We start from the raw sequence: 144179 nt of genomic DNA, 5'->3' as shown, positions 1-144179 counted from the left end.
GAGAACAAGGAGTTCTTCCAGACGTACATGAAGGGGCAAGAGGAGAAGGCATTGGACATGGCTACCGAGGAGAGGGTGCAGAAGATGCTGGCTGAGGAGGCTGCCAAAGATCTGGACAAGGATAGATAGTGAATAATTATCAGTTGATCGATCGGCAAGTTAGTTTGAGTTCCTAGCTCGGATGGGAGGTCAAGCATTCTCCTTAGCACATGTACACCAATCGGAAAGGGGTCTTGAATCCTTCCTTATAACAGCATGGGTGTATCAGTTATCATATTAATAGAGTCAGTTAGTGAAAATTTTATTTTATCTAGTTTTCCGCACAGTACGGCACAGTAGTTTCAGTAGTTAATGTAGCGATCCGGCTCACAGCCTAGTACCCAGGAGTTGGGTCGTTACAGAGTGGTATCAGAGCAGTGTTCCATACTTCCTACACACACATCAGCATTGTACCTGCAGCTTCCAAGTAAGAACATCTCTCACTCAGTTTTGTTTTCAGCTTTCATATCAGTTATATGTGCTTTCATGTTTGCTCGCATGTTGGTAGTTAATTAATTCATGTTTACAGTGATAGTATTTAACATGTTACCAGAAGTTAACTATAACATGATAGCCTAGTTATATATATATATGTTCTCTGCTATTTAGAAAATGGTACGAGGACATCCAGCTAAGAAAGCAGCAGCGGCTGAGCAGGCAGTTCAGTGCCTCCCCGGACCTTACGAATTAGTGGCTCGGCTACAGCAGCTTGCAGCGAGATAGCCTCCTTAAAGGCTAACCAGCAGACTACTCCCCGTCACTCCAGACTGAACCTCACGACTCCAGAATCACAGAGGTAGTACCACCTCAGCCTGCAGTCAGTAGCCCCAGTGGCAGGGGCTAAGAGAGAAGCTTACCTTATCCAGTGGCAGAGAATTAAGCCCGAGAACTTCTCGGCACCAATGAACCATGGGATGCTCGGGCATGGTTTAAAACACTTTGGAAAGCACGATGGAGCTTCTAGATTGGCGAGCACGAAAGGTGAAGTGTGCCTCCTACATTTAAGGAGACGCATGTGGTGGGGCGGATTAAACCGAAGTGGCCATAAACCCGGATGACATGGGCCAACTTCGAGAAAGAATTCTTGAGGAATTCTTTCACATGCAAGTCACGAACCGACACTATGACGAGTTTACGAGTTTCGTCGGGCAACCTATCGCTTCGGGAGGCCGTGAAGAAATTCAGTTGGCCGTCGTGTCCGTAACTAGTCACCGGAGAAGGAACAGTACGCTTGATCTCGAAGATGCTCGCACGAGATCGCAATGAATGTGGTGGTGGTGTTCATAGGCCACAAACCACGGAGGAGCTGGTGAGTAGTGCACGATCAGCACAACATCACCCAGCAGAAGCGGTTTCCACAGAACCCAAGGGACAAGTGGCTCGTGCACTTAGCGAAAACAACAAGGCATAGCTCCAACTGGAAGGAAGCATAAGGCAAGCGGTGACCCAAAGGAGGACCAGTGGAAAACATTCCGGACATCCCAAGTGTGCTACTTGTGGGAAACATCATCCGGGTGCTGCAAGGGTACGCGAGGTTGTTTTGAATGTGGATGGGAAGGGCACATGGCTAGCGATTGCCGAACAAAACGATCTTCCTCACCTCACCGGTACGATGGAGCTCAACCAGGCCCACTACACGGATGTATCTTTGTCTTAGATGGTCCAGGATCGATCAGGCATTAGAAGCCCCACGGCTACCACGAATGCCAGGATTTTCTCGCTGACCAGAGAGGACGTAGCAAATGCCTCGACAGTTGTCACAGGTCAGATCAGTATTTTTCAGCATAATGCAACTGTCTTATTCGATACTGGGGCAACCCACTCTTATGTATCCAGGGCATTTGCCGAGAAACTAGCAACACCTCCAGAAGTACTCAATAGTCAGTTTCTGACAACGCTACCCTCAGGAGACATTATGACGTCTACGCACTGGCTCAGAGTAGTACCAGTCATTATAGCAGACAGGGAGCTTTTTGGTGATCTGATAGTGCTAGAAATGACTGACTACGATGTCATCTTTGGAATGGATTTTCTGATCAGATACGGCGCTTCTATAGAGTGCCGTAAACAGAAAGTCATATTCCAACCTGAAGCGGGAGTACAGTTTGAGTACACGGGGAAGCCAAAGAGGAAAGCCAGGAAGTTTCTCTTAGCATTGAAAGCACAACAGCTATTGGATTCAGGATGCATGGGATTTTTAGCAAATGTAGTCAACACCAGCTAGGACAAGAACCAACAGCTATCAGAGGTTCGAGTCGTTTGCGACTACCCAGCAGTCTTCCTTGAAGAGCTACCAGACTTAGCACCAGACAGGGAGATTGAATTTGAGATAGAGCTCATTCCCGGCACAAATCCAATTTCCAAGGCACCGTACCGCATGGCTCCAGCAGAACTGAAGGAACAATTACAGGAGCTTCTTGACAAGGGTTTCATACGCCCTAGTCACTCACCATGGGGAGCACATGTGTTGTTCGTGAAGAAGAAGGATGGAAGCATGCGCTTATGCATAGACTACCGTGCTTTGAACCAAGTCACAATTAAAAACAGGTACCCTCTTCCCAGGATAGATGACCTGTTTGACCAGCTAAAGGGAGCCACAGTGTTCTCTAAAATCGACCTCAGATCAGGATATCACCAGGTTAAAGTCAAGGAAGGTGATATACCTAAAACAGCCTTCAGGACTAGGTACGGACATTATGAGTTCGTAGTCATGCCTTTCGGCGTGACAAATGCCCCAGCTACATTCATGGACCTCATGAACAGAGTATTCAGAGAATACTTAGACAAGTTTGTCATCGTGTTCATCGATGACATTCTTATCTATTCGTGCACTCGGGAGGACCATGCAGAGCATCTGAAGACAGTTTTGCATCCTTCAAGAACCAGCTGACGCCAAATTCACGAAATGTGAATTTTGGCTAGACAGGTAGCCTTTCTAGGTCACATCATCTCCAAGGATGGTGTTATGGTAGATCCCAAAGATAGAAGCGGTAAATAGCTGGAAGAGACCCAGAACGCCTGAAATCGAAGCTTTACGGGATTAGCAGAGCTACTATAGGAAATTGTAGAGGACTTCTCCAGGATAGCCTCCCCAGTGACTCTCACCAGGAAGAACAAGAAATTTCGGTGGACAGAGGACTTCAGCGAACTAAAGCGGAGATTGACCGGTGCTCTATTTTAGCTATACCGAGAAAACACGGCGGCTTGACATCTCTGACACCTCTAAATTGGGATTAGGAGCGATACTGATGCAAAAGGCAAGGTGATCGCCTATGCCTCCGGACAACTCAAGGATTATGAGAGGAACTATCCTACTCACGACCTTGAGCTTGCAGCAGTGGTGTTCGCTCTCAAGATTTGGAGACATTATCTGTACGGAGCTCAGTGCAGAGTGTATACAGATCATCAAAGTCTGAAGTATTTCTTTACTCAGAAGGATCTGAATATGCGACAGCGCAGATGGTTAGAACTGGTCAAGGATTATGACATAGATATCCTCTACCATCCAGGGAAAGCTAATAAGGTAGCAGACGCACTCAGCAGGAAGTCTAGTGCTACCTTATTATCTTTAGCAGCTATGTCACCACCCCTAAGGAAGGAGATTACAACTTTTAGTCTCGAAATTATAGTCGGGCAGCTTTCCACAATGTCCTTAGCATCTACCTTGCTTGATGATATCCAGACAGCTCAGGAGCAGGATCCTGAAATCCGAAAATCAAGCAAGGGTTAGCGAATCGAGAAAGTGGAGAGTTGAGTGTCCGGTGGGGTAGTGTCTTGTGGTGATGACTTTGTGTTCGGATCGGGAGGAACTACGGCGATTCTAGACGAGGCTCACAGGACTCCTATGCGATGCATCTGGTTCCACCAAAATGTATCGGGATCTAAAGAAACGATTTTGGTGGCACAGGATGAGCGAGATGTCGCCAGATCGTCGGCCTAACTCACAAAGGGTTAAGGCGAACATCGTGACAGGAGGAGTTCGGATCCAGTTCCAGAATGGAAGTGGGAGGATATCTCTATGGACTTCATAGTGGGGTTACCGAACCACGAATGGTTTTGATGCCATTTGGGTAATAGTCGACAGTTGACTAAATCAGCCCACTTCTTAGCTATCGAATATCCTATTCCATGGAGCAACTAGCTCGGTTGTATCTCAAGGAGATAGTCAGGGTGCATGGAGTCCCACGAACCATTATATCGAACAGAGACAGCAGATTTACATCACACTTCGGAAGTGTGTGCAGTCAGCTATGGGCACCCAGTTAAATTCAGAGAGCCTTCCATCCTCAGACGGATGGTCAGACGGAAGCCTAAGGAAGCCTGGGTCGTGTACTCCACACGGCCATATCATTTTTCCAGAGACAGGTGAAGCCTCGGCCATGTGCACTACACGGCCGTGTGAGGTTTCTAGACACCATGAGACTTTTGGCCATGTGCACCACACGGCCGTGTCAGGTTTCCAGAGGTGAAGGCAGTGCAGGCTGTGTGGATCTACACGGCCATGCAAAGAGGGTGTTGATAGAGGCAAGACAGAGCCGTGTACCTCACACAGCCGTGTGAGGTCGCTAGAGAAGAAAGTGGAGCAGGCTTTGTGAAGCTCCCATGAAGGAGTCATGCGTTTTGGGAAGAAGGGCAAGCTAGCTCCCGATATGTGGGACCCTACCTTATCACGAAGAGAGTGGGAAAGGTAGCATATGAGCTAGAGCTACCCCATGAGATGTCAGCCGTCCACAACGTATTTCATGTCTCCATGCTGAAGAAGCATATTCCAGACGCCACCCAAGTGATTGAGCCCCAGTTGGTACAGGTCCGTGATGATCTCAGCTATGACAGTCGGCCTATTCAGATAATAGACCGAGCAGTAAAGAAATTACGGAACAAGGAAGTGCCATTAGTCAAGGTCAGTTGGCAAAATCACACAGCAGCAGAGGCGACTCGGGAGACAGAGGCCAGCATGAGACAGAAGTACCCGGCGAACTTTTTATAAGGTATGGGGGATTGTAAAGCCCGAAAATTTCAAATTTGTTTTAGAAATATAGTATGATTTTTCTGGAATTTTTAGATATTTTTCCGGAATTTTCCGAGTAGCGGAAGCAGCAAAAATAATTGGAACCGTAAAATAGCTTAGGCGGGAATCGAACCCGAGACCTATGGTTTACGGATAAGTTTAGTAACCGGTGAACCCAGCAGGGCCGTGCTGAAAGGAAGGAGAACCAAATATATTTATATTAGAGTTGGGTTCATTAAACCACTTAATATAAATATAAACTTAAGTTGGGATTTGGGTTATTTTATATTGGTTTTACCGTGACCTATTCCTCACCCTAGCCCTCACGCCGACTCCTCCTTCTCCTCTCCCTCACGCACGGTACACCAAGCCCCAAGGGCCAAGGGAACATCTCCCGGCGACGACTCCAACACAAAAGGGTCCTTCTCCGCGAGAGGAACGCGAGGACGCAAGCGGTTCGTCAAGACATCGTTTTTGGAAATTCTAGCGAATAGAATCGTAAGAAAACATTACGAGGTAAGAAACCCCTCACCTGCAGTATAATTGCTCTCGCTTGTTAGTTTTGGCGTTAGTTCAGTAATTTTACAGTTCTCAGCTTTAGGGTGTGTTTTAATGCACACCAAGCATTCGGTAGAATGCCCAGTTCGAAGGATGCACCAATAGGCGTCCTAACAGATGTAAAATATATTAGAAACATTTTTATTCAGTTGGTTATCAGTTATCACAGCTATATGGATCAGATATCCATTGGGTAGGCTCCCACAGTAGCCTCTAGGTTCCGATAACCTAGCTCTAGGTTCGAGATAACCTAGAACAATAAAGTAAAATAAAACGATTATTGATTTTACTTTTATTCAGATTGGCACCGTACTTGGATCAGATATCCATGGCTGGACTCCCACAGTCCCTAGGTTCAGATAACCTAGTAACCCTACTGGATTGAACTTGCAATCCCGGGTCTCGTAGGGATGCGCCACAGTAAGTGCTGGGCCCAACAAGATGTTTAGTATTTTCATCTATTATATGTATAGTTTTCAAATTTGAAACCAGTGATGAGAACACAAATTTAGCGTTCAGTTCAGTTCAGGTTCAGTTTACATGATTTGAGTTCGTGTACAGATTTAGATATATGCATGACTAGTTCAGTTTCATGCTCAGTTTATAAGTATGCCATGTTCAGTTTATATGTTATGCCATACTTTGTGTGATACCATGCCATGCCATGCTTGCATGTTCAGTTTAGTTTCAAACTGCATGTTTTAAAAACATAATCGCATCGTTGCATGTTTTTGTGAGGTAGATGGTTTCTTACTAAGCTTATTGGCTTACAGATACTACTTTTCTTATACTGCAGATACCGGTAAAAGAAAAGTGGATTAGCGGAGGCTGGAGGGCGATGCTACGATGATGTGTGTGTGCAAGGGGTCTGGAATAAAGATCCTTGGGATCTATACGTTTTTATTTCAGTTTAGCACTTATCATGTCTAGTTTGATACCTAGTCTTGTTACTAATTGTTCTAGCTTAGTAACTATGTTTTGTTAGCTTATCATGTTTAGAACATTAGTACTTATATGCTAGAATGTATCTTCATTGTTTTAGAACTATTGTGTGATGTTTTGGCACGCCAAAGTGCTGAAATCAGAACTCTCGAGTGAAATCAGACACTGATCGGTGCCCAGACCGATCAGGGTCTGAGCTGTTCCACTGGATCGGTCAGCCGACCGATCCAGCGAGATACAGTATGCTACTGTATCCTCCTGGATCGGTCAGCCGACCGATCCAGCATCGAACAGTAGGCATCTCAGCGCCTCCAGGTGCCTGGATCGGTCTGCAGACCGATCCAGACACACCTGGATCGGTCTGCCGACTGATCCAGCCTCTGCTGGATCGTTCCGTAGACCGATCCAGCATGGCATAGAATCGCAGTAAGATTGATCGATCCGTGGATCGATCAGCAGCTAGCTGGGAAGTTAGTTTGAGTTCCTAGCTCAGATGGGAGGTCAAGCATTCTCCTTAGCACATGTACACCAATCGGAAAGGGGTCTTGAATCCTTCCTTATAACAGCATGGGTGTATCAGTTATCAGATTAATAGAGTCAGTTAGTGAAAATTTTATTTTACCTAGTTTTCCGCACAGTACGGCACAGTAGTTTCAGTAGTTAATGTAGCGATCCGGCTCACAGCCTAGTACCCAAGAGTTGGGTCGTTACAATTGCTGCTCATATGGATTATGAGATTTGGCAAATGGATGTCAAGACAGCTTTCCTTAATGGAAGTCTTGAAGAGAACATCCATATGAAGTAACCAGAAGGGTTCATTGAAGAAGGGTATACAAATTATATTGGTCATAGAGTCTTATACTTTGACATCTTAAGCAAACACCTCATTGAGACGTGGACCTGAGATGATTGGGTATAAGTCAAAATGTCTGAAGATGTTTGGATAGCCCACATGGGATTCACTTGTAACAACCCAAATTTCCTCATTACGAGTCCTAATAGTACTTAAAAATATTTATAAATGCTTTAGAAATATTCTAGAGATTTTTAGAAATTTTTAGAGTATTTTTATTCAATTTTCGGAGTTTGTTTGGTATTTTTACCAAAATAAACGAATTTGAGGCAAAAAGAGGTCGGGCCGAGAATCGAACCGGAGACCTCTAGTTAAGCAAAGTCTTAAGTTGTTTCGGATGACCAGGAACCCAGCAGGATCGTGCTGATAAAATAGATAGCGAAATTAATTTAAGGGATAACAGAGAACAAAATACCCAAAATATAAAAAGGGATAAGTTAAGAGAGGAATTAGGTTTTCTCTTCTGTTGTCCGATATTTTTTCCTCCTCCCGACTGCGCGCGGCGCCTTTGCTTGGGCGAAAACGAAAAGAGGAAGCTAGAGCTTCGACTCTGGCGGCCGACCAAGGATCAATTTCGAGAGCTTTCCACACCATCGCGATCACCTCGTCGAGGAGAACGCGTAGACGTGAGGAAGTTGCCGAAATTTCAATCTTCTCCGAAGCCCTAGAAGTCGATTTCGACTGTGAGTCAAGGGAATTCGGTAAGTGCTTCTCACCTGCAGTAGGAGTAGTTTCGGATTCTTGTTCCTCCTTGATTTTTCGAAGCACGGTGTAAGGAGCATGGTTTTCGAAGTATGCTGCCATGAGTCTTATAAAAAACAAAAGGGATTGTGTGGATTAGGCATGTAGTTAGATTTTCCAGCCCTTATGACTAGCGTCTCATATTTAGATTCTTATTGGTTGTTACATTAATGGGCACAGTCGGCACATATTGAGCCTTGTAGGTTTCGGTTTTGTTGCCAAGCAGCGAACTTGAGATGAGTTAGATTTTGAGCATGTGGTGTTAGTTTCGTGGTTACTGCTATGAACAGAAATGACTTTTATGTTTGTAATATCTCAGTATTTGATTTTCCTTGCTGCCATGTGTAGGAAAAGCCCTCTAAATGAGGATGCAGTAGAATGGTTTTGTGCCTAGTAGACCTTTAGAGACTTATGGGTTGTTGTAAGTAAAGCAAGGTTAGTTTTTATAGAATTCCGAATTTCAAAATTTGGATCCGCAGCACGCCAAGTGCTTGAAGAGATGCTGAGGCATTTTATATTAAAAGTATTAACAAGTAACGAGTATTTTACTTGAAGAGGCTAGTACTTGACTTCCGAGGTTGTCGTTAAACAAATCCATGTGACCGGTTCCGAGGTCTCGACCCTGGTAAGACCAAGGTCTTCACCCTCGTAGGACTGGCGGTTCGCCACCCCAGTCTCTATTAGGGAACGTGCTTTGGTACTACGCCTGGGCCCAAAGAGGAAAATTTATTATTATTTTGAATTATAAGGTTTGAACAAATGAAATAAGCTTTATATGGGTTTTTAATTCCAGCAGGATTTAGTGTTGTTTGTGCTATGTATCGGACATGAGTAGCCTTTGTTTTGGGAGTATTCAGCTAGGTCTTTTAGCAGTTCATCTAAACATGCTGTTTGGTTCCCTTCGGAACTCTTTAGTAGGAACAACTTGTGCTAACTATGCTGTTAGATCTTTTGTTATTGTTTTGTTATACATGCAGTTTTAGATTCATTGGTTGTGTAATATAGCATTCCAGTTACAGAATTTTCCTTGTAAATTCTGAGCATGAATAACTCTAATCCAAGTGTGTGCAGTCCAGATTTCCTGGTTTTGTATTTTTTTCCATGAGCAAGAATAGCCACCAATTGCATGTCAACTTTAGATCCTTTGTTGGGTTATAAACGGGGGGGGAGACAGTTCCTCTTTTGTAGCAATGTTGTTTTGGTTCGGTTGTTGGCTTGAATGAGGGGAACGACTTTATATAAGTAGATTTCGCAGATTCGGTTTTTCCCTTGAAACTTACTGGACCGAGCAGTGCTTACTAAAGCATTTCAGATATTACTCACTTGTTAAACATTTCTTTAAGCATTTCAGTTTGTTTTAGTTTTTGTTATAGATATATCCATATATGCACATTGAGTTTTGTGAGTAGACAGCGCTTACTAAGCATCCGCTTATAGTTGCATTTCCTCTTACTGCAGATAAAGGAAAAGGAAAGCTATAGTGAAGGAAGACGACAAGGAGGTGTGGGATGAATGTGTGATGTCTGGACTATTGAAGCCTTGGGACCTTGCTAAAGAATTTATTAAGATTTTGTATTTAGACTGGTTGTGAAATTTAGGTGGATTAAGTCCTTCTTGCATTGTTAGAATTATTCTTTCATGTTGATGGTTTATTCATAGAATGCTTTTATGTTTTAGAATTCTTCCATTTAAATTGCTATGCACATTAGTCTCATTATTTGAGTTGTATCACGGTCGCATGCATGTGCAGATCGATATATTTTAGTTGAGAACAAATGCTTGAGTAGAATGTATAGATGAGTTATTTATGTTTCCAGCTGCTACTAAGTTGCATGTTTTCGAGTTTCTTGAGAGTTTTAAGTATTACTATCAACATGTGAGCAACACTAATAAAGTAAAGTTTATAGTTAAGTAACGTCCCACTCCCCTTTACAGACTAGTTAAGAGGAGGGTGGGGTCGTTACATCACCACTACTTGCGAGGAGACGTATACCCTATGGCCACTTGTTAGGATTATTACTCAAAGTCTTTGGCCAAAGCATCACATGTTAAGAGTACGAGACTCTTGTACACATGTACGAATAATTTGAATCCGTAGAATGAGGAAGTATTACTTGAGTTAGGTGTGACATAGTCAGTCTAGTGGGGACAGACACATGGACCATGTCCTGAACCAAGTGGGTATAAGATGAGTGAAAGGAATAAGATACGACTCACTGTAGCTGTTGAAGGGTTTAAAATTAGTTTTAAAATCAACTATATTTTTTCAGCGAATTAGGGATCATGATGTACTAATAGGTGTCACTCATAATCGTTCTATAATTAAGTAGTTAATTATAGACAGCCAAGATAAACTGAGAATCTATTGGGTCACACACACAAACGAGTCTTTAAAAGACGTAAAACAAGTTAAAGAATAGGATTCTTAGATCAAGAGATAAATGTTTAGTTGGACCATACATACGATAAATATAGAAATATTTGTCATAATGGAGGCGTGGATGAGCTACATCTCTTATGGTAGAGTTGAACCATATTTGGTTTAATCATGAATTAGTCATGAACCAACTTGGTTTAGTTGTGAACCAAACCAAGGGGTTAATGGGCAAATTTTTGGTTAAGGGATAATGGGTTGAATTTGAGCTTTCTAATCCAACTCATTAAAGAAGATTATATATAGATGTAATTGGGAGAGAATTAGATACAAGTTTCATTATTTGGTTGATTAACTTTTGAAAACTCAATCATCCTCTCCCTCTCCTCTCTCTTGTTGCTAACAAGAAGGTGCTCCCTCTTGTTGCTGTGACCACCACAAGGGAGAAAAACTCTCCCTTGTGTGCTTCTCTTCTTCTTCCTCTTGATCCCTCTTCTTCGCTTGTGGCTAGTAACTTTCGAATGAGAGGTTTGTACTCAAGGAGTTGTCTTAAGGAGCTCAGCGTGGATACAAATAGAGGCGAGGTTTGACAACGTTGCTATGGTTGATGTCCTTCTCGTTACAGGTCATCCGTAAGGTATACCTAGCATAAATTTACTTCTCGTAAAATTTTAATTATGCGATGATGTTTAGCATGTTGTATCCTTATATACGTGTGGTGTATGATATAATAATTAGGAATTATTATTATTTTATTTTCCGCTGCGCATGCTTACGATACGTGTCCTAGAACGCACCCGCATTAGGCATATCCCAACAACAGTCAAATCATTCCACTGCCAAAGCGTCTCTTTGTGCATCCTCAGTCTTCTCTTTTGAATAACCATCCTCTGACAGATAGTTTTTGAAAAATGTTGCCAAGTGGATAAGCCATAAAAGAGAACACGAATTTTTGAACGACCCTAGTAAAATAGGGTGAGCGGATGAAATATCGAACTTGGGTTCAGTAAATCGGCTACACCTCCTTCGACTAGACTTGAAGGGGAGGCTAGTAATACGAGTCATAACGAGCGGGCCCAAGAGATGATGTGGCGGTCGAGGTCAAGGTGACATGGTAATCAAAGTTAAGGGAAGAGAACATCTCTCACTTGGCCTCATCGCTCAACCAGCACTGAGGCTTCCAAGTTCAGCCCGGCCAGGTTACAGGCTCGACGAGAGGGGGCCAACCGACCAGTTTTGAAAGTGGCCAGCCTTATAGGCCGACTGGAAGGTTTGACCTACATCATAGCAATCTGCTATATAAGCTGGCAGAATAAGGGCTAGCCCACAGATGTTTATAAATCCCTCTATACCTACCGGCCAAGCTTAAGGCGCTTAACCTCACACATCTCTCTAATACCTGCTCGTCCAGATAAAGAGGTTGGCCGGGCTTAAGACACTTGGTTTCATATTGCTTTCCGAACATATTTCCCCAATACGCCTAAGGCAACATATTATTCTCCGTACGAACTTTATTCAACATATATCAGGACAGCTTAATGCAAGAATAGGCATAAAGATGGTCGGCCTTATTGGCCAGCCAGGATACACTCATATTCTTTGAACAAGAGTTCTAGCATACAATGCATAACTAAGTAGCTTGACACGAGAATATGCATAAAAATGATCGGCCTTATAGGCCGACCGGGATATACTTAACCGACATCACGAGCAGAGAATCCTAACAACTTATCAAAATAACAACTATGTGTCAGAGAATATTATTCTAGAACATTCTTCAGGGACCATCATGTCTCCCATTGGCAGACCACTTATAACAGCATATTCCTTCAACAACCCCAGTCATGACAGAAGCCATAAAGATAAAAGAGGTATAAATGTGGGTAAATAGTAGATTTCTCAGACAATTATTGCATATTGTCTAGGTTGTACTCTTTCTATTACTTAACAAACCTCTGGCACACTTTATTACATCATGATTACAGAGGTTATGTGAGATAATATATATAGAGGAAGTCCTCTTCGTTGGAAAGGTACGTTCTCTGAATAACGACAACTTACTCTCACGTGCACATCCTCACTATTCTTCATTCACCCGTTCGGACTTGTACTGAATTGAGCATTAGAGGGTCGTTGTCAGGGACTCCCCTACTGGTTTCAAGGCACTGACATTTTGTTGGCTTGTCTCTGTGTACACAAGATCAAAAGGAAGCTCTTCCGCAAGTAAAAAAAGTCTTCTCTCATTCAGCAGCCAATCCACTGTGCCCAATGCTCTATCTTTGTAGTTTTCAGACAGGATCAGTGATGCAGGACACATGCTAGGGGACTTTCAACGAGCAACTTTGGGGAAGTAGGGAGGAATACCACATGGCGGTTCAATGGTGCAGGATGTCAGTAGGAGGTCGGTATACAACAACTAGGAGTGCGCTTACCTACTGATGATCCAAGTGACAGCCGACAAAAAGATGGTCTACATGCTCCGGGAAGGAGTGAATTGTGAGGCGTTTACTTTGGGTGACGATGCCAATGAGGCCTTGCGACCGACGTTAGGTGTGTGGCCTTTGCAATGCTGGCTTTAGGCATATGCTATTAAGGCCTATATATATATATATAGAGAGAGAGAGAGAGAGAGAATAGAAAAATATTTTAAAAGATTTACAACATGATCTTAAAGGATTTCCCATATATTTTATTATGTTCCAATGGATTTATTAAAATCTTACCTTTCTTTTTATCCCTCTTATCTATAAAAACTCTACCTTTCCATTGAATTTCTCTTGTTACTTTCCTTTCTTCCCTTTTAGCAATTTTCCAACTTGAATCCAATTTGAAGAAGTGACAAGGGGGTAAAATTGTGATGCACAGTAACTTTTTTTTAGTAAAAAATATCTTCTTTTGAATTTTTTTAGAGAAAAGTTGTTGTTTTGTTTCGTTACCTTAAAGCTTAAGCATAACAACTCGTTATTTTTAGTGTATGATTAAATTTGATATTCTGTAATGAGAAATTTTTTTTTATCAAATTGATGACTCAATCAACACATTGTACTCTTTTTGCGAGAAAGAAGTCATTTATTAATTATTGTTAGATAAAGAAATCAAAGAATGTAAAGATTTAGTGGTAGGATTTCCTTTTACAGAGAATACAAGATTACTCAAAAAAAAAATAAACAAGATAGTGATTTAGGAAAGGGAAGGATAAAAGGAATAATTATTATTATTTTTTAAAAATAGATTTAACTTTGAAATGTGTTGAGAAGTTCTTTATTATAGAATGATTGCATATTGATTAAATTATTGTTATATTTTTCCTCTTATTTATAAAAATACGTCTAAAAAAATGTTTATTATATTGTACCTGTAAGAGTCAAATTTTGAAATATTATTATATTGAAATTGCAATTTATAAATTAAAGTTTTATTCCTTTAATTTTAAATATTTTTATTTTGATAAATTAGTAGGGACTTATATTTTATTATTGTTATTATTTGAATATAAATATGTTTATTGTCTATCTCAAGTGTGAATGAAAAAAAGGTGAGAATTTTTTTTTAAAAACAATATCAAAGCTCTAATGTTTTGCTGCTTAGGGCCTCAATTAGACTTGAGCCGGTAGTCTGACCTTTGAGTTTCCTCAATATCTTGAGTGTCTCCGTGTCTCCCAGTTGTAACCATGGATCAAGTTAAGGAATTTGCTAAGGCACTGAACAAAGATTAGGATGAAATTTCTTGACATAAAATTGAGCATAAAAATTTAAGATAAGTTAAACAAACTCAGAAGAAGTAGTGTTTCTTCATCCCTCAATTCCAAATAAAACCTAGTTTATAATATATGAATTAATTCTTATGAACTCTTTGCCTAAGGATAAGGAAATTCAGTAAACAATGGTGGCTTATTTATAATTATGTTGTGTTAAAAATTTCGGTTAACATTTTGTAAAAGGATTGCTTACATGTTCTTCTTAGTGGGAATAAATCATTTCTCGATTTCTGTGAGTGAAATCAAATTGAATGTTGTGTAATAGAAAAGTAAATAAGGAGAATGCAAAAGAAAACTAACTTTTATTATGTTGTCCAAGAAAAATAAAATCAAATATTTAATGCTAAATGATTAGAATCAGATAAAATGAAATATTTTATATTATTTTTTAGCTAGCATGTATTAATTAAGATGGCGTATATTAAATGGAATATTTTATATTCATTTCTAGCTAATCATATTCTGGCATTTATCAATTTACCACAACACAACCAAAAAAAAAAGGGCAAGACTGCCCACGTATTAAGTTTAGTGTTTGTCTTCCAAATTCCAAGATAATCGGGTTCCACACCTGAAGAATGTGGTAAAAGACGAAATCACTCGTCCTTTGCGCTCCCGCCGCACCCGACCCAGGTCATCACGAGGGAGGTAAATCACGGTAGCCGAGAAGGCAAGTGGTGGTGGGGTGAGTTATGCGGGGTCCAAGGATTTATTCCCTGACAGTCCTGCAGTTCGACTCCCCGACCTCTTGTGACAAACATGTCACCACTAACCATCTCAGATGACCCGTGGAGTTCCACACATGAAGACTGCTGGATGTAAACAAGGAGAATGCTGGCCTAATCATTTATTATTAACCTATCACGCCATCTTAATTCTGTTAATGATAAATTTACATAAAATTAAACCACTTAATAAGAAATTTCTAAATTATTAATTGAAGTCAAATCATGATAACTTGAGCCAGAGATAATATTTAAAAAAAGCATAGATTAGATTTCATTCAACTATTAAGATCACAATGAACAACAACAACAACAACAACAACAACAAATAGATTGATTCTCTGTTGAAACCCTTAAACAACCGGGAGATGCAGCCCTTGAAAAAAACTCTTGATCATCTCGAGAGCTCGAGCTGGTTGATAACTTGGAACTTCATGCCCGGCTCCTCGAACAGTGGCAAATGTCAAATTATGATCATACACTACAGTGTATCCCCCGACCTACATATTCATAAAAACCATCAAAATTAATGTCGGTCTAGAAGTCGTTGTCATCGTTTGAGCAATGAAGAGAGTTTTGGCACACACAAGTATCAGAGGAGAATAACTTCATCATCAATGTAAACAGTTTCAATTCTTTATCTATCAGTGGTGGATTCGAGGATAATTAAATACAAAATATATGTATGTATTATTATGCAAGGATTTAAAACAAGATAGTTGTCTACCTCACTGTTAAGCATCCAAGCTCTCCATGAAGCTTTCACTTTAAGCTTTAGCTTATTGAGGGAGTATCTTGTGGAAGTAACAGGAACTCTTCCATCAAAGTCACCACTGCACAATTGCAAGCATGGATATATATATGACGATGAACCAAGCCAAAGCTTACTTAGGGAAAAAATTTGATCGAAAACCCCTTCACTCGTGATCTAATAAACACTATCTTTATTGTATGACATAAGTTAAGCAGAGATCTTAAAGTTATTATACTTGCACACCTACAACTACTAAATCAATGGGGCTCGAAATGAAAAATTGATATATCAATATCTATTATTGTACTTACACAATGTATATAAGGACTACAAAATTTACGCACCTACCTATACGAATAGTATTAAAACGTAAAGTTGATACTCCATATAATATGATGAAAATCTCTGTTTGCTTTAACTGCAAAAAAATGTTTTCATATGATATGGCAAAAGGCGATTCACTCGCCCCCAACGCCCCCGCCAACTCAACTTTAAGCTAACACGGAGGAGGTAGATTATAGATGACTACTAGCCATTAGTATAGTAGTCAAGGCATGCTCAGACGCGCTGAGTTTTGACCCCATGACATAATGCAGCAACACCACATGTCTCAACCACTGCATCGCCCCGAGGGAAAAAAAAAAGCGTTCATATGATCAAGACATAGGTGGCGGTGAAGAGGATTTTCACTTAAATTTTATCTCTTTAATTCATCTCCTAGATTAGTTATATAATGTAACGATGAGGCAATAATTTGTTTTACCTGTACTTCAAAACCCTAATCCCATTGGATAACAATTCGTGAATAATTGGCAACATTGTGGAAGGTTGATCCGACCAACTTGGTATCACTTGGCTGCATCGAGACAAAAATATAAATAAATGAGCTGAATTTTCATTATTTTGTTTAAAAGAAAAAAAAATTATCAAATGGCAGCTTATATGAGATATGTATATACCTACAACCAGACCAGGTGTAGTTGAGCTTTGTCACATTGGCATGTAGAGCTTTCTGTACCGCAGGATTATTAAGGTATGCCTCCACGTAATTAGAAGTACAAGGATCAAAATTCTCAATCTGTATCATAATTTGAAAAAAAAAAAATCATTTCAGGATATAGACATAACAATTGGTAGGCAAGAAGGGATCTCCATATTTTGAAAAATAGAACAAGATCGAATCTGTTAGTTCTATGATTTTTTACAATTAACTTGGCTACAGACCATATCCCTATTATTCATTCACAATTGATATGATTGGGAAAAAATTTTGAATGAGTTTGGTGACAAGAAGAAGCCTCCTAAGGTGAACAAAAATAATATCCAAGTTCCAGCTCTCGCAAGTGGAGGAGGAGCTTTTGAAACGCATGATCAAGGGGAATTAATCATCTCGCTCACTCGAATGTTGAGTGGCGGTGATCAAATCCTGCTCAACTAATCATGTAAAGCATAAGTCTCCCTTCTCCATTTGTGCAATTTAATTACTTTCAGTAACTGAGAAATCATAAAATGATTTGAATAAAAATAATTCTGTAAAAAAAGGGAGCCTCTGAAGGAAAGCAAAGCTAGTGTGCAAGCCTTGGCTCTTGCAGGTCGTTTTTGCATGAAAGGGGAGCCTCTGCACCACATGATCTAGGGGGACTTATAATTTCGCTCGCTCACGTCTAGAATGGCTGAGATGAAGTCCTGTTCGATCGATCATGCAGCATATAGGTCTCCCTTAGTGCAATTTAACCTTATCCAGTGACTGAGAACCATAAAATGATTTGAATGAAAACTATGTAATGTTAGTGATTAACATTCAAATGAATTTGGTGGAGGGGGCTTGAAAGGGAACAAGTTTCCAGTGCAAATCTCTTTTTAATCTCGATCATGCTCGATCCAGAGTCTGCCCTTCATGCAATTTTTTTCATATGAGGGGTTGCATCAAGTTAGTTGTTATTCCATTTCTAAATGGGATCAAGAAGGGATACAAGTCTACATGGTAGAAGACTAGAAGTTAACAGTTTGAGTCAGATTACCCTCTAAATCCAATATAATTTTTCCTAATTTAACTTACTCCTTGTAGTGATCAAACAAGAATGCAATGAACTCCGATTCTTGAGTTAACAGGTTGAATCGATCCATCTTAATTGACTCTGAAAATACCATGAAAATGAGGATAAATATAAATATGCTTGCAAGAGACAAACCGAAGGCAACTTTGGAGTCGGCGTCACTCCCGCCGAGAAGCACAGCGGCGCGTATATGTTGTAGATGTTCACTTCGTCGAAGACACGGCTCGCCTCGTCGACCGCTCGGTCGCACTCCGGAGGCTGCTGTTGTGTATCCAGCGAGAAATTGCAGAACTTGTGAATCGAGACGATGGTCTCGTCGGCAATCAACGCGTGCGTCCAGAAGTAGTCGAACAGCCCCTTCCTATCCGTCTCCTCGTTGATCACTGCGTTCCCGATCTAGGGCATTCGAAAGCAAAATGAGATCTTTCGGTCGAGAGCTAGAGGAGATCGATCTTTCCCAAATTAATTTGCAATCGAAATGGGAACTTTCGATGAAGCATCGGAGGGGATCGCTCCTTCCCGATTTAATAAACAATCAAAATGAGTGGGGATCGATCGGACTGTTTGATTTCGGGATCCATGTCTTACCGCGATGCCTTTGAGGTTGATGAGGCGATCTTTATGATGGAGTATGGCATGGGCGAGCTGGGGGACGTAGTGCCCGGCGTAGCTCTCGCCGGTGATGAAGAAGTCCCTCCCCTTATACTCCGGGAACCGCTCGAACCAGTTGACGAGGAAAATCAGCGCATCGATCGCCGTCCTACGGTCGCCGCTCTTGGCGTAGTCCGACGTGGTGTTGGAGTAGGAGAAGCCGACGCCGGCGGGGCTCTCGAGGAACAAGACGTTCGCCACTGTATTGGACGATGCACGTCAGTCGTTCGGGGTAATGAGTAATGACAAAGCAGAAAGCTTTTTTTACTCTACTACCTAAACTTTAGGAAATAACATTTATATATGTATAAATATACGATGATGATGACAGACGATCCTAACCTTCGTTCCAAGCGTAGGGATTCCTGTACAGAGTCTTGCCATCGCTCATCACTCGAAACGGCCCGAGCTCCTCCATGGCGCCGTACCCCAGCGACGAACAACCCGGCCCTGCACCCACTCATGCCACTGCAATCACCACTCTATCGAAAAGCAACTCAGATCGATCGATTCATTTTCTACTAATTTCATACCTCCATTGAGCCAGAGCACAAGAGGCTTCGACCCGCTGTTCTCGGCAGCCTCGGCGAAGTAGTAAAACAGAGCCCGACCGTTGGGTTTGTCGACGGTGACATACCCCGCGTACTGATCGAAATGCACGTCGGCCGGTTGCCCAGGCAGCCGAACGACCTTGTCGCCCTCCTTCAGCCTGCCATTGTCGTAGACCTTCGACTCTAGGTTGGATACCAAAAGGAGACTGCTAGGCCATGAAGAAGAAGACCTCCCTGCTCTGTTGTTAAAGTAGAACTTGTTCAAAGCATCTCCCTGCTGCCTTGTACCAGAAGCTCCGCATTGTAATAAACAGAGGAGGAAGAAGAAGCAGAGACAGCTGAAACTTGGCTTCATTGTTTGATTGGGAATGAGGAATGGAATTGAATGGCATCTTATTTATAGGATGAACAATCGGATAATTATGGAGTAACTGATTAATTGTTGTTGGAGCCGGCGGAGAATGATCTGTTTGCTTCGTCTGGGAATGATATGTTTGACCCTTGTCGTTGTATTATGGAACGAGGCAAGCCAACTGTTTTTGGATTTTATTTGTTTTTTTAAGTTGGCAGCGGGTGTTCAACCTACATACGAACAATTAATTCTCTATGAAAATTTTCTACAGGATATAAACGAATTATCCATTGATCAAAAATTTATCTGTTGTAAGACTCGAGTCTAGCAAATTAAGATAGATGTATTACTGTACCATTGCCGAGGGCCAATCAGAAATTTCAAGATGGATCATGTCATTGTTCGTTCCACTATTTAAATTCAAAACGGCTTTGGACTGTATTTCCATAATGAAAGAGAGATTATTATTGACAATGATAAAAAAAAATTAAAAGGCTTCAACGAGATAGATAGTTTATAAGGTAAACTTTATCTTCACTTATCGAACTAAAAAAAAATCTAAAAATGCAAAGATATGACAAAAGCTTAGACATCATATTCAAAATTCTCCATCGATCAAGTTATATATACCACAGCTCCTAATCAAGGCAAATAGAGCCTTGAAAGGGACATGGAATCAGTGACCAACCACATGTAATGTTGGTCCATAAACAATGGTTTGAAGTTAGAACAAATTAGAAGAAGATTAATTAGTAAATGCGTATGTGTGAATATGAACTATAAAGCATAGCTTTTGGTCAAGTATATGACAAGTAATGTGTGGTTTCCATTTTCCAACCGAAGGAAGGTAGGGAATAGTGTAGCAAGCATACGACCACATTATTAGGTCATGATTGTCTCACACTATATTCTTCTATATGGCCCGGAATGACTTGTGTAGGTTTGGGTTTGGTTTGATCGTGTAATTGTTCGAGATTGATCGTATCATTGTTCGCTCCGCTATTAAAATGACTAGGTAGGTAGCTAACTTGAAGGTCCGAGATTGACTGTGTCTCCGCCATTAAAATGGCTAGGTAGGTAGCTAACTTGAAGGTTCGAGATTGACTGTGTCTCCGCTATTAAAATGCAAAGTGGATTTGGATTATCCATCGTGAAAGAGGCATTAATATAAAGTTAATTTAGACTTCTCGGACTAAAGGAATATAAGCATACGACAAAAGCTAGACATCCTATTTTAAATCCTGGATCGATCAATAATACGGGATGTTACGAATGGATTCAGATATAACGTGATAGTTAATGTCAAGATGAGATATCAGTCCAAATTAATAGAAGGTGACAATCAAAGTCAAGAAGAGGTAACGGTCAAATGGTCACCCTTAGTAGGGCTTAGCTCCTTGCCTAGCACTAGGTCTCCCAATCTAAGGATGACTGGCCCTAGAGTTAGTCGGGCCCAGGAGACCCAACATTTTACTCCTCTATTGTATATTCGACCGTCCATCATCCGCTCGGGCTCAATCTGCTTGGGATGAAGAAAGGACCAGCCTTCCATGAGACTAGTCGAGAATATATTTGGCCAGGCCCCAGGTGCACAGTCTTCCATTTTCAAAGTATAACTCCATATCCGGCCAGTCTACCAAATGGGCCCTCATTGTTCATTCATTCCCCTGTCCTCTTACATACAGTTGATTGGGTAAACAGTTGACTAGGGTTATAGGGCTCAGCCTCCTTATGTAGGATCGAAAAGAATTTTAGATATCTCTACAATGTTATGATATTGTCCACTTTGAGCCTGTTTTCAATATGAAAATATGTTTGCAAGCTTGCAAAGGTCAATATTGTACCCACATGGCTCAATCAGATCATAGCTCTTGTGCACAGTCGGCGGTTAAACCTTCTGGCAGTCCGGGCTCTGATACCAATTGTAGGATCGGAAAGAATTTAGATATCTCCACAATGGTATGATATTGTCCACTTTGGGCCTAAGCCCTCATGATTTTGCTCTTGAGCTCTACCCAAAAGGCCTCATGCCAATAGAGATATCTTTCTCTTATAAACCCATGATCTTTACCATGTATTTTCAATGTGGGATTATGTTTGAAACTTTGCAACCCCAACACCTTATCTCTGTAAGGTAAATATACAAGGCAATTCTCAGAAAAGGCCCAACCGAATTCCTAGACCTTAAGATATCATTTCAGGGGCAAACCTCTGAATACCAAGACTACCAGTTGAAAACATCGGTCGACCTCTCGGGACTCAATTCCCCATTCTCCAGAAGCGAGCATCCCCTCTTAAGGTTAGTATATCATAGAACCTCCCGGGCCTATGGGGCTCGGTTCCCTATTTATATAGTCAGATCTACATCATTCAACATATACCTGAGCGGCCTTAAGGGCCCAACGCCCTACCATATTCAATATTCTGCTTATGCAAGATGCGGTCGGCTAGCTAAGTGCCCGGTTAGGATGTATTCAAGAGACAACACTATTAGAAAATTACAACAACTTGTCAGGGAATATTAATCGTTTGTCAGGGAATATTCTTATGCTCTTATGAAAGCATTCAATGGGCCCTCATTGTTCATTCATTCCCCTGTCCTCTTACATACAGTCGATTGGGTAAACAGTTGACTAGGGTTATAGGGCTCAGCCTCCTTATGTAGGATCGAAAAGAATTTTAGATATCTCTACAATGTTATGATATTGTCCACTTTGAGCCTGTTTTCAATATGAAAATATGTTTACAACCTTGCAAAGGTCAATATTGTACCCACATGGCTCAATCAGATCATAGCTCTTGTGCACAATCGGTGGTTAAACCTTCTGGCAGTCCGGGCTCTGATACCAATTGTAGGATCGGAAAGAATTTAGATATCTCCACAATGGTATGATATTGTCCACTTTGGGCCTAAGCCCTCATGATTTTGCTCTTGAGCTCTACTCAAAAGACCTCATGCCAATAGAGATATCTTTCTCTTATAAACCCATGATCTTTACCATGTATTTTCAATGTGGGATTATGTTTGAAACTTTGCAACCCCAACACCTTATCTCTGTAAGGTAAATATACAAGGCAATTCTCAGAAAAAGCCCAACCGAATTCCTAGAGCTTAAGATATCACTTCAGGGGCAAACCTCTGAATACCAAGACTACCAGTTGAAAACATCGGTCGACCTCTCGGGACTCAATTCCCCATTCTCCAGAAGCGAGCATCCCCTCTTAAGGTTAGTCTATCATAGAACCTCCTGGGCCTATGGGGCTCGGTTCCCTATTTATATAGTCAGATCTACATCATTCAACATATACCTGAGCGGCCTTAAGGGCCCAACGCCCTACCATATTCAATATTCTGCTTATGCAAGATGCGGTCGGCTAGCTAAGTGCCCGGTTAGGATGTATTCAAGAGACAACACTATTAGAAAATTACAACAACTTGTCAGGGAATATTAATCGTTTGTCAGGGAATATTCTTATGCTCTTATGAAAGCATTCAATGGAACCTTCCTCAAAGGTGACTCTCCACTTTTCCTTAGCTGACACATTATGACAGTATGTTCATTTAACCACCTCATTAATGGTGTTAGCTACCAAAAAGTAGGGTTGTAAATGAGCTAGCTGAGCCGAACAGTAAGAGGCACGAGCTCGGGCTCGGTTCGTTATCCCTATACTTGAGCTCGGCTTGAGTTTGATTCAAACTTTTGTTCTTAAGCTCGAGCTCGGCTCGTAATAAAATTAAATAGCTCGAGTTCAGCTCGAGCTCGAATCGAAAAAAACTCGTTTAAAAATTTAACAAGCTTTGTTCGAGCTTATTTAAGATAATTAGCTATAATAATTAATAATATATTATTATATTTATTATTTATGTGTTATTTTGATTATATATATATTTATAATAAGATAAACGAGCCTCCTAATGAACATGTTCGCGAGCCTCTTAACGAGCATATTCGTGAGCCTCTAAATGAACATGTTCACGAGCTCACAAACCAAATAATGTTAAGCTCGAGCTAGGCTCGATAATGTTTTCAATCTTAAAATTAGGCTCGAGCTCGACTCGTTAACTTAATTGAACGAACTCAAATGAACTTTTTTTCGAGCTGAGGCCCGAATAGCTTGCAAGCGGCTTGGCTCGTTTACACCCGAATAGCTCACGAGTGGCTTGACCCGAATAACTTTGGTTTTACTTGGTATGGAGCTTATGATGATTCCTACTCCAAGACTCGCACTCATTAAGTGTTTATTTTGAACAATTCACTATCATTCTGTATAATTACAAAGACACGTACAATTACAATGAGATTAAAGATTAAGTGTTATAAATGAAAGTTACACTGACGACTTAGAGAGTTGGAGTTTCAAGCTTTTGGTCATCGGAGCAACGTTACGGCTTCGTTGACTTGACTTTTGAGCCACACGTAATAGAGAGATCGTGAGAATTCGTTGTTCTAGAGTGCTGGTCCAGGCCTCCTTTTATAGTTAAGTTGAACATGATCTGATCCACTGATCTTGGGATGACTGTTCGCGACTTGACTCTTATCGGTCGACTAATCCAACCTAATCGGTCGATTGATCCTTCTGTATCGGCCTAACTTTTCATCCAGATATTGTCGCTTCAGATGAGATCTTCATTGTGTCGACCGATCCCTCCATTCGGTCGATTGATCACGCTATGCTCGCTGGCTTATTTGGTCTGATCAACTCGCTGTTTATGCATCGTTCTGTCGACTGAACTTTCCTATTCGATCGACTGATCCCTCAGCCAAAACCTCATCACTAGCTTAAATCTGATCTCTCTGCTTGTGGATTTGATCGACTGATCTGGACGTTCGGTCGACTGATCCGGATTTTCGGTCAATTGATCCAAGCAAAATCTCTGGCTTTGGTCGGCTGATCCCGATATTCGGTCGACTAAATAAAGAAAAATCCTAACCTACAAAATGTTAGTCTTTCTATAAAATAGAGTTAGAATAATAGGCAAACGGTATATAAAAAGTAACTTTGACAGCCTTCGGACTGTCTGGTCCTAACTTTGAGTTTCACTGAAACTGTAGGTCGGGCTGACACCTGTTGTTCCATCTTCGAGCAATGTATCCTCACCTACTCCTTTAAGGACTGTTTATCTTTTGCTAAACTGGTCTTCCAAATCATCTGAACTTTTACATAGCATTCGAGACATAGGACTTTGTTGGTGCAACATCCCTCAGGTCAAGGTTGACCTGGTTGACCAAGCTTGAGTCTTGGTTTGGGTTTCGATGTTTGACAATGCAAGGTTGATTGAAGAAGAGTCAAGTAAGTCAAGGATGACCGGATACTTGACTGGGAGGTCCTAACTGGGATGTTAGGCAGAAGGAAAGACCTAGTGAGTGAAGCTAGGCAGGAGGAAAATCCTGGTGAGTGAAGCCAGGTGAAAGACCTAGTGAGTGAAGCTAGGCAATTGGGAAGTCCTAGTGAGTGAAGCCAGGTGAAAGACCTAGTGAGTGAAGCTAGGCAATTGGAAAGTCCTAGTGAGTGAAACTAGGCAGGAGGAAAATCCTGGTGAGTGAAGCCAGGTGAAAGACCTAGTGAGTGAAGCTAGGCAATTGGGAAAGTCCTGGTGAGTGAAGTCAGGCAGGAGAAATCCAGAGGGGTCAAGGTTGACCAGACATCTGGTGAGAGTCCAAGTAGGTCAAAGGGATTGACCGGATACTTGGCACGAGGAAGAAAAGTCCAAGTAGGTCAGAGGGATTGACCGGATACTTGGCAAGAAGAGAAAAATCCAAGTGGGTCAAAGGGATTGACCAGACACTTGGTGAGAGAGTCCTAGCTGGTCAAGGGTGACCGGATGCTAGGTCTTATGTACCAACAAGTTATGGTTGACTAGATGTTGGTTTAGGGGGCTTTGGACTTGGTTTTGGGCAAAAACCAAGATCTGGATTGATCAGCCGATTGATCCAGCAGATCTGAATTGATCAGCCGATTGATCCAGCAGATTTGGATTGATCAGTGGATTGATCCAGCAGATCTGGATCGATCAGTGGATCGATCTAGCAGATCTGGATCGATCAGCCGATCGATCCGGTGAGTCCCCGCGAACAGAACCCCTCTGGATCGATCCGTGGATCGATCCAGAGGTCCCAATCGATCAGTGGATCGATTGGGAGCTGCTGTTTATGCGCGATAAGCCCTGGATCGATCCACCGATCGATCCAGGCTATTCCAGAAAGCACAGAGGCGCTCTGGATCGATCCGTGGATCGATCCAAAGCCTCCCCAATCGATTGGGAACAATCCAATCGATTGGGATTCGACCGTTGGCGTCGTTTATAGCTGTTGGCGTGCGATTCCTTCAACACAACTTCACCGATTCATTCCAGATTCATTACAGCTCCTCCCCAGCACTCTCTAAGCTCCTCACCGCCAGTTCTTGAAGGTTCTTGGAGGTTCATCCAAGTCAAGAGGCGAGTTGCAACGAGAAGAAGAAGAAGCTAGGGTTTTTACTGCATCTCTTGTAAGCTTTTGCTTATTCTTTACTACCCTTTCTTCTACTTGTATTGAGAGTCTTGTAGGGCTTCTCCGCCTTCGGTAGTTACCGAAAAGGAGTGTTTATTAGTGGAGGTGTGTGTGTGTGCGTGGATCCTTGGACTAGTCACCTCTTGTGAGGTGGATACCAAGTAAAATCCTATTGTTAGCATTGTTGTAGTTTGTTTCTTTGTATTCCGCTGCGCATCACTTTGAAAAAACAAGCAACGAAGCACGACGAGCACACGCAAAGCTATTCACCCCCCCCCCCCTCTAGCTACTTTTCGGTCCTAACAAGTGGTATCAGAGCCCGGACTGCCAGAAGGTTTAACCGCCGACTGTGCACAAGAGCTATGGTCTGATTGAACCATGTGAGTACAATATTGACCTCGAACAAAGAAAGTGGGGGCTCCTATGTTCAGATCAAGAGGACCAGACACCAGGCATGAAGTCCTAGTTGCGGCTAGGCAAGGAAGTCCTAGTAGGTCGGGTAGACCGAGGGGCAGGAAGACCTGGTGGGTCGAGGATCGGACGCGGAAAGCCCATGGTCCTTTGTTTGAGGGGGGATTGTTGGGGTTGCAAGGTTGCAAACATAGTCCCATATTGAAAACACATGGAAAAGATCATGGGTTTATAAGAAAAATATATCTCCATTGGCATGAGGCCTTTTGGGGAGAGCCCAAGAGCAAAGTCATGAGGGTCTAGGCCCAAAGTAGACAATATCATGCTATTGTGGAGATATCTAAATTCTTTTCGATCCTACAATTGGTATCAGAGCGAGGTCGCTCTTCGCCAGAATCATCGCCGGAAGGGGCAAACAAAACAAGCAAAGCTAGAGGGTGAAGAAGTTGAAGCAAATTCATCAAAAGTCAAAGGTTTCAAGAAGCTCAACTTCAAGATGCAATTCCAAGATGGACTTGGATTTGACACAAGGGTGGCTCCACCGTACACATCCACAAGCTTCGATTCTTGGAAATCAAGAATTGAAAATTTTCTTATGATGGAGATAGAGCAATGGTTTGCTCTAATGGAAGGCTTCAAAGCTCCAACAAACTCCAAGGGCAAGCTTCTCAAGAAAAGCAAATGGAGCTTGGAGCAAATTCAAAGGAGTAAGGCAAATGATAAAGTGACCAAGCTTTTGGTCAACTTATTGCCTAGCCACATTTTGGCTCAAATCGGAGAATTCAACGATGCCAAGGAGCTTTGGAGCAAATTGGCAACAATCCATGAAGAACCCTCCACTGTACCGAATCAAGAGGAATCCAAAGAGGGCGACTCATTGGAGCAAGATCAAGAGGAGGACTCCGAAGTTGAGAGATGCTCAACTTCCGAAGAAGAGGAAGTCCAAGAAGCTTCATCCTCAAAGGAGTGCAATCAAAAGAGCAAGGAAGGAGCATATTCCTTGTTTCATGTACAAGAGGATGAAGAAGAAGGTGAAGCCTCCACCTCTAGGATTGAGGGGAAGCAATCTTCATTGACACCGGAGCAAGAGCAAGAAGAATCCTCCACATCCGGGTCAAGAGAAGATGAGGATGAAGAAGCTTCCACCTCCGCAAGTCAAGCAAAATCGAATGGAGGAATATCTTCGGATCAAGAGGAAGCTTCTACCTTCGGATCAAAAGGAGAAGATGCCACCCCTACAAGCAAAGGTATAAACATTTCAATTAATAATAAAAATCATATCATATGCTTTGAATGTAGGGAACATGGGCATTACAAAAGTAAATGCCCTAAATTGGCTAAGAAGAAGGGCCAAGTGGCACAAAAGGGCAAGGTGAAGCCCAAGGAGACCATCCCCAATACAAAGAAGAGCAAGGAGCATATTATATGCTTCTCTTGCAATCAAAAGGGGCATTACCGAAGTCAATGCCCCAAGGGGAAGAAGATGGTCAAGGCTCAAGGAGGAAGCTCAATTCAAGGGGGAGCCTCCAAGGTAAAAAGAAAGGTAACTTTCATTGAGCCTATTCGCTTGCATAATGGTAAAAAACATGCTAATTCAAGTTTATATCATTTTAATGCTATTTACCATGAAAATAGGAGGCATGATAAAATTAAAGAAAATCATGTAGCTTATCATGCTAAGACTACCACACCTAGGATTAGGAAGATAGATAAAAATCTAGGCAATCACACTAAGGACCATAGTTATAAGCCTAGAAACAAAAATGCTCATGGGTGTAATGAAAAATCAAAATCTAAGGATTTAATGATAGAAAATCAAGTCTTGAGGTCAAGACTTGACAAACTAGAAAAGACCCTAAAAAGGATGGAGAATATCCTTAAAGGGAAAAATGAGCAAAATCTAGGTTTAGGACAACAAGGGTCATCCAAGGGCCATAGAGGTTTGGGATACAAACCTAAAATCAACAAGGATGTACCTACTTACCATAGGGTTCCATATAGCTATGGAACCAACCCTAAGTCTAGAAGTCAAGTCAAGGATACAAGGGAAGTCATCCCTAGAAGTATCTTTGCAACAACAAATGTGACTAAGACTTCTAAGAAGTCTAAGAAAGTCACTAACAAGGTCACAAGGGAGGCTATCCCTAGAGTTGACCTAGAAAAAGTGACCAAGGCTTCTAAGAAGCCAAACAAGGTCACTAGGAAGGTATCTAGGGAAGTTATCCCTAGTGAATACCTAGAGCATCCAAGGAGCACCAATAGGTTTTGGGTTCCTAGGAGCATCTTCTCTACCCCATAGATGGGTTAGAGAGTGTCAACTCTAAGAAGAAGGGTAGTTAACCCAACTTTGAAGAAATTGACACTCAAGGAGCATTTTCAAGGTTATTATTAACCTTTGAAAATGAAGTGGATTTATGTTTACTCTTGGGAAGAGTAAAATGTGTCACAATTTGATAAATTGGATGATATTTTAAGTGACACAAATTGGAAAAATCATAAGAACTACCAAGTTGGGATTTTGGTATGTTCTTAGGAAATTTAAGGTCAATCTAAGCCTTAATTTAAAATGCTACTCTTGTGGAAGAACGAAATATGCTAACATTTGAGAAATAAGCTTAATTTCAATTGGCATAAGTTAATCAAGAGAACTAGAAATGCAAATTTAGGCTTTGGCATTTTCTTGGAGCATTTAGAGGACAATCTAGGGTTAAGTTTTAACTTAGCTAAGGTTTAAGGACACTTAGATAGGTAATCTAGGTATTTTATTTATGCTAAACCTTGCCATGATTGTTTGCTCACTATATGCCATGACATCATATTTAGTTTTGTATTTTGCACTCATGCCTTATTATGAAAACACAAAAATATCATGTCATGATATACATACATCATGTAGTTATAGGAATCTTTCTTTTGAAAACTATTTCATTTTGATGTATGCCATAACATTATCATGCATTATTTTTAATTCCTTAAAATTAAGGACAAATGGCATTTACGAAGTGAATCAACAAGTGACATCCTAGGTGGATGTCCAATATCTACAAAATGCCTAGATAAATATGCATGATCCCTAGATTAGGGCAAAACCAAACTTTACATCTCACAAAGACCTATAAGATGACTTGTATGTTTTTTGTACACAATAGATACAAGTGAGATGTTAGGATGATGAACAAAACTCAACATGTTGATTTAGTGCATTTCTTTGAGTTTTAAGTTCATCAAAACACATAGTTATGTGTTTTCCCATCATTGGGAAAGCTAATGTATAAGTCATGTGCATTAAGCCCAAGGAACATGATGGGATATTGGTTTTGAAAAGGTTTTAAAATGATTTTGGAAAACCTTGGTGAAGGCTATCTTTTGATAGTAATCACCATTGAATAGTTATACACAAACTTGAAGAAAACACTAAAGTTTATGCAAGTTTTCAAGTTTGTGTAAATATTTGAAAATATGATGTATTTTCATAGAAAATTATTTTTCCATGATAATATACGCCCTAAATAATGTCTACACAAATTTTCACAATTTTTGGAATTTTGTAGAATTTTCTAGGGGTGTCTGAAATTGGCTGAAATTGAATTTCAGCAATTTCAGGTCTTCAATCGATCAGTGGATCGATTGGAGTGCCTCAATCGATTAGCTGATTGATTGAGAAGGCATTTCTCGCGAGCAGAAGCTCACTGGATCGATCAATGGATCGATCCAAGAAGACTGAATCGATCAATGGATCGATTCAGCAGGGTTAAATCGATTGGAACTCAACTCCAATCGATCGAAGATGCTGATTTTGGCTGGGAAAGCTTATTTTCATCATTTTGAACCTATTTTAGTCTAGGTAACCATTCCTAACCCCTCAAAATACATTTGTATACATAAAAAGGGTATTTTTCATGTTGAAAACAAGGATGGATTAGTTAAGGAAAGCTAAGTTGAAGTTTAGGTTGAGGTTTGGTTCAAATTTTGAATATTTAAACCTCAAAACTTCTAAAATTTGGGTTTCCTAAAGTTTTAGGGATTCCAAGTCATTGTTGGTGCAATGACAGAAGTTACCACCATGTCTTTAGGGGGAGGGACTCTTTAAAGACATGAAAATTATTTTTCATGAACCTTGGAAGGTGGTTAACCTTCTGTTAAGAACATGCTCAAGGTTGAGCGTTTGAACTTTAATGGGGAGCGGATATCCTCATTGTTCAAGTGGTTTCAAGTGGATAATGCTCAAGGATGGGCATTTGCCTACATTGGGGGAGAATGTAGGGTTAAGGATAATGAAGGGTATGGGACCTTCATTATCGTGTTGATCACAACGAGTGAAGTTGTGGACACAAATGAGCAACTCTTCAGGGGGAGAGTTTTCAACAAGTGAATTTGTTGATGTGTGCCCAAAAATGGGGCATGGTTTGATGTGTGCCAATAGGGGGAGAATGAAAGGGAGTAAGTTAGGTTTTTATTACCTAGAGGGAGTTTGCCCTATTAGGGGGAGAATGAAGGGCTTAACTTATGTATTCATTACCTAGTGGCATGAAGAAAGTTTAGGCTATGGGATTAGCCTAACTTACATGTGGTATTGTAAGTGATAGTGTTGGTATTGTCAAACATCAAAAAGGGGGAGATTGTTGGTGCAACATCCCTCAGGTCAAGGTTGACCTGGTTGACCAAGCTTGAGTCTTGGTTTGGGTTTCGATGTTTGACAATGCAAGGTTGATTGAAGAAGAGTCAAGTAGGTCAAGGATGACCGGATACTTGACTGGGAAGTCCTAACTGGGATGTTAGGCAGAAGGAAAGACCTAGTGAGTGAAGCTAGGCAGGAGGAAAATCCTGGTGAGTGAAGCCAGGTGAAAGACCTAGTGAGTGAAGCTAGGCAATTGGAAAGTCCTAGTGAGTGAAACTAGGCAGGAGGAAAATCCTGGTGAGTGAAGCCAGGTGAAAGACCTAGTGAGTGAAGCTAGGCAATTGGGAAAGTCCTGGTGAGTGAAGTCAGGCAGGAGAAATCCAGAGGGGTCAAGGTTGACCAGACATCTGGTGAGAGTCCAAGTAGGTCAAAGGAATTGACCGGATACTTGACACGAGGAAGAAAAGTCCAAGTAGGTCAGAGGGATTGACCGGATACTTGGCAAGAAGAGAAAAATCTAAGTGGGTCAAAGGGATTGACCAGACACTTGGTGAGAGAGTCCTAGCTGGTCAAGGGTGACCGGATGCTAGGTCTTATGTACCAACAAGTTATGGTTGACTAGATGTTGGTTTAGGGGGTTTTGGACTTGGTTTTGGGCAAAAACCAAGATCTGGATTGATCAGCCGATTGATCCAGCAGATCTGAATTGATCAGCCGATTGATCCAGCAGATTTGGATTGATCAGTGGATTGATCCAGCAGATCTGGATCGATCAGTGGATCGATTCAGCAGATCTGGATCGATCAGCCGATCGATCCGGTGAGTCCCCGCGAACAGAACCCCTCTGGATCGATCCGTGGATCGATCCAGAGGTCCCAATCGATCAGTGGATCGATTGGGAGCTGCTGTTTATGCGCGATAAGCCCTGGATCGATCCACCGATCGATCCAGGCTATTCCAAAAAGCATAGAGGCGCTCTGGATCGATCCGTGGATCGATCCAAAGCCTCCCCAATCGATTGGGAATAATCCAATCGATTGGGATTCGACCGTTGGCGTCGTTTATAGCTGTTGGCGTGCGATTCCTTCAACACAACTTCACCGATTCATTCCAGATTCATTACAGCTCCTCCCAAGCACTCTCTAAGCTCCTCACCGCCAGTTCTTGAAGGTTCTTGGAGGTTCATCCAAGTCAAGAGGCGAGTTGCAACGAGAAGAAGAAGAAGCTAGGGTTTTTACTGCATCTCTTGTAAGCTTTTGCTTATTCTTTACTACCCTTTCTTCTACTTGTATTGAGAGTCTTGTAGGGCTTCTCCGCCTTCGGTAGTTACCGAAAAGGAGTGTTTATTAGTGGAGGTGTGTGTGTGTGCGTGGATCCTTGGACTAGTCACCTCTTGTGAGGTGGATACCAAGTAAAATCCTATTGTTAGCATTGTTGTAGTTTGTTTCTTTGTATTCCGCTGCGCATCACTTTGAAGAAACAAGCAACGAAGCACGACGAGCACACGCGAAGCTATTCACCCCCCCTCTAGCTACTTTTCGGTCCTAACAGACTTCATGTTGGACGTCCAATCCCCGACCCGTCCAGTATTCCACCTGGTGCCTGCGACCTCCAAGATTTTCACCTAGCGTCCTCGACTTTAGGATTTCTCCTAATGTCCTAAACTCGCTAAGACTTTGCCCAGCCCCCCGAACTAGGATTTCGTTGCCTAACCGCATCTAGGACTTTTCACTTGCCTAGTCTCAACTAGGATTTTTTCCTTTGCCTAGCCTCAACTAAGACTTTCATTTTGCCTAAGATCATGTAGGACATTCCGGCAAACTCAGTCACACTAGTTAGATCACAAGATCGCTTAACTTTAAACTCCTTTTTCATTATCAAAACATAAGTTCGATCATTTGGTGCTTCCTTCCCAACAATCTCCCCCTTTTTTATTATGGTAATCTGGTTCAAAAGTTAAGTAAAATCATATTGCAGTTAAAGAAAAGAACATATAGTAATTTAATGCTAAAGCAATTTAAACATAAAGAACTTTCATAGTGATTTAATGTTAAACACAAAAAAAACTTTTTAAGAGTAAGTTCGAGTGTTAAAGTAACTTTTAAAGGAAAATTAAGAAAATAATCTTTTTAATTTTGCTCTCTCTTAATTTATCACTCTCCTTTAACTTTCTCTCCCCCTTAATTTTTTAACTATTCTCTCCCCTTTTGTCATCCATAAAAAATAATTTAGAGAGAAAAGAAAAGAAAAACATAATTTCAAAATGAAATATTTTAGTTTTTTCAAATACTTTATTTATTTTTTTTGACAAAGTTTAAACTTGGAAAGAAGACTTATACTTTGAAAAATACTTTGAGACAAACTCTGTGCTTTTGATATAATAGAATTTTACTTTGAAAAACTTTAAAAAGGAGAGTAAAAAAATTTTCAAGTTGAAAGTTTAACTAGAGTAATTGGGTTTCAAACAAACTATCTTTTGAAAATACTTAGCATTTTTGTAAAAGTCTTGAAAAAAAAACTTGACTTTTCAAAATATTTCAGTTTTGAAAGATATCTTCTTAAAGTAGATTTTATCTTTTGAGAAGACTTAGTATCTTTGAAAAGATACTTAAAGGCTTTGAAAAAGAACTTTGCTTTTTAAAAACTTTATTTTCTACTTAATAAAAAAAAACTTAGTTCCAAAAAAAACTTGACATTGAAAAACCTCTTTCTTTTTTCTAGTTAAAAAAACTCAAAATTTTTTAAAAAATCGGCAAGACTAACAACATAAGTATAACCCTAGGGGTCCAATAATGAGTAACAAAAGTAATTAAAGTTAAAAAAAATTATCTATATTCTTGATTTTTCATCTCACCCTTTCTAAGTTATGAAAAATATTAAGCTTATGAGTTTGTGTGAGATGGAGTTAAGTTAATATTAATTTTGAAGTTTGAAAAAATTATCTCTGATTTTGAAAAAATATTTAATTTTAAGAAAAAAGTATTTAAGTTTGAATTTCAAAAGATATTTAAGCTTGAATGTTGAAAAAATATTAATATTCGTATGTTGAAAAATATTGGCGCAGGATGTAAGAAACCCCTCACCTGCAGAATAAGTAGCTATTCGTATGTTTTATGCATTAAGTAACGCTGCTCCAATGACCGAGAGCTCAAAACTCCAACTCTCTAAGTCGTCGGTATAACTTTCATTTATAGTACTTAATCTTTAATCTCATTATAATTATTCCTGTCTTTGTAATTATACGGATTGATAGTGAATTTCTTATAGTAACACTCAACGAGTGTGGGCCTTGGAGTAGGAGTCATCACAGACTCCGAATCATGTAAAATCAAAAGTGTTAGCTTGGTTTTCGATTGCTTGCTTTTCTTTCTTTAATTTTCGCTGTGTTTTACTCTATACGATTGTTTTACACAAAAAATGTGAAATCCACGAGTGTTATTCACCCCCCTCTAGCGCAACGATCCTATAATAACCTTTGGCGGTGAGGTCGGACGAGCATATAGAGGTTCCGGTATTATCTCGATCGGCTCAGAAGCCTACACAGCTTCAGAAGGTGCAAGTGTAGTACTAACCAACCTCATACCAAATTTGGATCGACGATGCTTGGGCGGCATAGGTTCGTTTCCCCAAGTAGAAAAAACCTCGGTTACATCGAGTGAGGTTTGTTCAGCCACAAGTTGTGCAGGTAAAGCTAAAGTCTCTGATTGAGGCCTTTAATGCTTGAACGTGAGGGGAGCCTTTGAGTCAGAAGAATGAGAAGAGGAGGTCTCTGTAGGGGGGAAGGTAGTCGATGGAGGAAGAAGCTTGCCTGGCCTCTCAATCCTTTAGCAGGGCCTCCCGCCATTGGTTTAAAACATCCTTCTTTAGCTGAGTATTCTTGGAAAGAAAGGCCGGGGTAATAGCCTCCACTGTAAAGATAAGTGAATATTAAAAGAAAAGCCTTTACAAATAATCAAGGAAGAGATAAAGATTTCTTACCAAAGGTAGCGATTAGCCCAAGGTCAACCGGGGTAAGCCCAAAAAAGTATGACAAGTCTTTTATGGTCTGCTCGGGTAAGTTGAACTTCATACCTCTCAGCCTCTCCAAAGCTTTGTGAAGGATCGGATCCGTATGGATATTGCCCAAATCAGGGATAAGGGAAGATGTTGTCAGGTTGTGGGACAAGGCAGAGAGGTCAGAAGTCGAATGAAGAAGTATTTATCTCTCCATTCGCCTTGAGCTGGAATCCTGTCAAACAAAGTCATCTTAGAAAGAGCGAGAAAATGAAATAGGTCATTCGTCACTTGTTGAGGGTAAAAATAATGATGGAACAAGCGAGGAGATAGAGGAGTACTGAATGGACAGAAAACAATAGTAGCACCACTCAGGATGCGAATGGAGTTGGGGAGGAGTTGATGAAGTGGAATATGAAAATAGTGACTGATGGAGATAATGAAAGGGTGAATGGAAAAATGAAGCCCTACTACGGTCTGCTCCTTAAAGACAGCTACACTTTTTATTGGGGGAAGATGGGGACGAACTTCGTTGGTCGGTATAACTATGTAGGTAGGCATCCCGTAGTTGAAATTGTGGTCATGGGCATCCATGATGATGAAATTTGAGGGACAAAGAGTATACCACTCACTGTTATCAGCCATTTCAAGAAAGCAAAGAGAATGAAGAACAAGGAGAGGAAGAGAAAGAAAACAATGAAAATGGAGAGTAGGGGAATAGCGAAGAAGAAGCAACGAAGAAGAATAAGTGGTGAGTGCACTAGGGTTCTTGAGAATTTCTTATGAAAACCCTTAAGGGTTATTATTTAAGCCTTCTTTTAAGCAGAGTCGTTGGATCATAACAATAAATAGACGGGCTAAACTTGGATCGACAGATGGTAAGACGAAACGACAGGTATAGGAAAATGTGTATAATAACATACACACATGTGCCACTAATAAAAAGTCTGCATCAATAACTGATTCGACATGTACTCATCTTAAAGCGTTAGCGCCTGTATCGAGGTGAGCCTTGTTTTTTGTGCCACTCTTTTAAAAGTCCGGCTAGTCCTAAGCTCGAATGAGTTTTTAGGGCTTGCCCGAGAGGATAATAAGTAAAACAATAAGTGGGAGGTCCAGCCGGATGCGCGTTGCACTGGTTTTTAACGCCGACCGGAGGTAATATCGAACGAGTATACTGCCGACCGATCCCAAATACTCTTACCTGGATAAGTATTATTTGTCGCAGCCCGGCTAGCCTTCAAGTTCGAACAAATGGTTTCTGAAACTACAACCGGCCGGACTTTGGTCCAGACGGATTTACTTTTTCCTTAGAATATCACACTCGCTCAAGAAATACAAGAAACACGAGTTATTAGACAATCAACCATTAGAGCGAAGACACGTGACAAATTTAACAGAAACATAATTATATATGTTGCAAATACAAACATGGAGTTTTGATTCATTGACTAGAAGAAACGATGAACACAAAGTAAATCATAGTATGTCGGGAACATCTCGAGCCACCAACTCAAAGACTTTGGTGACAAGCTCTGTGTCATGCGTGACTTTTTGCTCCTTTTGTTGAGTGGCGAGGTGATCGACTTCTGTGGTCTTCTCATCCACCTCTACCTTCATGTTTGCCCAGAGGGTTGCCTCCGATTGGAGTTTAGCTTCAGAGATATCTAGGGTAGTTTGTAAGCTAGCTGCTTTCTCAAGCTCAGCTTTCGCCAATCATCGAGCCTCCTGGAGTTGAGTTTCCAACCTGCTCAGCCACTGAGAGGAGGATGCAAAAGCAGCTTCAGAAAATTGTTACTTTAGTGATTCATTTTCCCTCACTAGGGAGTACAATTGTTGAGCAATGCTCATCTCGATCGCCCAGCGCTAAAAGAAAAGACAAACAACATTGGAAAACATCAAATGTGGGAGACAGTATATTAAAATACATTACATTAGTCTGTTCGTAGGAGTATTCGTATGCTAACTCCATAGGAGTTAGCTCGCTAAGTTGGTTTTTGCCGTCCTCCCAGACCTTTGCTAAACAACCGCTTAGAAGTATTTGGCCGACAAGGATGATCAGAGGGGGAGTCATGGCCAGGGAGGATGGCACATCAAAGGTGGTCGAAAATTGATGTGGTCGTCTTGGTGCGATAGAAGTTGATGGGGTCTTTACACGAGGAGATACAAAGAAAGTCGGGCCTATCAATTCGTCTGGTAAGGAAATGACCTCCTATGTCTGAACAGGCTTCGACGATGGGCTGGTAGAAGGAATGGTGGACATGGTCCGCTCAAAAGATTGTTATTGTGCTTCCTCCCGGATAGGCTCTTCCTGAGTAGGAGATAGGAGAGTGGAAGGCACCCCACAGGAGGGTACTTCAATGGAGGGTGCTTGTCTTTTAGGGATTTGGGCATGGACAAGCTTGCACATTTTGCGTCTCTTTTGAGGAACGACCTCCCCCTCCGAAGGAGAACCCTCAAACACTGGGAGTGGATCGAAAGGCAATTCCCCAGATACAGCAGCTGTGCTGGACTCAATTGCAGGATTGTCGGTCGTCCTACTAAAAGAGGCGGTCGATTGCAAACCCAGCTCTGCCAATAGTTCTCGCCCCTTAGCTTAGATTTCCTCCTCTTACAAGTCAATCTCCTCATCTACCAGAGATGTGAAAATAGTGTTCACTGTATAAAATAAAAAATGTCTTAGTGATAACGCAGTAACCCAGTTATCAAAATTTACCAAAAGAGTCGGGGAGTTTCTTTCAAATAGGGCTCAAGCTAAACAAATGCAGGAGGCCTTCGTGTAACCACTTGTGAAATTTAAAACATCGGCTGCTCAACTTGGCGAAGTGTAAGAGAAAAGAAGGGTCACACATATAATTCCCTAGAATAGGAAGGGGAGGAAGGAAAGATTGTCATTTAGTCGGCCAAGTGGCGGGCTCAGGCATTTCTAGGAAAAAGAAACGAGACTTCCAACCCTTGTTTGAAGAGGGCATGCCTTCAAAGAAAACCGACTAGGGATAGGATTGAAAAAGGAAGACTCTCGGTTCTGACTTTTTAGGATAAGAAAATAGAAAGAAATTTTGAGGGGTCGGGAAAATGTTGTATAGGCGAAATAACATGAACGTGCCACATAAGGCGCGGATTGCATTTGAGGCGAACTATTGCAAAGGGATGTTAAAGTATTGGCTCACCTCCATCAAGAATGGAGGAATAGGAAAATGAAGATTGACTGCTAACTGATCCGTAAAGAAGGTGATGTGGTTGGTAGGTGGGTGATGAGGATGGGTGTCAGCAGAAGGGATATCAATATGATACTTATTAGGGATTTCATATCGAGAGAGGATGTAAGTTTTATCAGCAGCGTCAAAATCCTAATGGGTTAAGAGTGTACCAGGGGTTGAAAGATTCTTAAACCATGAGAGAATGCAAAAAGAGTGAATAATGAATGACTTACTGGTCGCTTAAGGCTGGGGGGGGGGAAGAAGGTTATAGATGAGAGGTTGCCAGAAAGAAGATCGAAAAAGCTGAAAGGCAAAGTGCTGAGAGTATGGGCTATTTAAGGTTTTATAAAGTGTAACTTAATGACAGTCGTTGGATCAAAATGGCACGCTACTAGGTGTTGGTTGCTACTCGAAAAACCTAATGGTTCCACTGTACAAAAATTTTGTACAAAGGTCTGAACCTTTTCCTAGCTACCATGTGTTCTTTTAAATTAAATTTTGGATCGCCTGCGGAACTTAACACGTTTGATCCAAAACTTAATCTATTTGTTCTTTTAGGTTTTGACTTGGATCTCCTGCGGAACTTAACACGTTCGACCCAAGTCTCCTTAAGTTATTAATTCCATTAAATATTAATTTCCATAATTGGTTCCCTGTACTGACGTGACGAGGCACATGGCCTTCTTGGATATGGGAGCAACCACCACCGACTAGACAAAACCTTTTATAGAAAGCTAATATTTAATTTCCTAAAATAACTTTAGGTTAACCAAAGAGAACAATCAAATCACAAGGAAAAGAAAAAACAAAAGAACACAACATCGATAACATATTCGAAATTCTAGAACGTAAGCCTCTTGTATTTGGTATTATTTCCATAAATAACTAGTATGATGCGGAAAGAAAAATTACTAGTTATACCTTGTAGAAAAACCTCTTGATCTTCTACCGTATTCCTCTTCTAACCTCGAACGTTGTGTGGGCAACGATCTTCTGAGATGAGAAACCACCAACCACCTTCTCCTCCTTGCTAGGTTCGGCCACAAAGGAAAAGCTTCACAAGGAAGAAGAAAAAAAAACACCAACCAAGCTCTAAGAGATGCAAGCTTCCTCTCCTTCTTCTTCTTCTTCTCCAAGTAGTATCCGGCCTCCACAAGAGCTCCAAGCAATAGAAAGTTTCGGCCACCACAAAGAGGAAGAAGAGAAGAGATGAAGGCCGGCCACAACACCAAGGAAAAGAGGGAGAGAAAATAATAGAGGTTGTGTCTCATGAAGGCACCCTCACCCTTTCTTTTATATTCCTTGGCCTAGGCAAATTAGGAAATTTAATTACAATAAAATTTCCTCAATTTCCTTGACATGATTTAATTGATAAAAATAAAATAAAATTTCCCAAATAAACCTACATTGGCCGGCCACATCATTGGAGAACAAATTGGACAAGTTTCAATCAACAATTAAAACTTCCTAATTTGTTTTCGGAAATTTTAAAAAATAAAATTTCTCTTTAAAAATCTCTTCATGGTTGATAAAAGGAAATTTCTATAATTTTAATTTTATCAACATGTGAATAATTTTAAAGAGAAAATAAAATATCTCACCAATCTACAAATAAGGAAAGAGATCTAATCTCTTTCTTTAATCTTTTGTAGATCTTTTATAAGAGAGATATTTTAATTTAAATTCTCTTTAATAAATTATTTATTCCACATAATAAAAATTAAAATTAAAATTCCTTTTTAATTTAATTTGGCCGACCCCCACTAGCTTGGGTTCAAGCTAGGGCCGGCCACCTAAATTCATACCTAGGCCGGCCCTAGCTTGTTCCCAAGCTAGCTTGGCCGGCCCCTATTGGGTGGGTATAGAAGGTGGGTATAAGTGGGTATAGAACTCTACAAATAAGAGGCTACGATAGGGACCGAGAGGAGGAATTGGTTTTGGTCTCCCGATAAAATTAAGCATCCCGTGTTCGCCCCGAATACACAACTTTATTTTATCAATGATAATTCATTCCACTAGAGAACTATCATTGAACTACCGCACCAATTCCAAATTACATTTTTGGGCTCCTTCTTATTATGAGTGTGTTAGTCTCCCTGTGTTTAATATATCGAATGTCCACTAATTAAGTGAGTTACTGACAACTCATTTAATTAATATCTAAGTCCAAGAGTAGTACCACTCAACCTTATTATCATGTCGGACTAAGTTCACCTGCAGGGTTTAACATGACAATCTTTATGAGCTCCTCTTGAGGACATTATCAACCTAGTATCTCTAGGACACAGTTTCCTTCTATAATCAACAACACACACTATAAGTGATACCATTTCCCAACTTATCGGGTTTATTGATTCATCGAACTAAATCTCACCCATTGATAAATTAAAGAAATAAATATCAAACATATGTGCTTGTTATTATATTAGGATTAAGAGCACACACTTCCATAATAACTGAGGTCTTTGTTCCTTTATAAAGTCAGTATAAAAGAAACGACCTCTAATGGTCCTACTCAATACACTCTGAGTGTACTAGTGTAATTATATAGTCAAGATAAACTAATACCTAATTACACTACGACCTTCTAATGGTTTGTTCCTTTCCATTTTAGTCGTGAGCTACTGTTTATAATTTATAAGGTACTGATAACATCATCTTCTACATGTGACACCACATACTATGTTATTTACAATATAAATTATATGAACAACTACAAACAAATGTAGACAATTTGACCAAATGTGATTCTTTATTCATAATGAATGTTTACAAAGCTTAGGCTTTCAGTATACACTCCAACAGCATAAAGATGGTCGGCCTTATTGGCCAGCCAGGATACACTCATATTCTTTGAACAAGAGTTCTAGCATACAATGCATAACTAAGTAGCTTGACACGAGAATATGCATAAAAATGATCGGCCTTACAGGCCGACCGGGATATACTTAACCGACATCACGAGCAGAGAATCCTAACAACCTATCAAAATAACAACTATGTGTCAGAGAATATTATTTTAGAACATTCTTCAGGGACCATCATGTCTCCCATTGGCAGACCACTTATAACAGCATATTCCTTCAACAACCCCAGTCATGACAGAAGCCATAAAGATAAAAGAGGTATACATGTGGGTAAATAGAAGATTTCTCAGACAATTATTGCATATTGCCTAGGTTGTACTCTTTCTATTACTTAACAAACCTCTGGCACACTTTATTACATCATGATTACAGAGGTTATGCGAGATAATATATATAGAGGAAGTCCTCTTCGTTGGCAAGGTACGTTCTCTGAATAACGACAACTTACTCTCACGTGCACATCCTCACTATTCTTCATTCACCCGTTCGGACTTGTACTGACTTGAGCATTAGAGGGTCGTTGTCAGGGACTCCCCTACTGGTTTCAAGGCACTGACATTTTGTTGGCTTGTCTCTGTGTACACAAGATCAAAAGGAAGCTCTTCCGCAAGTAAAAAAGTCTTCTCTCATTCAGCAGCCAATCCACCGTGCCCAATGCTCTATCTTTGTAGTTTTCAGACAGGATCAGCGATGCAGGACACATGCTAGGGGACTTTCAACGAGCAACTTTGGGGAAGTAGGGAGGAATACCACATGGCGGTTCAATGGTGCAGGATGTCAGTAGGAGGTCGGTATACAACAACTAGGAGTGCGCTCACCTACTGATGATCCAAGTGACAGCCGACAAAAAGATGGTCTACATGCTCCGGGAAGGAGTGAATTGTGAGGCGTTTACTTTGGGTGACGATGCCAATGAGGCCTTGCGACCGACGTTAGGTGTGTGGCCTTTGCAAGGCTGGCTTTAGCCATAGGCTATTAAGGCCTATATATATATATATATATAGAGAGAGAGAGAGAATAGAAAAATATTTTAAAAGATTTACAACATGATCTTAAAGGATTTCCCATATATTTTGTTATGTTACAATGGATTTATTAAAATCTTACCTTTCTTTTTATCCCTCTTATCTATAAAAACTCTACCTTTCCATTGAATTTCTCTTGTTACTTTCCTTTCTTCCCTTTTAGCAATTTTCCAACTTGAATCCAATTTGAAGAAGTGACAAGGGGGTAAAATTGTGATGCACAGTAACTATTTTTTAGTAAAAAATATCTTCTTTTGAATTTTTTTAGAGAAAAGTTGTTGTTTTGTTTCGTTACCTTAAAGCTTAAGCATAACAACTCGTTATTTTTAGTGTATGATTAAATTTGATATTCTGTAATGAGAAATTTTTTTTATCAAATTGATGACTCAATCAACACATTGTACTCTTTTTGCGAGAAAGAAGTCATTTATTAATTATTGTTAGATAAAGAAGTCAAAGAATGTAAAGATTTAGTGGTAGGATTTCCTTTTACAGAGAATACAAGATTACTCAAAAAAAAAAAACAAAAACAAGATAGTGATTTAGGAAAGGGAAGGATAAAAGGAATAATTATTATTATTTTTTAAAAATAGATTTAACTTTGAAATGTATTGAGGGGTTCTTTATTATAGAATGATTGCATATTGGTTAAATTATTGTTATATTTTTCCTCTTATTTATAAAAATATGTCTAAAAAAATGTTTATTATATTGTACCTGTAAGAGTCAAATTTTGAAATATTATTATATTGAAATTGCAATATATAAATCAAAGTTTTATTCCTTTAATTTTAAATATTTTTATTTTGATAAATTAGTAGGGACTTATATTTTATTATTGTTATTATTTGAATATAAATATGTTTATTGTCTATCTCAAGTGTGAATGAAAAAAAGGTGAGAATTTTTTTTTAAAACAATATCAAAGCGCTAATGTTTTGCTGCTTAGGGCCTCAATTAGACTTGAGCCAGCAGTCGACCTTTGAGTTTCCTCAACGTCTTGAATGTCTCCGTGTCTCCCAGTTGTAACCATAGATCAAGTTAAGGAATTTTCTAAGGCACAGAACAGAGATTAGGATGAAATTTCTTGACATAAAATTGAGCATAAAAATTCAAGATAAGTTAAACAAACTCAGAAGAAGTAGTGTTTCTTCATCCCTCAATTCCAAATAAAACCTAGTTTATAATATATGAATTAATTCTTATGAACTCTTTGCCTAAGGATAAGGAAATTCAGTAAACAATGGTGGCTTGCTTATAATGATGCTGCGTTACAAATTTCGGTTAACAGTTTGTACAAGGATTGCTTACATGTTCTTCTTAGAGGAATAAATCATTTCTAGATTTCTGTGAGTGAAGTCAAATTGAATGTTGTGTAATAGAAAAGTAAATAAGGAGAATGCAAAAGAAAACTAACTTTTATTATGTTGTGTAAGAAAGATGAAATCAAATATTTACCACAACGTAACAACGAAAAAAAACCAAGGAAAAAAAAGGAGACTACCCACAGATTATGTTTTCTGTTTATCTTACGCAATCCAAGATAGTTGGCTTCCACACCTAAAGAATGCTAGATGTAAACACTTATTATTAACCTATCACACCATCTTAATTCAGTTAATGATAAAATAACATAAAATTAAACCATTTATAAGAAATTTCTAAATTATTAATTGAAGTCAAATCATGATTAATTTGAGCCAAAGATAATATTTTAAAAAAGCATAGATTAGATTTCATTCAACTATTGTTATCACAATTAACAACAACAACAAATATATTGGTTCTCTGTTAAAACCCTTAAGCAGCCGGGAGATGCAGGCCTTGAAAAAACTGTTGATCATCTCCAGAGCTCGAGCTGGCTGATGACTTGGATCCTCATGTCCAGCTCCTCGAAGAGTGACAAATGTCAAATTGTGATCATACACTACAGTGTATCCCCCAACCAACATATTCACAATAAAAACAATCGAAATTAATGTCGGTCTAGCAGTCGTCATCATCGTTCGAGCAATGAAGAGAGTTTTGGCACACGCAAGTAGAGGAGGATAACTTTCTTCATCATCAATGTAAACACTTTCAATTCTTTATCTATCAATGGTGGATTCAAGGATAATTAAATACAAAATATATGTATGTATTATTACGAAAAGATTTAAAACAAGATAGTTGTCTACCTCACTGTTAAGCATCCAAGCTCTCCATGAAGCTTTCACTTTAAGCTTTAGCTTATTGAGGGAGTATCTTGAGGCAGTAACAGGAACTCTTCCATCAAAGTCACCACTGCACAATTGCAAGCATGGATATATATGATGATGAACCAAGCCAAAGTGTGATGCTCCAAGTGCTCTGAGTTAGAATCATCAGAGTCATGAATCTAGCTCCACCTGCACAATATCTTTCTTCATGTTGCTTTGTGGCGTTTCGTTTCCTTCTTCCTGAGTACGCTGTAACATAGCTTTCTCGTCAAACACCACATCTCTGCTGATCACCACCTTGTTTGCCTTAGGATCCCAAAGCCTGAAGCCTTTAACTCCTTTTTCATACCCCATGATATGGGTTAGGTTTAGTAGGTCCCTAGTAAAAAGGGGAAAAGGAGATAGCAGAATTAAGCAAGCATGAATATCGGTCGGGATAACAGGCCTAATAAAATATAGGTCCATATCGGTCGGGATAATATTATTAAGAAAATACAGGGCAATACCGGACGAGATAATACTCTTAATAAAATATAGGTCAATATCGGCCGGGACAACACACTCAATAAAATATAGACCTATATAGGCCGGGATAACAGGCCTAATAAAATATAGGTCCATATCGGTCAACATAACATGCCTAATAAAATATAGGCTAAAATCGTCCGGGATATACCTCGAGAAAGATAGACCAATATTGGCTGGGATATACCTTAAGAAAAGATAAGCTAATATCGGCCGGGATAATACCTTAAAGAAATAATAGGCTAATATCGGTCGGGATAATACCTTAAAGAAAAGATAGGCCAATATCGGCCGGAATAATACCTTAAAGAAAAGATAGATACAAGACCGTGCAGGATTTATAACATATTATCGGATGATGAGGACATGTGTTAAACAAAAATAATAACCCGCCTGTACGAAACCTAGGTTCAATCCCAACTGATACAAAACATAGTATAATATCGGGTTGTCCACAACATAGGGAAGATAGGATAAGCAGGCAGAGGTGATAAAATATAATTTATAGGACAGGATGAGAACAAACATTTTAAGGATATTTATGAATAGCTGATGAAAATATCTGCTTCATGTAATTGTATAACAGGTTGACTAATTTGGCGGGAAGAATATTTCTAGACTCTTCTACAGGTACTAGACGGCAAAGAGGGTGCAACTGGGGTACAAAGAAGATTCCTTAAAACTATTTTCTGTAAATACGTGGCTTACGTCATCTCATAACCAACTCTAACAAACCGAGGTCCACTTCATAACTACGGAGGATATATGAAGTGGTATAAAAGGGGAATCCTCTCCGTTGGCCAGATATGCTCACGCTCATGCTCACACTCACAACCCACATTGTAAACCCTAATTACTGTTCATCTTCGTTTTCCTTCTTCCACACAAAGAGAGATCACTAACTTGAGCGTCGGAGGGCCTAGCCAGGGATTCCCACCCCGGTCTTAGGTCACTGACGATAGTGTTGGCGGTTCTCTTGTGCGCAGGAAGTCATCGGAGTTCCAGATCTTGGCATTTTTCACTGGAGCCTTCCCTTCGTCTTTGGATCTTGGTACGAGGAGGGCGTTCGGTGAGTTCATTCCCTCAGATCCGCTTTGGGTTTCTCAGATCGGTAGTCCACAGGTATTAGTCTTCGTCAATGGTGAGGTTTTCTCCCAGCTTTCCGTCTTGTCAAGCTTCTCAGACAGGATCACCCCAAAAAATGCACTGCTTTGACTTCGCATCCAGCTTTGATCTTTCCTCACTAGATATGTGCATATAGGCTGGACATCCAGAAACTCGAAGATGAGAGTAATCTACTTGATTCCCTATCCATACTTCCTCTGATACTTTGCCTTCTAGTGCTGCCCTTGGTGATCCATTAATGAGATAACATGCCATGTTAACCGCTTCTGCCCAGAAATTCTTTGCAAGCCCTACATTCAGCCTGAGACATCTTGCATTCTCAATGATTGTCATGTTCAATCTTTCCGCTACCCCATTTTACTGAGATGTCCTGCGAACTGAGAAATTCCTCATTATCCCATGTTGCTCACAAAATTCATGAAATTTTGAATCTGTGTACTCAGTTCCATTAGCTGACTTAAGACATTTGATCTTCTTTCCGGTTTGGTTCTCCACTTCAGTTTTCTATAGTTTAAACTTTGCAAAAGTTTTTGACTTGTGTCGCATAAAGTATACCCAGACCTTTCATGAGAAATCATCAGTAAAACTCACAAAATACAAGTGTCCTCCACGTGATGCTACACTGGCTGGTCCCCAGTGATCCGTATGTACGTAGTCCAGAATCCCCTCCATCTTGTTTGTTGCCATCTTAAATTGCACTTTGCTATGCTTCCCAAGAACACAAAATTTACAGAATTCAAGCTTGCACGTCTTGACACCCTTCAACAAACCTCTCTTGTGAAGTTCTAGCATCCCACGTTCACCCATATGCCCTAGCCACATATGCCACAAGACCGTACTATCTAATTTAGACCCCATCGAGGCGACTCCACTTACAACTGTAGTCCCTATCAACATCAGCGCCTTGTCTTCGTCTTCGATCTTCACATCAACCTGCTTCAGATCACTTACAATCTGGTTGAATACGTTGATGTGTTGGCTCAGATCAGTTCCTTCTGTCATCTTCAGCCCGAATAATTTCTGCTTTAAATACAGCTTTTCTGTCAATGACTTTGACACGTACCGACTTTCCAATTTTTGCCGAACTGCCACCGGTGACTCGTCGTCCATGACATGGTACATCACGTCATTCGTAAGACAAAACCTGATTGTTGCTACTGCCTTTGCCTGAAGTTCTTCCCAATCTGATCTCTCCATGCTTTCTGGTTTTCTTTCTCCTAGCGTCTTCACCAAACCTTGTTGCACCAACAAGTCCTTGACCCTTCTTTGCCATAATCCAAAGTTTCCGGTTCCATCAAACTTCACTATATCAAAATTTGCAGAAGTTGTCCCTGGCATGTTGAAGAAATCCGCCAAAAACCTGTAGCTCTGATACCAATTGTTGCGCAAAGAAGGGGGCAACACCTCTCAACCTCTAAACCGCAGAAGAAGAGGAAGAGAGAAAAGAGATCGCGCGGAACAACAAGACAAAGACGCACAAAAGAAAAGCAAACACGAGGAAGGAGAAGAAGAAGAGAAAGAAGAAAAGTTATCGTGGTTCAGCGACGTGCCTACTCCATAAAAATGGCCGAAGCTTTATTAGAATTCTCTCTACAAAAGAGAATCACATCTAATGATTTTTGTGTTTGTTGTTGTATAATACGCTTACAATAATCCTTATAAATAATGCTAAACCCCAGACCCGATAAAATCGTGATAGAATTTTGTTATGAAAAATCATAACAAAATTCTATTATATCTTAATAGATTTTTCTTTCATAACATCCCTCATATTAACCTTTATCCAAATATGAGTCACCCCTCAACACGGTCCTTGGGTGGGATCTGGTGGTGGTTAGCAGATGGGACAAGTCTGCCCTTCACCCCACCGGCGAGGTCCACATCTACTACCTACTCTCTGGCACCTAGTGCCTAGCAGATGCGCTAATGCTAGCCCCACTACGGGTCAGGGAAGGTGTTCATGGTCGGTGGGTTGGATGCGAGAAAGAACAAGATGTGGTCGATGCTGGCCTACGACAAGGTGGCCAACGTGCGGGTGGAGTTGTTGGACATGGCGGCGCAGGATACATGCTAGGGCACTTTTGACGAGCAAATTAGGAGAAGCATGGAGGAATACCACATGGCATTTCAATGGTGCAAGAGGTCAGTATACAACAAGCAGGAGCACGCACACCTAAGTGATAGCCGACTAAAAAATGCAGATCTGCATGCTCCGGGAAGGAGAGAATTGTGAGGCGTTTACATTGGGTGACGACGCTAGCAAGGCCTTGCAGTCGAGGTTAGGTGTGTCACCCTCATGAGTTTCCTCAATATCCTGAATCTCTCTGTCTCCCAGTTGTAACCATGGATCAAGTTAAGGAAATTGCCAAGGCACTGGACAGAGATTAGAATGAAATTTCTTTACATTTAAATTGAGCATAAAATTTAAAATAAGTTAAACAAACTCAGAAGTAGTGTTTCTTCATCCCTCAATTCCAAATAAAACCTAGTTTATAAGATATGAATTAATTCTTATGAACTCTTTGCCTAAGGATAAGGAAATTCAGTAAACAATGGTGGCTTATTTATAATTATGTTGCGTTAAAAATTTCGGTTAACATTTTGTAAAAGGATTGCTTACATGTTCTTCTTAGTGGGAATAAATCATTTCTCGATTTCTGTGAGTGAAGTCAAATTGAATGTTGTGTAATAGAAAAGTAAATAAGGAGAATGCAAAAGAAAACTAACTTTTATTATGTTGTCCAAGAAAAATAAAATCAAATATTTAATGCTAAATGATTAGAATCAGATAAAATGAAATATTTTATATTATTTTTTAGTTAGCATGTATTAATTAAGATGGCATATATTAAATGGAATATTTTATATTCATTTTCTAGCTAATCATATTCTGGCATTTATCGATTTACCACAACGCAACCAAGAAAAAAAAGGGTAAGACTGCCCACGTATTATGTTTAGTGTTTCTCTTCCAAATTCCAAGATAATCAGGTTCCACACCTGAAGAATGCGGTAAAAGACGAAATCACTCGTCCTTTGCGCTCCCGCCGCACCCGACCCAGGTCATCACGAGGGAGGTAAATCACGGTAGCCGAGAAGGCAAGTGGTGGTGGGGTAAGTTATACGGGGTCTAAGGATTTAGGCCCCGACAGTCCTGCAGTTCGACTCCCCGACCTCTTGTGACAAACATGTCACCACTAACCATCTCAGATGACCCGTGGAGTTCCACACATGAAGAATGCTGGATGTAAACAAGGAGAATGCTGGCCTAATCATTTATTATTAACCTATCACGCCATCTTAATTCTGTTAATGATAAATTTATATAAAATTAAACCACTTAATAAGAAATTTCTAAATTATTAATTGAAGTCAAATCATGATAACTTGAGACAGAGATAATATTTAAAAAAAGCATAGGTTAGATTTCATTCAACTATTAAGATCACAATGAACAACAACAACAACAAATAGATTGATTCTCTGTTGAAACCCTTAAACAACAGGGAGATGCAGCCCTTGAAAAAAACTCTTGATCATCTCCAGAGCTCGAGCTGGCTGATAACTTGGAACCTCATGCCCGGCTCCTCGAACAGTGGCAAATGTCAAATTATGATCATACACTACAGTGTATCCCCCGACCTACATATTCATAATAAAAAACATTAAAATTAATGTCGGTCTAGAAGTCGTCGTCATCGTTTGAGCAATGAAGAGAGTTTTGGCACACACAAGTATCAGAGGAGAATAACTTCATCATCAATGTAAACAGTTTCAATTCTTTATCTATCAGTGGTGGATTTGAGGATAATTAAATACAAAATATATGTATGTATTATTATGCAAGGATTTAAAACAAGATAGTTGTCTACCTCACTGTTAAGCATCCAAGCTCTCCATGAAGCTTTCACTTTAAGCTTTAGCTTATTGAGGGAGTATCTTGTGGAAGTAACAGGAACTCTTCCATCAAAGTCACCACTGCACAATTGCAAGCATGGATATATATATGACGATGAACCAAGCCAAAGCTTACTTAGGGAAAAAATTTGATCGAAAACCCCTTCACTTGTGATCTAATAAACACTATCTTTATTGTATGACATAAGTTAAGCAGAGATCTTAAAGTTATTATACTTGCACACCTACAACTACTAAATCAATGGGGCTCGAAATGAAAAATTGATATATCAATATCTGTTATTGTACTTACACAATGTATATAAGGACTACAAAATTTACGCACCTACCAATACGAATAGTATTAAAACGTAAAGTTGATACTCCATATAATCTGATGAAAATCTCTATTTGCTTTAACTGCAAAAAAATGTTTTCATATGATATGGCAAAAGGCGATTCACTCGCCCCCAACGCCCCCGCCAACTCAACCCTAGGCTAACACGAAGGAGGTAGATTATAGATGACTACTAGCCATTAGTATAGTAGTCAAGGCATGCTCAGACGCGCTGAGTTTTGACCCCATGACATAATGCAGCAACACCCCATGTCTCAACCACTACATCGCCCCGAGGGAAAAAAAAAGCGTTCATATGATGAAGACATAGGTGGCGGTGAAGAGGATTTTCACTTAAATTTTATCTCTTTAATTCATCTCCTAGATTAGTTATATAATGTAACGATGAGGCAATAATTTGTTTTACCTATACTTCAAAAAATCCCATTGGATAACAATTCGTGAATAATTGGCAACATTGTGGAAGGTTGATCCGACCAACTTGGTATCACTTGGCTGCATCGAGACAAAAATATAAATAAATGAGCTGAATTTTCATTATTTTGTTTAAAAGAAAAAAAAATTATCAAAGGGCAGCTTATATGAGATATGTATATACCTACAACCAGACCAAGTGTAGTTGAGCTTTGTCACATTGGCATGTAGAGCTTTCTGTACCGCAGGATTATTAAGGTATGCCTCCACGTAATTAGAAGTACAAGGATCAAAATTCTCAATCTGTATCATAATTTGAAAAAAAAAATCATTTCAGGATATAGACATAACAATTGGTAGGCAAGAAGGGATCTCCATATTTTGAAAAATAGAACAAGATCGAATATGTTAGTTCTATGATTTTTTACAATTAACTTGGCTACAGACCATATCCCTATTATTCATTCACAATTGATATGATTGGGAAAAAATTTTGAATGAGTTTGGTGACAAGAAGAAGCCTCCTAAGGTGAACAAAAATAATATCCAAGTTCCAGCTCTCGCAAGTGGAGGAGGAGCTTTTGAAACGCATGATCAAGGGGAATTAATCATCTCGCTCACTCGAATGTTGAGTGGCCGTGATCAAATCCTGCTCAACTAATCATGTAAAGCATAAGTCTCCCTTCTCCATTTGTGCAATTTAATTACTTTCAGTAACTGAGAAATCATAAAATGATTTGAATAAAAATAATTCTGTAAAAAAAGGGAGCCTCTGAAGGAAAGCAAAGCTAGTGTGCAAGCCTTGGCTCTTGCAGGTCGTTTTTGCATGAAAGGGGAGCCTCTGCACCACATGATCTAGGGGGACTTATAATTTCGCTCGCTCGCGTCTAGAATGGCTGAGATGAAGTCTTGTACGATCGATCATGCAGCATATAGGTCTCCCTTAGTGCAATTTAACCTTATCCAGTGACTGAGAACCATAAAATGATTTGAATGAAAACTATGTAATGTTAGTGATTAACATTCAAATGAATTTGGTGGAGGGGGCTTGAAAGGGAACAAGTTTCCAGTGCAAATCTCTTTTTAATCTCGATCATGCTCGATCCAGAGTCTGCCCTTCATGCAATTTTTTTCATATGAGGGGTTGCATCAAGTTAGTTGTTATTCCATTTCTAAATGGGATCAAGAAGGGATACAAGTCTACATGGTAGAAGACTATAAGTTAACAGTTTGAGTCAGATTACCCTCTAAATCCAATATAATTTTTCCTAATTTAACTTACTCCTTGTAGTGATCAAACAAGAATGCAATGAACTCCGATTCTTGAGTTAACAGGTTGAATCGATCCATCTTAATTGACTCTGAAAATACCATGAAAATGAGGATAAATATAAAGATGCTTGCAAGAGACAAACCGAAGGCAACTTTGGAGTCGGCGTCACGCTCGCCGAGAAGCACAGCGGCGCGTATATGTTGTAGATGTTCACTTCGTCGAAGACACGGCTCGCCTCGTCGACCGCTCGGTCGCACTCCGGAGGCTGCTGCTGTGTATCCAGCGAGAAATTGCAGAACTTGTGAATCGAGACGATGGTCTCGTCGGCAATCAACGCGTGCGTCCAGAAGTAGTCGAACAGCCCCTTCCTATCCGTCTCCTCGTTGATCACTGCGTTCCCGATCTAGGGCATTCGAAAGCAAAATGAGATCTTTCGGTCGAGAGCTAGAGGAGATCGATCTTTCCCAAATTAATTTGCAATCGAAATGGGAACTTTCGATGAAGCATCGGAGGGGATCGATCCTTCCCGATTTAATAAACAATCAAAATGAGTGGGGATCGATCCGACTGATTGATTTCGAGATCCATGTCTTACCGCGACGCCTTTGCGGTTGATGAGGCGATCTTTATGATGGAGTATGGCATGGGCGAGCTGGGGGACGTAGTGCCCGGCGTAGCTCTCGCCGGTGATGAAGAAGTCCCTCCCCTTATACTCCGGGAACCGCTCGAACCAGTTGACGAGGAAAATCAGCGCATCGATCGCGGTCCTACGGTCGCCGCTCTTGGCGTAGTCCGACGTGGTGTTGGAGTAGGAGAAGCCGACGCCGGCGGGGCTCTCGAGGAACAAGACGTTCGCCACTGCATTGGACGATGCACGTCAGTCGTTCGGGGTAATTAGTAATGACAAAGCAGAAAGCTTTTTTTACTCTACTACCTAAACTTTAGGAAATAACATTTATATATGTATAAATATACGATGATGATGACAGACGATCCTAACCTTCGTTCCAAGCGTAGGGATTCCTGTACAGAGTCTTGCCATCGCTCATCACTCGAAACGGCCTGAGCTCCTCCATGGCGCCGTACCCCAGCGACGAACAACCCGGCCCTGCACCCACTCATGCCACTGCAATCACCACTCTATCGAAAAGCAACTCAGATCGATCGATTCATTTTCTACTAATTTTATACCTCCATTGAGCCAGAGCACAAGAGGCTTCGACCCGCTGTTCTCGGCAGCCTCGGCGAAGTAGTAAAACAGAGCCCGACCGTTGGGTTTTTCGACGGTGACATACCCTGCGTACTGATCGAAATGCACGTCGGCCGGTTGCCCAGGCAGCCGAACGACCTTGTCGCCCTCCTTCAGCCTGCTATTGTCGTAGACCTTCGACTCCAGGTTGGATACCAAAAGGAGACTGCTAGGCCATGAAGAAGAAAACCTCCCTGCTCTGTTGTTAAAGTAGAACTTGTTCAAAGCATCTCCCTGCTGCCTTGTACCAGAAGCTCCGCATTGTAATAAACAGAGGAGGAAGAAGAAGCAGAGACAGCTGAAACTTGGCTTCATTGTTTGATTGGGAATGAGGAATGGAATTGAATGGCATCTTATTTATAGGATGAACAATCGGATAATTATGGAGTAACTGATTGATTGTTGTTGGAGCCGGCGGAGAATGATCTGTTTGCTTCGTCTGGGAATGATATGTTTGACCCTTGTCGTTGTATTATGGAACGAGGCAAGCCAACTGTTTTTGGATTTTATTTGTTTTTTTAAGTTGGCAGCGGGTGTTCAACCTACATACGAACAATTAATTCTCTATGAAAATTTTCTACAGGATATAAACGAATTATCCATTGATCAAAAATTTATCTGTTGTAAGACTCGAGTCTAGCAAATTAAGATAGATGTATTACTGTACCATTGCCGAGGGCCAATCAGAAATTTCAAGATGGATCATGTCATTGTTCGTTCCACTATTTAAATTCAAAACGGCTTTGGACTGTATTTCCATAATGAAAGAGAGATTATTATTGACAATGATAAAAAAAAATTAAAAGGCTTCAACGAGATAGATAGTTTATAAGGTAAACTTTATCTTCACTTATCGAACTAAAAAAAAATCTAAAAATGCAAAGATATGACAAAAGCTTAGACATCATATTCAAAATTCTCCATCGATCAAGTTATATATACCACAGCTCCTAATCAAGGCAAATAGAGCCTTGAAAGGGACATGGAATCAGTGACCAACCACATGTAATGTTGGTCCATAAACAATGGTTTGAAGTTAGAACAAATTAGAAGAAGATTAATTAGTAAATGCGTATGTGTGAATATGAACTATAAAGCATAGCTTTTGGTCAAGTATATGACAAGTAATGTGTGGTTTCCATTTTCCAACCGAAGGAAGGTAGGGAATAGTGTAGCAAGCATACAACCACATTATTAGGTCATGATTGTCTCACACTATATTCTTCTATATGGCCCGGAATGACTTGTGTAGGTTTGGGTTTGGTTTGATCGTGTAATTGTTCGAGATTGATCGTATCATTGTTCGCTCCGCTATTAAAATGACTAGGTAGGTAGCTAACTTGAAGGTCCGAGATTGACTGTGTCTCCGCCATTAAAATGGCTAGGTAGGTAGCTAACTTGAAGGTTCGAGATTGACTGTGTCTCCGCTATTAAAATGCAAAGTGGATTTGGATTATCCATCGTGAAAGAGGCATTAATATAAAGTTAATTTAGACTTCTCGGACTAAAGGAATATAAGCATACGACAAAAGCTAGACATCCTATTTTAAATCCTGGATCGATCAATAATACGGGATGTTACGAATGGATTCAGATATAACGTGATAGTTAAAGTCAAGGTGAGATATCAGTCCAAATTAATAGAAGGTGACAATCAAAGTCAAGAAGAGGTAACGGTCAAATGGTCACCCTTAGTAGGGCTTGGCTCCTTGCCTAGCACTAGGTCTCCCAATCTAAGGATGACTGGCCCTAGAGTTAGTCGGGCCCAGGAGACCCAACGTTTTACTCCTCTATTGTATATTCGACCGTCCATCATCCGCTCGGGCTCAATCTGCTTGGGATGAAGAAAGGACCGGCCTTCCATGAGACTAGTCGAGAATATATTCGGCCAGGCCCCAGGTGCACAGTCTTCCATTTTCAAAGTATAACTCCATATCCGGCCAGTCTACCAAATGGGCCCTCATTGTTCATTCATTCCCCTGTCCTCTTACATACAGTCGATTGGGTAAAGAGTTGACTAGGGTTATAGGGCTCAACCTCCTTATGTAGGATCGAAAAGAATTTTAGATATCTCTACAATGTTATGATATTGTCCACTTTGAGCCTGTTTTCAATATGAAAATATGTTTGCAAGCTTGCAAAGGTCAATATTGTACCCACATGGCTCAATCAGATCATAGCTCTTATGCACAGTCGGCGGCTAAACCTTCTGGCAGTCCGAGCTCTGATACCAATTGTAGGATCGGAAAGAATTTAGATATCTCCACAATGGTATGATATTGTCCACTTTGGGCCTAAGCCCTCATGATTTTGCTCTTGAGCTCTACTCAAAAGGCCTCATGCCAATAGAGATATCTTTCTCTTATAAACTCATGATCTTTACCATGTATTTTCAATGTGGGATTATGTTTGAAACTTTGCAACCCCAACACCTTATCTCTGTAAGGTAAATATACAAGGCAATTCTCAGAAAAATCCCAACCGAATTCCTAGAGCTTAAGATATCACTTCAGGGGCAAACCTCTGAATACCAAGACTACCAGTTGAAAACATCGGTCGACCTCTCGGGACTCAATTCCCCATTCTCCAGAAGCGAGCATCCCCTCTTAAGGTTAGTCTATCATAGAACCTCCCGGGCCTATGGGGCTCGGTTCCCTATTTATATAGTCAGATCTACATCATTCAACATATACCTGAGCGGCCTTAAGGGCCCAACGCCCTACCATATTCAATATTCTGCTTATGCAAGATGCGGTCGGCTAGCTAAGTGCCCGGTTAGGATGTATTCAAGAGACAACACTATTAGAAAATTACAACAACTTGTCAGGGAATATTAATCGTTTGTCAGGGAATATTCTTATGCTCTTATGAAAGCATTCAATGGGCCCTCATTGTTCATTCATTCCCCTGTCCTCTTACATACAGTCGATTGGGTAAACAGTTGACTAGGGTTATAGGGCTCAGCCTCCTTATGTAGGATCGAAAAGAATTTTAGATATCTCTACAATGTTATGATATTGTCCACTTTGAGCCTGTTTTCAATATGAAAATATGTTTGCAAGCTTGCAAAGGTCAATATTGTACCCACATGGCTCAATCAGATCATAGCTCTTGTGCACAGTCGGCGGTTAAACCTTCTGCAGTCCGGGCTCTGATACCAATTGTAGGATCGAAAAGAATTTAGATATCTCCACAATGGTATGATATTGTCCACTTTGGGCCTAAGCCCTCATGATTTTGCTCTTGAGCTATACCCAAAAGGTCTCATGCCAATAGAGATATCTTTCTCTTATAAACCCATGATCTTTACCAAGTATTTTCAATGTGGGATTATGTTTGAAACTTTGCAACCCCAACACCTTATCTCTGTAAGGTAAATATACAAGGCAATTCTCAGAAAAAGCCCAACCGAATTCCTAGAGCTTAAGATATCACTTCAGGGGCAAACCTCTGAATACCAAGACTACCAGTTGAAAGCATCGGTCAACCTCTCGGGACTCAATTCCCCATTCTCCAGAAGCGAGCATCCCCTCTTAAGGTTAGTCTATCATAGAACCTCCCGGGCCTATGGGGCTCGGTTCCCTATTTATATAGTCAGATCTACATCATTCAACATATACCTGAGCGGCCTTAAGGGCCCAACGCCCTACCATATTCAATATTCTGCTTATGTAAGATGCGGTCGGCTAGCTAAGTTCCCGGTTAGGATGTATTCAAGAGACAACACTATTAGAAAATTACAACAACTTGTCAGGGAATATTAATCGTTTGTCAGGGAATATTCTTATGCTCTTATGAAAGCATTCAATGGAACCTTCCTCAAAGGTGACTCTCCACTTTTCCTTAGCTGACACATTATGACAGTATGTTCATTTAACCACCTCATTAATGGTGTTAGCTACCAAAAAGTAGGGTTGTAAATGAGCTAGCTGAGCCGAACAGTAAGAGGCACGAGCTCGGGCTCGGTTCGTTATCCCTATACTTGAGCTCGGCTCGAGTTTGATTCAAACTTTTGTTCTTAAGCTCGAGCTCGGCTCGTAATAAAATTAAATAGCTCGAGTTCAGCTCGAGCTCGAATCGAAAAAAACTCGTTTAAAAATTTAACAAGCTTTGTTCGAGCTCATTTAAGATAATTAGCTATAATAATTAATAATATATTATTATATTTATTATTTATGTGTTATTTTGATTATATATATATTTATAATAAGATAAACGAGCCTCCTAATGAACATGTTCGCGAGCCTCTTAACGAGCATATTCGTGAGCCTCTAAATGAACATGTTCGCGAGCTCACGAACCAAATAATGTTAAGCTCGAGCTAGGCTCGATAATGTTTTCAATCTTAAAATTAGGCTCGAGCTCGACTCGTTAACTTAATTGAACGAACTCAAATGAACTTTTTTTCGAGCTGAGACCCGAATAGCTTGCAAGCGGCTTGGCTCGTTTACACCCGAATAGCTCACGAGCGGCTTGACCCAAATAACTTTGGTTTTACTTGGTATGGAGCTTATGACGATTCCTACTCCAAGACTCGCACTCATTGAGTGTTTATTTTGAACAATTCACTATCATTCTGTATAATTACAAAGACACGTACAATTACAATGAGATTAAAGATTAAGTGCTATAAATGAAAGTTACACTGACGACTTAGAGAGTTGGAGTTTCGAGCTTTTGGTCATCGGAGCAGCGTTACGGCTTCGTTGACTTGACTTTTGAGCAACACGTAATAGAGAGATCGTGAGAATTCGTTGTTCTAGAGTGCTGGTCCAGGCCTCCTTTTATAGTTAAGTTGAACATGATCTGATCCACTGATCTTGGGATGACTGTTCGCGACTTGACTCTTATCGGTCGACTAATCCAACCTAATCGGTCGATTGATCCTTCTGTATCGGCCTAACTTTTCATCCAGATATTGTCGCTTCAGATGAGATCTTCATTGTGTCGACCGATCCCTCCATTCGGTCGATTGATCACGCTATGCTCGCTGGCTTATCTGGTCTGATCAACTCGCTGTTTATGCATCGTTCTGTCGACTGAACTTTCCTATTCGATCGACTGATCCCTCAGCCAAAACCTCATCACTAGCTTAAATCTGATCTCTCTGCTTGTGGATTTGATCGACTGATCTGGACGTTCGGTCGACTGATCCGGATTTTCAGTCAATTGATCCAAGCAAAATCTCTGGCTTTGGTCGACTGATCCCGATATTCGGTCGACTAAATAAAGAAAAATCCTAACCTACAAAATGTTAGTCTTTCTGTAAAATAGAGTTAGAATAATAGGCAAACAGTATATAAAAAGTAACTTTGACAGCCTTCGGTCTGTCTGGTCCTAACTTTGAGTTTCACTGAAACTGTAGGTCGGGCTGACACCTACTGTTCAATCTTCGAGCAATGTATCCTCACATACTCCTCTAAGGAGAGTTTATCTTTTGCTAAACTGGTCTTCTAAACCGTCTGAACTTTTACATAGCGTCCGAGACATAGGACTTCATGTTGGACGTCCAATCCCCGACCCGTCCAGTATTCCACCTCGTGCCTACGACCCCCAAGTTTTCACCTAGCGTCCTCAACTTTAGGATTTCTCCTAATGTCCTAAACTCGCTAAGACTTTGCCCAGTCCCCGGACTAGGATTTCGTTGCCTAACCGCATTTAGGACTTTTCACTTGCCTAGTCTCAACTAGGATTTTTTCCTTTTCCTAGCCTCAACTAAGACTTTCATTTTGCCTAAGATCATGTAGGACATTCCGGCAAACTCAGTCACACTTGTTAGATCACAGGATCGCTTAACTTTAAACTCCTTTTTCATTATCAAAACATAAGTTCGATCATTTGGTGCTTCCTTCCCAACAATCTCCCCCTTTTTTATTATGGTAATCTGGTTCAAAAGTTAAGTAAAATCATATTGCAGTTAAAGAAAAGAACATATAGTAATTTAATGCTAAAGCAATTTAAACATAAAGAACTTTCATAGTGATTTAATGTTAAACACAAAAAAAACTTTTTAAGAGTAAGTTCGAGTGTTAAAGTTACTTTTAAAGGAAAATTAAGAAAATAATCTTTTTAATTTTGCTTTCCCTTAATTTATCACTCTCCTTTAACTTTCTCTCCCCCTTAATTTTTTAACTATTCTCTCCCCTTTTGTCATCCATAAAAAATAATTTAGAGAGAAAAGAAAAGAAAAACATAATTTCAAAATGAAATATTTTAGTTTTTTCAAATACTTTATTTTTTTTTTGACAAAGTTTAAACTTGGAAAGAAGACTTATACTTTGAAAAATACTTTGAGACAAACTCTGTGCTTTTGATATAGTAGAATTTTACTTTGAAAAACTTTAAAAAGGAGAGTAAATAAATTTTCAGGTTGGAAGTTTAACTAGAGTAATTGGGTTTCAAACAAACTATCTTTTGAAAATACTTAGCATTTTTGTAAAAGTCTTGAAAAAAAAAACTTGACTTTTCAAAATATTTCAGTTTTGAAAGATATCTTCTTAAAGTAGATTTTAGCTTTTGAGAAGACTTAGTATCTTTGAAAAGATACTTAAAGGCTTTGAAAAAGAACTTTGCTTTTTAAAAACTTTACTTTCTACTTAATAAAAAAAAACTTAGTTCCAAAAAAAACTTGACATTGAAAAACCTCTTTCTTTTTTCTAGTTAAAAAAACTCAAAATTTTTTAAAAAATCGGCAAGACTAACAACATGAGTTTAACCCTAGGGTCCAATAATGAGTAACAAAAGTAATTAAAGTTAAAAAAAATTATCTATATTCTTGATTTTTCATCTCACCCTTTCTAAGTTATGAAAAATATTAAGTTTATGAGTTTGTGTGAGATGGAGTTAAGTTAATATTAATTTTGAAGTTTGAAAAAATTATCTCTGATTTTGAAAAAATATTTAATTTTAAGAAAAAAGTATTTAAGTTTGAATTTCAAAAGATATTTAAGCTTGAATGTTGAAAAATATTTATGATTGAATTTAAAAAATATTTAAGTTTGAATTTCAACAAAAAAATATTTAAGTTTGAATGTTGAAAAATATTTATGTTTAAATTTTATAAAAATATTTAAGATTGAGGGTTGAAAAATATTTAAGTTTAAATTTTAAAATTTTTAAAAAATTTTAAGTTTAAATGTTAATCTGAGTTGCAAAAGTTAATTAAGATTTTGGTTACATTTAATTAAGTTAATTAATTTTAATTTTTTTAAGCTTGAATACTAATTCTCAATTTTACCCTAAATTTATCTCACCCTTTTCTAAATTTTTAAACAGAAATCTTATGGGTTTTGTGAGATGGTTATTAATTTTATCTTTACATTAAATTGAAATCTAAGAATTGATTTATATTTGAGTTAGACTAAAGTTTAATAGTTGGTTAATTAAACATCCATTTCAATAATTAGCTTCCCGGCTGTGGCGAGGCACTAGACCTTCTTGGGTATTGGAGTAACAACTACTTCTAGACAAAGTCTTTTAAAGAAATTGGATATTTAATTTTTTTTTTTTAATTCCTAGGACTAACTAGTCAAGTGTCGATCAAGCCTAAGTCCTTATCTTACCTTAATCTAAGCATGAATAAGGGGAAAGCAGTAAAGCAAATATCAAACAAGTCTATCTAACAATGAAGATGATCTTTCTATTGGATCCCCTACATCATAGTCTCGATAACGTCTATCAAGATAGTAGATTTGATCCTTGGGAATCTAATATTGATCAAATCCAACTTGATTAGTTAAGTTGGACTTGGGGATTTATGCTTGGACTAAGTTTCCATTTGATCATTATACTAAAGATAAGTATGATCTGAATCTTTGTTTAGTCTTATATTCGATTCCAGATCGATTGTATACGACCCTTTGTTTTCCAAGAATCATATCAAAGTTCTTGGAACTCAAGGCGAACTATTCCAACGTGTCCTTGAGTTTTTTTATTTGAGTTTTTAAATTGAAATTCTCTTCCTCAAGTTGGTGTACTTGAGTTAAGGTTCTATATATCTTGAACTTGCTCAATCAAAGAACTCGGGTTAGTCACTTCCTTAAAGGTTGTTACCTCCTTTTGGAGTGACCTGACCTGGATATTGGATTTGGCCAACTTCCTTAATAAATATGAAATTAAATTTTGTAAATCATCTACTTGAGTACCAGCAACCAGAGAACTTATAGTATTGTTTAGCCCTTCGGAAACGGATACGGATCCATGACTTCTTTTAAGCTCGATTTCTGATTCAACTCTAGTTTCAGACTCGGACTCGGTTTTAGCAATGTAATCTTGTATCGATAGAGTATGGAAGCTCGCTTATTCTTGTTCTTCGTCGGAGTCTTCCGAGGATTCGGACAACGTTGCTTTCAAAACCTACCTTCTTCTTTGCTTCTGGTTTGGACATTCTGGCTTGATATGTCCCTTCTTATTGCAACCCTAGCAAGTCAGTTTTGACTATGGATTCGTAGTTTGATTCACACCTGGCTGCTTGATCTTGCTTTTGTATTCGGTCACCTTTTTCTTTTTAAGTATTTTTTGAACTAGTTTGACTAGTTCAGTGGTGATCTCATCTTCGTCTTCAGAATCCGATTCGTCTTCAAATTCGAATTCGGTTCGATATTTAGGCTTCGACTTCTTGTTTGTTTTGCTTGTACCTGCAACCAATGCAATACATTTCTTGACCGGGAGTGCGTTAGTTTGTTTATGCAATTCAAATTCTGGAAATAGCTCATCTAGTCTAATTAAAGAAGGATCCTTAGATACTTTGTAAGCATCTACCATCGATGTCTACAAGGTATTCCTCGGAAAGCATTTAACTTGTACCTTATTATATTACGATTCTCTATCTTATGGACGATCGTGTGTAGTTCGTTAAGCAGGTCTTAGATCCGAGGGTGTAATTAGCTCATAGATTTACCATCCTACATTTTAACATTATATAACTTATTTAAAATTAAGTCCCGTTTTCTTACCTTAGTATTAGTGGTCCCTTCGTGCAATTCAATTAACTTTTCCTATAGGTCCTTTGCAATTATAAAAGGACCGACTCAGTTCAACTCTTCTTTGGTTATGCCGCATTGGAGTGTCTGAGTTGCTTTTGCGTCGGCCTCAATCTTCTTCATCAGGTGTGGATCCTAATTCTTGCATTTTACTGGTGCTCCAGTGTTGTCGAGTGGTAGTCTAAATCCCGTTTGGATACTTATCCACATTTCTATTTGGGTCTTCAAGTAGTATTCCATTCGGCCCTTCCAGTAGTCGAAATTCTCTCCGGAGAAAAGGGGGAGCTGTGCGGTACTGTAGCCTTCTTGATGGTCATGTGAACTCTTGCACAAAAAAATAAGAAAGAAACTTGTTCCATGACTTATTCTTAGATTAGTAGTACGTATAAAAAGAGATAATAAAACTCGAGTGGTGTTTGCACCGGACTTTGAGAAACAAAAAACTCGATTGCAAAAATAATTTGATCAAAAGGGGTGCTAGCACCGATTCTGTTGGACTTCGAAAATCTCAAGATGCTCGAACGACAGTTTCACCAATTTAGAGCTACCCCGCTCTGATACTAATTGTAGGATTATTGCACTAGAGGGGGTTAATAGCACTCGTGGCTTCACATTTTTCGGAAAATAGTTGGAGTAAAATACAGTAGAATAAATAAAAGAAAATAAAAGCAATGTTGACACTTTTGGTTTTACTTGGTTTGGAGTCTGTGGTAACTCCTACTCTAAGGTCCGTGATCGTTGATCGCTTTTGTTAGGTAATCACTATAGTTTCAAAAATCTTTACAAATAGAGTTCACAAATGACAAGTACAAGTATTGCAATAAAAACAAAGTTTACTGACAACAAGAGAATTAGCACTTGTTCGTTGATTGTTAGGACCAAAAGAATTAAGAAATCTCTACAATAGTACGATATTATTTACTTTGGGTCTAAGCCCTCATGATTTTATTTTTGGGCTTTACTCAAAAGGTCTCATACCAATGAAGATATCTTTCTCCTATAAAGACATGATCTTTCCCATGTATTTTCAATATCGGACTATATTTGCAACCTTGCAACCCCAACAATTCCCCTCAAGCGAAAAGTCTATCTGTTTGACACCCGATTCTCGACCCACTAGGTCTTCTTGTCTCTCAATCCAACTGACCTAACTTAAATTAAAATCTTAATCCTAATTAAAATTTCAAATATAATATTTTTGAAACTTAATTAATATTTTAAATTAATTTCTCAACTTAATTTTTATAAATAACTCAATTTCAAAATTAAGATTAACTTAACTCTATCTCACAAAAACTCATAAGTTTGACATATTTGATAACTTAAAAATGGTGAGATGAAAAATCATGAATATAGATAATTTTTTTGTTAACTTTAATTACTTTTGTTACTCTTTATTGGTTGGGGGTTATACTCATGTTGTTAGTCTTTCTGATTTTTTTTTTTTTTTAGTTTTTTAACAAAAAATAGTTTTTTCAAAAGTCAAGTTTTTTTGAAACTAAGTCATTTTTTTAGTAGAAAACAAAGTTTTTAAAAAGCAAAGTTCTTTTTCAAAGCCTTTAAGTATCTTTTCAAAGATACTAAGTCTTTTCAAAAGCTAAAGTCTACTTTAAATAAAGTATTTTCAAAAGTTAAGTTCGTTTTCAAGGTTTTTACAAAAATGCTAAGTATTTTCAAAAGATAGTTTGTTTGAAACCCAATTAGTTTCTTCAAGTAAGCTTTTTTCAAAACAAAGTACTTTAGTTAAACTTCCTACTTGAATTTTTTTTTAACTCTCCTTTTCTAAATTTTCAAAGGAAAATTCTAATATCTCAAAAGCATAGTTTGTCTCAAAGTATTTTTCAAAGAATAAGTTTTCTTTCTAACTTTAAATTTTGTCACAAAAACTAAGTATTTAAAAAAACTAAAATGGTTCATTTTGAAATTAAGTATTTTTTTCTTTTCTCCCTAAATTGTTTTTGATGAATGACAAAATGGGAGAGAATGGTTAAAAGTTAAGGGAGAGAGAAAGTTAAGGGGGAGTGATAAATTAAGAGGGAGCAAAATTGAAAAGATTATTTTCTTAATCTTTCTTTAAAAGTTACTTTAACACTCGAACTTATTCTTAAAAAAAAAATCGTGTTTAATATTAAATTACTATGAAATTTCTTTGTGCTTAAATTGCTATAATATTAAATTACTATATTTTTTTTCCTTGAATTGCTATATGATTTAACTGAACTTTTGAATTAGGTTGTCATAATCAAAAAAGGGGAGGTTGTTGGTGTAGGGAGCACCAGACGATCGAACATGTGTTTTGATAATGATAAAGGGGTTCAAAGTTAAGCTGTCTTGTAATCTAACAAGTGTAACTAAGTGTGCAGAAAAGTCCTGAGTGATCTTAGACAAAGGAAAGTCTTAGTTGAGGCTAGGTTGGTGGAAAGTCCTAACTTTGATTAGGCAATGAAGTCCTGGTTCTGGGGAGTGGGCAAAGTCTTGGTGGGTCAAGGACGTTAGCAAAATCCTAGAGTCAAGGACGCTAGTTGAAAATCCTAGGGGTTGCCAACATCAGGTGGAAGACTAAAAGTGGTGGGGATCGAATATCCAGCATGAAATCCTGATGTCTTGGACGCTGAGAAAAAGTCCAAACGGTCTAGAGGACTGGTCTAGCAAAAGGTAAACTCTCTTGAGAGGAGTACGTGATAATGCGTTCCTTGTTGAGGAAACTGTAGGCGTCGATCCGACCTAGAGTTTCAGTGAAACTCAAAGTCAGGACCGGACAGTCCCAAGGATGTTAAAATTATTCTTTATATACTGTTTGCCTATTATTCTAATTGTATTTTGTAGAAATACTAACATTTTATAGGTTAGGATTTTACTTTGTTCAGTCGACCGAACATTCAGATTGATAGACCGAACCCACAAGCAAAAAGATAAGATTTCATCTCGCGATGAGGTTTTGACCGAGGGATCGATCGACCGAACAAGGAGGTTCAGTTGACAGAACGGTGGATAAACAGCAAGTTGATCGGACCAGATAAGCCAGCAAGGATAGCAGGATCAGTTGATCGAACGGTGGGATCGGTCGACCGAATGAAGATCTCATCCAATGTGACAACATCTGGATGGAAAGTCGAGCCTATACAGAAGGATCAGTCAACCGATCAGGGTGGATCGGTCGATCGATAAATGTCAAGTCGTGAACAGTCATCCCGAGATTAGTGGATCAGATCAAGTTTAACTTAACTATAAAAGGAGGCCTCGACCAGCACTTCAGAACAACGAATTCACGATATCTCTATTGCATGCTGCTCAAAAGTCAAGTCAATGAAGCCGTAACGCTGCTCCAACGACCGAGAGCTCAAAACTCCAACTCTCTAAGTCGTCGGTATAACTTTCATTTATAGTACTTAATCTTTAAACTCATTATAATTGTTCCTGTCTTTGTAATTATACGGATTGATAGTGAATTTCTCATAGTAACACTCAACGAGTGTGGGCCTTGGAGTAGGAGTCGTCACAGACTCCGAATCATGTAAAATCAAAAGTGTTAGCTTGGTTTTCGATTGCTTGCTTTTATTTCTTTAATTTTCGCTGTGTTTTACTCTATACGATTGTTTTATACAAAAAATGTGAAATCCACGAGTGTTATTCAACCCCCCTAGCGCAACGATCCTCTAATAACCTTTGGCGGCGAGGTCGGACGAGCATATAGAGGTTCCAGTATTATCTCGATCGGCTCAGAAGCCTACACAGCTTCAGAAGGTGCAAGTGTAGTACTAACCGACCCCATACCAAATTTGGATCGACGATGCTTGGGCGGCATAGGTTCGTTTCCCCGAGTAGAAAAAACCTCGGTTAAATCGAGTGAGGTTTGTTCAGCCACAAGTTGTGCAAGTAAAGCTAAAGTCTCTGATTGAGGCCATTTATGCTTGAACGTGAGCGGAGCCTTTGAGTCAGAAGAATGAGAAGAGGAGGTCTCTGCAGGGGGGTGTTAGGATCCTTCGTACGGAGGCTAGAGAGGGGGGGTGTGAATAGCCGACCCCAAATCGTCGCGTTTCTACAAACTAGGTTAGCGCAACGGAAAATAACACGTAGAAACGAAGGAGAAGAAAACAAACCTCAAACAAACCGATGTAACGAGGTTCGGAGATGATACTCCTACTCCTCGGCGTGTCCGTAAGGTGGACGAGTCCAGTCGATCCGTCGGTGGATGAGTCCCCGGAGAACCGGCTAATACAATATACTCCTTCTGGGTGGAGAAACCTCGCCACAATGTTTCTTGCACAAACAAGATAGGAGTACAACAGATACAAGAAAGCAAAAGACAATATGAAACACTTGCTTGCCTTTCTTGTTGACTGGAGTGATGAAGCAGCAGCTTCACACCAGCAGCAGCTGACGAGAATCCAGTCGAGAAGCTCACGCGAAGCTTCAGCTGCGAGGAGCTCAGCAAAGCTCTGATAGCAGGTAAGAGCAGAAGCTCTAGAGCACAAGAACAGAAGTTCTAAGGAGGAAGCAATAGCAGCAACGAAACCCTGTAGCGTCTTTTATACCTGCGAAGAAAAACACGAAGGAATCTAGCCGTTGCGTCGCAACGGCTAGTTCCCTGATCGGTCCACAGACCGATCAGGAGTGTGCCTGATCGGTCCACAGACCGATCAGCGCTTTCTCCCGAACTTCGCTAGCTACTGATCGTGCTCTGATCGGTCTGCTGACCGATCAGGGCTTATTGAGTGCGGTTCCTCGCACTCCTCAAGATCGGTACCTGATCGGTCGGCAGACCGATCAGTAAGCTCACAGAATCGATGCGTGCCTTCATAGAATCGCCTTCTGTTTGTTATCTGATCGGTCACCAGACCGATCAAATACACAAGCGTATCACTGGATCGGTCTGGTGACCGATCCAGAGCTTGGTTTTTGCCCAAACCAAGTCCCAAGTCTCCCAAACCAACATCCGGTCAACCTTGACCTGTTGGTACATCATGCTTAGCATCCGGTCACTCCCTTGACCTGCTAAGACTCCCTACCAAGTGTCCGGTCAATCCCTTTGACCCACTTGGACTTTCCTCTTTGTGTCAAGTATCCGGTCACTCCCTTGACCTACTTGACCTTCTCAACACCAGATGTCTGATCACCCTTGATCCATCTGGATTTTCCCTTGCCCGGCTTCACTCACCAGGACTTTCCCACTGCCTGGCTTCACTCACCAGGACTTTCCCTTTCACCTAGCTTCACTCACTAGGATTTTCACCTGGCTTCACTCACCAGGATTTCCAAACTGCCTTGCTTCACTCACTAGGTCTTTTCCCTGCCTGGCTTCACTCACCAGGACTTTCTCCAACTGCCTGGCTTCACTTACCAGGACTTTCCCTCGCGCCAAACTCCCTGTTTGGACTTTCCCTGTGCCAAGTCTCCATACTTGGACTTTCCGCGTGCCAAGCTACCTGCTTGGACTTTTCCCCGTGCCAAGTCTCCGTACTTGGACTTTTCCAGTGCCAAGTCTCCATACTTGGACTTTTCGCGTGCCAAGCTCCCTGCTTGGACTTTTCCCGAATCAGGTCAACCTTGACCTAAGGTTGCACCTACAATCTTCCAAACACCTATTCTTGTCAAACATCAAGAATACAAGTCTCTTCTCGTCAAACATCGTCAAACATCAAAACACAACTCGAGTCGGTCAACTTGAGTCAGGTCAACCAAGTCAACCTTGACCTAAGGTTGCACCAACAATCTCCCCCTTTTTGATGTTTGACAAAATCCAAAATCAAGTTAGGTTAACCCGATAACCTAACTTAGGTTTTCCATTGTTCTTCCTTGAACATTCTTCCAAAACCTACACTCTCCCCCTTGGGACATCTCTCCCCCTTTTTGACACACATCAAAAAGAGGGAATCAAGGTTAAGAGTTTCTTCCTAATGAAAGTCCCATACCTTTCATTGAAACTCTTAATTTCCCCCTTGATACTAAACACAACAATCAACTTAGTGATAATCCTATATCACTCAAGTCTTTAGGAGTAAAAACTCCCCCTAAAAGTCAACTCCCCCTTGACTAATAGGTAAAACTCCCCCTAAAGGTCAACTCCCCCTTGACCATTGCACCAACAATGTCTTGGAGAGTTTCAAACCTTTAGAAATCCAAAACACCACCTTCCCGAGCTGAAATTTCAGACAACCAGTCGAAATTCAGCAAATTCAGCACGCCTGATCGGTCACCGGACCGATCAGGACCCTTCTGGATCGGTCCCCAGACCGATCCAGCCTTCCCTGGATCGGTCCAGTGACCGATCCAGCCTTGGATAGATTCGAGTTCTGATTTCCTTCTCCCGAAATTCAGAAACTCACAACAAATTCCAGAAAATTCCAAAAATTATAAAATTTTGAGGATATATTCCTCATAACATATACTATCAAGGAAAAATAGTTTTCTATGAAAATAACTTCCATTTTTCAATCTTGATACAAAGTTCAAAAGACTTTGAAATAGTTCAAAGTTTCAAAAACTTTGTTCAATGATGAATGCTATCACTAGAAAAGCTTCATCAAGGTTTTTCAAATCAATTTCAAAAAGATTTTAAACCTTTTAATTTAGGACTATAATCTTAGGGCTAAATGTACGTGACTTGTACACATGCTTTCCCTATGATCCCCAATTTCTTGAATTAGGCTCATCTAGGTACAAGAACTATGCACCTTGATCCTAACTCATGATCCTAATATCTCACACACATCTAAAGTGTATCAAACACATCCAAGTCAATTTTGATGTGAGATATGGGTTTAGGTCAACTTAGGCTAAGTTCTCATGCATTTTCTAAACACCACTTTGATCTCAATATCAAATTGTGCTTTTATCCTTAATTCAATTTCATTGATTATTAATGCAAGAGATGATGACATGGCATGAAATAATATCATAAATGAAAACATGTGCCAATGTCATGATGTCATGGCATAAAGTATGAAACTTAACTAAAGTATGACATATAAAGAACCTAAGCTTTATCATGACATATCAAATGATAAAATTAAACATGATGTCATGACATGTGAGGGCAAACAATCATGGCAAGATTTAGCATGAATAAGACATACCTAGATTACCTATCTAAGTATCCTTAGCCTTAGCTAATACTTAAGCTTTAACCCTTGATTTCCCTAATATGCCAAAATCCTAATTTTGACACTTCTTGAACTCTAGATTCATTCATGCCACTTAAAGATCAAATTTATCCTCAAATCTTGGCATGTTTCATTTTTCCTCAAGAGTTCTCTAGATTTACCCAAATTGTGCCAATTGAAATTAACATCATCATTTTCCATGATGGCACATTTTACTCTTCCAAGGAGTAAATATTCCATTTCATTTTCAAAGGTTCCCAAAAACCTTGAAAATGCTCCTTGAGTGTCAATTTCCTCAAAGTTGGGTTAACTACCCTTCTAATCGGAGTTGACACTCTCTAACCCATCTATGGGGTAGAGAAGATGCTCCTAGGAACCCAATACCTATTTGAGCTCATTGGGTTCACTAAATATTCACTAGGGATAACTTCCCTAGCAACCCTTCTAATGACCCTCCTAGGCTTTAAAGCCTTGGTCATTTGGGACTCATCAAGATCAACTCTAGGGGTGACTCCCCTTGTGACCTTGGTGGTGGTCTTCCTAGCCCTAGATTTTGTTCCATAATCGAATGGAACATTATGATAAGTGGGCTTGACCACTTGGGACTTAGGTTTGTGACCCAAACCTTTCTTGTCCTTGGACATTGGTTTTTGACCCTTAAACCCTAGAGATGACTTCTCCAAGTTCTTAAGAGCCTTTTCCAAAGTATCAAGTCTTGACCTCAAGACTTGATTCTCCTTCTCTAATACCTTAAGTTTTAATTTGTCATTGTTCTTTGAGGCATTCCTAGGCATATGTCTAGTTGATTTGGGATTCCTACCTAGGTTTTCCTTAGCCTTAGATGAGTTAATTCTAGGGTTGGCTTTCCTAGTGTTATCCTTATCTAGGCTTACATGTTTGGCTCCTAAGCACATGTATCGATTTCTAGTGTTAACATGCTTATCATTATTGACAATGGCAATAAGACTACTAGCATGCATCCTACTAGAATTGCAAGAATGAGCTTTAAATGTTACCTTAGGGTTTGCCTTAGCTCCCCCTTTACATGTGTTTGGCCTCTTGTCCTTGTGAGGTTGCCTCCCCCTTGGACATTGACTCCTATAGTGTCCCTGTTGCTTGCATTGGAAGCACACCACGTACTTCTTGCTCTTGCATGTCGGGACTCCGGCTTCCTTGACCTTTGGTGCCGGTGGAGTCTTTCTAACCCTCTTTGGACACTTACTCTTGTAGTGCCCAAACTTCCTACACTCAAAACACATTATGTGTAATTTGCTTGAAATCACAGTGTTTGAGTTACCTAGGGTTGTGGATGTAGATGAGCTTTCTTCTTCATCCCTTCCGAAGGTAGATGCCTCTTCTTGCTCCGATCTTGAACAAGAGCTCTCCTCCTCTTCTTCCTTGGATGTTGAGTAGCCCTCAACTCCCAATTCGCTTCCTCCATGATGTGAGCTACTTGGCTCACTAGGCTCCTCTTCATGGAATTTTGCCAAATTGTTCCACAATTCCTTGGCATTGTTGTACCTATCTATCTTGCACAAAACATTATTAGGTAAAGCAAATTCAATAATTTTTGGTACCTCGTCATTGATTTCGGATTATCGGATTTGCTCTTTCGTCCACTCCTTCTTCTTGATAGGTTTTCCTTCCTCATCCATCGGAGGGGAAAACCCTTCTTGTACACAAAACCAATTTAACATATTAGTCGTAAGAAAATACATCATCCTTACCTTCCAATATGTGAAGTTGTCGTGAGACTCGTAGAAGGGTTGAATCGTGACATCTTCTCCATAGAGATCCATCTCTAGCCCGTGCTCCCCCGGGTGTTGATCCGTCGAAGAGCGGCCTCGCTCTGATACCACTTGTTAGGATCCTTCGTACGGAGGCTAGAGAGGGGGGGTGTGAATAGCCGACCCCAAATCGTCGCATTTCTACAAACTAGGTTAGCGCAGCGAAAAATAACACGTAGAAACGAAGGAGAAGAAAACAAACCTCAAACAAACCGATGTAACGAGGTTCGGAGATGATACTCCTACTCCTCGGCGTGTCCGTAAGGTGGACGAGTCCAGTCGATCTGTCGGTGGATGAGTCCCCGGAGAACCGGCTAATACAATATACTCCTTCTGGGTGGAGAAACCTCGCCACAATGTTTCTTGAACAAACAAGATAGGAGTACAACAGATACAAGAAAGCAAAAGACAATATGAAACACTTGCTTGCCTTTCTTGTTGACTGGAGTGATGAAGCAGCAGCTTCACACCAGCAGCAGCTGACGAGAATCCAGTCGAGAAGCTCACGCGAAGCTTCAGCTGCGAGGAGCTCAGCAAAGCTCTGATAGCAGGTAAGAGCAGAAGCTCTAGAGCACAAGAACAGAAGTTCTAAGGAGGAAGCAGTAGCAGCAACGAAACCCTGTAGCGTCTTTTATACCTGCGAAGAAAAACACGAAGGAATCTAGCCGTTGCGTCGCAACGGCTAGTTCCCTGATCGGTCCACAGACCGATCAGGAGTGTGCCTGATCGGTCCACAGACCGATCAGCGCTTTCTCCCGAACTCCGCTAGCTACTGATCGTGCTCTGATCGGTCTGCTGACCGATCAGGGTATGGCCTGATCGGTCTGCTGACCGATCAGGGCTTATTGAGTGCGGTTCCTCGCACTCCTCAAGATCGTTACATGATCGGTCGGTAGACCGATCAGGATATCGCCTGATCGGTCCCCAGACCGATCAGTAAGCTCACAGAATCGATGTGTACCTTCTGTTTGTTATCTGATCGGTCACCAGACCGATCAAATACACAAGCGTATCACTGGATCGGTCTGGTGACCGATCCAGAGCTTGGTTTTTGCCCAAACCAAGTCCCAAGTCTCCCAAACCAACATCCGGTCAACCTTGACCTGTTGGTACATCATGCTTAGCATCCGGTCACTCCCTTGACCTGCTAAGACTCCCTACCAAGTGTCCGGTCAATCCCTTTGACCCACTTGGACTTTCCTCTTTGTGTCAAGTATCCGGTCACTCCCTTGACCTACTTGACATTCTCAACACCAAATGTCCGATCACCCTTGATCCATCTGGATTTTTCCTTGCCCGGCTTCACTCATCAGGACTTTCCCACTGCCTGGCTTCACTCACCAGGACTTTCCCTTTCACCTAGCTTCACTCACTAGGATTTTCACCTGGCTTCACTCACCAGGATTTCCAAACTGCCTAGCTTCACTCACTAGGTCTTTCCCCTTCCTGGCTTCACTCACCAGGACTTTCTCCAACTGCCTGGCTTCACTTACCAGGACTTTCCCTCGCGCCAAACTCCCTGTTTGGACTTTCCCCGTGCCAAGTCTCCATACTTGGACTTTCCGCGTGCCAAGCTACCTGCTTGGACTTTTCCCCGTGCCAAGTCTCCGTACTTGGACTTTTCCAGTGCCAAGTCTCCATACTTGGACTTTTCGCGTGCCAAGCTCCCTGCTTGGACTTTTCCCGAATCAGGTCAACCAGGTCAACCTTGACCTAAGGTTGCACCTACAATCTTCCAAACACCTATTCTTGTCAAACATCAAGAATACAACTCTCTTCTCGTCAAACATCGTCAAACATCAAAACACAACTCGAGTCGGTTAACTCGAGTCAGGTCAACCAAGTCAACCTTGACCTAAGGTTGCACCAACAGGGGGGAGGTAATCGATGGAGGAAGTAGCTTGCTTGGCCTCTCAATCCTTTAGCAGGGCCTCCCCCCATTGGTTTAAAACATCCTTCTTTAGCCGAGTATTCTTGGAAAGAAGGCCGGGGTAATAGCCTCCGCTGCAAAGATAAGTGAATATTAAAAGAAAAGCCTTTACAAATAATCAAGGAAGAGATAAAGATTTCTTACCAAAGGTAGCGATTAGCCCAAGGTCAACCGGGGTAAGCCCAAAAAAGTATGACAAGTCTTTTATGGTATGCTCGGGTAAGTTGAACTTCATATCATAGCTCGATTAGATATCTCTACAATGTTATGATATTGTCCACTTTGAGCCTGTTTTCAATATGAAAATATGTTTGCAAGCTTGCAAAGGTCAATATTGTACCCACATGGCTCAATCAGATCATAGCTCTTGTGCACAGTCGGCGGTTAAACCTTCTGGCAGTCCGGGCTCTGATACCAATTGTAGGATCGGAAAGAATTTAGATATCTCCACAATGGTATGATATTGTCCACTTTGGGCCTAAGCCCTCATGATTTTGCTCTTGAGCTCTACCCAAAAGGCCTCATGCCAATAGAGATATCTTTCTCTTATAAACCCATGATCTTTACCATATATTTTCAATGTAGAATTATGTTTGAAACTTTGCAACCCCAACACCTTATCTCTGTAAGGTAAATATACAAGGCAATTCTCAGAAAAAGCCCAACCGAATTCCTAGAGCTTAAGATATCACTTCAGGGGCAAACCTCTGAATACCAAGACTACCAGTTGAAAACATCGGTCGACCTCTCGGGACTCAATTCCCCATTCTCCAGAAGCGAGCAACCCCTCTTAAGGTTAGTCTATCATAGAACCTCCCGGGCCTATGGGGCTCGGTTCCCTATTTATATAGTCAGATCTACATCATTCAACATATACCTGAGCGGCCTTAAGGGCCCAACGCCCTACCATATTCAATATTCTGCTTATGCAAGATGCGGTCGGCTAGCTAAGTGCCCGGTTAGGATGTATTCAAGAGACAACACTATTAGAAAATTACAACAACTTGTCAGGGAATATTAATCGTTTGTCAGGGAATATTCTTATGCTCTTATGAAAGCATTCAATGGAACCTTCCTCAAAGGTGACTCTCCAATTTTCCTTCGCTGACACATTATGACAGTATGTTCATTTAACCACCTCATTAATGGTGTTAGCTACCAAAAAGTAGGGTTGTAAATGAGCTAGCTGAGCCGAACAGTAAGAGGCACGAGCTCAGGCTCGGTTCGTTATCCCTATACTTGCGCTCAGCTCGAGTTTGATTCAAACTTTTGTTCTTAAGCTCGAGCTCGGCTCGTAATAAAATTAAATAGCTCGAGTTCAGCTCGAGCTCGACTCGAAAAAAACTCGTTTAAAAATTTAACAAGCTTTGTTCGAGCTCATTTAAGATAATTAGCTATAATAATTAATAATATATTATTATATTTATTATTTATGTGTTATTTTGATTATATATATATTTATAATAAGATAAACGAGCCTCCTAATGAACATGTTCGCGAGCCTCTTAACGAGCATATTCGTGAGCCTCTAAATGAACATGTTCGCGAGCTCACGAACCAAATAATGTTAAGCTCGAGCTAGGCTCGATAATGTTTTCAATATTAAAATTAGGCTCGAGCTCGACTCGTTAACTTAATTGAACGAACTCAAATGAACTTTTTTTCGAGCTGAGGCCCGAATAGCTTGCAAGCGGCTTGGCTCGTTTACACCCGAATAGCTCACAAGCGGCTTGACCCGAATAACTTTGGTTTTACTTGGTATGGAGCTTATGACGATTCCTACTCCAAGACTCGCACTCATTAAGTGTTTATTTTGAACAATTCACTATCATTCTGTATAATTACAAAGACACGTACAATTACAATGAGATTAAAGATTAAGTGCTATAAATGAAAGTTACACTGACGACTTAGAGAGTTGGAGTTTCGAGCTTTTGGTCATCGAAGCAGCGTTACGGCTTCGTTGACTTGACTTTTGAGCAACACGTAATAGAGAGATCGTGAGAATTCATTGTTCTAGAGTGCTGGTCCAGGCCTCCTTTTATAGTTAAGTTGAACATGATCTGATCCACTGATTTTGGGATGACTGTTCGCGACTTGACTCTTATCGGTCGACTAATCCAACCTAATCGGTCGATTGATCCTTCTGTATCGGCCTAACTTTTCATCCAGATATTGTCGCTTCAGATGAGATCTTCATTGTGTAAACCGATCCCTCCATTCGGTCGATTGATCACGCTATGCTCGCTGGCTTATCTGGTCTGATCAACTCGCTGTTTATGCATCGTTCTGTCGACTGAACTTTCCTATTCGATCGACTGATCCCTCAGCCAAAACCTCATCACTAGCTTAAATCTGATCTCTCTGCTTGTGGATTTGATCGACTGATCTGGACGTTCGGTCGACTGATCCAGATTTTCGGTCAATTGATCCAAGCAAAATCTCTGGCTTTGGTCGGCTGATCCCGATATTCGGTCGACTAAATAAAGAAAAATCCTAACCTACAAAATGTTAGTCTTTCTGTAAAATAGAGTTAGAATAATAGGCAAACGGTATATAAAAAGTAACTTTGACAGCCTTCGGACTGTCTAGTCCTAACTTTGAGTTTCACTGAAACTGTAGGTCGGGCTGACACCTGTTGTTCCATCTTCGAGCAATGTATCCTCACCTACTCCTCTAAGGAGTGTTTATCTTTTGCTAAACTGGTCTTCCAAACCGTCTGAACTTTTACATAGAGTTCGAGACATAGGACTTCATGTTGGACGTCCAATCCCCGACCCGTCCAGTATTCCACCTGGTGCCTGCGACCTCCAAGATTTTCACCTAGCGTCCTCGACTATAGGATTTCTCCTAATGTCCTAAACTCGCTAAGACTTTGCCCAGTCCCCCGAACTAGGATTTCGTTGCCTAACCGCATCTAGGACTTTTCACTTGCCTAGTCTCAACTAGGATTTTTTCCTTTGCCTAGCCTCAACTAAGACTTTCATGTTTCCTAAGATCATGTAGGACATTCCGGCAAACTCAGTCACACTAGTTAGATCACAAGATCGCTTAACTTTAAACTCCTTTTTCATTATCAAAACATAAGTTCGATCATTTGGTGCTTCCTTCCCAACAATCTCTCCCTTTTTTATTATGGTAATCTGGTTCAAAAGTTAAATAAAATCATATTGCAGTTAAAGAAAAGAACATATAGTAATTTAATGCTAAAGCAATTTAAACATAAAGAACTTTCATAGTGATTTAATGTTAAACACAAAAAAAACTTTTTAAGAGTAAGTTCGAGTGTTAAAGTAACTTTTAAAGGAAAATTAAGAAAATAATCTTTTTAATTTTGCTCTCTCTTAATTTATCACTCTCCTTTAACTTTCTCTCCCCCTTAATTTTTTAACTATTCTCTCCCATTTTGTCATCCATAAAAAATAATTTAGAGAGAAAAGAAAAGAAAAACATAATTTCAAAATGAAATATTTTAGTTTTTTCAAATACTTTTTTTTTTTTTTTGACAAAATTTAAACTTGGAAAGAAGACTTATACTTTGAAAAATACTTTGAGACAAACTCTGTGCTTTTGATATAATAGAATTTTACTTTGAAAAACTTTAAAAAGGAGAGAAAAAATTTTCAAGTTGGAAGTTTAACTAGAGTAATTGGGTTTCAAACAAACTATCTTTTGAAAATACTTAGCATTTTTGTAAAAGTCTTGAAAAAAAAAAACTTGACTTTTCAAAATATTTCAGTTTTGAAAGATATCTTCTTAAAGTAGATTTTAGCTTTTGAGAAGACTTAGTATCTTTGAAAAGATACTAAAGGCTTTGAAAAATAAATTTGCTTTTTAAAAACTTTATTTTCTACTTAATAAAAAAAAACTTGACATTGAAAAACCTCTTTCTTTTTTCTAGTTAAAAAAACTCAAAATTTTTTAAAAAATCGGCAAGACTAACAGCATAAGTATAACCCTAGGGGTCCAATAATGAGTAACAAAATTAATTAAAGTTAAAAAATATTATCTATATTCTTGATTTTTCATCTCACCCTTTCTAAGTTATGAAAAATATTAAGCTTATGAGTTTGTATGAGATGGAGTTAAGTTAATATTAATTTTGAAGTTTGAAAAAATTATCTCTGATTTTGAAAAAATATTTAATTTTAAGAAAAAAGTATTTAAGTTTGAATTTCAAAAGATATTTAAGCTTGAATGTTGAAAAAGATATTAATATTCGTATGTTGAAAAATCTTAGCGCAGGATGTAAGAAACCCCTCACCTGCAGTATAAGTAGCTATTCGTATGTTTTATGCATTAAGTAACGTTGCTCCAATGACCGAGAGCTCAAAACTCCAACTCTCTAAGTCGTCGGTGTAACTTTCATTTATAGTACTTAATCTTTAATCTCATTATAATCATTCCAGACTTTGTAATTATACGGATTGATAGTGAATTTCTCATAGTAACACTCAACGAGTGTGGGCCTTGGAGTAGGAGTCATCACAGACTCCGAATCATGTAAAATCAAAAGTGTTAGCTTGGTTTTCGATTGCTTGCTTTTCTTTCTTTAATTTTCGCTGTGTTTTACTCTATACGATTGTTTTACACAAAAAATGTGAAATCCACGAGTGTTATTCACCCCCCTCTAGCGCAACGATCCTATAATAACCTTTGGCGGTGAGGTCGGACAAGCATATAGAGGTTCCGGTATTATTTCGATCGGCTCAGAAGCCTACACAGCTTCAGAAGGTGCAAGTGTAGTACTAACCGACCTCATACCAAATTTGGATCGACGATGCTTGGGTGGCATAGGTTCGTTTCCCCCAGTAGAAAAAACCTCGGTTACATTGAGTGAGGTTTGTTCAGCCACAAGTTGTGCAGGTAAAGCTAAAGTCTCTGATTGAGGCCTTAATTGCTTGAACGTGAGGGGAGCCTTTGAGTCAGAAGAATGAGAAGAGGAGGTCTCTGTAGGGGGGGAGGTAGTCGATGGAGGAAGAAGCTTGTCTGGCCTCTCAATCCTTTAGCAGGGCCTCCCGCCATTGGTTTAAAACATCCTTCTTTAGCTGAGTATTCTTGGAAAGAAAGGCCGGGGTAATAGCCTCCGCTACAAAGATAAGTGAATATTAAAAGAAAAGCCTTTACAAATAATCAAGGAAGAGATAAAGATTTCTTACCAAAGGTAGCGATTAGCCCAAGGTCAACCGGGGTAAGCCCAAAAAAGTATGACAAGTCTTTTATGGTCTGCTCGGGTAAGTTGAACTTCATACCTCTCAGCCTCTCCAAAGCTTTGTGAAGGATCGGATCCGTATGGATATTGCCCAAATCAGGGATAGGGGAAGATGTTGTCAGATTGTGGGACAAGGCAGAGAGGTCAGAAGTCGAATGAAGAAGTATTTATCTCTCCATTCGCCTTGAGCTGGAATCCTGTCAAACAAAGTCATCTTAGAAAGAGCGAGAAAATGAAATAGGTCATTCGTCACTTGTTGAGGGTAAAAGTAATGATGGAACAAGCGAGGAGATAGAGGAGTACTGAATGGACAGAAAACAATAGTAGCACCACTCAGGATGCGAATGGAGTTGGGGAGGAGTTGATGAAGTAGAATATGAAAATAGTGACTGATGGAGATAATGAAAGGGTGAATGGAAAAATTAAGCCCTACTACGGTCTGCTCCTTAAAGACAGCTACACTTTTTATTGGGGGAAGATGGGGACGAACTTCGTTGGTCGGTATAACTATGTAGGTAGGCATCCCGTAGTTGAAATTGTGGTCATGGGCATCCATGATGATGAAATCTGAGGGACAAAGAGTATACCACTCACTGTTATCAGCCATTTCAAGAAGGAAAGGAAAGAGAATGAAGAACAAGGAGAGGAAGAGAAAGAAAACAATGAAAACGGAGAGTAGGGGAATAGCGAAGAAGAAGCAACGAAGAAGAATAAGTGGTGAGTGCACTAGGGTTCTTGAGAATTTCTTATGAAAACCCTTAAGGGTTATTATTTAAGCCTTCTTTTAAGCAGAGTCGTTGGATCATAACAATAAATAGACGGGCTAAACTTGGATCGTCAGATGGTAAGACGAAACGACAGGTATAGGAAAATGCGTATAATAACATACACACATGTGTCACTAATAAAAAGTCTACATCAATAACTGATTCGACATGTACTCATCTTAAAGCGTTAGCGCCTGTATCGAGGTGAGCCTTGTTTTTTGTGCCACTCTTTTAAAAGTCCGGCTAGTCCTAAGCTCGAATGAGTTTTTAGGGCTTGCCCGAGAGGATAATAAGTAAAACAATAAGTGGGAGGTCCAGCCGGATGCGCGTTGCACTGGATTTTAACGCCGACCGGAGGTAATATCGAACGAGTATACTGCCGACCGATCCCAAATACTCTTACCTGGATAAGTATTATTTGTCGCAGCCCGGCTAGCCTTCAAGTTCGAACAAATGGTTTCTGAAACTACAACCGGCCGGACTTTGGTCCAGACGGATTTACTTTTTCCTTAGAATATCACACTCGCTCAAGAAAAACAAGAAACACGAGCTATTAGACAATCAACCATTAGAGCGAAGACACGTGACAAATTTAACAGAAACATAATTATATATGTTGCAAATACAAACATGGAGTTTTGATTCATTGACTAGAAGAAACGATGAACACAAAGTAAATCATAGTATGTCGGGAAACAAGCCGAGCGGAGGATTATGAGTTATCCTCTTACGGTCAAGAAAGCGGGCAGGGGGATTGGAAGCTAAACAATCACCCTCCTTTAATTGCTGCACAACACCCTTCGCCCCGAGAAGATGCGCTTTACTGATAGAGTGGGCGATAGCTGCGTTGAATTTGCACGTTTGAAGAAGAGATTTCTTCCTTGCTTCAAAGCACTCATCTTCTCCTGCTCAATAGGCCTCCAACTCCACTCGGGCAGCTACTTGCTCGGTCGAAACACCCCGCCAGTTTAGATTCTTTTGTGGATAGTGAGGTATGGGCGGTCACTAAATCCGAGCGTAATGCATCCCATTCAACATCTCAATCCATCAACTCAGAAATTTTAGCGGACAGTGAAGTCTGGGCAATTGCTAAATCCGAGCGCAAGGCATCTTGTTCAACATCTCGAGCCACCAACTCAAAGACTTTGGTGACAAGCTCTGTGTCATGCGTGACTTTTTTCTCCTTTTGTTGAGTGGCGAGGTGATCGACTTCTGCGGTCTTCTCATCCACCTCTACTTTCATGTTTGCCCAGAGGGTTGCCTCCAATTGGAGGTTAGCTTCAGAGATATCTAGGGTAGTTTGTAAGCTAGCTGCTTTCTCAAGCTCAGCTTTCGCCAATCATCGAGCCTCCTGGAGTTGAGTTTCCAACCTGCTCAGCCACTGAGAGGAGGATGCAAAAGCAGCTTCAGAAAATTGTTACTTTAGTGATTCATTTTCCCTCACTAGGGAGTACAATTGTTGAGCAATGCTCATCTCGATCGCCCAGCGCTAAAAGAAAAGACAAACAACATTGGAAAACATCAAATGTGGGAGACAGTATATTAAAATACATTACATTAGTCTGTTCGTAGGAGTATTCGTATGCTAACTCCATAGGAGTTAGCTCGCTAAGTTGGTTTTTGGCGTCCTCCCAGACCTTTGCTAAACGACCGCTTAGAAGTATTTGGCCGGCAAGGATGATCAGAGGGGGAGTCATGGCCAGGGAGGATGGCACATCAAAGGTGGTCGAAAATTGATGTGGTCGTCTTGGTGCGATAGAAGTTGATGGGGTCTTTACACAAGGAGATACAAAGAAAGTCGAGCCTATCAATTCGTCTGGTAAGGAAATGACCTCCTATGTCCGAACAGGCTTCGACGATGGGCTGGTAGAAGGAATGGTGGACATGGTCCGCTCAAAAGATTGTTATTGTGCTTCCTCCCGGACAGGCTCTTCCTGAGTAGGAGATAGGAGAGTGGAAGGCACCCCACAGGAGGGTACTTCAATGGAGGGTGCTTGTCTTTTAGGGATTTGGGCATGGACAAGCTTGCACATTTTGCGTCTCTTTTGAGGAACGACCTCCCCCTCCGAAGGAGAACCCTCAAACACTGGGAGTGGATCGAAAGGCAATTCCCCAGATACAGCAGCTGTGCTGGACTCAATTGCAGGATTGTCGGTCGTGCCGCTAAAAGAGGCGGTCGATTGCAAACCCTGCCAATAGTTCTCGCCCCTTAGCTTAGATTTCCTCCTCTTACAAGTCAATCTCCTCATCTACCAGAGATGTGAAAATAGTGTTCACTGTATAAAATAAAAAATGTCTTAGTGATAACGCAGTAACCCAGTTATCAAAATTTACCATAAGAGTCGGGGAGTTTCTTTCAAATAGGGCTCAAGCTAAACAAATGCAGGAGGCCTTCGTGTAGCCACTTGTGAAATTTAAAACATCGGCTGCTCAACTTGGCGAAGTGTAAGAGAAAAGAAGGGTCACGCATATAATTCCCTAGAATAGGAAGGGGAGGAAGGAAAGATTGTCATTTAGTCGGCCAAGTGGCGGGCTCAGGCATTTCTAGGAAAAAGAAACGAGACTTCCAACCCTTGTTTGAAGAGGGCATGCCTTCAAAGAAAACCGACTAGGGATAGGATTGAAAAAGGAAGACTCTCGGTTCTGACTTTTTAGGATAAGAAAATAGAAAGAAATTTTGAGGGGTCGGGAAAATGTTGTATAGGCGAAATAACATGAACTTGCCACATAAGGCGCGGATTGCATTCGAGGTGAACTATTGCAAAGGGATGTTAAAGTATTGGCTCACCTCCAACAAGAATGGAGGAATAGGAAAATGAAGATTGACTGCTAACTGATCCGTAAAGAAGGTGATGTGGTTGGCAGGTGGGTGATGAGGATGGGTGTCAGCAGAAGGGATATCAATATGATAATTATTAGGGATTTCATACCAGGGGTTGAAAGATTCTTAAACCATGAGAGAATGCAAAAAGAGTGAATAATGAATGACTTACTGGTCGCTTAAGACTGGGGGAAGAAGGTTATAGACGAGAGGTTGCCAAAAAGAAGATCGAAAAAGCTGAAAGGCAAAGTGCTGAGAGTATGGGCTATTTAAGGTTTTATAAAGTGTAACTTAATGACAGTCGTTGGATCAAAATGGCACGCTACTAGGTGTTGGTTGCTACTCGAAAAACCTAATGGTTCTACTGTACAAAAATTTTGTACAAAGGTCTGAACCTTTTCCTAGCTACCATGTGTTCTTTTAAATTAAACTTGGATCGCCTGCGGAACTTAACACGTTTGATCCAAAGTTTAATCTATTTGTTCTTTTAGGTTTTGACTTGGATCTCCTGCGGAACATAACACGTTCGATCCAAATCACCTAAGTTATTAATTCCTTTAAATATTAATTTCCATAATTGGTTCCCAGTACTGACGTGGCGAGGCACATGGCCTTCTTGGATATGGGAGCAACCACTACCGACTAGACAAAACCTTTTAAGGAAAGCTAATATTTAATTTCCTAAAATAACTTTAGGTTAACCGAAAGGAACAATCAAATCACAAGGAAAAGAAATAAACATAAGACCACTACATCGAAAATAAATTTGAAATACTAGAATCGTAAGCCTCTTGTATTTGGTATTATTTCCAAAAATAACTAGTATGATGCGGAAAGGAAAAATTACTAGTTATACCTTTTAGAAAGACCTCTTGATCTTCTACCGTATTCCTCTTCTAACCTCGGACGTTGTGTGGGCAACGATCTTCCGAGATGAGAAACCACCAAAGCACCTTCTTCTCCTCCTAGCTAGGTTCGGCCAAAACAAGAGCTTTACCAAGGATGAAGAAAATCACCAACCAAGCTCTAAGGGATGCAAGTTTTCTCTCCTTCTTCTTCTTCTTCTCCAAGTAGTATCCGGCCACCACAAGAGCTCCAAGCCAATAGAGAGGTTTCGGCCACCACAAAGAGGAAGAGAGGAAGAGGATGGCCGACCACACCAAGGAATAAGAGAGGAAGAAAAATAATAGAGGTTGTACCTCATGAAGGCACCCCAACCCCCTCTTTTATATTCCTTAGCCTTAGTAAATTAGGAAATTTAATTACAATAAAATTTCCTTAATATTCCTTGACATGAATTAATTGAGAAAAATAAAATAAAATTTCCCAATTAAACTTATAAAGGCTGGCCACATCATAGAGAGACAAATTAGACAAGTTTCAATCAACAAATTAAAACCTCCTAATTTGTTTCCAGAAATTTTTAAGAATAAAATTTCTCTTCAAAAATCCCTTCATGGTTGATAAAAAGAAATTTCTATAATTTTAATTTTTCAACACGTGAATAATTTTCAAAGAGAAAATAAAATATCTTTCCAATCTACAAATAAGGAAAGAGATCTAATCTCTTTCTTTAATCTTTTGTAGATCCTTTTAAGAGAGATATTTTAATTTTAATTCTCTTTAATAAATTATATCTTCCACATAATAAAAATTAAAATTAAAATTCTTTTTAATTTTATTAAGGCCGGCCCCTTCTAGCTTGGGTTCAAGCTAGGGCCGGCCACCCATAAACCATGCTTAGGCCGGCTCTAGCTTGATTCCCAAGCTAGCTTGGTCGGCCCCCTTTAGGTGGGTATAGAAGGTGGGTATAGTACTCTATAAATAAGAGGCTACGATAGGGACCGAGAGGAGGAATTGGTTTTGGTCTCCCGATAAAATTAAGCATCCCGTGTTCGCCCCGAACACACAACTTAATTTTATCAATAATAATTCATTCCACTAGAGAACTATTATTGAACTACCTCACCAATCCCAAATTATATTTTTGGGCTCCTTCTTATTATGAGTGTGTTAGTCTCACTGTGTTTAAGATGTCAAATGTCCACTAATTAAGTGAGTTACTGACAACTCATTTAATTAATATCTTAATCCAAGAATAGTACCACTCAACCTTATCGTCATGTCGGACTAAATCCACCTGCAGGGTTTAACATGACAATCTTTATGAGCTCATCTTGGGGACATTATCAACCTAGATTACTAGGACACAGTTTCCTTCTATAATCAACAACACACACTATAAGTGATATCATTTCCCAACTTATCGGGCTTATTGATTCATCGAACTAAATCTCACGCATTGATAAATTAAAGAAATAAATATCAAATATATGTGCTTGTTATTATATTAGAATTAAGAGCACACACTTCCATAATAACTGAGGTCTTTGTTCCTTTATAAAGTCAGTATAAAAGAAAACGACCTCAAATGGTCCTACTCAATACACTCTGAGTGTACTAGTGTAATTATATAGTCAAGATAAACTAATACCTAATTACACTATGACCTTCTAATGGTTTGTTCCTTTCCATTTTGGTCGTGAGCTACTGTTTATAATTTATAAGGTACTGATAACATCATCTTCTGCATGTGACACCACATACTATGTTATCTACAATATAAATTAATTGAACAACTACAAACAAATGTAGATAATTTGACCAAATATGATTCTTTATTCAAAACAAATGTTTACAAAAGCTTAGGCTTTCAGTATACACTCCAACACTAGGGAGCCATTGATTGTAGGGGGAGACGTGCCATTGTGTTGTATGAAGAGACGTGCATTAGAGGTCGTTTTGGAGAACAAGGAGTGGTGCCACGTGACATTCACCTATAAATATACATTTATGATGGAAGTGACAACTATTAGATTTTGAAGGATGTCCTAAGGCAATTGTCTTACGATTTTTACTAAATATAGATTCATTATTTGAGTGCATATTATATATTTGATTGTCTTAAACTCATTTACTGAATGTCTACAATATAATTCATAATATGAGAGAAATTGTGATTGAATCACAACTAGTAATTATCTCTACACGTGTAATTATGAACATATTAGAATTTTTCTAGTCGTCAAATTGATGCATTTGGAGATCATCAATTCTGTAAGACTAGCACGAGTTATACTCCTTGTTTCACCAAACAACTATTTTCTCACTGGCTGGAGACATTGGGATGTCGAGAGTTAAATGTGGATACTAATTATGGTAACTAGTTCATTGAAGTGACTCACTGTAAAACTTCATATGGTTATCTATATATATAGATATGTCTGTGAAACAATTACTGCAGCTCGAGTGCAAGTTTTCTTCGACTTGAAGTATACAAATTATATTGGTCATAGAGTCTTATACTTTGACATCTTAAGCAAACACCTCATTGAGACGTGGACCTGAGATGATTGGGTATAAGTCAAAATGTCTGAAGATGTTTGGATAGCCCACAGAGGATTCACTTGTAACAACCCAATTTCCTCATTGCGAGTCCTAATAGTACTTAAAAATATTTATAAAGGCTTTAGAAATATTCTAGAGATTTTTAGAGTATTTTTATGTAATTTTCGGAGTTCGTTTGGTATTTTTACCAAAAGAAACGAATTTGAGGCAAAAAGAGGTCGGGCCGAGGATCGAACCGGAGACCTCTAGTTAAGCAAAGTCTTAAGTTGTTTCGGATGACCAGGAACCCAGCAGGGTCGTGCTGATAAAATAGATAGCGAAATTAATTTAAGGGATAACAGAGAACAAAATACCCAAAATATAAAAAGGGATAAGTTAAGAGAGGAATTAGGTTTTCTCTTCTCTTGTCCGATATTTTTTCCTCTTCCCGACTGCGCGCGGCGCCTTTGCTTGGGCGAAAACGAAAAGAGGAAGCTAGGGCTTCGACTCCGGCGGCCGACCAAGGATCAATTTCGAGAGCTTTCCACACCATCGCGATCACCTCATCGAGGAGAACGCGTAGACATGAGGAAGTTGCCGAAATTTCAATCTTCTCCGAAGCCCTAGAAGCCGATTTCGGCTGTGAGTCAAGGGAATTCGGTAAGTGCTTCTCGCCTGCAGTAGGAGTAGTTTCGGATTCTTGTTCCTCCTTGATTTTTCGAAGCACGCTGTAAGGAGCATGGTTTTCGAAGTATGCTGCCATGAGTCTTATAAAAAAAAAAAGGGATTGTGTGGATTAGGCATGTAGTTAGATTTTCCAGCCCTTATGACTAGCATCTCATATTTAGATTCTTATTGGTTGTTACTTTAATGGGCACAGTCGGCACATATTGAGCCTTGTAGGTTTTGATTTTGTTGCCAAGCAGCGAACTTGAGATGAGTTAGATTTTGAGCATGTGGTGTTAGTTTCGTGGTTACTGCTATGAACAGAAATGGCTTTTATGTTTGTAATATCTCAGTATTTGATTTTCCTTGCTGACATGTGTAGGAAAAGCCCTCTAAATGAGGTTGTAGTAGAATGGTTTTCTGCCTAGTAGACCTTTAGAGACTTATGGGTTGTTGTAAGTAAAGCAAGGTTAGTTTTTATAGAATTCCGAATTTCAGAATTTGGATCCGCAGCACGCCAAGTGCTTGAAGAGATGCTGAGGCATTTTATATTAAAAGTATTAACAAGTAACGAGTATTTTACTTGAAGAGGCTAGTACCCGACTTCCGAAGTTGTCGTTAAACAAATCCATGTGACCGGTTCCGAGGTCTCGGCCCTGGTAAGACCAAGGTCTTCACCCTCGTAGGACTGGCGGTTCCCCGCCCCAGTCTCTATTAGGGAGCGCGCTTTGGTACTACGCCTGGGCCCAAAGTGGAAAATTTATTATTATTTTGAATTATAAGCTTTGAACAAATGAAATAAGCTTTATATGGGTTTTTAATTCCAGCAGGCTTTAGTGTTGTTTGTGCTATGTATCGGACATGAGCAGCCTTTGTTTTTGGGAGTATTCAGCTAGGTCTTTTAGCAGTTCATCTAAACATGCAGTTTGGTTCCCTTCGGAACTCTTTAGTAGGAACAACTTGTGCTAACTATGCTGTTAGATCTTTTGTTATTGTTTTGTTATACATGCAGTTTTAGATTCATTGGCTGTATAATATAGCATTCCAGTTACAGAATTTTCCTTGTAAATTCTGAGCATGAATAACTCTAATCCTAGTGTGTGCAGTCCAGATTTCCTGGTTTTGTATTTTTTTTCCATGAGCAAGAATAGCCACCAATTGCATGTCAACTTTAGATCCTTTGTTGGGTTATAAACGGGTGGGGACAGTTCCTCTTTTGTAGCAATGTTGTTTTGGTTCGGTTGTTGGCTTGAATGAGGGGAACGACTTTATATAAGTTGATTTCGCAGATTCGATTTTTCCCTTGAAACTTACTGGACCGAGCAGTGCTTACTAAAGCATTTCAGATATTACTCACTTGTTAAACATTTCTTTAAGCATTTCAGTTTGTTTTAGTTTTTGTTATAGATATATCCATATATGCACATTGAGTTTTGTGAGTAGACAGCGCTTACTAAGCATCCACTTATAGTTGCATTTCCTCTTACTGCAGATAAAGGAAAATGAAAGCTATAGTGAAGGAAGGCGACAAGGAGGTGTGGGATGAATGTGTGATGTCTGAACTATGGAAGCCTTGGGACCTTGCTAAAGAATTTATAAAGATTTTGTATTTAGACTGGTTGTGAAATTTAGGTGGATTAAGTCCTTCTTGCATTGTTAGAATTATTCTTTCATGTTGATGGTTTATTCATAGAATGCTTTTATGTTTTAGAATTCTTCCATTTAAATTGCTATGCACATTAGTCTCATTATTTGAGTTGTATCACTGTCGCATGCATGTGCAGATTGATATATTTTAGTTGAGAACAAATGCTTGAGTAGAATGTATAGATGAGTTATTTATGTTTCTAGCTGCTACTAAGTTGCATGTTTTAGAGTTTCTTGAGAGTTTTAAGTATTACTATCAACATGTGGGTAACACTAATTAAGTAAAGTTTATAGTTAAGTAACGTCCCACTCCCCTTTACAGACTAGTTAAGAGGAGGGTGGGGTCGTTACATCACCACTACTTGCGAGGAGACGTATACCCTATGGCCACTCGTTAGGATTATTACTCAAAGTCTTTGGCCAAAGCATCACATGTTAAGAGTACGAGACTCTTGTACACATGTACGAATAATTTGAATCCGTAGAATGAGGAAGTATTACTTGAGTTAGGTGTGACGTAGTCAGTCTAGTGGGGACAGACACATAGACCATGTCCTGAACCAAGTGGGTATAAGATGAGTGAAAGGAACAAGATACGACTCACTGTAGCTGTTGAAGGGTTTAAAATTAGTTCTAAAATCAACTATGTTTTTTCGGCTAATTAGGGATCATGATGTACTAGTAGGTGTCACTCATAATCGTTCTATAATTAAGTAGTTAATTATAGACAGCCAAGATAAACTGAGAATCTATTGGGCCACACACACAAACGAGTCTTTAAAAGACGTAAAACAAGTTAAAGAATAGGATTCTTAGATCAAGAGATAAATGTTTAGTTGGACCATACATACGATAAATATAGAAATATTTGTCATAATGGAGGCGTGGATGAGCTACATCTCTTATGGTAGAGTTGAACCATATTTGGTTTAATCATGAATTAGTCATGAACCAACTTGGTTTAGTTGTGAACCAAACCAAGGGGTTAATGGACAAATTTTTGGTTAAGGGATAATGGGTTGAATTTGGGCTTTCTAATCCAACTTATTAAAGAAGATTATATATAGATGTAATTGGGAGATAATTAGATACAAGTTTCATTATTTGATTGATTAACTTTTGAAAACTCAATCATCCTCTCCCTCTCCTCTCTCTTGTTGCCAACAAGAGGGTGCTCCCTCTTGTTGCTGTGACCACCACAAGGGAGAAAAACTCTCCCTTGTGTGCTTCTCTTCTTCTTCCTCTTGATCCCTCTTCTTCGCTTGTGGCTAGTAACTTTCAAATGAGAGGTTTGTACTCAAGGAGTTGTCTTAAGGAGCTCAGCGTGGATACAAATAGAGGCGAGGTTTGAGAACGTTGCTATAGTTGATGTCCTTCTCGTTACAGGTCATCCGTAAGGTATACCTAGCATAAATTTACTTCTCGTAAAATTTTAATTATGCGATGATGTTTAGCATGTTGTATCCTTATATACGTGTGGTGTATGATATAATAATTAGGAATTATTATTATTTTATTTTCCGCTGCGCATGTTTACGATACGTGTCCTAGAACGCACCCGCATCAGGCATATCCCAACAACAGTCAAATCATTCCACTGCCAAAGCGTCTCTTTGTGCGTCCTCGGTCTTCTCTTTTGAATAACCATCCTCTGACAGACAGTTTTTGAAAAATGTTGCCAAGTGGATAAGCCATAAAAGAGAACACGAATTTTCGAACGACCCTAGTAAAATAGGGTGAGCGGATGAAAAATCGAACTTGGGTTCAGTAAATCGGCTACACCTCCTTCGACTAGACTTGAAGGGGAGGCTAGTAATACGAGTCATAATGAGCGGGCCCAAGAGATGATGTGGCGGTCGAGGTCAAGGTGACATGGTAATCAAAGTTAAGGGAAGAGAACATCTCTCACTTGGCCTCATCGCTCAACCAGCACTGAGGCTTCCAAGTTCAGCCCGACCAGGTTACAGGCTCGACGAGAGGGGGCCAACCGACCAGTTTTGAAAGTGGCCAGCCTTATAGGCCGACTGGAAGGTTTGACCTACATCATAGCAATCTGCTATATAAGCTGGCAGAATAAGGGCTAGCCCCCAGATGTTTATAAATCTCTCTATACCTACCGGCCAAGCTTAAGGCGCTTAACCTCACACATCTCTCTAATACCTGCTCGTCCAGATAAAGAGGTTGGCCGGGCTTAAGACACTTGGTTTCATATTGCTTTCCGAACATATTTCCCCAATACGCCTAAGGCAACATATTATTCTCCGTACGAACTTTATTCAACATATATCAGGACAGCTTAATGCAAGAATAGGCATAAAGATGGTCGGCCTTATTGGCCAGCCAGGATACACTCATATTCTTTGAACAAGAGTTCTAGCATACAATGCATAACTAAGTAGCTTGACACGAGAATATGCATAAAAATGATCGGCCATACAGGCCGACCGGGATATACTTAACCGACATCACGAGCAGAGAATCCTAACAACCTATCAAAATAACAACTATGTGTCAGAGAATATTATTTTAGAACATTCTTCAGGGACCATCATGTCTCCCATTGGCAGACCACTTATAACAGCATATTCCTTCAACAACCCCAGTCATGACAGAAGCCATAAAGATAAAAGAGGTATACATGTGGGTAAATAGAAGATTTCTCAGACAATTATTGCATATTGCCTAGGTTGTACTCTTTCTATTACTTAACAAACCTCTGGCACACTTTATTACATCATGATTACAGAGGTTATGCGAGATAACATATATAGAGGAAGTCCTCTTCGTTGGCAAGGTACGTTCTCTGAATAACGACAACTTACTCTCACGTGCACATCCTCACTATTCTTCATTCACCCGTTCGGACTTGTACTGACTTGTGCATTAGAGGGTCGTTGTCAGGGACTCCCCTACTGGTTTCAAGGCACTGACATTTTGTTGGCTTGTCTCTGTGTACACAAGATCAAAAGGAAGCTCTTCCGCAAGTAAAAAATTCTTCTCTCATTCAGCAGCCAGTCCACTGTGCCCAATGCTCTATCTTTGTAGTTTTCAGACAGGATCAGCGATGCAGGACACATGCTAGGGGACTTTCAACGAGCAACTTTGGGGAAGTAGGGAGGAATACCACATGGCGGTTCAATGGTGCAGGATGTCAGTAGGAGGTCGGTATACAACAACTAGGAGTGCGCTCACCTACTGATGATCCAAGTGACAGCCGACAAAAAGATGGTCTACATGCTCCGGGAAGGAGTGAATTGTGAGGCGTTTACTTTGGGTGACGATGCCAATGAGGCCTTGCGACCGACGTTAGGTGTGTGTGTTAGAGTGTATACTAAAAGTCTAGCTTTTGGTATAAACATTTATCTAGAAATAAGAATCACATTGGTCAAATAACTACATTTATGATAAAAGTAGTTGTTCAATTAATTTATATTGTAGATAACATGGTGTGTGGTGTCACACACAGAAGATCATGTTATCAGTACCTTATAAATTATAAACAGTAGCTCACGACCAAAATGGAAAGGAACAAACCATTAGAAGGTCGTAGTGTAATTAGGTATCAGTTTATCTTGACTGTATAATTACACTAGTACACTTAGAGTGTATTGAGTAGGACCATTTGAGGTCGTTTCTTTTATACTGATTTTATAAAGAAACAAAGACCTCGGTTATTATGGAAGTGTGTACTCTTAATCCTAATATAATAACAAGCACATATATTTGATATTTATTTCTTTAATTTATCAATGGGTGAGATTTAGTTCGATAAATCAATAAGCCCGATAAGTTGGGAAATGATATCACTTATAGTGTGTGTTGTTGATTATAGAAGGAAACTGTGTCCTAGTAATCTAGGTTGAGAATGTCCCTAAGAGGAGCTCATAAGGATTGTCATGTTAAACCCTGCAGGTGGACTTAGTCCGACATGACGATGAAGTTGAGTGGTACTACTCTTGGAGCTAGATATTAATTAAGTGAGTTGTCAGTAACTTACTTAATTAGTGGACATTTGTTATCTTAAACACAGGGAGACTAACACACTCATAATAAGAAGGAGCCCAAAATGTAATTTGGGATTGGTGCGGTAGTTCAATAATAGTTCTCTAGTGGAATGAATTATTATTGATAAAATTAAGTTGTGTGTTCGGGGCGAACACGGGATGCTTAATTTTATCAGGAGACCAAAACCAATTCCTCCTCTCGGTCCCTATCGTAGCCTCTAGTATATAGAGATTTATACCCACCGCATACCCACCTTCTTACCCATCCAATGGGGCCGGCCAAGCTAGCTTGGAACCCAAGCTAGGGCCGCCAAGACAAGTGGATGAGTTAAGTTGATGGCGGCCAAAGCTTGGGTCCCAAGCTTGGGTGGCGACCACTAGAATATTAAAAGGATTTTTATTAAAATGATTTCTTATGTGGATATCATGTTTTTAAAGAGAGTTTAAAATTAAAATTTCCTTTTATAGCTTTCTACAAAAGATTAAGAGAAGAGATTAATCTCTTTCCTTATTTGTAGTTTAAAAGGATGGTTTTAATTTTTTGGTAAAAACTTTCCTTATTTGTAAATCATCTACATGTTTAAAAGAGAGTTTAAAATTTGAAATCTTTCCTTATTTGTTGATTAAAGGAGGATTTTAAATTTTAAGAAAACTTTCCTTTTTAAATCATGTTCATGATTTAAAAGAAAGTTTAAAAATTAAATATTCTCTTTTATAAGTTTCTACAAGAGATTAAGAAAAGATTTGATATCTTTCCTTATTTGTAGATTAAAAGAGATTTTAATTTTTAGAGATAACTTTCTTTTTATCCACATGTTTAAAAGAAAGATTTTAATTTATTAAATTTCCTTTTTATAAACCAATCATGAAGGGATAAAAATTATTGAGAAATTTTTATAAATTTCCGGAAGCAAATAAGGAAGTTTTAATTGATGTTTAAAATTTTATTTGCTTGGAAATTCTATGGTGTGGCCGGCCAAATAAATTGGAGAAGGAAAATTATTTTTGATTAAATAATTTTTTCCTTTTCATGGCAAAAGAATTAAGGAAGTTTTTATTAAATTTTCCTTATTTGCCAAGACCAAGGATTATAAAAGAGGGGGTAGAGGAGGCTTCAAAGCTAACAAATCTATTCTATTTTTCTCTCCCTCTTTTCTTCTTCTTGTGGCCGGCCCTAGCCTTTCTCCTTTCTTCTCTTTTGGTGGCCGAACCATACATCTCTTGGAGCTCTTGTTGGTGGCCGGACCTAGGAAGGAGAAGAAGAAGAGGAGGAAGCCTCATCTTGAAGATCCCTTGGAGTATTGGTGGTGATCAAGTTCTTCTTCCTTGGAGGTGGTTCTTCTTGTGGCCGAACCTTGCTTGGAGAAGAAGAAGGTGCGTGGTGGTTCTCGTCTCGGAAGATCGTCGCCCACACGACGTCCGGGATAAGAAGAGGAATACGGTAGAAGATCAAGAGGTTTTTCTACAAGGTATAACTAGTAATTTCTATTTCCGCATCATGCTAGTTATTTAAGGAAATAATACCAAATACAAGAGGCTTACGTTCTAGTGTTTCGAATATGGTTTTTCGAAGTTGTGTTCTTTTGTTTCTTTCTTTTCCTTGTGATTTGATTGTTCTCTTTGGTTAACCTAAAGTTATTTTAGGAAATTAAATATTAGCTTTCTATTAAAGGTTTTGTCTAGTCGGTGGTGGTTGCTCCCATATCCAAGAAGGCCGTGTGCCTCGCCACGTCAGTACTGGGAACCTTTTATGGAAATTAATATTTAATGGAATTAATAACTTAAGGAGACTTGGGTCAAACGTGTTAAGTTTCGCAAGAGATCCAAGTCAAAACCTAAAAGAACAAATAGATTAAGTTTTGGATCAAACGTGTTAAGTTCCGCAGGCGATCCAAAATTTAATTTAAAAGAACACATGGTAGCTAGGAAAAGGTTCAGACCTTTGTACAAAATTTTTGTACAGTGGAACCTCTAGGTTTTCCGAGTAGCAACCAACAATTGGTATCAGAGCTAGGGTTTTGCCTCTGTGTATTTGGTATTAGTTTAATTATGCACATGTCATACATAATTTAGGCAGGTTAATAGTAGGATGTGCTAACTTTGTGGATGCAGGATCCAACTATTATGGCTTATAGTTATTATGTGTGTGATTGGACCCTTGGACATGTCAAGGGCATTTTATTGTGTGTGCATGATTGTATTATAAAATACAGCAGGAGCTGTATTTAGTTTTATTAGGATTTTATTTTTGATCTAGATACATGTACATTCCTTTTATGGAATATAGGATCAAAAATGTAAAATTCTATTTATGTCGCGGATCGAATCTTGCAAAGCGTGGAACCTTCTATGGACCAGAGGCGCAGCGGAACTAGGAGCAAGATGGATGCGACAGCTAGACCCGGTGGCAGTGGCCAAATATGGCAGCAGCTTGGGATGACAACACACGGAAGACAACTAGAGATAAAAGCCATAATAGTTGAAAATTAGATTTTCTATTTATTGCTTTTATATTGTGTTGTGTGTGCATGTTAGTTTACAAGTTTAGTAGGTTAGCATGTGTAAAATTCCTCATTTATAAATAACTAAGTGGGAGAGGGATTTTTAAATAAATCCCATGGTCTCCATTACTGGTTTGTAAGTGATGCAAACAAGCTTGCGCGTTGGCTCTGAGTGCCTTCCTCCATAACGGATGAGCTTGTTTGTGGATCACTAGAACAGACTTCCATTTTTGAATGACTATAGGAAATTAATTAAGAGCGTGTGATCTTCCCCAACGGAAGGGGCATAATCTTATTAGTGGACTTAGTGTCAAGTAATGGTATACACTTAGACACATCTAATAGTATCCTCCCCAACGGAGTCACTATTATTATTTGTGTGACCAAATGAAACCAACTATTAATTTGTCATAAAACTAGGTTGACAAGATAATAAAATTAAAGGGTTAAAACCCCTCTTACAAATGATTGATTTTGTATACGTCCACACTAACGTGGCATACAAAATCAACGGTGTTTGAGATAATTTTATTTGTCATAAAATTATGTTGACAAGATAGTTAATGGGTAAAAACCCTCCTCTTACAAATGTTGATTTTGTATACGGTGTTTTGAGGTGTTGGTAAATTTAAATAGTATTGTTAGAGGAATCAATATTATTTTAAATTTAGAGTCTTGACCAAATATTTGATTAAAGATAGACCAACTATTAATTTTATTCGTCATAAAGTAAGGATGACGAGATAATAAAATTAAATGATAAAATTTCCTCTTTGAATTTGTATACGTCCACACTAACGTGACATACAAAATTCATGGGATTTTTAAGGAGTTGGTCTTAACCAAATATTTTTGTGATTCTTAGGATGATGGTCAATCCCTAGCTGATATACTTTAGGATAGGCTTAGTGGTCCCAATTATAATTGATTGGAAATAGGATTTGGACATTAAGGTAGACTGTCCTCTTAGAACTAAGAACAATATAGGTGAATTTTATTCATTAGTTGAAACATGTTTAGTGGAGTTATCTACCGGTACCTGGTGTGTAGATATAGGAGCCACTGATCATGTCTGTAATTCATTACAGGGTTCCAGGAAACCCGACAACTAAATGAAAATAAAAAACACCGTCCACATGGGCACTGCTGCAAAAGTAGCAGCTATTGCAGTGGGAGAGGTTTATTCTCTAAAAGGAATAAAATTTGGAAATTGTCTTTACGTACTAAGTTTAGAAAGAATCTGATTTCAGTTTCTAAACTATTATAGAATAGATATTGTGTCTATTTTGATAACAAAGCTGTTATCAAGAAAAATAGAGAAGTTATCAATTCTGGTATGTTGGTTGACAATTTATAATCCAATAACTCCCACGATGTAATAAATGGAAATTATAACACATCTTCTAACTTTAAGAGGAAGCAACCTTCGGAGATGAACCAATTATATCTTTGGCATCTAAAGCTATGTTATATTAACTTAAGTAGGATTCATTGGTAGCTGATGAACTTTTGGGTTCATTAGTAGTGGAAATCTTTCCAACCTACGAGTCTTACTTGGAAGGAAAAATAACCAAGAAGCTTTTAAGTCAAAGGGGTATGGAGCCAAAGATATGATGGAATTGGTTCATTCTGATTTATGTGATCCTATGACTATCCAGGCAAGAGGTAGTATCGAATATTTCATCTATTTTATAGATAAGTATTCAAGATACAAATACATTTACTTAATGTGCCGCAAGACTAAGTACTTTGATTAGTTCAAAGTGTACAAGGCTGATGCGGAGAAACGTCAAAGTAAAAGACACTACGGTGAGATCGTAGTGGCAAGTACCTCTTGGGAGAATTTAGGAGTCACTTATCAAAAGTAGGGATTCAATCCCAACTAACTACACCTGGTACACCCCTACAGAATGGTGTAGAAAAAGGAAGGTATAAAGCTCTTATGGAATAATTAGATCGATGATGAGTTATTACCAAATTTGTTTTAAGGATATACACTAGAAACAGAAGTGAACATAATACCTTCTAAAGTCAGAACTCTCTACTCCCATAGAATTACAGAATGGGCGTAAGCCTAGTCTGAAGTATATTCGGATTTGGGTGGTCTAGCACATAAGAGACACTGATAAGTTGGGCAAGAGTTCACTTGTTTGTGAGTTATCCTAGAGAAACAAAAGTAGGTTTATAGTCTTAAAAAAATCAGAAGGTCATTATCAATGACCGATTTTTAGAATAGGACTATGTAATAAACCACATGCCCATAAGTAAATTTGTTCTTAAGGAAATAATAAAGGACATGTCTAATCTAGTACCAACTGTACAAGATGAAATATCACAAGAAACTGCAACACGTATCATAAAAGATACACAATTACAGATAGTGCCTCTTCGTAGTGGGAGGGTTGTCAAGCAACCTAAGAGATTCATGTTTTAGGAGAGTCTTTGGACTTGATCCCAAATGAACATGAGCCTGATCCCGGACATATGATGAAGCACACCAAGATAAAGATTCAGCATCTTGGCAAAGAGTAATGAATAACAGAATTAGAATATATATATTCTAATAAAATCTGGAAGCTTGTAGAACCACCAGATGGTGTAAAAGCCTTTGGGTGTAAAAAAGTCTATAATAGGAAAAGAGGGATAGACAGGAAGATAGAAACTTTCAAAAGCAAGGCTTGATGAAAAAGGAAACTTTTTCACTGGTAGCCATGTTTAAGTCTATCCAGATTCTTTTATCTATTTGGCAAGTGGATGTCAAGACAGTATTCCTTAATGAAAGTCTTGAAGATAGCATCCACATAAAGCAAACCAGAAGGGCTCATTATAAAGGGCTAAGAGCATCTTGTGTGAAAGCTCAATCAGTCTATGGACTGAGGCAAAGCTTCAAGGTCTTGGAACATCCAGTTTATCAAAGTAATCCAGACCTTTGGATTTATTGAATAAACGGATAAGTCTTGTGTATACAAATGGTGTGATGGAAACGTGGTGATGTTTCTTGTACTATACGTAGATAACAATTTTGGTAGTTGGAAACAATATCAAAATGTTGTCAGAAGTAAGGGTATGGTTGTCCAAATAATTCGATATAAAGGACTTGGGAGAATGTATATATTTTTGTGATCAAAGTAATAAGGGATCGCAAGAAAAATATATATAGATATATCCCGAGTTTAATATATCGAAAAAATCCTTACTCGTTTTTAGCATGCAAAACTCCTAGAAAGGTTACTTACCTTTTAAGAATGGAGTGTTTTTATCTAAAGAGATGTCTTCGATGACATCAAAGGAGATTGAGGACATGTAGGTAGTTCTTTATGCTTCGGCAGTTAGACAACCTAATGTATACTATGCACGAGATCAGAAATCTGTTTTTGCCAAGGGCATAGTTAGCAGATATCAAAGTAACCCTAGACAAGGACATTGGGCTGCAGTAAAGCATATAAGTACCTTAGAGGCACTAGAGATTATATGCTAGTTTACAAGGCAGTTATTTTGGTCCCTGTGGGTTGCATGGATTTTAACTTCCAATCGGATAGGGACAATATTAAGTCAACCTCGGGGTTTTGTGTTTACTTTAGGAGGTAAAGTCATAACTATGGAAGAGTGATAAGCATAGGTGTTTATCTGGACTCCACCATAGAAGCTTAGTATATGGCAAGCCTCTAAGGTAGCCATAAAAGCTGAATGACTCAATAACCTCAAGATAGATTTAGAGATGATTTCTGGTTTGTCCAAAGATTATTACAATTTATTGTAATAATGTTGGTGCAGTAACAAACTCGAAGAAACCATAAGTCTATAAGGCAAGTAAACACAATAGAGCGCAAGTACCACCCAATACGAGAAATCGTATAAACGAGGAGAAGTTGTTGCCGCCTAGATTGCATCAGATGATAAACTAAGGTCCTTAAGGCAAGAGTTTTTTGAAAGGCATGGGAATCAGATGTATGGCAGCAGATATGGCAGCTTAGTCTTTTAGTATAAGTGGGAGATTGTTAGAGTGTATACTAAAAGTCTAGCTTTTGGTATAAACATTTATCTAGAAATAAGAATCACATTGGTCAAATAACTACATTTATGATAAAAGTAGTTGTTCAATTAATTTATATTGTAGATAACATGGTGTGTGGTGTCACACACAGAAGATCATGTTATCAGTACCTTATAAATTATAAACAGTAGCTCACGACCAAAATGGAAAGGAACAAACCATTAGAAGGTCGTAGTGTAATTAGGTATCAGTTTATCTTGACTGTATAATTACACTAGTACACTTAGAGTGTATTGAGTAGGACCATTTGAGGTCGTTTCTTTTATACTGATTTTATAAAGAAACAAAGACCTCGGTTATTATGGAAGTGTGTACTCTTAATCCTAATATAATAACAAGCACATATATTTGATATTTATTTCTTTAATTTATCAATGGGTGAGATTTAGTTCGATGAATCAATAAGCCCGATAAGTTGGGAAATGATATCACTTATAGTGTGTGTTGTTGATTATAGAAGGAAACTGTGTCCTAGTAATCTAGGTTGAGAATGTCCCCAAGAGGAGCTCATAAGGATTGTCATGTTAAACCCTGCAGGTGGACTTAGTCCGACATGACGATGAAGTTGAGTGGTACTACTCTTGGAGCTAGATATTAATTAAGTGAGTTGTCAGTAACTTACTTAATTAGTGGACATTTGTTATCTTAAACACAGGGAGACTAACACACTCATAATAAGAAGGAGCCCAAAATGTAATTTGGGATTGGTGCGGTAGTTCAATAATAGTTCTCTAGTGGAATGAATTATTATTGATAAAATTAAGTTGTGTGTTCGGGCGAACACGGGATGCTTAATTTTATCGGGAGACCAAAACCAATTCCTCCTCTCGGTCCCTATCGTAGCCTCTAGTATATAGAGATTTATACCCACCGCATACCCACCTTCTTACCCATCCAATGGGGCAGCCAAGCTAGCTTGGAACCCAAGCTAGGGGCGGCCAAGACCAAGTGGATGAGTTAAGTTGATGGTGGCCAAAGCTTGGGTCCCAAGCTTAGGTGGCGACCACTAGAATATTAAAAGGATTTTTATTAAAATGATTTCTTATGTGGATATCATGTTTTTAAAGAGAGTTTAAAATTAAAAATTTCCTTTTATATCTTTCTACAAAGATTAAGAGAAGAGATTAATCTCTTTCCTTATTTGTAGTTTAAAAGGATGGTTTTAATTTTTGGTAAAACTTTCCTTATTTGTAAATCATCTACATGTTTAAAGAGAGTTTAAAATTTGAAATCTTTCCTTATTTGTTGATTAAAGGAGGATTTTAAATTTTAAGAAAACTTTCCTTTTAAATCATGTTCATGATTTAAAAGAAAGTTTAAAATTAAATATTCTCTTTTATAAGTTTCTACAAGAGATTAAGAAAAGATTTGATATCTTTCCTTATTTGTAGATTAAAAGAGATTTTAATTTTTAGAGATAACTTTCTTTTTATCCACATGTTTAAAAGAAAGATTTTAATTTATTAAATTTCCTTTTTATAAACCAATCATGAAGGGATAAAAATTATTGAGAAATTTTTATAAATTTCCGGAAGCAAATAAGGAAGTTTTAATTGATGTTTAAAATTTTATTTGCTTGGAAATTCTATGGTGTGGCCGGCCAAATAAATTGGAGAAGGAAAATTATTTTTGATTAAATAATTTTTCCTTTTCATGGCAAAAGAATTAAGGAAGTTTTTATTAAATTTTCCTTATTTGCCAAGACCAAGGATTATAAAAGAGGGGGTAGAGGAGGCTTCAAAGCTAACAAATCTATTCTATTTTTCTCTCCCTCTTTTCTTCTTCTTGTGGCCGGCCCTAGACTTTCTCCCTTCTTCTCTTTTGGTGGCCGAACCATACATCTCTTGGAGCTCTTGTTGGTGGCCGGACCTAGGAAGGAGAAGAAGAAAAGGAGGAAGCCTCATCTTGAAGATCCCTTGGAGTATTGGTGGTGATCAAGTTCTTCTTCCTTGGAGGTGGTTCTTCTTGTGGCCGAACCTTGCTTGGAGAAGAAGAAGGTGCGTGGTGATTCTCGTCTCGGAAGATCGTCGCCCACACGACGTCCGGGATAAGAAGAGGAATACGGTAGAAGATCAAGAGGTTTTTCTACAAGGTATAACTAGTAATTTCTATTTCCGCATCATGCTAGTTATTTAAGGAAATAATACCAAATACAAGAGGCTTACGTTCTAGTGTTTCGAATATGGTTTTTCGAAGTTGTGTTCTTTTGTTTCTTTCTTTTCCTTGTGATTTGATTGTTCTCTTTAGTTAACCTAAAGTTATTTTAGGAAATTAAATATTAGCTTTCTATTAAAGGTTTTGTCTAGTCGGTGGTGGTTGCTCCCATATCCAAGAAGGCCATGTGCCTCGCCACGTCAGTACTGGGAACCTTTTATGGAAATTAATATTTAATGGAATTAATAACTTAAGGAGACTTGGGTCAAACGTGTTAAGTTCCGCAGGAGATCCAAGTCAAAACCTAAAAGAACAAATAGATTAAGTTTTGGATCAAACGTGTAAAGTTCCGCAGGCGATCCAAAATTTAATTTAAAAGAACACATGGTAGCTAGGAAAAGGTTCAGACCTTTGTACAAAAATTTTGTACAGTGGAACCTATAGGTTTTCCGAGTAGCAACCAACAGTGTGGCCTTTGCAAGGCTGGCTTTAGCCATAGGCTATTAAGGCCTATATATATATATATATATATATATATATATATATATATATATAGAGAGAGAGAGAGAGAGAGAGAGAGAGAGAGAGAGAGAATAGAAAAATATTTTAAAAGATTTACAACATGATCTTAAAGGATTTCCCATATATTTTGTTATGTTACAATGGATTTATTAAAATTTTACCTTTCTTTTTATCCCTCTTATCTATAAAAACTCTACCTTTCCATTGAATTTCTCTTGTTACTTTCCTTTTAGCAATTTTCCAACTTGAATCCAATTTGAAGAAGTGACAAGGGGGTAAAATTGTGATGCACGGTAACTATTTTTTTAGTAAAAAATATCTTCTTTTGAATTTTTTTAGAGAAAAGTTGTTGTTTTGTTTCGTTACCTTAAAGCTTAAGCATAACAACTCGTTATTTTTAGTGTATGATTAAATTTGATATTCTGTAATGAGAAAAAAAATTTATCAAATTGATGACTCAATCAACACATTGTACTCTTTTTACGAGAAAGAAGTCATTTATTAATTATTGTTAGATAAAGAAGTCAAAGAATGTAAAGATTTAGTGGTAGGATTTCCTTTTACAGAGAATACAAGATTACTCAAAAAAAAAAATAAACAAGATAGTGATTTAGGAAAGGGAAGGATAAAAGGAATAATTATTATTATTTTTTAAAAATAGATTTAACTTTGAAATGTATTGAGGGGTTCTTTATTATAGAATGATTGCATAATGGTTAAATTATTGTTATATTTTTCCTCTTATTTATAAAAATATGTCTAAAAAAATGTTTATTATATTGTGCCTGTAAGAGTCAAATTTTGAAATATTATTATATTGAAATTGCAATATATAAATCAAAGTTTTATTCCTTTAATTTTAAATATTTTTATTTTGATAAATTAGTAGGGGCTTATATTTTATTATTGTTATTATTTGAATATAAATATGTTTATTGTCTATCTCAAGTGTGAATGAAAAAAAGGTGAGAATTTTTTTTTAAAACAATATCAAAGCTCTAATGTTTTGCTGCTTAGGGCCTCAATTAGACTTGAGCCGGCAGTCGACCTTTGAGTTTCCTCAATATCTTGAATGTCTCCGTGTCTCCCAGTTGTAACCATGGATCAAGTTAAGGAATTTTCTAAGGCACAGAACAGAGATTAGGATGAAATTTCTTGACATAAAATTGAGCATAAAAATTCAAGATAAGTTAAACAAACTCAGAAGAAGTAGTGTTTCTTCATCCCTCAATTCCAAATAAAACCTAGTTTATAATATATGAATTAATTCTTATGAACTCTTTGCCTAAGGATAAGGAAATTCAGTAAACAATGGTGGCTTGCTTATAATGATGCTGCGTTACAAATTTCGGTTAACAGTTTGTACAAGGATTGCTTACATGTTCTTCTTAGAGGAATAAATCATTTCTAGATTTCTGTGAGTGAAGTCAAATTGAATGTTGTGTAATAGAAAAGTAAATAAGGAGAATGCAAAAGAAAACTAACTTTTATTATGTTGTGTAAGAAAGATGAAATCAAATATTTACCACAACGTAACAACGAAAAAAAAACCAAGGAAAAAAAAGGAGACTACCCACAGATTATGTTTTCTGTTTATCTTACGCAATCCAAGATAGTTGGCTTCCACACCTAAAGAATGCTAGATGTAAACACTTATTATTAACCTATCACACCATCTTAATTCAGTTAATGATAAAATAACATAAAATTAAACCACTTATAAGAAATTTCTAAATTATTAATTGAAGTCAAATCATGATTAATTTGAGCCAAAGATAATATTTTAAAAAAGCATAGATTAGATTTCATTCAACTATTGTTATCACAATTAACAACAACAACAACAACAACAACAAATAGATTGGTTCTCTGTTAAAACCCTTAAGCAGCCGGGAGATGCAGGCCTTGAAAAAACTTTTGATCATCTCCAGAGCTCGAGCTGGCTGATAACTTGGATCCTCATGTCCAGCTCCTCGAACAGTGACAAATGTCAAATTGTGATCATACACTACAGTGTATCCCCCAATTACCAACATATTCACAATAAAAACAATCGAAATTAATGTCGGTCTAGCAGTCGTCATCATCGTTCGAGCAATGAAGAGAGTTTTGGCACACGCAAGTAGAGGAGGATAACTTTCTTCATCATCAATGTAAACACTTTCAATTCTTTATCTATCAATGGTGGATTCAAGGATAATTAAATACAAAATATATGTATGTATTATTACGAAAAGATTTAAAACAAGATAGTTGTCTACCTCACTGTTAAGCATCCAAGCTCTCCATGAAGCTTTCACTTTAAGCTTTAGCTTATTGAGGGAGTATCTTGAGGCAATAACAGGAACTCTTCCATCAAAGTCACCACTGCACAATTGCAAGCATGGATATATATGATGATGAACCAAGCCAAAGTGTGATGCTCCAAGTGCTCTGAGTTAGAATCATCAGAGTCATGAGTCTAGCTCCACTTGCACAATATCTTTCTTCATGTTGCTTTGTGGCGTTTCGTTTCCTTCTTCCTGAGTACGCTGTAACATAGCTTTCTCGTCAAACACCACATCTCTGCTGATCACCACCTTGTTTGCCTTAGGATCCCAAAGCCTGAAGCCTTTAACTCCTTTTTCATACCCCATGATATGGGTTAGGTTTAGTAGGTCCCTGGTAAAAAGGGGAAAAGGAGATAGCAGAATTAAGCAAGCATGAATATCGGTCGGGATAACAGGCCTAATAAAATATAGGTCCATATCGGTCGGGATAATATTATTAAGAAAATACAGGGCAATACCGGACGATATAATACTCTTAATAAAATATAGGTCAATATCGGCCGGTACAACACACTCAATAAAATATAGACCTATATAGGCCGGGATAACAGGCCTAATAAAATATAGGTCCATATCAGTCAACATAACATGCCTAATAAAATATAGGCTAAAATCGTCCGAGATATACCTCGAGAAAGATAGACCAATATTGGCTGGGATATACCTTAAGAAAAGATAAGCTAATATCGGTCGGGATAATACCTTAAAGAAATAATAGGCTAATATCGGCCGGGATAATACCTTAAAGAAAAGATAGGCCAATATCGGCCGGAATAATACCTTAAAGAAAAGATAGATACAAGACCGTGCAGGATTTATAACATATTATCGGATGATGAGGACATGCGTTAAACAAAAATAATAACCCGCCTGTACGAAACCTAGGTTCAATCCCAACTGATACAAAACATAGTATAATATCGGGTTGTCCACAACATAGGGAAGATAGGATAAGCAGGCAGAGGTGATAAAATATAATTTATAGGACAGGATGAGAACAAACATTTTAAGGATATTTATGAATAGCTGATGAAAATATCTGCTTCATGTAATTGTATAACAGGTTGACTAATTTGATGGGAAGAATGTTTCTAGACTCTTCTACAGGTACTAGACGGCAAAGAGGGTGCAACTGGGGTACAAAGAAGATTCCTTAAAACTATTTTCTGTAAATACGTGGCTTACGTCATCTCATAACCAACTCTAACAAACCGAGGTCCACTTCATGACTACGGAGGATATATGAAGTGGTATAAAAAGGGGAATCCTCTCCATTGGCCAGGTATGCTCACGCTCATGCTCACACTCACAACCCACATTGTAAACCCTAATTACTGTTCATCTTCATTTTCCTTCTTCCACACTAAGAGAGATCACTAACTTGAGCGTCGGAGGGCCTAGCCAGGGATTCCCACCCCGGTCTTAGGTCACTGACGATAGTGTTGGCGGTTCTCTTGTGCGCAGGAAGTCATCGGAGTTCCAGATCTTGGCATTTTTCACTGGAGCCTTCCCTTCGTCTTTGGATCTTGGTACGAGGAGGGCGTTCGGTGAGTTCATTCCCTCATATCCGCTTTGGGTTTCTCAGATCGGTAGTCCACAGGTATTAGTCTTCGTCAATGGTGAGGTTTTCTCCCAGCTTTCCGTCTTGTCAAGCTTCTCAGACAGGATCACCCCAGAAAAATGCACTGCTTTGACTTCGCATCCAGCTTTGATCTTTCCTCACTAGATATGTGCATATAGGCTGGACATCCAGAAACTCGAAGATGAGAGTAATATACTTGATTCCCTATACATTCTTCCTCTGATACTTTGCCTTCTAGTGCTGCCCTTGGTGATCCATTAATGAGATAACATGCCATGTTAACCGCTTCTGCCCAGAAATTCTTTGCAAGCCCTACATTCAGCCTGAGACATCTTGCATTCTCAATGATTGTCATGTTCAATCTTTCCGCTACCCCATTTTACTGAGATGTCCTGCGAACTGAGAAATTCCTCATTATCCCATGTTGCTCACAAAATTCATGAAATTTTGAATCAGTGTACTCAGTTTCATTAGCTGACCTAAGGCATTTGATCTTCTTTCCGGTTTGGTTCTTCAATTCAGTTTTCCATAGTTTAAACTTTGCAAAAGTTTTTGACTTGTGTCGCATAAAGTATACCCAGACCTTTCATGAGAAATCATCAGTAAAACTCACAAAATACAAGTGTCCTCCACATGATGCTACACTGGCTGGTCCCTAGTGATCCGTATGTACGTAGTCCAGAATCCCCTCCATCTTGTTTGTTGCCATCTTAAATTGCACTTTGCTATGCTTCCCAAGAACACAAAATTTACAGAATTCAAGCTTGCACGTCTTGACACCCTTCAACAAACCTCTCTTGTGAAGTTCTAGCATCCCACGTTCACCCATATGCCCTAGCCACATATGCCACAAGACCGTACTATCTAATTTAGACCCCATCGAGGCGACTCCACTTACAACTGTAGTCCCTATCAACATCAGCGCCTTGTCTTCGTCTTCGATCTTCACATCAACCTGCTTCAGATCACTTACAATCTGGTTGAATACGTTGATGTGTTGGCTCAGATCAGTTCCTTCTGTCATCTTCAGCCCGAATAATTTCTGCTTTAAATACAGCTTTTCTGTCAATGACTTTGACACGTACCGACTTTCCAATTTTTGCCGAACTGCCACCGGTGACTCGTCGTCCATGACATGGTACATCACGTCATTCGTAAGACAAAACCTGATTGTTGCTACTGCCTTTGCCTGAAGTTCTTCCCAATCTGATCTCTCCATGCTTTCTGGTTTTCTTTCTCCTAGCGTCTTCACCAAACCTTGTTGCACCAACAAGTCCTTGACCCTTCTTTGCCATAATCCAAAGTTTCCGGTTCCGTCAAACTTCACTATATCAAAATTTGCATAAGTTGTCCCTGGCATGTTGAAGAAATCCGCCAAAAACCTGTAGCTCTGATACCAATTGTTGCGCAAAGAAGGGGGCAACACCTCTCAACCTCTAAACCGCAGAAGAAGAGGAAGAGAGAAAAGAGATCGCGCGGAACAACAAGACAAAGACGCACAAAAGAAAAGCAAACACGAGGAAGGAGAAGAAGAAGAGAAAGAAGAAAAGTTATCGTGGTTCGGCGACGTGCCTACTCCATAAAAATGGCCGAAGCTTTATTAGAATTCTCTCTACAAAAGAGAATCACATCTAATGATTTTTGTGTTTGTTGTTGTATAATACGCTTACAATAATCCTTATAAATAATGTTAAACCCCAGACCCGATAAAATCGTGACAGAATTTTGTTATGAAAAATCATAACAAAATTGTCACGCCCCCAGAGGAGTCCCTGTCCGAGAAAATTTCGGCAGCATCTCCCCTGTATGGTGGACAATCTGAAACCTTTCTACATCTCATATACCTCAGCCACAGGCGGCTGGAATAATAGCAGTAAATAAAATCAATCACCACGCAGTTTCTATATATATGTATTCAGCCTCTGGCTGTCACAACCACGCAGTAAATAAAATAAACAACATAGTAATACTCTGACTCGAAATCAACCCTACTCAACTACACTCGTAAAGCCCAAAATCCGATTTTTTCTTACCTCTTCTGCCGTCCAGGCAGGCATGTAGTAGAGTAAATCCAAATCATACTAAAAGTCCATCCAACGGAAAGATTCCATACAATATCCATATGTAAGTCCAAAACAAAACTAAAACAAAGTCTGATAACGAAAAACTAAAATAAAACAACTACTCAAAAACCAGCAGAGGAGTAGCACTACGTGCAGTGGGGACTAGCGACTGGAACTCCCTCCTGACAGCATCAACCTGAAAATAACAACAATGGAGGCGGGGTGAGTCCAACACTCAGCAGGTACAATTGATATACAAACTAGGGAAACAACACCTAGCACTAATCATGCGTACAGTCTCCTGATAAGAAAGATAAAAATGCATCTGAAGTAAACAGGAGAATACTGTACTAACCAGGTCCTGAGTATAAGGTCAAACAGTCCGAGGGATAAGGAAATCCTGTATGCATGTCAAACATAGGTATCCAAATAATATGCAGCATATAAATGCAGCAAACACAAACACAAGCAATAAATGCATCATGCATATGATGCCAATGATGCGTCCTGGTCACCCCTGACGCCAGTCGATCATCTCACATACAATAGTGAGGCCGAGTGGGTAGGGCTGTGACAACCGTGCACTCTGTCGTCACTACTCCTGATGAGTGACCGAGTGGACGGGATGCTGTCAGAGTACACCTATCCTCCTATCCCAAATCATAAATGGGGGAGCGCAATGCTCTCAACTATCGGTACACGATGACGGGGAGGAATCCCTGCAGGCTAACCCGTTGCATCACGCTACCCATGAGCGGACCAACGGAGCCAAACAAAGTCCCTGCTGCAACACACACTGCCTGAATCGACCACTAACCCATGAGTGGTGGTGTGTGCAGATCCATGTAACTGGCGATGTGCTCAACAATAATGGAGCGGACTATCGCACAGCATGCAATCATGCAAATGGTGCATGGCAATAACCATAAAACATCCCGACCTAATCCATATATATAAAAAGTGCACCCTAGGTCAACGAACCAAATCAAAGGTACACGAAGGTATAAAACCTAGGTCCCGAACATGGTGAAGCATGGTATATCACTACCTCTATAAGCATGTATAAACAAATAAAGTATACATGGGATGCAAATCAAGCAATCAATCAATCATATATCAGATAATGGGTAGTGACTAACCGAAAGAAATAAAGGACATAATTAATGCAACTTGTTAAATTCACTACTATGTATATCAAATGACAGAAGTCAAAAGTACCCGCCTCCGATAAGAAAAGTCCAATCTGGAATAGATCCCTCGTCGAGACACCGTCTCGAATCAAAGTCCTGTACCAATCAATATATATTTTTATTTAGCTAAAATTCATAAGAATTTAAATAGCTAAAGAAAATCCACGAGACTAAATTAGGGAAAACCCTAATCCACATAATCATTTGCCTACCTAAATTAAATCTAACAATTAACTAGGGTTAATTGTCTTAACCCTAATCGTTCCATTAGATTAATTTTAAACCAACCCAACCTACAACAAGGATCCATTACCCTAATTCAAATCTACACATGATCATGTAATCAAAGCCCTACATAATACCTCAATTCGTATGTATCATTGTTGATCCAAAAATCAAAGATGTTGGCTGCCGAAACAAGATCATAACCGCTGCTGGGGATCACAAAGTTACTGCCCAAACAACACATGTTATGCTAATACACTGCATAAACATCTCAAGATTTCAAGATGAATCAAATTGAAGCCCAACTTTTCATACCTAAATCCCAAGCTCCTGTTGACGCTCAACTGATCAGAAAACCAATTTAGCCGCAGCAGATTAAAAACCCTATTCTGCCATATAAACCAAATCCAAAACACTTATCAATTCCTCCACAACAAAATCTGAGAACAGAACCACAATCTAATTCCAATCACAGTTAGGGCACAGAGTCTAAGACCTGTGATGAAACGAACCTGTGGCCGGCGGCAGAGCAAGGGCACAGCTTCAGCAGGGCTCGGCTAGGGCATCGGCGATCGAAGTAAGCGTCGGGCAGTGAAGCTAGGGCATGGGCCGGTCGGCGGTATGCGAGCACAGGGGGAAGAGAAGACACTCAATCGTCGACTCTCTACTCCCTGGCGTCGTCGGCGTCGGGCAGAGGAGAGGAAGGCATCGGGAAGGAGTGGCAGCGACGCGGCTAAGGATCGGCTCCGGCGCTCGTTCTAGGGCACGGCTGGGCGGAAATGTTGCCGCACTTGGGAGAGAAGAGAAGAAGAGGAAGTGGGTGGCGGCGAGGAAGAAACCGTCGCGGCCGGCGGTTAGTGCTCCGGCGGTTAGGGCTCGGAGGCGTCGGGCGCAAGGCTTGGTGTCGGGGGAGAAGAGGTGAACGGCGACACAAATAAAAATCGAAGAAACAAAATAAATAAAGAAAAAGGAATTAAGAAATTCAACTTTTCCTTTTTTAAATAGGGTAGCCAAAACAGGCTTTTCCGGGCCCCATTTTGTCCCCGTTAACTCGTCCATATGAGCTCTGAAAAATTCCCGGAAAATTTCCAAAAATTCCGAAAAATTCCCTTATTAATATTCGCCTATTTTCCGGTATTTTACATTCTCCCCCACTAATAAAAATTTGGTCCCCAAATTTCGTTATCTACCATCAGCAAGTACTAACAACATATATAGAGTATATATGCTGAACGGCAAATAAATCACATACCTCAAGTGAAAAGATGGGGATATTGAGCTCGGATCGTATCCTCGAGCTCCCAAGTAACCTCCTCATCCGAATGATGCTGCCATCCGATTTTAACCAGCCGGATAGTCTTGTTCCGCAATTGACGCTCTTTCCGATCTATAATCCATACCGGAATCACCTCACAAGTGACGTCAGGCTAAACGGGAACTGAGATATCTGTCAGCACATGTATCGGGTCAGGTACGTATCTCCTCAGCATAGATACGTGGAATACATCGTGAACGCCTGCCAAAAACGGCAATAGTGCCAACCGGTAAGCTATCGCTCTAATCCTTTCCGAGATCTGGAAAAGTCCAATATATCGCGGAGTTAGCTTACCTTTGAGGCCAATCTCTTCACCCCTTTCATGAGTGAAACTCGTAAAAATACATGGTCGTAAATGGAGAACTCTAAGAGTCTCCGACTCCGGTCAGTATAACACTTCCAGCAGTCTTATGCCTCTGTCATCCTCTGTCCGATAGTAAGGACCACTCTGCCTCGCTAAGCTCTATGAGGTCCCAACAACTAGGCTTCTCGGATTCTCATCCTGATCGACGACTGAGCAATTATGGTAACGAGACTACCCTGCTCGGTCTGTCCCTGCTCCTCAAGGTCTAACACAGAGAAATCCTGAATCAAATTTGTGACCACAACTCGGTGGCAAGCTAAAGTCCCTCTGAACCTCTAGCTAAGTGCATCGGTAACCACATTAGCTTTTCCCAGGTGATAGCTAATGGTACAATCATAATCCTTCAGGACTCCATCTATCTCCTCGGTCGAAGATTACGTTCCTTCTGAGTGAACAGATATTTGAGACTCCGATGGTCAGTGAGAATCTCAATGTAATATCATACAGATACTGCCGCCAAATCTTCAGGGCAAAAATAATAGCGGCCAACTCCAGATCATGAACTGAGTATTTTCTTCTCAGGCTCCCTCAACTATCGAGAAGCATATAAGAATACTCTAACATGCTGCACCAGAACAGCACCCATACCCTGTAGAGACGCGTCGGTGTAGAGGACAAATTCGTCCTCTTCCGAAGGTAAAAACCAAAAATCAAAGCCGACACTAGTCTCCGCTTTAGCTCCTAGAAGCTGGTCTTGCAATCCTCAGTCCAAGTAAACTTCACGCCTTTCATGGTTACGCGTGAAAGTAGCATAGCTATGCGAAAGCAACCCTCGACGAAAGGTCTGTAATATCCTGCGAGTCACAAAAGACTGCGGATCTCCTACACTGATTTCGGCTGCTCCCAACGGTAACAACCTCTATCTCCTGTGGAACCACGGTACACTCCTACTAGTGACCGTGTGTCTCAAACATCTCACAGAAGACAATCAAAATACGCACTACTGATCTTCACATCTAGACGTTTCCATTGAAACATCTCTAGAACTATGCAAAGATGATGTGCGTGACTCACCGTGGATCCAAAATAAATCACAACATCGTCAACAAAGACAATGGAAACCGATCCAAACATCCTGGGAATACCAAAATCATCCAGTCTCTGAAAACATCTAAGGCACTGTAAGCCTATATGGCAAAAACCAAGACACATAATGTCCGTATCACAGACATTCCCATCCATAAGATCTCTGACAATAAGTATGAAATATGATCACCAACGATAAAAATCACCTAAGCATAGATCCTCCAGTGTGAGAGCAACGCTCCATCACAGAAAATACCACATATGGGGGAGCAACGCTCTACCACAAGAAATCCTCAATATGTAGGAGTAACACTCCACTACAAATAATCCATAACATGTATCTGCAATAGATATGGGAGCAATGCTCCGCTACAAGCAATCCGAAACATGTGGGAGCAACGCTCCACCACAAAACAATACCTAAGTACCCCAAGGCACCTAACTATCCAGCTAGAGACTGTACAAGATCTCTCTACCACAATTCGCTGTGGTTAGCCTAGGATATAACAACCTAGTAACTAATCAAATCCATCATCAACTCTATCAGCATCCTAGTGGGTCATCCACTGATAGGAAAATTAGTTGATGGGTTAATTCAACAAATGACATAATGCAGTCACTCCACATTCTGCATTCAGTGTAAGTAGAATCATCATACTGCTACCAATGTATACACCTAGCACACATGCTCACACAACATATGTATGATCAACAAAATCCTCCAATTATTATACACCAAGCATACTCACAACTCAGGTATATTCAGTATGATACCTCCAACAATACATACCGAACACGTGTGCAAAATCAATGTAGGTAAAATCAACAATACACCTCAAAAAACACTCACATGACATATCTTCACCTATGCCAAGAGTATAACCAACATATACTTCCAATAAAGCATCCTAAACCCAGGTGCACTCACAAATCAAACATAATCAAAAAGTTACCTCAGATACAACACCAAACACATATGTACATATCCCAACTCAGATTAAATCGACAAAATGCCTCCATCAAAACACCTCCGATGTACTTATACTACATCTCGGTTTTAATCAACAAGATATCTTCAATAATACATCCAGATACATACACCGAACTACATATCTATAATCCACATGGAACCTTCAAACCATATCAGAACATGGATACATATACTACTTGCAAATGGACAGTCTACCACAGGACTCCTACAACACATAACAATCATAATATACATCCAACATAGACATGCAAAATCAGCATACCAGCTCAATCAAAGAGACCAACCTTATGCTACCAACACTCATGGGTTACGGTATATCTAAACAAAATTCATGCATATGTATCAAGCATGAATACATTAATCAAAAGCAACCCAAAATAAAGCAGCCTAATCATCCAGTAACAACCCTGCTCTAGGTTCAAAGGAACTGGTATCGGACAAGAAAAATATACACACCGTGGTATAACATTGCCAGTCAATGTCATACACTACCAAGACTATATCTAATGGGGAAAATTTTATCATCATAAATCCAAATGTACTCTCCCAGTTTACACTAGTAGCGATTGTATCCCATAAGTGTTAAGCAATTAGCTCTACACTTCCTTACACCAGCGGGGTCACATAACCCAACGCACCCTCTAAGTTATCCCACCAGGTATATACAGTCCACGGTCAAAGTCTTCATGGAATAGGATACATCGATCCTTTATAAACTATCCAAGCTGAAAATGATTTCTGACTAAATCAGTCCTTCCCACGTCAGTACAAAACATGTACTCAAAGGTGCTCTAGATACATAACTAAGCACAAATAACCTAAAGGTTCGAACCTCTAAAAATAGAGTATGGCAATCCTTTACTGATCAACCAACAAAACTAAATCATTCATCTACTAACTAATCAAGAATACCTTAATCCTCCACAAGCAACTAAGGTATATCCAACCACATAATATCATATGTATAAATGTGTACGACCCAAAAGAAAAAAAATCAGAATTTAAGAACATCAAGACACTCTCATCTTCATCCTCAAAAACATCAGCCCACACTATATCAGATGAATAAATCTCTACTCCCCATGAGGGCAAGTTAGCATTCCAAAACATCAATCATTATTTATCCACATAGTCCCATATCAGAGGAAGCATATATCAATTTTTTTTTTTATATCATCCTGTTAACTATCCATAACCAACCAGATTTATTAAAATCTCATAGGCACATTCAACCGTAAACTCTCTAGCACCCAATTTATAATCTGATCACCAACTATAAACATCAAACCTGTGAATATCATACATGACACTCACTATGATACCCTCAACAACAACCCAAATAATAGATCATCAACATAGTTATCCACTAATAGATCATCAAACAACCACATAACATTTACTCTCATAAATCATTAGAAATCAACACATCACAATATCTGATCTCCCAATATCCCTCAACCTCAAATCATTCTCAACAATGATCAAACATGATAACTCTCCAATGACCAATTTTCATCGTATCGGATACCCTAATATCCAAAAGATACGAGTATAAAAACTCTACTGGCTAAGTCCACAGGAATATATATAGGTATCATCCATTACCCAGCTAACAATAGCAGATGCTGATATGTGCCTCCATCTCCTAGTAGTAGTAACAGAAGCTAAAACTACTGATGGTATGATATGAAAAATCACCAGAGTATAATCCTTGATCTCTATTAGGGTCAACCAAGATCAGTGGCTAACCCATCACATGTAATATGGCTACAACAACCAGACAGGTAATAAAGATAAAGTGCTAATAGATGTCCTAACTATCATAAAATAAACATCATACCTATTTGCCGTCTGGAGATATTCCATCGTTGTCCAGTCCCCAACTTCTGACCTCAAAATTCCGAACGAGAAAATCGCCGGAAATCCATCTAAATCCGAAACGGAAGTCCGAAACATAACCATAACGGAAATCCGTACAAACCGAAATAGACATCCAAAAATCCAGAACACCAAAAGCAGGTATCCATAACCTGCTTTGATACCAATAAATTGGTATCAGATAAATCCCGAAAATCCAAAATACAAAAATCCAACAAGTATCGCCAAACTTGGCGCTCTGATACCAAGTAAATAAATTGGTATCAGGTTATCCCAAATATCAAAAATATGAAAACAAAATATCGTATACCTGTGCTCTGATACCACTAAATTGTCACGCCCCCAGAGGGGTCCCTGTCCGAGAAAATTTCGGCAGCATCTCCCCTGTATGGTGGACAATCTGAAACCTTTCTACATCTCATATACCTCAGCCACAGGCGGCTGGAATAATAGCAGTAAATAAAATCAATCACCACGCAGTTTCTATATATATGTATTCAGCCTCTGGCTGTCACAACCACGCAGTAAATAAAATAAACAATATAGTAATACTCTGACTCGAAATCAACCCTACTCAACTACACTCGTAAAGCCCAAAATCCGATTTTTTCTTACCTCTTCTGCCGTCCAGGCAGGCATGTAGTAGAGTAAATCCAAATCATACTAAAAGTCCATCCAACGGAAAGATTCCATACAATATCCATATGTAAGTCCAAAACAAAACTAAAACAAAGTCTGATAACGAAAAACTAAAATAAAACAACTACTCAAAAACCAGCAGAGGAGTAGCACTACGTGCAGTGGGGACTAGCGACTGAAACTCCCTCCTGACAGCATCAACCTGAAAATAACAACAATGGAGGCAGGGTGAGTCCAACACTCAGCAGGTACAATTGATATACAAAATAGGAAACAACACCTAGCAATCATGCGTACAGTCTCCTGATAAGAAAGATAAAAATGCATCTGAAGTAAACAGGAGAATACTGTACTAACCAGGTCCTGAGTATAAGGTCAAACAGTCCGAGGGATAGGGAAGTCCTGTATGCATGTCAAACATAGGTATCCAAACAATATGCAGCATATAAATGCAGCAAACACAAACACAAGCAATAAATGCATCATGCATATGATGCCAATGATGCGTCCTGGTCACCCCTGACGCCAGTCGATCATCTCACATAATAGTGAGGCCGAGTGGGTAGGGCTGTGACAACCGTGCACTCTGTCGTCACTACTCCTGATGAGTGACTGAGTGGACGGGATGCTGTCGGAGTACACCTATCCTCCTACCCCAAATCATAGATGGGGGAGCGCAATGCTCTCAACTCCCGGTACACGATGACGGGGAGGAATCCCTGCCGGATAACTCGTTGTGTCACACTACCCATGAGCGGACCAACGGTGCCTAACAGAGTCCCTGCTGCAACACACTCTGCCTGAATCGACCACTAACCCATGAGTGGTGGTGTGTGCAGATCCATGTAACTGGCGATGTGCTCAACAATAATGGAGCGGACTATCGCACAGCATGCAATCATGCAAATGATGCATGGCAATAACCATATAAACATCCTGACCTAATCCATATATATAGAAAAGTGCACCCTAGGTCAACGAACCATATCGAATCAAAGGTACACAGAAGGTATAAAAACCTAGGTCCTGAACATGGTGAAGCATGGTATATCACTACCCCCTATAAGCATGTATAAACAAATAAAGTATACATGGGATGCAAATCAAGCAATCAATCAATCATATATCAGATAATGGGTAGTGACTAACCGAAAGAAATAAAGGACATAATTAATGCAACTTGTTAAATTCACTACTATGTATATCAAATGACAGAAGTCAAAAGTACCCGCCTCCGATAAGAAAAGTCCAATCTGGAATAGATCCCTCGTCGAGACACCGTCTCGAATCAAAGTCCTGTACCAATCAATATATATTTTTATTTAGCTAAAATTCATAAGAATTTAAATAGCTAAAGAAAATCCACGAGACTAAATTAGGGAAAACCCTAATCCACATAATCATTTGCCTACCTAAATTAAATCTAACAATTAACTAGGGTTAATTGTCTTAACCCTAATCGTTCCATTAGATTAATTTTAAACCAACCCAACCTACAACAAGGATCCATTACCCTAATTCAAATCTACACATGATCATGTAATCAAAGCCCTACATAATACCTCAATTCGTATGTATCACTGTTGATCCAAAAATCAAAGATGTTGGCTGCCGAAACAAGATCAGAACCGCTGCTGGGGATCACAAAGTTACTGCCCAAACAACACATGTTATGCTAATACACTGCATAAACATCTCAAGATTTCAAGATGAATCAAATTGAAGCCCAACTTTTCATACCTAAATCCCAAGCTCCTGTTGACGCTCAACTGATCAGAAAACCAATTTAGCCGCAGCAGATTAAAAACCCTATTCTGCCATATAAACCAAATCCAAAACACTTATCAATTCCTCCACAACAAAATCTGAGAACAGAACCACAATCTAATTCCAATCACAGTTAGGGCACAGAGTCTAAGACCTGTGATGAAACGAACCTGTGGCCGGCGGCAGAGCAAGGGCACAGCTTCAGCAGGGCTCGGCTAGGGCATCGGCGATCGAAGTAAGCGTCGGGCAGTGAAGCTAGGGCATGGGCCGGTCGGCGGTATGCGAGCACAGGGGGAAGAGAAGACACTCAATCGTCGACTCTCTACTCCCTGGCGTCGTCGGCGTCGGGCAGAGGAGAGGAAGGCATTGGGAAGGAGTGGCAGCGACGCGGCTAAGGATCGGCTCCGGCGCTCGTTCTAGGGCACGGCTGGGCGGAAATGTTGCCGGCACTTGGGAGAGAAGAGAAGAAGAGGAAGTGGGTGGCGGCGAGGAAGAAACCGTCGCGGCCGGCGGTTAGTGCTCCGGCGGTTAGGGCTCGAAGGCGTCGGGCGCAAGGCTTGGTGTCGGGGGAGAAGAGGTGAACGGCGACACAAATAAAAACCGAAGAAACAAAATAAATAAAGAAAAAGGAATTAAGAAATTCAACTTTTCCTCTTTTAAATAGGGTAGCCAAAACAGGCTTTTCCGGGCCCCATTTTGTCCCCGTTAACTCGTCCATACGAGCTCTGAAAAATTCCCGGAAAATTTCCAAAAATTCTGAAAAATTCCCTTATTAATATTCGCCTATTTTCCGGTATTTTATGAAAAATCATAACAAAATTCTGTTATATAAAATCTTAATAGAATTTTATTAAGAAAAATCTTAACAGATTTTTCTTTCATAACATCCCTCATATTAACCTTTATCCAAATATGAGTCACCCCTCAACACGGTTCTTGGGTGGGATCTGGTGGTGGTTAGCAGATGGGACAAGTCCGCCCTTCACCCCACCGACGAGGTCCACATCTACTACCTACTCTGTGGCACCTAGTGCCTAGCAGATGCGCTAATGCTAGCCCCACTACGGGTCAGGGAAGGTGTTCATGGTCGGTGGGTTGGATGCGAGAAAGAACAAGATGTGGTCGATGCTGGCCTACGACAAGGTGGCCAACGTGCGGGTGGAGCTGTTGGAGATGGCGGCGCAGGATACATGCTAGGGCACTTTTGACGAGCAAATTAGGAGAAGCATGGAGGAATACCACATGGCAGTTCAATGGTGCAAGAGGTCAGTATACAACAAGCAGGAGCACGCACACCTAAGTGATAGCCGACTAAAAAATGCAGATCTGCATGCTCCGGGAAGGAGAGAATTGTGAGGCGTTTACTTTGGGTGACGACGCTAGCAAGGCCTTGCAGTCGAGGTTAGGTGTGTCACCCTCATGAGTTTCCTCAATATCCTGAATCTCTCTGTCTCCCAATTGTAACCATGGATCAAGTTAAGATAATTGCCAAGGCACTGGACAGAGATTAGAATGAAATTTCTTTACATTTAAATTGAGCATAAAATTTAAAATAAGTTAAACAAACTCAGAAGTAGTGTTTCTTCATCCCTCAATTCCAAATAAAACCTAGTTTATAAGATATGAATTAATTCTTATGAACTCTTTGCCTAAGGATAAGGAAATTCAGTAAACAATGGTGGCTTATTTATAATTATGTTGCGTTAAAAATTTCGGTTAACATTTTGTAAAAGGATTGCTTACATGTTCTTCTTAGTGGGAAAAAATCATTTCTCGATTTCTGTGAGTGAAGTCAAATTGAATGTTGTGTAATAGAAAAGTAAATAAGGAGAATGCAAAAGCAAACTAACTTTTATTATGTTGTCCAAGAAAAATAAAATCAAATATTTAATGCTAAATGATTAGAATCATATAAAATGAAATATTTTATATTATTTTTTAGTTAGCATGTATTAATTAAGATGGCATATATTAAATGGAATATTTTATATTCATTTTCTAGCTAATCATATTTTGGCATTTATCGATTTACCACAACGCAACCAAGAAAAAAAAGGGTAAGACTGCCCACGTATTATGTTTAGTGTTTCTCTTCCAAATTCCAAGATAATCAGGTTCCACACCTAAAGAATGTGGTAAAAGACGAAATCACTCGTCCTTTGCGCTCTCGTCGCACCCGACCCAGGTCATCACAAGGGAGGTAAATCACGGTAGCTGAGAAGACAAGTGGTGGTGGGGTGAGTTATACGGGGTCCAAGGATTTAGGCCCCGACAGTCCTGCAGTTCGACTCCCCGACCTCTTGTGACAAACATGTCACCACTAACCATCTCAGATGACCCGTGGAGTTCCACACATGAAGAATGCTGGATGTAAACAAGGAGAATGCTGGCCTAATCATTTTATTAACCTATCACGCCATCTTAATTCTGTTAATGATAAATTTACATAAAATTAAACCACTTAATAAGAAATTTCTAAATTATTAATTGAAGTCAAATCATGATAACTTGAGCCAGAGATAATATTTAAAAAAAGCATAGATTAGATTTCATTCAACTATTAAGATCACAATGAACAACAACAACAACAACAAATAGATTGATTCTCTGTTGAAACCCTTAGACAACCGGGAGATGCAGCCCTTGAAAAAAACTCTTGATCATCTCCAGAGCTCGAGCTGGTTGATAACTTGGAACCTCATGCCCGGCTCCTCGAACAGTGGCAAATGTCAAATTATGATCATACACTACAGTGTATCCCCCGACCTACATATTCATAATAAAAAACATTAAAATTAATGTCGGTCTAGAAGTCGTCGTCATCGTTTGAGCAATGAAGAGAGTTTTGGCACACACAAGTATCAGAGGAGAATAACTTCATCATCAATGTAAACAGTTTCAATTCTTTATCTATCAGTGGTGGATTCGAGGATAATTAAATACAAAATATATGTATGTATTATTATGTAAGGATTTAAAACAAGATAGTTGTCTACCTCACTGTTAAGCATCCAAGCTCTCCATGAAACTTTCAATTTAAGCTTTAGCTTATTGAGAGAGTATCTTGTGGAAGTAACAGGAACTCTTCCATCAAAGTCACCACTGCACAATTGCAAGCATGGATATATATATGACGATGAACCAAGCCAAATCTTACTTAGGGAAAAAATTTGATCGAAAAACACTTCACTCGTGATCTAATAAACACTATCTTTATTGTATGACATAAGTTAAGCAGAGATCTTAAAGTTATTATACTTGCACACCTACAACTACTAATATCAATATCTGTTATTGTACTTACACAATGTATATAAGGACTACAAAATTTATGCACCTACCTATATGAATACTATTAAAACGTAAAGTTGATACTCCATATAATATGATGAAAATCTCTGTTTGCTTTAACTGCAAAAAAATGTTTTCATATGATATGGCAAAAGGCGATTCACTCGCCGCCCAACGCCCCCGCCAACTCAACCCTAAGCTAACACGGAGGAGGTAGATTATAGATGACTACTAGCCATTAGTATAGTAGTCAAGGCATGCTCAGACACGCTGAGTTTTGACCCCATGACATAATGCAGCAACACCCCATGTCGAAACCACTGCATCGCCCCGAGGGAAAAAAAAAAAGCGTTCATATGATCAAGACATAGGTGGCGGTGAAGAGGATTTTCACTTAAATTTTATCTCTTTAATTCATCTCCTAGATTAGTTATATAATGTAACGATGAGGCAATAATTTGTTTTACCTGTACTTCAAAACCCTAATCCCATTGGATAACAATTCGTGAATAATTGGCAACATTGTGGAAGGTTGATCCGACCAACTTGGTATCACTTGGCTGCATCGAGACAAAAATATAAATAAATGAGCTGAATTTTCATTATTTTGTTTAAAAGAAAAAAAAATTATCAAAGGGCAGCTTATATGAGATATGTATATACCTACAACCAGACCAGGTGTAGTTGAGCTTTGTCACATTGGCATGTAGAGCTTTCTGTACCGCAGGATTATTAAGGTATGCCTCCACGTAATTAGAAGTACAAGGATCAAAATTCTCAATCTGTATCATAATTTGAAAAAAAAAAATCATTTCAGGATATAGACATAACAATTGGTAGGCAAGAAGGGATCTCCATATTTTGAAAAATAGAACAAGATCGAATCTGTTAGTTCTATGATTTTTTACAATTAACTTGGCTACAGACCATATCCCTATTATTCATTCACAATTGATATGATTGGGAAAAAATTTTGAATGAGTTTGGTGACAAGAAGAAGCCTCCTAAGGTGAACAAAAATAATATCCAAGTTCCAGCTCTCGCAAGTGGAGGAGGAGCTTTTGAAACGCATGATCAAGGGGAATTAATCATCTCGCTCACTCGAATGTTGAGTGGCGGTGATCAAATCCTTCTCAACTAATCATGTAAAGCATAAGTCTCCCTTCTCCATTTGTGCAATTTAATTACTTTCAGTAACTGAGAAATCATAAAATGATTTGAATAAAAATAATTCTGTAAAAAAAGGGAGCCTCTGAAGGAAAGCAAAGCTAGTGTGCAAGCCTTGGCTCTTGTAGGTCGTTTTTGCATGAAAGGGGAGCCTCTGCACCACATGATCTAGGGGGACTTATAATTTCGCTCGCTCACGTCTAGAATGGCTGAGATGAAGTCCTGTTCGATCGATCATGCAACATATAGGTCTCCCTTAGTGCAATTTAACCTTATCCAGTGACTGAGAACCATAAAATGATTTGAATGAAAACTATGTAATGTTAGTGATTAACATTCAAATGAATTTGGTGGAGGGGGCTTGAAAGGGAACAAGTTTCCAGTGCAAATCTCTTTTTAATCTCGATCATGCTCGATCCAGAGTCTGCCCTTCATGCAATTTTTTTCATATGAGGGGTTGCATCAAGTTAGTTGTTATTCCATTTCTAAATGGGATCAAGAAGGGATACAAGTCTACATGGTAGAAGACTAGAAGTTAACAGTTTGAGTCAGATTACCCTCTAAATCCAATATAATTTTTCCTAATTTAACTTACTCCTTGTAGTGATCAAACAAGAATGCAATGAACTCCGATTCTTGAGTTAACAGGTTGAATCGATCCATCTTAATTGACTCTGAAAATACCATGAAAATGAGGATAAATATAAAGATGCTTGCAAGAGACAAACCGAAGGCAACTTTGGAGTCGGCGTCACGCCCGCCGAGAAGCACAGCGGCGCGTATATGTTGTAGATGTTCACTTCGTCGAAGACACGGCTCGCCTCGTCGACCGCTCGGTCGCACTCCGGAGGCTGCTGCTGTGTATCCAGCGAGAAATTGCAGAACTTGTGAATCGAGACGATGGTCTCGTCGGCAATCAACGCGTGCGTCCAGAAGTAGTCGAACAGCCCCTTCCTATCCGTCTCCTCGTTGATCACTGCGTTCCCGATCTAGGGCATTCGAAAGCAAAATGAGATCTTTCGGTCGAGAGCTAGAGGAGATCGATCTTTCCCAAATTAATTTGCAATCGAAATGGGAACTTTCGATGAAGCATCGGAGGGGATCGATCCTTCCCGATTTAATAAACAATCAAAATGAGTGGGGATCGATCAGACTGTTTGATTTCGGGATCCATGTCTTACCGCGACGCCTTTGAGGTTGATGAGGCGATCTTTATGATGGAGTATGGCATGGGCGAGCTGGGGGACGTAGTGCCCGGCGTAGCTCTCGCCGGTGATGAAGAAGTCCCTCCCCTTATACTCCGGGAACCGCTCGAACCAGTTGACGAGGAAAATCAACGCATCGATCGCCGTCCTACGGTCGCCGCTCTTGGCGTAGTCCGACGTGGTGTTGGAGTAGGAGAAGCCGACGCCGGCGGGGCTCTCGAGGAACAAGACGTTCGCCACTGCATTGGACGATGCACGTCAGTCGTTCGGGGTAATGAGTAATGACAAAGCAGAAAGCTTTTTTTACTCTACTACCTAAACTTTAGGAAATAACATTTATATATGTATAAATATACGATGATGATGACAGACGATCCTAACCTTCGTTCCAAGCGTAGGGATTCCTGTACAGAGTCTTGCCATCGCTCATCACTCGAAACGGCCCGAGCTCCTCCATGGCGCCGTACCCCAGCGACGAACAACCCGGCCCTACACCCACTCATGCCACTGCAATCACCACTCTATCGAAAAGCAACTCAGATCGATCGATTCATTTTCTACTAATTTCATACCTCCATTGAGCCAAAGCACAAGAGGCTTCGACCCGCTGTTCTCGGCAGCCTCGGCGAAGTAGTAAAACAGAGCCCGGCCGTTGGGTTTGTCGACGGTGACATACCCCGCGTACTGATCGAAATGCACGTCGGCCGGTTGCCCAGGCAGCCGAACGACCTTGTCGCCCTCCTTCAACCTGCTATTGTCGTAGACCTTCGACTCCAGGTTGGATACCAAAAGGAGACTGCTAGGCCATGAAGAAGAAGACCTCCCTGCTCTGTTGTTAAAGTAGAACTTGTTCAAAGCATCTCCCTGCTGCCTTGTACCAGAAGCTCCGCATTGTAATAAACAGAGGAGGAAGAAGAAGCAGAGACAGCTGAAACTTGGCTTCATTGTTTGATTGGGAATGAGGAATGGAATTGAATGGCATCTTATTTATAGGATGAACAATCGGATAATTATGGAGTAACTGATTGATTGTTGTTGGAGCCGGCGGAGAATGATCTGTTTGCTTCGTCTGGGAATGATATGTTTGACCCTTGTCGTTGTATTATGGAACGAGGCAAGCCAACTGTTTTTGGATTTTATTTGTTTTTTTAAGTTGGCAGCGGGTGTTCAACCTACATACGAACAATTAATTCTCTATGAAAATTTTCTACAGGATATAAACGAATTATCCATTGATCAAAAATTTATCTGTTGTAAGACTCGAGTCTAGCAAATTAAGATAGATGTATTACTGTACCATTGCCGAGGGCCAATCAGAAATTTCAAGATGGATCATGTCATTGTTCGTTCCACTATTAAAATTCAAAACGGCTTTGGACTGTATTTCCATAATGAAAGAGAGATTATTATTGACAATGATAAAAAAAAAATTAAAAGGCTTCAACGAGATAGATAGTTTATAAGGTAAACTTTATCTACACTTATCGAACTAAAAAAAAATCTAAAAATGCAAAGATATGACAAAAGCTTAGACATCATATTCAAAATTCTCCATCGATCAAGTTATATATACCACAGCTCCTAATCAAGGTAAATAGAGCCTTGAAAGGGACATGGAATCAGTGACCAACCACATGTAATGTTGGTCCATAAACAATGGTTTGAAGTTAGAACAAATTAGAAGAAGATTAATTAGTAAATGCGTATGTGTGAATATGAACTATAAAGCATAGCTTTTGGTCAAGTATATGACAAGTAATGTGTGGTTTCCATTTTCCAACCGAAGGAAGGTAGGGAATAGTGTAGCAAGCATACGACCACATTATTAGGTCATGATTGTCTCACACTATATTCTTCTATATGGCCCGGAATGACTTGTGTAGGTTTGGGTTTGGTTTGATCGTGTAATTGTTCGAGATTGATCGTATCATTGTTCGCTCCGCTATTAAAATGACTAGATAGGTAGCTAACTTGAAGGTCCGAGATTGACTGTGTCTCCGCCATTAAAATGACTAGGTAGGTAGCTAACTTGAAGGTTCGAGATTGACTGTGTCTCCGCTATTAAAATGCAAAGTGGATTTGGATTATCCATCGTGAAAGAGGCATTAATATAAAGTTAATTTAGACTTCTCGGACTAAAGGAATATAAGCATACGACAAAAGCTAGACATCCTATTTTAAATCCTGGATCGATCAATAATACGGGATGTTACGAATGGATTCAGATATAACGTGATAGTTAAAGTCAAGGTGAGATATCAGTCCAAATTAATAGAAGGTGACAATCAAAGTCAATAAGAGGTAACGGTCAAATGGTCACCCTTAGTAGGGCTTGGCTCCTTGCCTAGCACTAGGTCTCCCAATCTAAGGATGACTGGCCCTAGAGTTAGTCGGGTCCAGGAGACCCAACGTTTTACTCCTCTATTGTATATTCGACCGTCCATCATCCGCTCGGGCTCAATCTGCTTGTGAAGAAGAAAGGACCGGCCTTCCATGAGACTAGTCGAGAATATATTCGGCCAGGCCCCAGGTGCACAGTCTTCCATTTTCAAAGTATAACTCCATATCCGGCCAGTCTACCAAATGGGCCCTCATTGTTCATTCATTCCCCTGCCCTCTTACATACAGTCGTTCGGGTAAACAGTTGACTAGGGTTATAGGGCTCAACCTCCTTATGTAGGATCGAAAAGAATTTTAGATATCTCTATAATGTTATGATATTGTCCACTTTGAGCCTATTTTCAATATGGAAATATGTTTGCAACCTTGCAAAGGTCAATATTGTACCCACATGGCTCAATCAGATCATAGCTCTTGTGCACAGTCGGCGGTTAAACCTTCTGGCAGTCCGGGCTCTGATACTAATTGTAGGATCGGAAAGAATTTAGATATCTCCACAATGGTATGATATTGTCCACTTTGGGCCTAAGCCCTCATGATTTTGCTCTTGAGCTCTACCCAAAAGGCCTCATGCCAATAGAGATATCTTTCTCTTATAAACCCATGATCTTTACCATGTATTTTCAATGTGGGATTATGTTTGAAACTTTGCAACCCCAACACCTTATCTCTGTAAGGTAAATATACAAGGCAATTCTCAGAAAAAGCCCAACCGAATTCCTAGAGCTTAAGATATCACTTCAGGGGCAAACCTCTGAATACCAAGACTACCAGTTGAAAACATCGGTCGACCTCTCGGGACTCAATTCCCCATTCTCCAGAAGCGAGCATCCCCTCTTAAGGTTAGTCTATCATAGAACCTCCCGGGCCTATGGGGCTCGGTTCCCTATTTATATAGTCAGATCTACATCATTCAACATATACCTGAGCGGCCTTAAGGGCCCAACGCCCTACCATATTCAATATTCTGCTTATGCAAGATGCGGTCGGCTAGCTAAGTGCCCGGTTAGGATGTATTCAAGAGACAACACTATTAGAAAATTACAACAACTTGTCAGGGAATATTAATCGTTTGTCAGGGAATATTCTTATGCTCTTATGAAAGCATTCAATGGAACCTTCCTCAAAGGTGACTCTTCACTTTTCCTTAGCTGACACATTATGACAGTATGTTCATTTAACCACCTCATTAATGGTGTTAGCTACCAAAAAGTAGGGTTGTAAATGAGCTAGCTGAGCCGAACAGTAAGAGGCACGAGCTCGGGCTCGGTTTGTTATCCCTATACTTGAGCTCGGCTCGAGTTTGATTCAAACTTTTATTCTTAAGCTCGAGCTCGGCTCGTAATAAAATTAAATAGCTCGAGTTCAGCTCGAGCTCGACTCGAAAAAAACTCGTTTAAAAATTTAACAAGCTTTGTTCGAGCTCATTTAAGATAATTAGCTATAATAATTAATAATATATTATTATATTTATTATTTATGTGTTATTTTGATTATATATATATTATAATAAGATAAACGAGCCTCCTAATGAACATGTTCGCGAGCCTCTTAACGAGCATATTCGTGAGCCTCTAAATGAACATGTTCGTGAGCTCACGAACCAAATAATGTTAAGCTCGAGATAGGCTCGATAAAGTTTTCAATCTTAAAATTAGGCTCGAGCTCGACTCGTTAACTTAATTGAACGAACTCAAATGAACTTTTTTTCGAGCTGAGGCCCGAATAGCTTGGAAGCGGCTTGGCTCGTTTACACCCGAATAGCTCACGAGCGGCTTGACCCGAATAACTTTGGTTTTACTTGGTATGGAGCTTATGACGATTCCTACTCCAAGACTCGCACTCATTAAGTGTTTATTTTGAACAATTCACTATCATTCTGTATAATTACAAAGACACGTACAATTACAATGAGATTAAAGATTAAGTGCTATAAATGAAAGTTACACTGACGACTTAGAGAGTTGGAGTTTCGAGCTTTTGGTCATCGGAGCAGCGTTACGGCTTCGTTGACTTGACTTTTGAGCAACACGTAATAGAGAGATCGTGAGAATTCGTTGTTCTAGAGTGCTGGTCTAGGCCTCCTTTTATAGTTAAGTTGAACATGATCTGATCCACTGATCTTGGGATGACTGTTCGCGACTTGACTCTTATCGGTCGACTTATCCAACCTAATCGGTCGACTAATCCAACCTAATCGGTCGATTGATCCTTCTGTATCGGCCTAACTTTTCATCCAGATATTGTCGCTTCAGATGAGATCTTCATTGTGTCAACTGATCCCTCCATTCGGTCGATTGATCACGCTATGCTCGCTGGCTTATCTGGTCTGATCAACTCGCTGTTTATGCATCGTTCTGTCGATTGAACTTTCCTATTCGATCGACTGATCCCTCAGCCAAAACCTCATCACTAGCTTAAATTTGATCTCTCTGCTTGTGGATTTGATCGACTGATCTGGACGTTCGGTCAACTGATCCGGATTTTCGGTCAATTGATCCAAGCAAAATCTCTGGCTTTGGTCGGCTGATCCCGATATTCGGTCGACTAAATAAAGAAAAATCCTAACCTACAAAATGTTAGTCTTTCTGTAAAATAGAGTTAGAATAATAGGCAAACGGTATATAAAAAGTAACTTTGACAGCCTTCGAACTGTCTGGTCCTAACTTTGAGTTTCACTGAAACTGTAGGTCGGGCTGACACCTGTTGTTCCATCTTCGAGCAAAGTATCCTCACCTACTCCTCTAAGGAGTGTTTATCTTTTGCTAAACTGGTCTTCCAAACCGTCTGAACTTTTACATAGCGTCCGAGACATAGGACTTCATGTTGGACGTCCAATCCCCGACCCGTCCAGTATTCCACCTGGTGCCTGCAACCTCCAAGATTTTCACCTAGCGTCCTCAACTTTAGGATTTCTCCTAATGTCCTAAACTCGCTAAGACTTTGCCCAGTCCCCCGGACTAGGATTTCGTTGCCTAACCGCATCTAGGACTTTTCACTTGCCTAGTCTCAACTAGGATTTTTTCCTTTGCCTAGCCTCAACTAAGACTTTCATTTTGCCTAAGATCATGTAGGACATTCCGGCAAACTCAGTCACACTAGTTAGATCACAAGATCGCTTAACTTTAAACTCCTTTTTCATTATCAAAACATAAGTTCGATCATTTGGTGCTTCCTTCCCAACAATGTCCCCCTTTTTTATTATGGTAATCTGGTTCAAAAGTTAAGTAAAATCATATTGCAGTTAAAGAAAAGAACATATAGTAATTTAATGCTAAAGCAATTTAAACATAAAGAACTTTCATAGTGATTTAATGTTAAACACACAAAAAACTTTTTAAGAGTAAGTTCGAGTGTTAAAGTAACTTTTAAAGGAAAATTAAGAAAATAATCTTTTTAATTTTGCTCTCTCTTAAGTTATCACTCTCCTTTAACTTTCTTTCCCCCTTAATTTTTTAACTATTCTCTCCCCTTTTGTCATCCATAAAAAATAATTTAGAGAGAAAAGAAAAGAAAAACATAATTTCACAATGGAATATTTTAGTTTTTTCAAATACTTTATTTTTTTTTTTTTTGACAAAGTTTAAACTTGGAAAGAAGACTTATACTTTGAAAAATACTTTGAGACAAACTCTGTGCTTTTGATATAATAGAATTTTACTTTGAAAAACTTTAAAAAGGAGAGTAAAAAAATTTTCAAGTTGGAAGTTTAACTAGAGTAATTGGGTTTCAAACAAACTATCTTTTGAAAATACTTAGCATTTTTGTAAAAGTCTTGAAAAAAAAAACTTGACTTTTCAAAATATTTCAGTTTTGAAAGATATCTTCTTAAAGTAGATTTTAGCTTTTGAGAAGACTTAGTATCTTTGAAAAGATACTTAAAGGCTTTGAAAAAGAACTTTGCTTTTTAAAAACTTTATTTTCTACTTAATAAAAAAAAACTTAGTTCCAAAAAAAACTTGACATTGAAAAACCTCTTTCTTTTTTCTAGTTAAAAAAACTCAAAATTTTTTAAAAAATCGGCAAGACTAACAACATAAGTATAACCCTAGGGGTCCAATAATGAGTAACAAAAGTAATTAAAGTTAAAAAAAATTATCTATATTCTTGATTTTTCATCTCACCCTTTCTAAGTTATGAAAAATATTAAGCTTATGAGTTTGTGTGAGATGGAGTTAAGTTAATATTAATTTTGAAGTTTGAAAAAATTATCTCTGATTTTGAAAAAATATTTAATTTTAAGAAAAAAGTATTTAAGTTTGAATTTCAAAAGATATTTAAGCTTGAATGTTGAAAAAGATATTAATATTCGTATGTTGAAAAATATTAGCGCAGGATGTAAGAAACCCCTCACCTGCAGTATAAGTAGCTATTCGTATGTTTTATGCATTAAGTAACGCTGCTCCAATGACCGAGAGCTCAAAACTCCAACTCTCTAAGTCGTCGGTATAACTTTCATTTATAGTACTTAATCTTTAATCTCATTATAATTATTCCTGTCTTTGTAATTATACGGATTGATAGTGAATTTCTCATAGTAACACTCAACGAGTGTGGGCCTTGGAGTAGGAGTCATCACAGACTCCGAATCATGTAAAATCAAAAGTGTTAGCTTGGTTTTCGATTGCTTGCTTTTCTTTCTTTAATTTTCGCTGTGTTTTACTCTATACGATTGTTTTACACAAAAAATGTGAAATCCACGAGTGTTATTCACCCCCCTCTAGCGCAACGATCCTATAATAACCTTTGGCGGTGAGGTCGGACGAGCATATAGAGGTTCCGGTATTATCTCGATCGGCTCAGAAGCCTACACAGCTTCAGAAGGTGCAAGTGTAGTACTAACCGACCTCATACCAAATTTGGATCGACGATGCTTGGGCGACATAGGTTCGTTTCCCCAAGTAGAAAAAACCTCGGTTACATCGAGTGAGGTTTGTTCAGCCACAAGTTGTGCAGGTAAAGCTAAAGTCTCTGATTGAGGCCTTTTATGCTTGAACGTGAGGGGAGCCTTTGAGTCAGAAGAATGAGAAGAGGAGGTCTCTGTAGGGGGGAGGTAGTCGATGGAGGAAGAAGCTTGCCTGGCCTCTCAATCCTTTAGCAGGGCCTCCCGCCATTGGTTTAAAACATCCTTCTTTAGCTGAGTATTCTTGGAAAGAAAGGCCGGGGTAATAGCCTCCGCTGCAAAGATAAGTGAATATTAAAAGAAAAGCCTTTACAAATAATCAAGGAAGAGATAAAGATTTCTTACCAAAGGTAGCGATTAGCCCAAGGTCAACCGGGGTAAGCCCAAAAAAGTATGACAAGTCTTTTATGGTCTGCTCGGGTAAGTTGAACTTCATACCTCTCAGCCTCTCCAAAGCTTTGTGAAGGATCGGATCCGTATGGATATTGCCCAAATCAGGGATAGGGGAAGATGTTGTCAGGTTGTGGGACAAGGCAGAGAGGTCAGAAGTCGAATGAAGAAGTATTTATCTCTCCATTCGCCTTGAGCTGGAATCCTGTCAAACAAATGTTGGATCGAGACCGCGCTAGAGGGGGGGTGAATAGCGCTGGTGGCTATTTCGTTCGATTCGTAAAACTATTGGAGTAAAATACGCAGCGAAAAATGTAAATAAACACAAACACAGAGACACGGTCGTTTACTTCGTTCGGAGCCTAAGGCGACTCCTACTCGAAGGCCCGCAATCCTTGATCGCTTCCGGTGGGCAACAACTATAAGCTCGATAAAAGATTACAAGTTGAAGTACAATAAACGACAGTAAATAATTATACCAACGACAAAGAAATGAAGATTCGGAGCTCCTGGTCGTCGGGCACAAGTAGCAGCACTTCGGAACATCGTTTGGAGCAGCACGTAGCACTTGAATCACTTAAGACTTGATGTCCTGAAGTGCTGGTCGAAACCCCCTTATAAAGGGTGTTCAAGGCGCCTTGAAGGCTGTTCAAGGCGCCTCCATGCTGCCGATTCTTCCGCACGGATCAAACTTGATCTGGTCGAACTTCAAGGCGCCTTCTGCCTTCTCCAAGGCACCTCCAATGGTGCTTCGCAGCCAGCTCATCCTTTGCACCCGAGGCGCCTCCAAGCTCCATGGAGGCGCCTCGGACACTGTTCATCCGAGGCTTTAGGTTGTTCCTTTGCACCTGCAAGATACGTTAGTCCCAAACACTATCCTGCAACACAAAGTTAGCACAATAAACATGATAAATGAAGTATAGACAGTCTCTGGACTATCCGAGTCTGACTTCGGGTTTCCAACCGGAAACCCTAGGTCGACCCGACGCCTACTGTTCCCTCTACGGGGAACGCGTCCTCACCTACTCCAGATCGACTGGACTTTTGCTCAGCACTCGATGCTTCCGGACTTTCTGCTGGACATCCGCTTCCCGGCTAGTCCAGACTTTCACCTGGTTCTCGACACCAGGACTTTCCACCTAGGGTTACCACCCCCTAGGACTTTTGCCTGAAGCCATCGACCTGCCAAGACTTTACGCATAGGGTTACCACCCCCTATGACCTAGGGTTACCACCCCCTAGGGTTTTCCCTTTTGCCTAACCGCAGCTAGGACTTTCCTGACATTCTCAAGTAGACTTGTTAGATTACAAAACATCTTAACTTTGAATTCTTTGCCATTATCAAAACACGAGTTCGATCGTCGGATGCTTCCCGCACCAACAACAAAGTCATCTTAGAAAGAGCGAGAAAATGAAATAGGTCATTCGTCACTTGTTGAGGGTAAAAGTAATGATGGAACAAGCGAGGAGATAGAGGAGTACTGAATGGACAGAAAACAATAGTAGCACCACTCAGGATGCGAATGGAGTTGGGGAGGAGTTGATGAAGTGGAATATGAAAATAGTGACTAATGGAGATAATGAAAGGGTAAATGGAAAAATGAAGCCCTACTACGGTCTGCTCCTTAAAGACAGCTACACTTTTTATTGGGGGAAGATGGGGACGAACTTCGTTGGTCGGTATAACTATGTAGGTAGGCATCCCGTAGTTAAAATTGTGGTCATGGGCATCCATGATGATGAAATCTGAGGGACAAAAAGTATACCACTCACTGTTATCAGCCATTTCAAGAAGGAAAGCAAAGAGAATGAAGAACAAGGAGAGGAAGAGAAAGAAAACAATGAAAAAGGAGAGTAGGGGAATAGCGAAGAAGAAGCAACGAAGAAGAATAAGTGGTGAGTGCACTAGGGTTCTTGAGAATTTCTTATGAAAACCCTTAAGGGTTATTATTTAAGCCTTCTTTTAAGCAGAGTCGTTGGATCATAACAATAAATAGACGGGCTAAACTTGGATCGTCAGATGGTAAGACGAAACGACAGGTATAGGAAAATGCGTATAATAACATACGCACATGTGTCACTAATAAAAAGTCTGCATCAATAACTGATTCGACATGTACTCATCTTAAAGCGTTAGCGCCTGTATCGAGGTGAGCCTTGTTTTTTGTGCCACTCTTTTAAAAGTCCGGCTAGTCCTAAGCTCGAATGAGTTTTTAGGGCTTGCCCGAGAGGATAATATGTAAAACAATAAGTGGGAGGTCCAGCCGGATGCGCGTTGCACTGGTTTTTAACGCCGACCGGAGGTAATATCGAACGAGTATACTGCTGACCGATCCCAAATACTCTTACCTGGATAAGTATTATTTGTCGTAGCTCGGCTAGCCTTCAAGTTCGAACAAATGGTTTCTGAAACTACAACCGGCCGGACTTTGGTCCAGACGGATTTACTTTTTCCTTAGAATATCACACTCGCTCAAGAAAAACAAGAAACACGAGTTATTAGACAATCAACCATTAGAGCGAAGACACGTGACAAATTTAACAGAAACATAATTATATATGTTGCAAATACAAACATGGAGTTTTGATTCATTGACTAGAAGAAACGATGAACACAAAGTAAATCATAGTATGTCGGTAAACAAGCCGAGCGGAGGATTATGAGTTATCCTCTTACGGTCAAGAAAGCGGGCAGGGGGATTGGAAGCTTAACAATCACCCTCCTTTAATTGCTGCACAGCACCCTTCGCCCCGAGAAGATGCGCTTTACTGATAGAGTGGGCGATAGCTGCGTTGAATTTGCACGTTTGAAGAAGAGCTTTCTTCCTTGCTTCAAAGCACTCATCTTCTCCTGCTCAATAGGCCTCCAACTCCACTCGGGCAGCTACTTGCTCGGTCGAAACACCCCGCCAGTTCAGATTCTTTTGTGGATAGTGAGGTATGGGCGGTCACTAAATCCGAGCGTAATGCATCCCATTCAACATCTCAATCCATCAACTCAGAAATTTTAGCGGACAGTGAAGTCTGGGCAATTGCTAAATCCGAGCGCAAGGCATCTTGTTCAACATCTCGAGCCACCAACTCAAAGACTTTGGTGACAAGCTCTGTGTCATGCGTGACTTTTTGCTCCTTTTGTTGAGTGGCGAGGTGATCGACTTCTGCGGTCTTCTCATCCACCTCTACCTTCATGTTTGCCCAGAGGGTTGCCTCCGATTGGAGTTTAGCTTCAGAGATATCTAGGGTAGTTTGTAAGCTAGCTGCTTTCTCAAGCTCAGCTTTCGCCAATCATCGAGCCTCCTGGAGTTGAGTTTCCAACCTGCTCAGCCACTGAGAGGAGGATGCAAAAGCAGCTTCAGAAAATTGTTACTTTAGTGATTCATTTTCCCTCACTAGGTAGTACAATTGTTGAGCAATGCTCATCTCGATCGCCCAGCGCTAAAAGAAAAGACAAACAACATTGGAAAACATCAAATGTGGGAGACAATATATTAAAATGCATTAGATTAGTCTGTTCGTAGGAGTATTCGTATGCTAACTCCATAGGAGTTAGCTCGCTAAGTTGGTTTTTGGCGTCCTCCCAGACCTTTGTTAAACGACCGCTTAGAAGTATTTGGCCGGCAAGGATGATCAGAGGGGGAGTCATGGCCAGGGAGGATGGCACATCAAAGGTGGTCGAAAATTGATGTGGTCGTCTTGGTGCGATAGAAGTTGATGGGGTCTTTACACGAGGAGATACAAAGAAAGTCGAGCCTATCAATTCGTCTGGTAAGGAAATGACCTCCTATGTCCGAACAGGCTTCGACGATGGGCTGGTAGAAGGAATGGTGGACATGGTCCGCTCAAAAGATTGTTATTGTGCTTCCTCCCGGACAGGCTCTTCCTGAGTAGGAGATAAGAGAGTGGAAGGCACCCCACAGGAGGGTACTTCAATGGAGGGTGCTTGTCTTTTAGGGATTTGGGCATGGACAAGCTTGCACATTTTGTGTCTCTTTTGAGGAACGACCTCCCCCTCCGAAAGAGAACCCTCAAACACTGGGAGTGGATCGAAAGGCAATTCCCCAGATACAGCAGCTGTGCTGGACTCAATTGCAGGATTGTCGGTCGTCCCGCTAAAAGAGGCGGTCGATTGCAAACCCAGCTCTGCCAATAGTTCTCGCCCCTTAGCTTAGATTTCCTCCTCTTACAAGTCAATCTCTCATCTACCAGAGATGTGAAAATAGTGTTCACTGTATAAAATAAAAAATGTCTTAGTGATAACGCAGTAACCCAGTTATCAAAATTTACCAAAAGAGTCGGGGAGTTTCTTTCAAATAGGGCTCAAGCTAAACAAATGCAGGAGGCCTTCGTGTAGCCACTTGTGAAATTTAAAACATCGGCTGCTCAACTTGGCGAAGTGTAAGAGAAAAGAAGGGTCACGCATATAATTCCCTAGAATAGGAAGGGGAGGAAGGAAAGATTGTCATTTAGTCGGCCAAGTGGCGGGCTCAGGCATTTCTAGGAAAAAGAAACGAGACTTCCAACCCTTGTTTGAAGAGGGCATGCCTTCAAAGAAAACCGACTAGGGATAGGATTGAAAAAGGAAGACTCTCGGTTCTGACTTTTTAGGATAAGAAAATAGAAAGAAATTTTGAGGGGTCAGGAAAATGTTGTATAGGCGAAATAACATGAACGTGCCACATAAGGCGCGGATTGCATTTGAGGCGAACTATTGCAAAGGGATGTTAAAGTATTGGCTCACCTCCAACAAGAATGGAGGAATAGGAAAATGAAGATCGACTGCTAACTGATCCGTAAAGAAGGTGATGTGGTTGGCAGGTGGGTGATGAGGATGGGTGTCAGCAGAAGGGATATCAATATGATAATTATTAGGGATTTCATATCGAGAGAGGATGTAAGTTTTATCAGCAGCGTCAAAATCCTAATGGGTTAAGAGTGTACCAGGGGTTGAAAGATTCTTAAACCATGAGAGAATGCAAAAAGAGTGAATAATGAATGACTTACTAGTCGCTTAAGGCTAGGGGGGAAGAAGGTTATAGACGAGAGGTTGCCAGAAAGAAGATCGAAAAAGCTGAAAGGCAAAGTGCTGAGAGTATGGGCTATTTAAGGTTTTATAAAGTGTAACTTAATGACAGTCGTTGGATCAAAATGGCACGCTACTAGGTGTTGGTTGCTACTCGAAAAACCTAATGGTTCCACTGTACAAAAATTTTGTACAAAGGTCTGAACCTTTTCCTAGCTACCATGTGTTCTTTTAAATTAAACTTGGATCGCCTGCGGAACTTAACACGTTTGATCCAAAGTTTAATCTATTTGTTCTTTTAGGTTTTGACTTGGATCTCCTGCGGAACTTAACACGTTCGATCCAAATCACCTAAGTTATTAATTCCATTAAATATTAATTTCCATAATTGGTTCCCAGTACTGATGTGGCGAGGCACATGGCCTTCTTGGATATGGGAGCAACCACCACCGACTAGACAAAACCTTTTAAGGAAAGCTAATATTTAATTTCCTAAAATAACTTTAGGTTAACCGAAAGGAACAATCAAATCACAAGGAAAAGAAATAAACATAAGAACACTACATCGAAAATAAATTCGAAATACTAGAATCGTAAGCCTCTTGTATTTGGTATTATTTCCAAAAATAACTAGTATGATGCGGAAAGGAAAAATTACTAGTTATACCTTTTAGAAAGACCTCTTGATCTTCTACCGTATTCCTCTTCTAACCTCGGACGTTGTGTGGGCAACGATCTTCCGAGATGAGAAACCACCAAAGCACCTTCTTCTCCTCCTAGCTAGGTTCGGCCAAAACAAGAGCTTTACCAAGGATGAAGAAAATCACCAACCAAGCTCTAAGGGATGCAAGCTTTCTCTCCTTCTTCTTCTTCTTCTCCAAGTAGTATCCGGCCACCACAAGAGCTCCAAGCCAATAGAGAGGTTTCGGCCACCACAAAGAGGAAGAGAGGAAGAGGATGGCCGGCCACACCAAGGAATAAGAGAGGAAGAAAAATAATAGAGGTTGTACCTCATGAAGGCACCCCAACCCCCTCTTTTATATTCCTTAGCCTTAGTAAATTAGGAAATTTAATTACAATAAAATTTCCTTAATTTTCCTTGACATGAATTAATTGAGAAAAATAAAATAAAATTTCCCAATTAAACTTATAATGGCCGGCCACATCATAGAGAGACAAATTAGACAAGTTTCAATCAACAAATTAAAACTTCCTAATTTGTTTCCGAAAATTTTTAAAAATAAAATTTCTCTTCAAAAATCCCTTCATGGTTGATAAAAAGAAATTTCTATAATTTTAATTTTTCAACATGTGAATAATTTTCAAAGAGAAAATAAAATATCTTTTCAATCTACAAATAAGGAAAGAGATCTAATCTCTTTCTTTAATCTTTTGTAGATCTTTTTAAGAGAGATATTTTAATTTTAATTTTCTTTAATAAATTATATCTTCCACATAATAAAAATTAAAATTAAAATTCTTATTAATTTCATTAAGGCCGGCCCCTTCTAGCTTGGGTTCAAGCTAGGGCCGGCCACCCATAAACCATGCTTAGGCCGGCCCTAGCTTGATTCCCAAGCTAGCTTGGCCGGCCCCCTTTAGGTGGGTATAGAAGGTGGGTATAGGTGGGTATAAAAGGTGGGTATAGGTGGGTATAGTACTCTATAAATAAGAGGCTACGATAGGGACCGAGAGGAGGAATTGGTTTTGGTCTCCCGATAAAATTAAGCATCCCGTGTTCGCCCCGAACACACAACTTAATTTTATCAATAATAATTCATTCCACTAGAGAACTATTATTGAACTACTGCACCAATCCCAAATTATATTTTTGGGCTCCTTCTTATTATGAGTGTGTTAGTCTCCCTGTGTTTAAGATGTCAAATGTCCTCTAATTAAGTGAGTTACTGACAACTCATTTAATTAATATCTTAATCCAAGAATAGTACCACTCAACCTTATCATCATGTCGGACTAAGTCCACCTGCAGAGTTTAACATGACAATCTTTATGAGCTCATCTTGGGAACATTATCAATCTAGATTACTAGGACACAGTTTCCTTCTATAATCAACAACACACACTATAAGTGATATCATTTCCCAACTTATCGGGCTTATTGATTCATCGAACTAAATCTCACCCATTGATAAATTAAAGAAATAAATATCAAATATATGTGCTTGTTATTATATTAGGATTAAGAGCGCACACTTCCATAATAACTGAGGTCTTTGTTCCTTTATAAAGTCTGTATAAAAGAAAACGACCTCAAATGTTCCTACTCAATACACTCTGAGTGTACTAGTGTAATTATATAGTCAAGATAAACTAATACGTAATTACACTATGACCTTCTAATGGTTTGTTCCTTTCCATTTTGGTCGTGAGCTACTGTTTATAATTTATAAGGTACTGATAACATCATCTTCTGCATGTGACACCACATACTATGTTATCTACAATATAAATTAATTGAACAACTACAAACAAATATAGATAATTTGACCAAATATGATTCTTTATTCAAAACAAATGTTTACAAAGGCTTAGGCTTTCAGTATACACTCCAACACTAGGGAGCCATTGATTGTAGGGGGAGACGTGCCATTGTGTTGTATGAAGAGACGTGCATTAGAGGTCGTTTTGGAGAACAAGGAGTGGTGCCACGTGACATTCACCTATAAATATACATTTATGATGGAAGTGACAACTATTAGATTTTGAAGGATGTCCTAAGGCAATTGTCTTACGATTTTTACTAAATATAGATTCATTATTTGAGTGCATATTATATATTTGATTGTCTTAAACTCATTTACTGAATGTCTACAATATAATTCATAATATGAGAGAAATTGTGATTGAATCACAACTAGTAATTATCTCTACACGTGCAATTATGAACATATTAGAATTTTCCTAGTCGTCAAATTGATGCATTAGGACATCATCAATTCTGTAAGACTAGCACGAGTTATACTCCTTGTTTCACCAAACAACTATTTTCTCACTGACTGGAGACATTGGGATGTCGAGAGTTAAATGTGGATACTAATTATGGTAACTAGTTCATTGAAGTGACTCATTGTAAAACTTCATATGGTTATCTATATATATAGATATGTCTGTGAAACAATTACTGCAGCTCGAGTGCAAGTTTTCTTCGACTTGAAGTATACAAATTATATTGGTCATAGAGTCTTATACTTTGACATCTTAAGCAAACACCTCATTGAGACGTGGACCTGAGATGATTGGGTATAAGTCAAAATGTCTGAAGATGTTTGGATAGCCCACAGAGGATTCACTTGTAACAACCCAATTTCCTCATTGCGAGTCCTAATAGTACTTAAAAATATTTATAAATACTTTAGAAATATTCTAGAGATTTTTAGAGTATTTTTATGCAATTTTCGGAGTTCGTTTGGTATTTTTACCAAAAGAAACGAATTTGAGGCAAAAAGAGGTCGGGCCGAGGATCGAACCGGAGACCTCTAGTTAAGCAAAGTCTTAAGTTGTTTCAGATGACCAGGAACCCAGCAGGGTCGTGCTGATAAAATAGATAGCAAAATTAATTTAAGGGATAACAGAAAACAAAATACCCAAAATATAAAAAGGGATAAGTTAAGAGAGGAATTAGGTTTTCTCTTCTCTTGTCCGATATTTTTTCCTCCTCCCGACTACGCGCGGCGCCTTTGCGTGGGCGAAAACGAAAAGAGGAAGCTAGGGCTTCGACTCCGGCGGCCGGCCAAGGATCAATTTCGAGAGCTTTCCACACCATCGCGATCACCTCGTCGAGGAGAACGCGTAGACGTGAGGAAGTTGCCGAAATTTCAATCTTCTCCGAAGCCCTAGAAGCCGATTTCGGCTGTGAGTCAAGGGAATTCGGTAAGTGCTTCTCACCTGCAGTAGGAGTAGTTTCGGATTCTTGTTCCTCCTTGATTTTTCGAAGCACGCTGTAAGGAGCATGGTTTTCGAAGTATGCTGCCATGAGTCTTATAAAAAAAAAAGGGATTGTGTGGATTAGGCATGTAGTTAGATTTTCCAGCCCTTATGACTAGCATCTCATATTTAGATTCTTATTGGTTGTTACTTTAATGGGCACAGTCGGCACATATTGAGCCTTGTAGGTTTTGATTTTGTTGCCAAGCAGCGAACTTGAGATGAGTTAGATTTTGAGCATGTGGTGTTAGTTTCGTGGTTACTGCTATGAACAGAAATGGCTTTTATGTTTGTAATATCTCAGTATTTGATTTTCCTTGCTGCCATGTGTAGGAAAAGCCCTCTAAATGAGGTTGCAGTAGAATGGTTTTGTGCCTAGTAGACCTTTAGAGACTTATGGGTTGTTGTAAGTAAAGCAAGGTTAGTTTTTATAGAATTCCGAATTTCAGAATTTGGATCCGCAGCACGCCAAGTGCTTGAAGAGATGCTGAGGCATTTTATATTAAAAGTATTAACAAGTAACGAGTATTTTACTTGAAGAGGCTAGTACCCGACTTCAGAGGTTGTCGTTACACAAATCCATGTGACCGGTTCCGAGGTCTCGGCACTGGTAAGACCAAGGTCTTCACCCTCGTAGGACTGGCGGTTCGCCGCCCCAGTCTCTATTAGGGAGCGCGCTTTGGTACTACGCCTGGGCCCAAAGTGGAAATTTATTATTATTTTGAATTATAAGCTTTGAACAAATGAAATAAGCTTTATATGGGTTTTTAATTCCAGCAGGCTTTAGTGTTGTTTGTGCTATGTATCGGACATGAGCAGCCTTTGTTTTTGGGAGTATTCAGCTAGGTCTTTTAGCTGTTCATCTAAACATGCAGTTTGGTTCCCTTCGAAACTCTTTAGTAGGAACAACTTGTGCTAACTATGCTGTTAGATCTTTTGCTATTGTTTTGTTATACATGCAATTTTAGATTCATTGGCTGTATAATATAGCATTCCAGTTACAGAATTTTCCTTGTAAATTCTGAGCATGAATAACTCTAATCCTAGTGTGTGCAGTCCAGATTTCCTGGTTTTGTATTTTTTCCATGAGCAAGAATAGCCACCAATTGCATGTCAACTTTAGATCCTTTGTTGGGTTATAAACGGGTGGGGACAGTTCCTCTTTTGTAGCAATGTTGTTTTGGTTCGGTTGTTGGCTTGAATGAGGGGAACGACTTTATATAAGTTGATTTCGCAGATTCGATTTTTCCCTTGAAACTTACTGGACCGAGCAGTGCTTACTAAAGCATTTCAGATATTACTCACTTGTTAAACATTTCTTTAAGCATTTCAGTTTGTTTTAGTTTTTGTTATAGATATATCCATATATGCACATTGAGTTTTGTGAGTAGACAGCGCTTACTAAGCATCCGCTTATAGTTGCATTTCCTCTTACTGCAGATAAAGGAAAATGAAAGCTATAGTGAAGGAAGGCGACAAGGAGGTGTGGGATGAATGTGTGATGTCTGGACTATGGAAGCCTTGGGACCTTGCTAAAGAATTTATTAAGATTTTGTATTTAGACTGGTTGTGAAATTTAGGTGGATTAAGTCCTTCTTGCATTGTTAGAATTATTCTTTCATGTTGATGGTTTATTCATAGAATGCCTTTATGTTTTAGAATTCTTCCATTTAAATTGCTATGCACATTAGTCTCATTATTTGAGTTGTATCACTGTCGCATGCATGTGCATATTGATATATTTTAGTTGAGAACAAATGCTTGAGTAGAATGTATAGATGAGCTATTTATGTTTCTAGCTGCTACTAAGTTGCATGTTTTAGAGTTTCTTGAGAGTTTTAAGTATTACTATCAACATGTGGGTAACACTAATTAAGTAAAGTTTATAGTTAAGTAACGTCCCACTCCCCTTTACAGACTAGTTAAGAGGAGGGTGGGGTCATTACATCACCACTACTTGCGAGGAGACTTATACCCTATGGCCACTCGTTAGGATTATTACTCAAAGTCTTTGGTCAAAGCATCACATGTTAAGAGTACGAGACTCTTGTACACATGTACGAATAATTTGAATCCGTAGAATGAGGAAGTATTACTTGAGTTAGGTGTGACGTAGTCAGTCTAGTGGGGACAGACACATAGACCATGTCCTGAACCAAGTGGGTATAAGATGAGTGAAAGGAACAAGATACGACTCACTGTAGCTGTTGAAGGGTTTAAAATTAGTTCTAAAATCAACTATGTTTTTTCGGCTAATTAGGGATCATGATGTACTAGTAGGTGTCACTCATAATCGTTCTATAATTAAGTAGTTAATTATAGACAGCCAAGATAAACTGAGAATATATTGGGTCACACACACAAACGAGTCTTTAAAAGACATAAAACAAGTTAAAGAATAGGATTCTTAGATCAAGAGATAAATGTTTAGTTGGACCATACATACGATAAATATAGAAATATTTGTCATAATGGAGGCGTGGATGAGCTACATCTCTTATGGTAGAGTTGAACCATATTTGGTTTAATCATGAATTAGTCATGAACCAACTTGGTTTAGTTGTGAACCAAACCAAGGGGTTAATGGACAAATTTTTGGTTAAGGGATAATGGGTTGAATTTGGGCTTTCTAATCCAACTTATTAAAGAAGATTATATATAGATGTAATTGGGAGAGAATTAGATACAAGTTTCATTATTTGGTTGATTAACTTTTGAAAACTCAATCATCCTCTCCCTCTCCTCTCTCTTGTTGCCAACAAGAGGGTGCTCCCTCTTGTTGCTGTGACCACCACAAGGGAGAAAAACTCTCCCTTGTGTGCTTCTCTTCTTCTTCCTCTTGATCCCTCTTCTTCGCTTGTGGCTAGTAACTTTCGAATGAGAGGTTTGTACTCAAGGAGTTGTCTTAAGGAGCTCAGCGTGGATACAAATAGAGGCGAGGTTTGAGAACGTTGCTATAGTTGATGTCCTTCTCGTTACAGGTCATCCGTAAGGTATACCTAGCATAAATTTACTTCTCGTAAAATTTTAATTATGCGATGATGTTTAGCATGTTGTATCCTTATATACGTGTGGTGTATGATATAATAATTAGGAATTATTATTATTTTATTTTTCGCTACGCATGTTTACGATACGTGTCCTAGAACGCACCCGCATCAGGCATATCCCAACAACAGTCAAATCATTCCACTGCCAAAGCGTCTCTTTGTGCGTCCTCGGTCTTCTCTTTTGAATAACCATCCTCTGACAGACAGTTTTTGAAAAATGTTGCCAAGTGGATAAGCCATAAAAGAGAACACGAATTTTCGAACGACCCTAGTAAAATAGGGTGAGCGGATGAAAAATCGAACTTGGGTTCAGTAAATCGGCTACACCTCCTTCGACTAGACTTGAAGGGGAGGCTAGTAATACGAGTCATAATGAGCGGGCCCAAGAGATGATGTGGCGGTCGAGGTCAAGGTGACATGGTAATCAAAGTTAAGGGAAGAGAACATCTCTCACTTGGCCTCATCGCTCAACCAGCACTGAGGCTTCCAAGTTCAGCCCGACCAGGTTACAGGCTCGACGAGAGGGGGCCAACCGACCAGTTTTGAAAGTGGCCAGCCATAGGCCGACTGGAAGTTTTGACCTACATCATAGCAATCTGCTATATAAGCTGGCAGAATAAGGGCTAGCCCCCAGATGTTTATAAATCTCTCTATACCTACCGGCCAAGCTTAAGGCACTTAACCTCACACATCTCTCTAATACTTGCTCGTCCAGATAAAGAGGTTGGCCGGGCTTAAGACACTTGGTTTCATATTGCTTTCCGAACATATTTCCCCAATACGCCTAAGGCAACATATTATTCTCCATACGAACTTTATTCAACATATTTCAGGACAGCTTAATGCAAGAATAGGCATAAAGATGGTCGGCCTTATTGGCCAGCCAGGATACACTCATATTCTTTGAACAAGAGTTCTAGCATACAATGCATAACTAAGTAGCTTGACACGAGAATATGCATAAAAATGATCGGCCTTACAGGCCGACCGGGATATACTTAACCAACATCACGAGCAGAGAATCCTAACAACCTATTAAAATAACAACTATGTGTCAGAGAATATTATTCTAGAACATTCTTCAGGGACCATCATGTCTCCCATTGGCAGACCACTTATAACAGCATATTCCTTCAACAACCCCAGTCATGACAGAAGCCATAAAGATAAAAGAGGTATACATGTGGGTAAATAGAAGATTTCTCGGACAATTATTGCATATTGCCTAGGTTGTACTCTTTCTATTACTTAACAAACCTCTGGCACACTTTATTACATCATGATTACAGAGGTTATGTGAGATAATATATATAGAGGAAGTCCTCTTCGTTGGCAAGGTACGTTCTCTGAATAACGACAACTTACTCTCACGTGCACATCCTCACTATTCTTCATTCACCCGTTCGGACTTGTACTGACTTGAGCATTAGAGGGTCGTTGTCAGGGACTCCGCTACTGGTTTCAAGGCACTGACATTTTGTTGGCTTGTCTCTGTGTACACAAGATCAAAAGGAAGCTCTTCCGCAAGTAAAAAAGTCTTCTCTCATTCAGCAGCCAATCCATCGTGCCCAATGCTCTATCTTTGTAGTTTTCAGACAGGATCAGCGATGCAGGACATATGCTAGGGGACTTTCAACGAGCAACTTTGGGGAAGTAGGGAGGAATACCACATGGCAGTTCAATGGTGCAGGATGTCAGTAGGAGGTAAGTATACAACAACTAGGAGTGCGCTCACCTACTGACGATCCAAGTGACAGCCGACAAAAAGATGGTCTACATGCTCCGGGAAGGAGTGAATTGTGAGGCGCTTACTTTGGGTGACGATGCCAATGAGGCCTTGCGACCGACGTTAGGTGTGTGGCCTTTGCAAGGCTGGCTTTAGCCATAGGCTATTAAGGCCTATATATATATAGAGAGAGAGAGAGAGAGAGAATAGAAAAATATTTTAAAAGATTTACAACATGATCTTAAAGGATTTCCCATATATTTTGTTATGTTACAATGGATTTATTAAAATCTTACCTTTCTTTTTATCCCTCGTATCTATAAAAACTCTACCTTTCCATTGAATTTCTCTTGTTACTTTCCTTTCTTCCCTTTTAGCAATTTTCCAACTTGAATCCAATTTGAAGAAGTGACAAGGGGGTAAAATTGTGATGCACAGTAACTATTTTTTAAGTAAAAAATATCTCCTTTTGAATTTTTTTAGAGAAAAGTTGTTGTTTTGTTTCGTTACCTTAAAGCTTAAGCATAACAACTCGTTATTTTTAGTGTATGATTAAATTTGATATTCTGTAATGAGAAAAAAAAATTATCAAATTGATGACTCAATCAACACATTGTACTCTTTTTGCGAGAAAGAAGTCATTTATTAATTATTGTTAGATAAAGAAGTCAAAGAATGTAAAGATTTAGTGGTAGGATTTCCTTTTACAGAGAATACAAGATTACTCAAAAAAAAAAAATAAACAAGATAGTGATTTAGGAAAGGGAAGGATAAAAGGAATAATTATTATTATTTTTTAAAAATAGATTTAACTTTGAAATGTATTGAGGGGTTCTTTATTATAGAATGATTGCATATTGGTTAAATTATTGTTATATTTTTCCTCTTATTTATAAAAATATGTCTAAAAAATTGTTTATTATATTGTACCTGTAAGAGTCAAATTTTGAAATATTATTATATTGAAATTGCAATATATAAATCAAAGTTTTATTCCTTTAATTTTAAATATTTTTATTTTGATAAATTAGTAGGGACTTATATTTTATTATTGTTATTATTTGAATATAAATATGTTTATTGTCTATCTCAAGTGTGAATGAAAAAAAGATGAGAATTTTTTTTAAAACAATATCAAAGCTCTAATGTTTTGCTGCTTAGGGCCTCAA

General features: G+C 39.5%; 3 protein-coding genes and 2 long non-coding RNA genes across 10 annotated transcripts in view; all 5 read right to left on the bottom strand.

Moving 5' to 3' along the window:
* Positions 1–19428, bottom strand: part of LOC122015180 (serine carboxypeptidase II-3-like) — a 72481-nt gene extending 53053 nt beyond the window's left edge. Inside the window, exons 1-8 of one of the 3 annotated variants that reach the window (XM_042571939.1) lie at positions 18994–19422; positions 18803–18910; positions 18398–18660; positions 17945–18205; positions 16712–16830; positions 16516–16608; positions 15726–15831; positions 15235–15498 (exon numbers count right to left, since the gene is read on the bottom strand). In XM_042571939.1, the coding sequence (XP_042427873.1) occupies positions 15352–15498; positions 15726–15831; positions 16516–16608; positions 16712–16830; positions 17945–18205; positions 18398–18660; positions 18803–18910; positions 18994–19366 (1470 nt within the window). In that variant the 5' untranslated portion in view covers positions 19367–19422 and the 3' untranslated portion in view covers positions 15235–15351. Of the gene's footprint in view, positions 1–15234; positions 15499–15725; positions 15832–16515; positions 16609–16711; positions 16831–17944; positions 18206–18397; positions 18661–18802; positions 18911–18993 lie in introns of those variants that run through there. The other 2 variants (XM_042571941.1, XM_042571940.1) reach the window with 2 other exon arrangements.
* A 29787-nt stretch (positions 19429–49215) lies between these two features.
* Positions 49216–53351, bottom strand: LOC122015181 (serine carboxypeptidase II-3-like). Of its 2 annotated transcripts, none has more exons than XM_042571942.1 (8): positions 52950–53351; positions 52759–52866; positions 52354–52616; positions 51901–52161; positions 50670–50788; positions 50496–50566; positions 49689–49816; positions 49216–49458 (listed from the first exon to the last, which is right to left on the bottom strand). In XM_042571942.1, the coding sequence occupies exons 1-8, from the start codon at positions 53320–53322 to the stop codon at positions 49312–49314; spliced, it is 1470 nt and encodes a 489-aa protein (XP_042427876.1). In that variant the 5' UTR covers positions 53323–53351; the 3' UTR covers positions 49216–49311. The 2 variants fall into 2 exon arrangements, 1 of the variants encoding a protein (XP_042427876.1); XR_006120845.1 differs by having other exon boundaries at positions 49423–49458; positions 49689–49794; positions 50478–50566.
* A 66-nt stretch (positions 53352–53417) lies between these two features.
* On the bottom strand, positions 53418–122748 carry LOC122015179 (serine carboxypeptidase II-3-like). 3 transcript variants are annotated; one of them, XM_042571935.1, is made up of 8 exons: positions 122149–122748; positions 121958–122065; positions 121553–121815; positions 121100–121360; positions 119868–119986; positions 119672–119764; positions 118910–119015; positions 118434–118679 (listed from the first exon to the last, which is right to left on the bottom strand). In XM_042571935.1, the coding sequence occupies exons 1-8, from the start codon at positions 122519–122521 to the stop codon at positions 118533–118535; spliced, it is 1470 nt and encodes a 489-aa protein (XP_042427869.1). In that variant the 5' UTR covers positions 122522–122748; the 3' UTR covers positions 118434–118532. The 3 variants fall into 3 exon arrangements, with proteins under 3 accessions (XP_042427870.1, XP_042427869.1, XP_042427872.1); XM_042571936.1 differs by lacking the exons at positions 118434–118679; positions 118910–119015 and adding an exon at positions 53418–53549 and having other exon boundaries at positions 122149–122746; XM_042571938.1 differs by lacking the exon at positions 118910–119015 and having other exon boundaries at positions 122149–122745.
* LOC122015184 lies at positions 108137–108705 on the bottom strand. Its single transcript, XR_006120847.1, has 3 exons — positions 108446–108705; positions 108249–108322; positions 108137–108160 (listed from the first exon to the last, which is right to left on the bottom strand). It is a non-coding gene; the product is annotated as an uncharacterized LOC122015184 (long non-coding RNA).
* Positions 115393–116593, bottom strand: LOC122015183. Its single transcript, XR_006120846.1, has 4 exons — positions 116084–116593; positions 115887–115960; positions 115709–115798; positions 115393–115442 (listed from the first exon to the last, which is right to left on the bottom strand). It is a non-coding gene; the product is annotated as an uncharacterized LOC122015183 (long non-coding RNA).
* Positions 122749–144179: the final 21431 nt, after the last annotated feature.

This window comes from Zingiber officinale, chromosome 8B, assembly GCF_018446385.1.
Source record: "Zingiber officinale cultivar Zhangliang chromosome 8B, Zo_v1.1, whole genome shotgun sequence".
Taxonomy (NCBI): Eukaryota; Viridiplantae; Streptophyta; class Magnoliopsida; order Zingiberales; family Zingiberaceae; genus Zingiber; species Zingiber officinale.
The sequence above is the reverse complement of the archived record's forward strand: the minus strand, read 5'-3'. Positions and strand labels throughout refer to the sequence as shown.

Coding starts and splice junctions, on each gene's coding strand:
- LOC122015181 (XM_042571942.1), bottom strand. CDS start 53,322: ATGAAGCCAAGTTTCAGCTGTCTCTGCTTCTTCTTCCTCCTCTGTTTA. Junction 50,789..51,900: donor CGACTCCAAAGTTGCCTTCG/GTTTGTCTCTTG, acceptor ATTATGATACAG/ATTGAGAATTTTGATCCTTG. Junction 49,459..49,688: donor CTTGGATGCTTAACAGTGAG/GTAGACAACTAT, acceptor ATGAATATGTAG/GTCGGGGGATACACTGTAGT.
- LOC122015179 (XM_042571935.1), bottom strand. CDS start 122,521: ATGAAGCCAAGTTTCAGCTGTCTCTGCTTCTTCTTCCTCCTCTGTTTA. Junction 119,987..121,099: donor CGACTCCAAAGTTGCCTTCG/GTTTGTCTCTTG, acceptor ATTATGATACAG/ATTGAGAATTTTGATCCTTG. Junction 118,680..118,909: donor CTTGGATGCTTAACAGTGAG/GTAGACAACTAT, acceptor ATGAATATGTAG/GTCGGGGGATACACTGTAGT.